We start from the raw sequence: 144,179 nt of genomic DNA on the forward strand, positions 1-144,179 counted from the left end.
GGGGAACAAAACTGAAGGGACAGTAAATGACATCAGCCACAGAGGCTACTGGGAGCTAACAGCAGTTAGCATTTGGAAAAGTGATCATGGACAGATAAATCCTCTAAACTAAGTTTGTGTAGAACTTGTGTTTGTGCTGCACTGTGGAGCCAAGAATAGAACTTTTCACAGACTTTGGGGACTTCCTGGTTTTCGGATACCGATGCCCTCGCCAGCACTCTCGCGTGTTTTACGGACAAAGTGGAGACGACAATTCCAGGAATTTAGCGCATTGTGAGCGTCCCAAGGAGCACGGAAGTCAACATGGTGTGTTTTATCTCTTGTACTTAGACTGAGGAGGACCCCAAAAACATGAGTGAGTCATCATTTTTCACACTTTGGCGACTGGTAGGACCTCCAGAGTCCCAAATATATAAGGATTCAAATGATATGATCAAAGTTGATTTTGCATAATGTGGGACCTTTAACTGGTGCAGTGTGGATGTGTTGCACAATATTTTTTCGGTGAGGTTGAGAACATTGTGCACAGTGCAGAGTAAAAACAAAGCCAGTAGCAGTACTTGCTTATTTTTGGGCAAAACTAGTCTTGTCTAGAGGGAAACAGCAAGCCTTTCCGAAAGCAACAAAATCTGAGTACCACGAAGTGCAAAGCTCTCTAATTAACATGTTATATCTTGTTTGTTTAATCAACACAAAACCCAAGTGTAAAAACTCGTATAAGTGCAGGGAATTCCCCGGAGAGTTGATGAGGCACAGTGTGCAGAGTACAACATGAGTACTGCTGCTGCTGCTGCTGCTGCAATATATATATATATATATATCTGTGTTGGTCGGATTCTGGTTTCTCTTCACACTTTGTGCTTTTGTTGCAGTTTTACAGTTGTGAAATATCAATAAATATCACATACACCATGTTAGCTCACTGTGAGGCAAGTATAATTACAGTCTAAGTGATGGCAGATGCTCAGCTTTGGAAACAAAGGGAAGGGAACAGAACGCCTTTTATGTGTATATCTTGTTTGTAACCACAGATTTTTTTTTTTTACGATTGGTTATTTTTTGCACACACACCAATTAGTGATATAGCGAATGACCTCTGCATTTAACCCATCGTTATTACACACTAGTAGTGAACACACACAAACCGCAGCAGAGGAACAGTGGGGATCACTTTTTCTGCACCTGGGGAGCAATGGATTTGTCCATGGTTTTGAACCCAATTCCTTTCCTCTTGGCTGATGCAAATTAAGGAACGCTGTTTCACATACTCTACAGTAACTTATCCATACAGCATGGGGAGTTTTACTAAGATGTAGATACTTATTTATGGTCTCATGAGAATGATGCCACATTTAAATAACAGGGTCATTTTAGCGATGGACAGAAAAAACTCAGAGTTGTTTTTCTAAAGCCTCTTAAATGCTTAAAGTGGACATATTATACGGTATTTCTCCAAGTTAAACTAGTTCCCTGGTGTCCTAATGAACATGTCTGTGTAAAGTAAAGTAAAACGTAATGTAATGTAAGTGAAGGGACAGGAAATGACATCAGCCACAGAGGCTACTGGGAGCTAACAGCAGTTTGGAGCAGCATTTGTAAAAGTGATCATTTGCAGGCTCTAGCAGGCACATTGCCATCATACATAACATGTATCCACTGGACAGATAAATCATCTGAGGCTGGAAGTTTGTGTAGGACTCTGTGCTGCACTGTGGAGCCAAAAATAGAACTTTTCGTGGACTTCCGGTGTTCGGATACCGTTGCCCTCACCAGCACTATCGCGTGTTTTATGGACAAAGTGGAGCTCCGTGAGACAACAATTCCAGGAATTTAGTGCATTGTGACGTCCCAGTGAGCACGGAAGTCAACATCGGGTTTTTTTCTCCTGTACTTAGACTGATGAGGACCACAAAAACATGAGTGAGTCATCTTTTTTCACACTTCCCCAAATATAAGGATTTAAACGATTAAAAAATAGATTTTGCATAATATGGGACCTTTAAGTGAAAGTTGTGACAATGTAAAGTTCCCCACTGCAGGACTAATAAAGGACTATCTTATCTTAAAAGGTGATTTGCCCAGTGGTACCTTTGTATCGCCATGCATTGGCGTCAAGTGGACATGATGGACAGTGATGTCAAAAGACGACAACACCATCATGGAGCTCATAGTGACAAAGTTACCATGGTTACTATTTTGTATCTTGTTAATCCTAACCTTACTGATTGACTAGGCTCAGCGCCAACAATAAAGCAAACGAAAAAGAGATGAGCATCTGAATCCTACTTCACACCAACACCGATCAAAGCGGGAATGGAGTTTATGAAAGTGTGAGTGAGGCGATTGGAAGTGTGGGTGTATCAGCAGCAGCTGACCAGTTTACCTTTATTTTTCCTGACCATATATTCTTCTTCTGTTTTTTAATGTAGAAGCATCATCACTCAACAGTGTTTACAAAACTATTTTATATCTCTGTTTTACTCCACAAGTCACAGACAGGATGATGCAGATGCACCATTATATAAAACCATTTTTTTTCCTCATGACATATAAGACTGTGCTGACAGATGCTATGCTAATGACTGTTCTGTAAATCACATGCCGATGCATAAATTAGATTACAGCTCATGTTGATCAGGAGGAGTCTGGGCTACACGGGAGGGGTTGGTCTGTTCATACTGCAGAGGCTCCCGTCAGTACAGGTCAGTCAAGGATGGCTCGATAGCAGGCTTAATATTGCAACGGAGAACATGAATAAAACAAACCTGATACCAACAGTACCACTCCCTCCATCCATTACTTACAACAGCAAGATATCAGAGCAGTCCTATGGCCAGAGAAAGTAGACACCCCTTACAGCGTGTTAGGCCCTGCAATTTAGAATGCATGTCATGTAAACACAATGACCTGATGTAGATATGGCTTAAACAGAGCTGTCAATCAGTGACAGTCCTTGACCCCGGTTGTCCGATGAGGGTTCTCCTGAGGATGAGCTACCATTGCTGTCCCGGCCTGGTTGGACAGTTGGCTGTCAGAGCTGTTGCACGTCAGTAACGCGGTGCCATTACAGCCACAGAACAGCTGGAACATCCGAAGAATGGCATTGACGGATTAATGTGCGGAGGAGCACATTTGTAAGTAGCCGCAATTACGTCTTGATCAACTGTCAAACTGGTCAAAAGAGTCAGCTCCTGCAAAGTCTGACCGGTGATTTACACAGTGCATTCTGCAGCGATATACTCTCCATCTTAATCATATATCTTTGTGTCGTGAGTGGGTAGGTCGTTGGAAGCAGACGCGCAGACTTGATGATGGACAAATGTTGACAGCATGCCGAGCATTTGTTTCCTCCGTCACTCTATCTTCATTTCATCTCACTCCTCCAAATACACGGCACAGAGTCAGTGTGCATCAAGCCTACTCATGCTACATGGCACGCAGACATTATACATCTGTTAGATTCGGGGGGAAAATGCTCTCATTTGTGTAATTACAGCGCTCATCAGTACTCTGTAATCATAGTTTATTGAGCAAGTGGCTATAAAGATGCGCTCTGTAATTTATGCTGTTTATGTGTGAATGTGAACCAGCTTTTACAAAATAGTCTCACCGGCAGTTTCAGCTGGATTATAACTAGCATCACTAGTTAGAATGCTGTTGTTAAAGCATTATGTCACAGTCAGTCCCCTCACCTGACTCACTTCCTGTTAATATGCGACTCCCCTTGTCACCAATGTCCTTGTTGGAGTGTGTGTGTGTGTGTGTGAGTGAGGTGTCAGCATTTTATCAGGAATCGTTCAGCCAATGGCCTGTCACCCCACCTTAAGGATGTTGAGGAGAGGCGAGGCTCACCTTTGCCATGGCTGACATTTTAATTTGTCACTGTTGGCCGTCCTGTTTCTGTCAATAGTGCATCAATGCATCAGAACAAACATCGTGGGACACAAGGGGATTTCTGGACTCGATAGTATTGATATACATCACTGATTAAGGTTTCACTGCTGTAGCTGCAGAGCTAACTTGCCGAGGCCCTATAGTTCTCGAATACAACACAGGAAAGCAGATCTCACATGAGGAGATATCAGACAGGTCAAATCTTCTCACAAATAAATTATCCTTTAAAGTACACGTATGTGAGGTCATAAAGAGTCCAGCCTGAGATTTATAACAGTTTCCCAGAGCAATGCTTAATTTTTTTTTCTTATAGTAGCCTGGCCCAATTCATATAAATCCATGAACAACCAGTAACCTCACTGCCGTGATTCACCTGAAGCCATTTAACACAAAGTTCAAAAGGGCAAAGGTCAAATAATTCATTTAGATGATAGATGCTATTTCTTTGTCTTTGACACAACATTTAAATAAATTACTTTTGCTGCTTAAACCGAGACAAATGGCGTTAATTTGAAGATGATTGTAGCACTGAAAGTTAAACACTATTGTATATTGGTTTAGTGCTGTCACTACAGAAGTTGGAGTATACGGAAGAAGTCAGATTCAATGGAAGTCTACGGGAAAATGACCCTTCTTCTCACTTGATTTATAACCATAATAACCAGTAAGCATTTCCACGATAGGTTAATGGTCTCAATCCCTAGGATCAGGTCTTCTTTAACCCATTTAAAGGGAAACAGAAGATAAAGCATGGCACATAATGAGCGGACACCAGTGTGATTGACAGCTGGTATTGTGATGGAGGTGCCTGGTGCATGTGACGTCTGGTAGCACTGAATCGTGAATCCTGGAGCTCTTCATCAATTTTTATATTGAGTCAATGAATTCAAGATATATATTTCATGGAACAAGTCTTTGCCCAGACCACACATAGTGGTTTGGTGAAGCACAGCTGTGCTCAATACTAACAGCAGCATGTTAACATGACTCACAATGGCTAAGTGAACAGCTGAGAGGAACGCCATTATTTCTGCCTATTTGGTCATAAACCTAAGTGCGCCAATAAATTTTAACTGATGATGAACTAATTCTCTCAAAACCACAAAAGTTGACCTCATGGTGATGCCAGAGGAAAAAGCCATAAATAAAAAAACTTCCCTCCCCATCTTCATTATTATCTGCTCAAAAAATTCAATGACCGCTTATAAATTAAACAGTAAATGATTTAAGTTTCCTGCATGTTAACTTTCATAATGTCTTTGTTTTCTCCACCAAAGAGGTTAAACTGTCCGTCTCCGTGATACGAGATCATTAAAAAAAACTGATTATCATGACATTAGATCATGGGCCAAGGAAGAACCTATTAACTTATGATCCAGTTAAATATATAATAAGTAACATTTCAGCATTGAAATCTGACATGGTTTTCCATCTCTATTATTACTGGTAGCTCTCTCTTCAAAGCGCAAATGAAAAGGGAACACTGACAACAATTCCCATGATCCCTCACTGCTTCCCAACATCATCAAACTAGGATTTGCTTGTTACTGTTTTGTTTGAGACTCCATAGTGGCAAAAAATCACATATTGTGCATTCAAGGGGATGTATACAGGCAAGTTTTCTCACTTTCTTTAAGTCTGAGAAAAACCAAATCAATAGCAAAGTAGTGCAAAATCATGAAGAATGAATATGATATTATATTACAATGGAACACGAGTAAAAACCAACAAGTGTGCAGTTTGTGAAAGTATGGATAGAATAACTGCTACATGACCCGGAAGTAGAAGGAGACGACATATAGACTGTAGCGGCGTTTTTCTTCCAACAACACAGCCGGTACGAAACATACAGAAGCACAGCGATCAATGGTCCATCTCACCATTCACTGTTTGTTTTTTTTGTCAACAGGAAACTGATTCAATACGCACTACCTTTTAGAGAGATACAGCGCCACCTACAGAGGCGGAGTCAAAGGTACATGGCCAATAAATAAATCTATTACTCCTTGCAAAATTGTTCCCTTCGCCTCTCGGACTACGGCCTTAGCTCGATTAAGCTGTGCATGTACACATAATGACTGGCCCCAATGCTCGACTGCCAGGTATTTGTAGTTCTCCATCATGTCCACATCCTTACCCAGAATGCACAGGGGCTGCTGAAACACCGCCTTCCTCCTGAAGTCTATCACCATCCCTCTGGGTCATCAGAGAACTTCTGCAGGTGGCACAACTCAGTTGTACTGAAAATCAGTGGTGTATAAGGTGAAAAGGAAAGGAGACAGCACAGGCCCCTGTGGAGCTCCAGCACCACTCACCACCGTGTCAGACAGTTCACTGCTGCCCATTCGGACAAACTGTGGTCTGTCAATCAGGTAATCAGTGATCCAGGAGGTGCTGGATGCATCGACACCCCATCAGCTGCAGCTTCTCACCCAGCAGTAGCAGAGGCTGAATAGTGTTGAAAGCACTGGAGAAAATCAAAGAAACTGATTCTTACAGTGAAGCCAGCACCATCCAGGTGAGAATGGACTCTTTGCAGCAGGTGAATTACGCCGTCATCCACCCCCAGAAATGGCTGGTAGGTAAAATGATCTCACAGAGACTTCACCTCAATCATAGACTGGTTGTACATATGAACAGGAAAAGGACAGTAACATTTAAATCATGGAATCATCCAAATGAACAAACACACAACCAAACTAACAAAAAAACATTTTACTGGTAAAAAAAAACAAAAAACTATACAATCCCAGCTTAAAATGGGGTTTGGACCAGTGGGAATGTGTTGAATCAGCATTCAGTCCTGGTCCGGGTCAAATGACTCTGCAGTGCATGCAGGTTTTTTTTTATTTTTTTTTTATCAGCTTTGGCCCTGATCAGCATTAGTGGGAACACAAGATCCTGTTGAATATGCAGATTTGATGCAATGATGCAAACATCTGCATCATTTCCAGGGCAACTGTTCGACCTGCATTCATTTAGCTGCTGTTAGCGTATAGCCATTAACCTCGCTGTTTGAGGCAACCTTAAGACAGCGCTCAATATTTTTTGTTGTTCATTTTTTAATTCATGTCATATTTTCATCAGTCAAATTAACTGAATTTGGTTGTTTTAGAGGGAAGTGAAAGACACAAAATAGAGCTCCAGGGGTGATTTTTCTTCCTCCTACATGTGATTCCAGCATGTTTGTGACATCACAGAGTGAAGAAAGAAAACTCCCCAGTGCAAAAGAACCACTGACATGTGGTGTTGATTGCGTTTTTTTGGGTGGCTTCACAAACCCTGGGTGTTACTCACTACTTCTAGTGTCTTCAGCCCTGCAGAGTGAATATAAACATAAAGAGTTACTTTTTTTTTAAAGAGGAACTCACTGAACTTCAAACAGCAGTACAAACACGTACACACATTTATGCACCTTTTCCCTGGCTGGGATGGTCATTAAGCCCTCATAGAGGCGTCTGTCAGCGTGGCTGAGACACCTCTCCTAGACGTCAATAAAGGTTTGGCACACCTTGGCCCACGGTGCCCTCGGAGACCTCACCACTGTCCTGCACATGTCAGCAGAAACAGAAGCCACTGTGTCAGGCGGCTGTTCCCTCCGTTGCTGCCTCGCTCTAAAGTGCTCCATCCATCCCTCGCTCCGTCCGGTCCCAGGGGCGGCAGGTCAATCCTAATTGTATGCTAATCAGGACATTGCACACGTCTCTCTAACTGCTGACAATCGATGAGTGACATCAAGGTATTGTAGCCAATGCAAAAGAGAGCCTCTGGAGTAAACAAGGAGGACAGGATATGGATGCAGAAGTGCCTGTCAGTCTGTCTGAATTTGGACAGTCACATTTTCTTAACTGATATTGATCTGTCATTTTGTGTCTGTATGCATGACGGTGCTTTATGTTTCCACTTGTGCAGAGGAAATGTTTCATTTCAGCGTGAACTTGAATGCCTCCACTTATAAACTAAACCTCTTCACTTCAACGAATATAATGAAGACGCCTTCGTATCCTCAATGCAATGACTAATACAATGACTAATGACTGATAGCGCAGGTTTTCATCCACTACCACAACTGTAGTCTCTCCGATTGCCTACGTTCCCTCACTTTCTGTCTCACTCTCTTTCTGAAACATGACGACTCCCCCTCATCACTCTGATAAATCTGTCCACGCTTCCAGTTAAACCCAAACTGGCACTTCTAAATGAATGAAACATCCATAAGCAGAGATGACACAGAATCTGATGTGAATCTGATGAATAAATCCCCCACGATGGGATGTGGATTTGTAATAAGCCACTGCGTATGGTCTGTGTGTGTTGAGTGTGCATATAAGAGTCTGTGCATGTGTTATTACTTACATGAGAAAGCAAATTTACAAATGCGTTTTTTCATGTGTCACAATGAGAGTGAGCAATATTTTTGATTTGGACTTTACCAGTGGCTTTCTAGCATTTACACAACTTGATAAAGGTTAACAGTTTGTATTCATACAGTGGTTTTATAGTCTGGATGACCACTCAAACCTGCTTTACACTACAGTTTTCATTTTAACCCATTCACACCCTTTCATACAGCAGGTTAAGTGTCTTGCCCAAGGACACAACACAATGTAGACTAGAGGAGCCGGGAATCAACACATAACCTCTGAGTTGAAAGATGACTACTATTAGTAGGCCACACGGTTGGTGTAGTGGTTAGCACTCTTCCCTTTGCAGCAAGAAAATCCGGGTTGGAGCCCGGTTGGAACGAGGACCTTTCTGCATGGAGTTTGCATGTTCTCCCCGTGTTTTCTGCACCTGTTTTCTCCGGGTTATCTAGCTTCCTCCCACAGTCCAAAAAACATGCAATATGGGTATTAGGTAAATTGGACACTCTAAATTGAGAGTGGATGGATGAATTAATAGTTATTTGTCTCTATATGTCGTCCCCTGCCAATCGCCCGATGATCTGCTGAGATTGGCACAGCATCCCCCGCAACGCTCCTGGAGGCGCAGTTAGTAAATGTAATGTATTTATTTGCCATGTACAACTCACTACATGCATTCTGCTGTAACTTGCCTTGGCTCTTATCATACTTCAATAAAATCATAGTCATTGAGCAGGGCTGCAACTACCAACTATTTTAATTGTTGATCAATCAGCTGGATATATTCTAGACTAAATAAAAATGTCCTACAACTCAAGGTAAGAGTGAAAATCACACATCCAAAAGATGGAAAACGTTAACAAAAGATCAATAGAGATGACAAAGGTTTTTCTGTCAACCATCAAATTGATTAATTGGATAACCATTAGAGATAAACTATTTGACCCTTTGCTAAGACCCTGCAGTTAACAGCCACCACTCTCCTTCAGCAGTGTGTGACACATGCATGTTACAGGAACAGTGGAGGCAGATTTATTGAAATTCTCCTTCAGGCAAAATTTGACCCAAACAAGTTACTCATTTCTGTCAGTGACCATCACTTGAGCAACCGCAATGACAACCGCCTCAAGCAGATTTGTAGTTTGCGAGCTTAAATGTTTCTAAGATAGTTTATCCCAAACGTACTGCGTCTGAAAAATACTGCAAAGCTACAAACCAGGCAAACATTTGGAGTTTAGAGCAGAAGAACACAGTCCATTTCTGATTCTTTTCTACACTTAATCTTTACTCAAAAAGAAGTGCACCTAACAATTAGGGTATTAATGGTTATAACAGGTTATGAATGAAAGTTTGAGGAACTTTTGCTTCAAACGTCACCTCATATTTCATGACCTGTGTGACTGTTTTAGTAAGAACTATAATTTTAATATACCAATTGAAAGGCTATTTAATATTAAAGAAGTAAAGAGTTAAAAAAAACATTTACTGTCCTTTCATGTAACTCCCTTTGCATCTCATGTCTGTGCAGTGAAATATTTGATTTCATCTCCCCACCATCTTTTCCATTCCTCACACATCATCCATCCCACAAAATCGACTCCCAAATCCCTTCCCATCTCCACTTTCCCTTTGCTTCCTTTCCATCTCTCTTTCTTGTCATTTATCCACCTTCATCTTCCCTGACAAGTCCCATGGTTCTCTACCTCTTCTACATCCCTTACTACATCTCTTTCTCTCACTCACACGGTCTCAGAGGGCTCCCAATATTGGGGTCAGTGTGATCCCACCATTGGTAATCTGCAGCTAAATCCTTCCAATCTCTCATGATTAAACAAAAAAAGATGTCGGAACAAGAGCTGGAAAATTACAACAGGCTTCGTGGTTTCTTTGGGAGGAGAACGCAGGGGTGAGTGTGAGGTGGAAGATGGGAGGAGAGGTGACGAGACGGAGAGTTGGTTTATCTAACTGGGCTAATTACAAGCTCTGTACAGTCAAACTGCTCTAACTTGCGAGTAAACACCTTGAACTTGTGCTTGTCTAACCAGAATGGAAATATATAACATAAGTCTTATATTGTAAGTACTGTTGGGGCCACAGAAACTTGCTGAGGTAATGGAGTGGGAAGCAGTGTGTTGTTCACAAGGAGATCAGGGTAGTGTGAGGTTAATAGTGCGAGTAGGTGAGATCTCCACCTACTCCACTACTATTACTACTACTACCACTGCTACTACTACTACTGCTACTACTATCTCCTTAGGAGTTGTAGTAGTATCTCCTTGTGTTGTTCACAGTAGTATGGGGTTAATAGTGCAGGGATCGTCACCTACACTCTTAGAAATAAGGGTTCCAAAAGTGTTCTTCTACAAGGGCTGAGGTTCTACCTGGGACCTTTTGTTTTTCAAGGGTTCTTGGTAACACTAATGGTTCCAGTAAGAACCATTTTGATCCAGAGAACCCTTTAAAACCCCTTTACTGAATAAAGGGTTTTAAAAGGGTTCTTGGTGGAACCCTCGGTTCCACCTGGAACCAAAAAGGGTTCTCCTATGATGACAAGCCGAATAACCTTATATGGTTCTACTTAGAACTTTTATTTCTAAGTGTGCTGCTACTACTACTACTATCTCATTAGTAGTAGTAGTAGTATCTCGTTGTTCATAAGGATATCAGAGTAGTGTGAGGTTCATGCAGAGATCACCTACTACTACTGCTACTACTACTCCTATTACTACTACTACTACTACCACCACCTTTACAACAACAACTACTACTACTATTACTACTACTATCTCCTTAGAAGTAGAAGTAGTATCCCCTCGTGTTGACAAGGGAATCTGGGTAGTGTGATTAACAATGCGGAGACCTTCATCGACTACTTCTATTACTATGATCATGAACGCACTACATTGTTTCTGTTTTGGTTGTGCAGTGACAGTTGTAGTATTTTGTGTTTTAAAATTACATTTTTACACATAAGGTCATCCAGTTTGCAAACATGGCTTACAGGACGGAGTGAGTTGTTATTTACAAGCCATTACATAACATGCAGTCAACATTAACTTCATTATCATACGTTTAAATTGAGTTTGTGATACACCACTTTCAAAGTCGCAGGACTGGTAAGTCAAGTTTCACAGGTGATGCATATGTGAACCTTAATAATTATGCATTTCAAAAGTTTATACATAATGACTGTTTAGTGTTGAGAACTTCTGCGTTGTAACAATCCTGTTTGCACTTTAGCTCAGTTTCCATTAAAATGTATGGCACAAAAATTTCCTGTAAAGTGCTGTAAAGTACATAGTGGTTCAGTATTAGATATTGCACTTTACACTAACTTTCCAATACGGCAAAATGCAGATGCGGGAGGGACATTTCTGTCATGTGATTGCTAAACTTCCTCTTGTTCACAAAACTGTTTCAATTGCTCTCATTCACATCTACCTTTTATTGATACACCAACTTTTCCACCTCCTTTAAAGATAAAAACTCTAATGGAAGACAAGAACTTGTAAAAAACTTCTGTCAATTTACAGGTGCACACACATACAGTCAGCTACTGTGATGACTGTGTGTGCTGATTCTGCAAAAAATGACACTGGGCCAGAACACATACAGTATGTTCTGGAGCTGCATGAATCTGGACCCTGATGGTGAGCTGGGGCTTTACAACCTGTTCTTATTAGGAACGCCTGGATTCCCATCTGACAGAGGCATGGCAGGACCAACCTGACAGTGCCACTCTGGATCGATTCAGCAAGGACAAAGTAAGTGGCTGCTGGTGGAAATGGCCCCGGTGATTGGGCCATTGGTGATTTTCCAAACACACACAACTAGGAAGCGAGATAACCTTGTTTTGTCACTGGGTTTCAGCGGCAGCAGCAGCAGCCCTGTTCTTCCTGATTTCTGCTTTAAAGTCACAGTATGTAATTTCTGCTTATAGCGATCTATTAACCCTTTCTGTGACCATCCTGTTGTTGCACCCATATACTTGTTATTACGGTAGCCCTCAGGACTCCTCACAGACAAGATTCACCAGCGTGTCACACGTTTATGACGCCGTCAGCTTCCCAGTACCGTAAATTCCTAAATGGTTAAATAACTGCCAGATATCGAAATATCGAATTAGACAATACAACAGCCATAAAATCAATATAAATCCAGGCAGCCTCAATATCTTGATGGTCATACGATGGTAAGAGTGTTCATGTGCAGTTTTAGGGAGAGGGTTTGCCCTGGAAGTTATAGCAGAGACAGTAAATATGGCCACATTGAAACTGTTCACTATAGGTTTAAAGACGAGACGCGTCATCCTGATGGGCTTTGTTTGTATTTATTCTGACTATTTTGTTATTGATTGAGCTACAGTATGGCTACTTCTCTTCTATATATTTTCTTCTTTTCTGGTAAGGCCAGTGGTCTTTGTAATTTTGTAAACAAATGCCATGACATTTGAGCCATACGTATATACAGTGTTTGGCTGCTGTTAGTACTATCTGGTGGTCCAAATATGTCATTATCCACATCCAAAAATAGTCCTGAGACTAAACTGGTTAGAGCAGTTTGCAAAAAAATAAACGTCTTTAGAAACTGTAATCATACTTGTGTGATATAAGTATCATAGAGAGTACGGAGGTCAGAGCAAGCTGGTCCTGACATGGACGCTGTGCCGTCAGCTTGTGTAACTCGGTGCAATCTCATACTGTAAAAGGCTCCTTTCATAATATTTTCACATATCTGAGGTTTACCACAAATATTCTAAAAGCTAATCCCCACTCGACGACAGCTGATTTTAATATCATCTGTCCAGGATAACACTACATTATTTAGATGATTTTCTATATTAAAAAAACAAACGTTAATTTATTACTGGAAGCTTCATTCTTCATTTATGCTGACTTGTGTGCTTGTTCACAGTCATTACAGACAAACTGTTGAATAGCTGGACCTTTGGAATTAAATGATACTGAACACACAAATGGTGAATCTATCGTTTCATTTGCAATGGTCTCAGGCTCTGGGTAGAGATGGCTCCATAGCCCTTTTCATGCCAAATTCCAATTCCAGCAGCACAGTCTTGAGTTTCTCCCAATGCCATTAGTAGTCCAATACAGTATTTATATTTTACACTATCTTTTTTCTTCTTCTTTTATCATAAAATTAGTCCACACAGCTCACACGATCACTGCAATGTAGCAGACATGTACATCTCTTTACATCTTGCCCTTAGTGAAACATTTCTGAGCTATTTAGATTTGGTTTGGCTTGTATTCATTACTTTTATTTATTCTAACATCCAATACATTGATTTTAATCTAGCAGATTGATAGTGATAATGAATATCATATCCTCCCTCACTAAAGATAAGATAAGATAGTCCTTTATTCATTCCGCAGTGGGGAAATGTACATCGTCACAGCAGCAAAGGCGGTAAAAATAAATATAATGAATAATAAACATGCATTTCCAAGAAAGCTTTGGGATGTATTTATAAAACTGCCTTGATTTATGGGAAATGATGTCCATTAAAGGTTGCTAAAACCCGAGACATCACATTAGTCACTCGTGCGATTCTCAGTGAGGTTTTCGTTCCCCTGTAGCACAACCTGGAAGTTTCACGTCAGCTTTCTTTTTAGAGACACAAAAAAAAATTCAGACTGCAGAATATTTGCCAAACAACAACATGTCTTTCCACAAACTGTGTACGTGTTAGTCGAGATAACACAACCAGAGTGTTAACAGTTTTCCCATGGACTGTTTCGTCATGGAAAGTAGTTCCAGTGACAACTGTTCGCATGGTGTAGATGTCCTTGTTAGCCTTAGAATATCAGAGACAATATTTCTGAAACGCAACAGAGCGGTTTTATTTGAAGAAAACATTTATTTATTGTTGTGAAGGGAGAGGAAAAAAAGGCAACCCCCCTCTAACACAAGCATGCACATTAGGAAACATGCACTGTAGCTGTTAGATAACACTGATGGTGTAAAAATCCCATTTGTCTCACCCTCAGTGTTTGAATTACACCATGACATTTGGGGGAGCCCTATTTTCAGGTGGCACCGCGTGAGCTTCTCCACTCACAGCTCGTTCAGGAAGGACGGGGGAGACTGTGTGTGTGGCTTCTTGAAAACAGTCAGTTTATTGTCAGAAAATGAAGAAACGACTTAAACACAGTGCTGCTCCACTTCTCTCTCTCTCCCTGTCTGTATGTCTGGACCCAGACTACTGCAAGAGACCAGAACCAGGTTACAAACATGCTTATATAGCCCACTGATTACCTGATTCTGTCCAACGGTCTGATCACCGTCTGAGCCACTCCTCCCTCTCCTCCAGCAGCCGCTGCCTGAACCACACCCCGCTGCCACACACAGCTACTAAACATGCCACATGCACACACAAATGGAAGTGTGTGGCAGTGCGGTCATTTGCAAAGTACCTCTGGCACACACTTCACATCACTCTCCTGGCATCTCCCTACTGTCCCTTACAACCAGGACAAGCAGGCAGGCCCCTGTGTGTCCGTCAGTGAGGCTGACACACAACAAACGATGCTGTCCAATTCTGTGAAGAGCAGTTCAAAAGGGAAACGTAACATTAAAATGTAGGTGATTTGAGTGCAGTGTAACCAAGAAATCTCTCTGATTTAATTGAGAGTTGGGTACTGGTTACTCTAACTCTAGCCGAGGTCACCGCACCGTGCTGGGGTTAGAGGTTCTGAGTGTGGCAGCTGGCGAGTCTTGTGGGGGTGTGTACCCGGGGGAGGAGGCAACACGTTGAGTCCATCGGCCCTGGGAGCAGGTCGGACAAGGGACACTGAGCTTTGATCGGGGTTTTTCGGATGAGCATATTGGGGGAAACACACCTCATAGAGCTGGGTTGTGCACTTCAAATTACCTGAAAATTCAAGGTATTAGCCTATATTTTGATTTGTTTAAATGTCTTTGAGAAGGCAGTTTTATTGTTTTTTTTTAAAGTGCAATTTACTATAGGTATTGACTGTTAATTTTACAGAGAAAAGTCGTTTGTTGTTATAAAGCTATGTTCCACCGCTATGTCAGTGTGATGACATCATCAAACAACTAGTCAAATTCGACTTCGACTTTATCGATCTGAAAAAATCATTAATGCCCTAATTATTAGGTTATTTATTTCAGGAACTTGCATTGTACAGAAAATCAAAGTCTGTAAACTGTGACTCAGCCTGAGCTCCCCCTCAATGTCTCAAAGTAGGCTTTCAGGGCAGCCGAGCTCCCCTTCGCGCCCCCATAATTCGAACCATTCTCACCCTCATTGTCGTCAAACTGAGACACATCAGCCCACATCCACCTTCTTAACAACCAAACACTGCTTAATCGAATGGTTGAACGGATGATGCTGGACATGTATCTCTGCCATTTCTCATAACAACCTGTGCTGAGGGACAGGTGACTAACCCGTAAGACTTCCGCTTCTCTTCTTTCACTCACTTATGAGAATCCGATACCACAACTGCAGCACTGGCCTTCTTCCCTTTCTCTGCTCCGACACTCCATCCACACAGATAAGAGAGCAGCAGCAGCACAGACAGAAGAAGAGAAAGTGTGTGCAACGTCAAGACAAACATTAAGAGATGGAAAAGGGGGTGAGCTGGTGCAGCGGGGAGCAGAAAAGGAAAAGCGTGGGGAGCCTGGGGGCAGCATGCAGGAGCGAGCGGGGAGACGTGGAGTTTCTTTTTTTGGGGGGGAAGGGGGGGTAGCATGATTTAAAGTGATAGGAGTGTTTGAGATGAGAAGATGAGTTTAAAAGAGTGAGTTGAGGGGAGTCAGAGGAGGAATAGAAAACAGCTGGCTTAGAGGAATGCAGCGAAGACGGAGAATAACCCCCTCATGTGAAGACGAACCTGCATAATTCATGTTCTGCTCCTTTTAGAAATAGCAGCTTCATCAGGACAGGGCTGCTTGACTGTAGCAATGCAGCTTGTGTGTGTGTGTATATGTGTGTGTCTGCTCGTAGGAGCATGTTTGTTAGATGTGTGCTTTCTCTGTGCTGTATTTTCACCATGATGGTGTAAAATGTTTGTGTGTGTGTGTGTGTGTTGAAAGTGGAGTTGTGGCCCTTCACCTTGCTCTGCTCTTCACCCTCACTCTCTCTGACTGCACTCTACAAGGCCATTAGAACTCCCCGTGGCCCACGGAGGCTGCTCGTCTCTGTGTCTGCTTTCATGTGTCAGTGAGTGTGTGTCAGCCCCACAAAGAGTGCATGGTAAAGTTGAACCTTCGTGTGTTTTCCTCAAGCCACTATCAATGGATGTACGTGGGTGTGCAGCCCGTGTGTACCTTCATGCCCGCGCTTTCATTATCAGAATGTGGACAAAGACACACTTCTGTTTCTGTGAGTGAAATGTTAATACGTGCGAGAGCGTGAGTGCATACAGTACGAAGCATCGTGTGTGTGTGTGTGAGAGACTACTCTAGCAGAAGCAGCAGCCTGTGCCAAACAGTGTGTATGCAGCTGCAAACAAGCCTCAGTAGGGTTGCGAAAGGGCTCAGCAGGCAGCGCTGGTCTGATCAAAAGATCCCTGGGTCTCTGAAACACACACAACTTGGGCTTTATCACTGTTGACTGCTAGATTAGTACGCCAAGAATGAACATCACCATACAAATAGATGGATAAAACAATATTCTTAAGATGAGTCGGCACTCCCACCCACTCTCCTCACAGCCAACATGTTAAAATGTGACAATGTTGTTACTACACTTCAAACAGGGACAAACGGGAGAAACAGAGGGGGGAGAGAGAACGAGAGGAACATATTTTCTGCTGGGAAGACCAATGCATTCGTCACAGTGCTCTCAGATATACTGTACAGCAAATATCAATGTAGGAATATGGGGAGAATGTTTACAACCAATTACAAAAAAAAAACACTCAGAGATCTAAAAGACTCCACAATGCACAACGAAATGTCTAAGCACCATGCAAACAAATACCGACCACTAACACAGCGAGTGAGGAACGCCCTTTCTAACAAGTTCTCAAGACTGCTTTTGTAATCAGTTGGATTTTATCTGATGATTCATGAAAAATATAAATCCTTTTTGCATCACAATCAGTTGAGCGGTAAGCAAAGAAGTGATTTGCTGCTAAAAATCATCTTTCCATATCATCTGTGGCTCTGGATGAGCTTTAACTAGTCATCACATCTGCAGGCATAGCAATGACATCACAGTAACCTCAGTTCACGAACGGAGGCAGAAATAAATTGCTGTCGATTGCATTACGGGGATTTCGGGATTCACAGTTTTTAGAGATTGATCCACACTAAGGGGCTGAAAGTCAGGATATGTTTGGCATCTTCGATTTTTATTCAGTTTAAATGGAGAGTCTGTCTCCTGTGAGCCGTGTGATTTATCTGTTTAACATTCACTGTCCCACACGTGAGACGCTCTGGCCTTGGTAGCGCTACTTCAGGTGTCTTTTGGTACTCTGCTGGCCGCAGCTGCTGTCACATAATTGGTTCAGATTTGTGGGCATAACTTTGTGTTCCAAATAAAAGCTTCCTCTTTTTTTTTTTGCAAATAGAAGAAAAAGGAAGAAACAACCCAACCCTACAAACAGGAAAAAAGGGGTCTGAAAAATGTCTGGTTTATTCAAGTCATGCTTGAGCATTTCATAAACAATGTATGAGTAGAACCCATTGTCAGTTTGCTACCAGCTTTCAGTCATGGCAACGATGACAGAATTTGACAGAGATGAAAACAAAAATAGCTGGTGGTTCCTGAAGACTTTTGCACAGTATTGTGTTTACTTAAGAGCATGCTAAAAATGCTAAAAAATACAATAATTAAAGTGTTAGGATTGGCTCATACTGTCCATACATGCATGTCCACAGAGATCCGTTATACTCACACTAACTGTACATGTTCCCTGTTGAACAACATCTTCCAGTCCACTGGTGTGCTCTTGCTTTTATCCAAAGAAAAGAAGAAGACAGTAACCGTGGAAACTTGCTTGAGATTATGTGTTCCGCTGGTACCCACACATGTATGTAACTCAGTGCTCAAAGAATACTAGGAAATGCCTAATAGGGTGAAAAAAAATCACTGCTTCTGGAATGGAATGTGAGCTGGAGTAAGCATGCATGGAACGTGAGACTCATGCAGACCCTAGTTTTAGTATGAATGGACCTGCATGTTTGTACAGTACAGAAAATGTTGCAGAAATGCAAAAAAATCCTCTCTGTAGACATGGAACACAGAAAGTGTGACCCATGCCCTCATTGTATTTCACAACATAAAAACCAAAATCTTTTGGTTTTTACCAAAATCTTTTGGTTTTTACGAACATTTTTAAAATTCATGTATACAACATTGTTATGGGATTTGGAGATGCCCTGTCTATTAGTCATTTGAGGCAAGCTAACAGTTAATTAAGTTAACCTTATTGAGAATTAAAAGCTACCTTGTTTGCACCATGGACATAACCAGACATAAAAAAGTCCTGGTTTCCTTAAGTCCACTGAGAAGTCCCTGGTTGAAGCTAATATGAGGCTTGAGAAGTCTAAACTGGAAGGCACTTGGCGAAATATTTATTATTGCAGCAACTGATGCATTCAAAAACAATGTGGACTTTGTTCCCCATTTCACACACTGGAAACACATTAGGATTGGATTGGATATAGTTTTGGACATGTAAATAATAGAGCTCATTAAATAACTGCACTACTGTGGTGCTGCAAAAATATATTCCATAAACATCACGGTATAGCACGTTCTCATCTGATCAATGGCGTCTGTGTCGCGTGTGCATCGGAGGATGCAGCGCACGTGAAAATCTTGTCATTACTACGAAACCTTTAGTCACTGCAGTGGTTCTTTGATTGTGTCAACAAACTTGACTAAAGTCGTTGCATCTGCTGAAGAGTGATACAGGTAACTAGAGAAATGTGCCATCAGCCCGTATGCAGCTCAGTGCCTTTCATCCCAAGACACCCTCTAACGAACAGCTCCTATGTGCTTGTGCTATTTGATGTCGGCTAATTGGATTTGAATAAGTGAATTTGCGAGCCAGATATAGCTAACATGAATTCCATTGCGGTCCAATGTCAGACTGATAAACTTTTAACTAATGTCAAAAAGCTTTTTTTAAAGGTTTGAATTGTATGTAATGATGAGGTACCCTATGTATTTTCATTTTCATTGTGAGATTATTTGAGCTGGGAAACATTTGCATATAAATATCAATTGACCCTGTGTTTGCTTTTTTTTTACACAGACAAAGATGAAAAGGGGGGAGGGCATCAGCCAAAGCTCAGCTTTGAAGCAGATGTGCCCAAAATAAGTTTAGAAATATGTCCTTGTGCTGTTCTACACAAACTAAAAGTGCCTTGATCATATTCAAAAAAATGTCGGCTAGCTTTCCATAGAGGCAGTATTTGTTGTTAGATATTAACAGAGTGATGTGAATATGTAGAATCTGTAGGTGAGAGACTCAACTCTGGGGCTGGCAGTCTTTTGGTTTCTGTTTCTAAATTGACCTTTCAAACATTTGCTATTTGTATACAATCTGAGCATCTCCTTAATACGACATGCAATAACAGAGCTTGTCGGACAGCAAACGACGTATAGTGGAAATGTCTAAAGTCTGGACCATGGGCCAATTGCAGTCTGATTTTTTATGGCGCGCAGCTTTGGTTTTATATATGGCTAAGGATGGATTGGGATAGAAAATTGGCCCCAGTCACATTTCATCTCCAAATTATCAAATCTGGCACTTTTTTAAAAAAAAGGACACCCCTGGTGTACAGCAAAGGATGGACAAAGTCTTGGCTCATATATCCATTGCATTTAGAAGCAGCCCATGCTAGCTATTGCTCCAGATGCTAATTCACCTTTAGATATTAGCAAATGGGCTTCAAGATTTCATTATATGCTACTACTTATATAACTACAGTCAAAGCTATATAGGCTTGATCAGAGAGTAAAAAACATCCACCAACGCTGCTCAATTTCACACTGTGTCAATACACTTAAGGGGTTGATCAGTATCACCACCAAAATCCAATCTGTTCTTCCTTGGGCCATAACCTACATCCTCAGAAGATTTCAACAAACCTGTCATTTACTAGTTAATGCTTGAAAAACTTGACAAAGTGTACCTGTCCTTTAATCTTTCCACGAAAAACATTCCACTAACCCTTTTCTTTCGAAACACTGGCATGGCCAGGTGCCAAAACTTACCCCAGGGTTTTAAAGATGCATCTTAAAGGTTGTTTTGGTTTTAATATTGATCAACACAGTGACTTGATGAGGAATATTTGTCAGTTCCCTTCCTATTACTCGGGATTATGTTTCGCCCAAATGCATTCATTATGCGGAACCCTTGAGTATTGATCTGAACACGGATTATAGGATATTTACCGCTGTTGCCCTTTAACCTGTGTAACATCCATACATGCTTTCATGCTGCAGTGAGTGCCTTGGAGGTCATGGGAGAACACAGCGCGGCCCTCCTCTGGGAAAATGTATGCACCACCCATAAAAAATCAACGGCAAGTCCGCTCCCTAAACAAGCAGCGTTTTGATACTCACTAATTATGAAATGGTTAAACATTCTATGCGTGTTTCTCCCCCGCGCTTGAGTTGAGGTGCCATACAGCCGCAGTCTTCCACCGACCCTCAGATGAGGCTCGTCAATTAGAGCGCAGGCCAAAGCCCGGCATGTTAATTCACGGTAAAATATTCCTCCTCTAGCGCTAATTAGGTGCTAGCTGCGGTCGAGGAGAACCGTTCACCAAGCGAGAGCAGTCTGTGCTGTCCCCCGGTATCATTTGGCTGACCAAAGCAGCCGCAATAACAGGGAATTATTTTAATTAACCGGTCCCGCCTTCTGCAGCTAATGAGCCAAGTTAAAACTAACCCAACATCTTGCTGTGCCACGCATGTTCCCAGCTCCACAACTGGGGATGATATTACTCAACAAACAAATTTGTGGATAAATAAATTACAAGGTGAATAAATAAGAAGTAGAAGAGTATACATGATGAATACGTACTGTACTTGGACTACAATGTAGAGAGCTGGTGCCAATGTGTAAGGCTGAGAGAAATGTTACAGTCAGTGCGTTTACATACGTGTTAAAAGTCTAATTTTAATTGGACTAAGACAATAATAATAAGAAAAAGTTTCTCTTAAAGTCATGCAAACATGTTAGTCTGACTAAAATCGAGCTTGTCTTAGTCGGACTAACATAACTGGTTAATGTGATTCATAATCCGATTACTGCTGCATATATAGTCGGACTGGAGTCGGACCAGGCGTTTTGTGCATGCACCAAAATTTCCTACCCGGTCTTTGACCTTTGTAGAAGGAGACAACGTTCGCTGTTTGTTTTTCTGTGACGTTAAAGGTCACCAGGAAACTGATTCAATACACATTAGCTGATAGAGAGATACAGTGCCACCTATGGACGCAGAGTCAGACATACGAGACCAATAAATACATTTTCTCGTCCGCATGTATACTCGATTGCCTGATTTAGTCAGACAGATGGCCTTAGCTCGATTAAACTGTGCATGTAAACGTACTGGCTGTAAGAATGTGTGTATCTGTGTGTGAATGAGCAATCCTGTGAAAAGCTAAGAGATGATAACCATGAAAGACACAAAGTCAAAGTGCACTGAAGAATTGTTGCTCAACTAAAATTAAGCAGACAATACTTTCAATTTATGCTCCGGCAACAGCTGCCTGTCATCTTCGTGCAACCACACACCTCCACCTGCAGCTCTTTCAGTTGCCAGTTTACATTACATCTTCTAAATTGGTACTGGAAGCTTGTTTATTTGTATCAATATCTGTGCTACTTTCCCTTCATTTTGCTAATGGACAGATTTGTTGATACAGTTGGAGGAGAAGGAGATTTTGAATGTGCTTTTACTAAAAGGACGACAAGAGCACTGAAACGATCAAGAAAGCTTCAGAAAGATGATGATTTGGTCCGACATTTGAAGAGGAAAAGACGACACACAAGACGCATGACATGAGATAAGGAAAGCTTCGAGCAACACTTGTTTCCTGTCCATTTCTTTTGCAGTGTTGCATGACGGACTATAACTCAGGCTTCATGCCCCTGGAATCATTCAATCTAGAAATAAGAAGGATACATTTCCCATGTGAATGTGTGAGAAGGACACATTTTTGTCTTCTCTCTTCTTACAACTGAGTCAGAATGTGAAAAGCGAAGGGTTTGAAACTCTGCCCAGTTTCCTACGTGGAGCAGCAGATGGGGGGGGGGGAGCGAGTTGGCCCTAACTGTGGTTATAACTCTTCAGCTGTGTTACCGCGACATTTGCCCCAGTCTGATGCACATTCATCTCCACTGCAGAACCACCTGCATTCTCAGAAGTGCTGGCTATGAAAATTGCATCCTCACCTACAAAAATATCCCAGTCACACACGGTTGACATTTGTTTTATTAGCAGGATCTACTGCATATGGATAGGGGAGCTAGTGTAGTACAGTAGGGAAAGATGTTAACAAAGCTGCTGAGCTGGCGAGAGCAGAGACCAGCAGTATCACACTGTGACAGTGTGTTTAAGTGTCTATGTATGCATTCAGCGAGGTGACAGCACATGTGCAAATATTGCCTTCCTTTGTAATTCCATATGCCTGGGGATGAGACCTTGGCATTCAGGGAGCTGACACAGGTTCACACTGATGAGGTAATCACCATCAGGCTGTGAGTGCGGTGAACTACACAGTGGTGAACTACCCTCATGTCTTCTCAGACAAAGAACAGATATCTAACTAGTAATCAGTGGCCCTGGTCTGTAGTGAAAGTGCTGTGGCTCTCATTACCCGTACAGGGGGACTTGTCATTAAATTTACCTTCTCAAAACCTGCTAATATGCAACACTATACTTTATCTGCACATCACATGTCTTACTATCATACTTAGCCTCTCATCTAAAACCAAGCGATGCCGGCGGTGACAGCAGTCAAGGTCATTTGATGAGAGCTGGAGGTGTATGTGATGTGAATTCACTCACCGGATTGATTCCTCCGCTACGTCCTAATGATCAAACCCTGGCGGATTTAGAGAATAGTCAGGCCCCTTAATGAGAGTGTGGAGGAGGATCTCGGCGCACAGGGAAATGAGACACACTGTAGGTACACACCATTACAGTAGAGAGGGCCAGATGAGAGGCCGTTTCATGGTTTGAACTGCAGATCATGTTTGTGGTAAGAGAGCAATAACCTAAATCATCTTATAAATATGAATTTGACAAGCTGCATGGCCCTGAGAAGGCATTTCAGTTTTTTTTCTTTTTTGCTTCTGTTGCGTGAGCATTTTCAGTATTACATGTTTTCTTATATAACTTGAAAGTATGTGATTAAAAAAGATTGGGCAGCAAAAAAAACATTCAATACGGATTCTGGTCAACTACTCCACTATCAAACAATAATATTTGTTACTCAAAGTATAAAATCCCCCACACATTAATCAATTATTTATTTTATTACGTTGGTTTTTAATATCAAAATATATTTTAACAAACTACTGAAACTGAGAAGTTGCAATATTTAATATAAAAAAATACTTTATTTTTTTTCTAAATTCAGCAATGTCCATCAAAGTCTAATTCAGGGGTCTCAAACTCAAATAACCTGGGGGCCAATGCGCATCTATTGTGGTCAAGAGGGGGCCGGCCTAGAGAACAAAAAGTGAAAAAAAAAACCACACGTATACTTAATAATACCATTCATGATGCAAAATCAATGTATTAATATAAAAAATAGACATTTATTTTAAATTACATAAATAATAGTGTGGACAACTGTGATTAAAATTCATGCCAGGAGATACATTCAATAATGTGATAATTATGACCAAATATCTGATTATTACTGTTATAAAAAACTATGCTAGCAAACATTGTTATATTATATTCCATCACCTCGCTGGCAGCTGTGCCTCAGTTACACACTGTGTCTAAAAGATGGTGAGGTCGTCGGCCATGTTTTCATTATAACATGATATCAAGTGGGGGGCCGCATGTAATCGATTGGGGGTCCGCATGTGGCCCCCGGGCCACCAGTTTGAGACCCCTGGTCTAATTGATCTATAATTAATAATCTATTGATGAAGTATTTTAGTGGAATTTTTTTTCCTAAATGAAAAGTGTTACTGGTGTCTCTCTATATCAGCCTCACTCTCACTTACACTGTATTAGTATTGAATGAATGAATATTTTAAATGTTGTTTCATCATCAATAAATGTGTATCACATTGTCACAATAAATGGCTAAAACTCTGACCTGGGTGTCCAGTCTGAAAGCAGCCCATGGCCACGTGGAAGGGATTTAAGCTTGTCCATGGGTGGCGACTGGGTCAGGTAAAGGCCTGGGATGCCCTTGAGCAAGGAAAACAACTCCTGTTGAAAGAAGAAGGGTTAAATGCAGAAAACAACAACAACAACAAACAAATCTTTATTCACATGAATTTTGTCTTAACCTAAGGTTCAGTACAATAAAGTTGTAGAAAAAGTGGGAATGACAACATCTTGTTTAACCCTGCAGGAAAAGAAAAGAAAAGAAGATGTTAAGATTACAGAAAAAGAGGGCAAAAACAGAGAGAATGGAGAGGAAGAAAAAAAACAATTTCTAAGCATAAAAAATGGGGGCACAGAGACTGAGGTCTGTGGTATTTCCTGGGTCGCAGCCCCATAAATCAGACTCCTGTAGATATGTGGACGTGAGCAGTTTGTAGCCAGAAACTCATTTTGGATTTAAACACATCTTTGCTCGCTATGATTGAGCAAGGGGACGCGTATGTGTGACAGTACAACACGGCCTTAATGAGATTCCAAACCAGCACCAAGCGACGCTGGAATTAGTGCCTTTCACTCTGCCCCACTCACCCACTCCACCCCATCTCACTCCACCCAACAGCCCCCCAATTCTCCCAAACCTACGACCGGCTTTATTAAAACCTGGACATGAGGCCGAATTGAAAAATGAGCTGAACTCAATCTCGGCTTTAGAGGGAACTGACCTATGAAACACAGCCTTGTCTTCAAATTCAATACAGCTCTTGTTGCACATGAAGAGTTAAGAGTGGGCTGCATATGCACACACACGCACACACACACGCTCGTGCAATCCTACGCACACACACGTTTATGCCAACCCTGGAGCAATTATGTGAGCAGTATTTGATGGGAGAGATGGAAGCTGACAGCGTGCTGCTCCATAACAAAGTCATTTCAGCGCTGAATTCTACGATTCGCATGATCACAACAGAGTAAACAGTGAGGAACGTCTAAAATAATGACAGAGTTATAAAAATTATACATTTTGTACACAAGATAAATCAACGCAACCTCCTGGTGTCTGCAGCCAACTCACACAGTGGGCCTGCCAGATGACAGAAGTAAAGCAAACACTGTGCTGCCGGTTATCAAAGGGCTCCTGCTGCATCGGACTGGTTTTAATGAGGAATTAGTGGTAAAAGATCGTAAACAAACACATTTGGATTTTTACTATCCACCCTCCTCATCCTCCCTGCCCATCAAAGACTCAGAACAGATCTGAGTGATCTTCGCTTTTCTTCATGCAAAGTCTTATTGGTTTGTTGCACCTCATGTTTCGCTCTGTTCTGCTTAATGTGTTTCTTTTTTTCTTCCCTTTTTTCTTTACAATACTTTCCTTGTTTGACTGGCCAACGGACCAGCAGGGAGTATGTGTTGCTTGTCATTGAGGTGCTTTGCTTGGTCATTAGCAGTGGAGCGGGGCTGCAACACAACGGATAACGATGCATAAAGTGACCCAAACACACACACACACACACACACACACACACAACACTACATAAGTGTAGGTGGGTCACCGCTGACTTTTGTCCTGGCCTCGCTCCACACATGATTAAAGCCAGTGGTGACAGAGAGAAATAAGACGTGTGTGCAGAAGCAGAGACAAACACACAAGTGAACACACGCACGCACACACACACACACAAAGATGACGTCTTCACAGTGGCGCTGCAACACACACAAGCAAATAAACGGCTTTTGATCAGCGTTCAGTAGAAACCTGGTCCACACTCTCACAGACAGTGACAGAGGCAGAACACGTTCTACTGTTGCTGAGATCGTTGGTAATTCAGCACAAACACAGTATATTTCAACAACTTTAGATAGCATATTTAATCAAAATCTGAAGCTAATCTGCTGTCGTTCTTTTTTTTTTTTTTTTTTCCCTTCTTGTCCTCTCCCTGTCTTTCTCTCCCATTAGTCAGACACATCCGCTTTCCTGCAACCCTTAGCACCAAAGAAAGGAAAAGAGAGCCTGCGGCAAAGTGACCTTCTAGGGATGGAAGGGGGCCAGGGGAATTCTCTGACACCAATGATCTCCACCAAGTTCAGTCTGAGCTCAGACAAAACTCTGATCTGATGCAGCCATCAGTGATTGGCAGGGGAGACGGGGTGAATTTTAAGCACCATTTCTGTGCAGGGGGAGATCATTTGACTAGGAATTGACACGTCACTGATGGCTGTTGGCAAATTAACCCTTGAGGAGATGTCACAAAGAGAGATCTAAGGTGAAGAAAGATATTAGGTCTGATTAAAAAGAGAGAAAGAGATGCACACAAAGGAAGGCTGAAAAAAAAAACTTGGCTTCCTGAAGATCTTGTGTACAAAATGACGAGATTTACTGGCCCCCGAGATTCGGCGCTGCCAGAAGTAGCCGTGGCAGCATAATTAAAGGCTGCTGTTTGTGTATTTCTTCTTTCTCACCACTGCAGCTATATCAAATTATGTGGCCATAGCTCTCTGTGACACTTGAGAGACCTCCAGCGCCCCCGGTATCACCGCTAAACCCTGTCAGTGTCAGCGCTTCTGCACACAGTATTGCTCAGCATGTCACATAACCTGCGCTTCACCAATTCTGTGCGTGCAGTCTCACATCTGCATCACAAAAAAAGACAGACAAACAGCGGGGGGACATATTTTAACTGCGACAATCCACCAAATGTTCACTAAGAGAGCTTTTGTGCTCCAATAATGGACTCAAAGCGACCATGCAGCAGCTTTCCACTTCAGATTTTATCATAGCCACCCAGTGCATCTACATTACGGCAGAAAAAATAACTAATAATTTTGTTCGTCAAACTAAAAAATGACTTTTAAAACACATCTAAACATGTTAGCCTCACTGAAATTGTACTCAAAGTTGGACTAAAACCCAGATATTGTGACTGGGAGTGAAGCCAGTACACAGAAGAAGAGACAACAGTGAGATAATAATAATAATTTGACAATAATGGACAGTAGAAAAATCAACGATGGTGCTCAACCTGCTACCAACTAGCCGCCAGCTAAAGGCTGTAATATAATAGGTCGACTGGAGTAGACCTACTTTATTCCTCAGGAGTGTTTGTACACTGGGACAAAAACAGTAGTTCTGTTAAATGGCAAAGTCGAGCTACAACTGTGCATGGAAACGTTGGTCCACATTAATAAATGTAGGACTCGGGTTGAAAAGTACTGTAATTCACCTTTTGTGAAACAACAGTTAAACCACGACTGAAATAATCCTGATGTCCCAGTTTGTCATAGAAAACTCTGAAGCTTCAGTACATTTGATGTCTCTCTCTCTCTCCTTCTGATGTAAGGAATTTCCTCGTGTGTTGTCAGAAGGTGCTTATGGACATCAGAGATCTATTAAAATGCAAATGTGCTATAATTATGCAACTCGCAGTGTTCTAAATGAATCCTTATCCGTGTTAAATGTCTCAAATGTGTCTGCAGTGCTATACAGTTTGCAGGTAAAAATGCTTGCAGCCTCCACGATCCACCCATTCTTTGCAGTGGTGGCACCAGGTGCAACCGCTGGCCTTGCAGGACAAAAAGGCCAGACCTGACAAGCTGTCAGAAAGTACAAGATGAGTCCTTTGTACGATGAGGGAAAATCGTGTTGCAAAAGCAAATATTGCAGTATTTATAACGAATATAAATAGTTTTATGCATTAAGTATTGTATATAAATATGTGCTGGAGCAAAACATATTAGAGGGTGAAGATCCATATTTTGAAAAAAACATATAATAAAGGAAATAAACACTGAAATGTGTGTCCTGGTTTTTCTTCTTTCTGGCAGATTTAGATGAAGTCTCTAAACTAAAACAAACAAAGAGACAAACAATTGAAACAACAAGTATTTGTGTGCCTGGCATCAGCACTGGCTACGGTCATGGCTTGTAATCCGCCTGCTCTACAGTGACTGTACAGTCTCGTATTTGCCGCAGCTGGACCAGGATTGAAGGCAGTCGACTTGGCCTTCACTTTTTCATGTTAGAGAAGGAAGACGCAGAAGGCAACACACAGTATGTTACCCTTTCAGCAAAGACAGCCACGTGTATGTAAGACATAAACAAACAAACGCACATGTCAATAAGAAATAAACAAAGACAAAACAAAACTGAAAATAGAACTCGCATCAAACAAGAAAAAGCACGTACAGAACTCAAACCTCTGCCAAGGCCGCTCACTTTCCCACAGTGTTATTATGGATCAAGATCCAAACACTGACATTGTTTAGCAGAGTTATTAACTAGAATGCCAAACCTTTATATCACAAGGTTACTTAAAAAAATGTCTGAACCAACAAAATCTAAACATTTCTTTCTCGGACCCAGAAAATTTTATGTAAATCTGCTCACAGACAATCAAACAGATTAACACAGACACAACAAGTATGTCATTATACTGCATGTCCTGGGAATTAAAAACTAAATAAAAAATAACAAGCTTGTATTCAACACAGAATGCAATTCAACACGTTTGCGCTAGCACATTTTGCACTACTGTAATTACGATAGCGGTTTGTGCTATCGGAAAAATTCGAACATTTTCTGAAAGTTATTAATATTAAAATTATTACGGTAATTTCCGTCACGCTGTTGCAGGAAGCCTGCAAATCAGCGTCTTTGTCATAAGTGAAGAGAGAGTCGGAAAACGACCTTTACACAATTTCCACTCTTGACCTCCGCCAGGAGTTTGTCCGTCTGTCCGTCTGTTAGCAACATAACAACAAAAAGCCGCGGACGGATTAGGATGAAATTTTCAGGAAGTGTCCAGAATCGGACCAGGAACAAGTGATTGAATTTTGGGCGTGAACCGTAGAGACGCTATCATGCACTATTTGTTATCAATATTTTGCGGGGGGCTGCGCTGCCATGGTGGAGGTCTGCACTCTCCGAGTGCTTTTCTAGTTTTGGCCTGTTTTTGCACATTGAGACAAAGGCTCAAACAAATGTTATTTAAAATATGTTTGATATCGTTCAAATTTATTACAACTAACTGCCAGATATTGAAAGTTATTCTGGAAAAATGGGCAAAAGCACTTACTCACAGGACATTTTATGGCCCTTTTATGGTTGAAATAAAGTCCAGACATTTTGAGGCTCAGGTGTTAAAGGTGAAGTAAGGAGTTTATAGTGTCATCTAGAGGAGAGGCTGAAATTTACAACAAAAAAACTGCTCTGCTCACCCCCTCCCTTCCCTGAGCGCTACGGTATCCGCAGCTGGTCAAATGTCGTCCTCGTCGTCTTTCTCCGTGTCAGCAGATGAGGTTCGTGAGGTGAGGGAGAGGGCGAGCTACCGCAGCCGTAGCAGACGAAGCGGAGAGAGAGGAGGCGGGACTTCCGCTACAAGTAAAGCGACGCTTGATTTGTTCTCTCGCGTTTGTCCTTACAGGCTCCGGTAGAAAAATGGCGTCTCGCTGCTAACAGTGGCTATGCAACCGCGGCCCGCGACCATGTTATTTTACATGACTTTTTGAAACACTACGAAAATGAAACAACAACTATTATACAGCGACTAGACAATGCAGGAGCACATAATATGTATAAAAAAGTGGATTTTGGGTTATATAAACCCATAAATACTACACATTGTCCCTTTAAAGGGTTAAGTCTTGTTTATATATGTGTTTCTCATCAGTTAAGCAATTGTCTGTATCATTCGTCATTATTAAACTGTAACATTTTACATCAGCCTCAAAATAATCAGCATCATATATCGGCCAACCCATATCTGTCAACCTCTGCGACGGTGGTGGAGAGAGATGACACAGAGTTGCCCATCAATCTGATTAATGGTCATTTGAACAGATGATTTCCTGCAGAGTTCTGCCCTCAGTGAGTGTTGAGTTTGGACAGGTGATGCAGACACAAGGTCCCGGGTAGTTGCAGCTTAATTAGAAGTTGTTCATAAATCGGCATCAGCCCCAACGTGTGTGTATTTCCACATTATGTGAAAGGAGGAGGGTGAGAACTGGATGGGTTGGGGGGGGGAGAGAGGAGAGGGTTTCACTTGATGTCTTTATTCTGTCGTCTCACTGGGGGGAATAAAGCAGGTGCTTACACGGCTCAGCACATCCCGGTGACTGTGCCAGCGCCAGGAGCAAGCACACATCCACTGTTAATCACCGCGTTCCCTGCCATTTCACTCAGACGCATGCCCGTGAACACACAATACAGACACACTTGGGGCACCCCGACTGCCTGCAGGGAAAAAGGGGGCTAATCTGACAGTGATTTAGTGATTGTGGCCAAACCTAGTGCACAGAAGAATGTCAAGGGGGGAACGTGTGTGTATGTGTGTGTGTGTGTGTGTGTGTGTGTGTGTGTGTGTGTGTGTGTGTGTGTGTGTGTGTGTGTGTGTGTGTGTGTGTCACATGCCTCATTTCAGCTTAATATCATGTTGTTTCCGGTTTAGCTGGCGGCAAGTTGTTAGCATGTTGGAAATATTAATTATTCACTTCTTTAAAGCGCCAGTATGTAACATTTTCATAAGAACAAATGCACATTCAAACCATTGTCAAATGCATGACAAAAACTCACGATTCGATTTGTATTACGATTTTTGACCCACAATTCGATACATTCCACAATTTTTTTATTTTTTTTTAAAAAACATTTTAAACAACATTTACTTATATAGCAACTTAATGTAACATTTAATAACAATATTTTGGAACACTGTGAACAGATTTGAACATAAATAAATAAATAACCAAAGATTTCTCTCTTTTCTGTAACAAAATAATACTGTTGAAAAATACAAAGTAAATGATCAATCAGACTGTGATTTGTCCCCAAAGCATGCTGGGAAGTGTAGTTCTTCATGAGAAGCAGTTTTGTTCCGATGGAAATAACTTGTTTTGATAAACAGCAAAGGTAAGACAACATTTCCGCTTGTATTTCTTGAAAGTCAGTTGTTGTTTTGCTCTTATTTTGGGGCTGGATCCGTGAATCTTGTTCGTAGAGTCATAAAAATGGTACCGTTAGAATCTGTGAATTCTCCGCTGTTTATATAATCACGCTGACGCTCCGGTGCCGCTTTTCAATGTGTGCGCTGGAACGGGTTTTTTCTGCTCCTGTGGGTTTGATCCATCGGTGTTTTAACTGTGTATGGTGAACATAAGAATGGTTTATATTAGCTTTTTTCTGAGTTTCTGACCTTTCTGTGGGTATGCAGCATGTCTGTGTTTGACAAGTTAGACATGGTTTTATGACGCTTTTGTCGCTGCGTCTGACGCTGCCCCCGGTAGCGGGGACATCAGTAAAGAAGAGATTAACGCGTTTAAAAAACATAACGTGTTAATGATGACTGTAATTAATTAATCACAATTAAAGCGATACTTTGACACCCCTAATAAAAATAAGTTTGGTAGCACTAACAGCTCATATCATGTGGCTGACTGGAAAAATAACTGGTTAGAAATGGCGTTTTCGCGATTCTGTTTTCTCAGCCACGACACAGGTTCGTGGCTCTGAGTATCACGATTTCGATTTAGATACGCATATCGTTACAGCCCTAATGACAATGCTACATGACTCTGTGTGTTTCTCTTTCTATAGCAGTGTTTTTGTGTCTGTGGTGACACAGAGTTGATGTGTTTCACATCACCTAAGAGATCCACGAGATGACGGGGAACTTTAGAATAAAAAGCTAACCCTGGTTCTCTAAAACATGAGTCAACTGTGGCATATGTGCCGGTCTTTGAAACAGTGGAAGCTCATTTCAGGCCCATGAATTCGTACATAAATCTGCAAACAGCTAGGACAAGGAAACGCTATAATAGTGTTGTTATTTACAGTGTATACGTACAAATAAAAAATGGGCTATATCGTCGAGCAAATGACACACAACGACCAGCTATTTCTCTACAGACTTCCCTCGCAAAATCACCTCCTTTGCCCCCGTATATTTGTCATCACAGGTGAGATTCACCAGCATCTCACACGCTTCTGACGTCAGCTTCTCAGTACTGTAATTCTTAAATGGTTGAATAACTGCCAGATATCGAAAGTGAACGTTATCTTGGTGGAAAAAGGGGCAGAAGCTTTCACTCATTGAACGTTTTTTTGACAATGTCTACAGCAGGGGTGTCAAACGTACGGCCAGGGGGCCAGAACTGGGCCGCCAGAGGGTCCAATCCGGCCCACAAGATGAATTTGTAAAAATGACAATGTCAAATACAAAATGTTTCACTTTCAGATACCTGTGACTAAATGCTTGTGCCTTTATAGATCCAGTGTGATGTGTAAATGGTACATTTAGGCATAATATTTTTGAAATATATTTCTCCATAAATTTCATGTTTTGTAAAAAGATACTTCATTAAATAATGTTGTTCATAGATTATTATGCTATTATTTTACTGGTCCGGCCCACTTGAGATCAAGTTGTGCTGTATGTGACCCCTGAAGAACAATGAGTTTGACACCCCTGGCCTACAGCCGTAAAATCAATATAAATACGGGCGGCCTGAATATCATGATGGTCATCACATTATACGGGTGTATTAGTCTCATTTATAGAAATCCTATTTAGTACAATTTCAGGCGGCCTAACATGTTCATATGTAATTAAAAATCTGTTTTAGTCAGACTAATAGAATAAATTTGGAAAAGTAAAAGTATTACTTGGACAACTTGGGGAAATGTAGTGTGTTTGCTTACCACCACTGAACACAGTTTACACCTTGAAGTGATCATTTGTACCATTTACTGCTGTTTTAATGCAGTTGGACTTATTTGAAAACTTGTGGTCCACAAGTAAAAGCATCAATGCTGTAGCTGTACCGTCCTTCAGTCTGAGTCCTGTGGCTGCACCTTTTTTTAATATATTTCTATGCCCTTGTAAAGCACTTTGAGTTGCCCTGCGTATGAATACAAGAAACTTGCCTTGCTTTGCCTTTCCTTGCCTCAGCACAGGTGGCACACAGAGGCGACTTCATCTTGCCTCACATTATTCCATGCTCTTTGACTTCTTCCTCTGCTAATTATGTTAGCACTCTGGCTGATGTGTGCCCTCTGCGGGTGTAAATCTTAATTGCACGCCATGTGAGGTCAAGAGACACCTCGGTTAATTAATCAACACATTCTTACCTGGTTACGGAAATTAACGGACTAAGAAGAATATTTTATGAACATTCAGGAAGTGGCTTAGCGTACTGGTAGGAAGTTTCGAAAAATCCAGTGTGTTCAGCTTTGTCCGAACTATCCCAGGAGGCAGATACGTAATAATACATACTTTCAACACTGCCATATTTGCATATCAACACCACACATATTTCAACACGCCCTCATAAAAAGCAGCTTGACATGATATGTGAGAGAGTCCGCGCTCATTATTTCTCTGGTGTGGGTGTGTTTCTGTACAGACTCCCCTCACATGATTACAGGCAAACAAAACTGAAACGACAGCAGGAGGTGGAAGAAGAGACGAGAGAGGAGGGGCGGGGGAAAAACAAAGAAACAGACAAAGATTAGAAAGATTAACCAGATGAAGACTTTTTTTTTTTTTTTTTTTTTTAAATAAAGTTGGCTAGTGAGAAACAGAAATGGCGAGATGATGAAGCAGAGAGGTGGCGAGAGCTGTATCAGGCAAACGGTTTGGACTCTCGCGGGAAAGATCTGTTCATCCCACACATATCAAGGGATGAGGGAGAACAAATGTTCCTGGGCCCACAAGTCACATTACAGATCCGACTGTGCCACAGCTCCAGAAGATTCCTCTGAGCTTCCATTATTAGAGCACAATCGCCACAAGACGCAAGACAGCAAACGTAGATCGGCAGCCCAGCCTTCATAAAGTAATGCACATCTGCTTTTTCTCACATGAACAGTGACTGGCTGTGACAGGAAGCTGGCACAGATCTTTGGTCAGACTGATGTCACGGCCCTGGGTGGCAATGTCAGTCTGTCAATGAGTCGTCTACTTTGATCCAAACTGAAAGTCTTCAATTTTTACGGGAAATGTTCCCCTGAAATGTCGTGCGAACGTTTGTTTGTCCATTCACAGCCGTTCCACCATTTCCATGAACATTGGTACACACATTCCTGTTCCCCTCTTGATGAATTATAATCAGTTCGGTTTGCTGTGAGTGTGTTCATGTGTTCTTACTGTGATTAAACACATATCAACTCAGCTGCAGCGTGTCTGCTCTGTCCAAGCACAACCTCACAGAGTTGCAGGCATCATAAAGATGCTTTTTTGTTTTTGAAATGATTTTCTTTTGCAACATTACAACTGGAACCCGGAAAATGGAGGCGTCTGTAGCCCATAAAAGGGACAAACAAGACTTAGTTTGTCAACAGTGAGTTGATGTTAGAAAAGGACTAATGTTTGGAAAAGATGGCACAGATTGTGTTTTTTAATTAAAGAGTTGTAAGGTTCATTCTGCAATAACATAATTAGAAATCTCTACAACATTGGTTCTCAAAGTGCGGCCCGCAGAAAAATGTCTGGCAGCCCGTAATAAATTACAGTTGATAGTTTTGACCCATTGACGCCGGGAAAGCATTGCTGCATTTCTACCATGGACGCCGGTAAAGCGGGATTTATGGTTAAGACATAATTATATTTGAAGACGCCGAGGTCGGCGACAATGGCGATAAATACCACCGTAATCGACGGAGTGTTTACAACAGCGCACCAGGGGTGACAGTGGATTTACCTGCTGCAGATGCCACAGCGATGTAAGCTCTATCCCTGTCACATGTGAAGCAGACTGAAACAGTCATTACATGCTGTTCTTGTTCTTCACACTCCATCAGGACTAAATCAAGGCACGGACATGTTGATATTACTTTATTTTCTTACTGTTTTTTAATAGAAAATAGTTATTCACTTTACTTTTACAGTTTTGTATGTAAATAAACTCAGTTTCACAGGAAAGCCACAGGTGTACGCTTTCAAATACTTTTTGAATTGTGTTCCTTTCTGCTACAGAGGCTGAGAAATCAGTCATTTAGTAGGCATTGAAGCTCAGGTTTTAGAGGCATTTTAGGCGCTACAGGCCATAATGGGTTAATCCAGGAGCTACTAAGCTTGTTAAATGTTTATTGGACATTACTGGATACAGACCAGTACGTGTAAACTGTAGAACTGCAATCTGGTCATTAAAATTATTACAAATGGGATTTCTTTCTGGGTTTTTTTCCCTTTGGCGGCCCTCAGTCCAATGTTGGGTTCCTAAATTGGCCCTCAGGTATCAAAACTTTGAGAACCCCTGACTTAGAGTATGATACCATCAAATTATTAACTACTGTTCCACAAGAACAGCAAGATTTTCCAAAACGTACTATTATTTCTTATCATCGAGGCATCTGTTGGTTAGCTGCAGAGCAGAGCCAGGCCGATTAACATATTCCCTTTGTCATTTCAACCACTGTGTCGAAGACACAAGAGGCAGACGGAATAATGTGGTTCGTGAAGAGACAGGGGCAGAGACAACAGCTGAAGGATCTGGGGCACTAATTGGAGATGAGGAGCAGCTGTAAAGGAAGGCAACAGATCACAACACGGCGATAGAGGTCACAAAAGCAGAAAAGATGGATATTTCAAAGGAAATCTGTCCACAGAATACGGCATTAACATTCACATGGAGACATTAACATGCTGCGCAAATAATCGCTAACCTACCCCTATTGGGATTAAAGGTTCAAATATGCTCCTGACCTTCAAACGCAGAATAAAAAACGCCTGTGAGCTTGAGATGATACAACAAGAAAATGCTTAAGCAAATACAAACAGCGGTCACCAAAAAAAACCCGGAGTCATTGAAATATCTGGAGGTTATCGGGACGCCATGAAAGTCGGAGATGAGAACAAGGAGAACATAGGAGCTTGAGCATTTAAAGTAAACTGCAGGAGGACTTCTTCACAAAGACAGATTTAAGAAATGCTGAATGAAAGACAGAGAGAGCAAGAGGAGCAGATGGCATTCCAGATGGGACAACCGGGACTTCAACCTCTAAGGCTGGTGTGACTTAGTTTATCCAAATGCATCTTATCGCATATCTTAAATGATAAAAGATGCATTTCATGCAGTACAAGCTGAATAAATTAGAAATGTGAGTTTTAAAATGGCACAGAGAGAGAGATTTTTTAGTCAGTCAGTGCATATTTCCTTCATGGTCAGCAACCATAGGGAAAACTCTATGTTTTCAAGTGCTTCACTTGCACTGTTTCACAGTTTATTGGTAACGGCTGCTGCTTAGGAGCCAAACAAACACTTCAAGGTGTTTAATCTAAATAATTTCGGTATCCACGGTCAATAATGTTTACGTAAAGCACTCTGTGTGTGCATTCTATATGTATGAAAAGTGCTATATAAATAAAGACTGATTGATTTATTGATAGAATAAGTACAGTTAAAGGGAACCTAAAGGACACAGACAGATGGTTTCTAAAAAGACAGTGAGAATGAGACAGCACTCTGACCTCATGGGTCTGTGGTTCCAGGCTCTCCTTTTAGTTGTGCAGGTCTCACAACAACCATATTGATCGCGTTTACATTAATGGGTATGTGGGGAGTTGCACGGGAGAAGCTGGCCCCGTCTTTGCTGCAGTCCTAGGATCACTCAGATAGAGGAAGGGCTAATCTCTGGTCAGACCTCCACCCACTGCCTGCTTCATTCCCATACTGGAGCGGACATGAGAGGTACACCTACTAACACCTACCTCCTCTGGCCCATCACCCCACGTTAGTATGCAGTGGGAAAATAGTCGATAATGGCACAAAAGAAAGTGTCTGACTGCTCAAAGCAGACATAGAACAGACTGTACTTATGCAAACAGCATGGGAAAAAGTGAGAAACACAGTGGAGACACTTCTGTGGGGAAGTGAACAGGCTGTTCTATGCAACATAGCCTAACCAAGGCCTTATCCCTAACCTCAACCATAACCAGTTGATGCCTGATCCTAAGCAAAGCCTCAGAAATGAAATGAGGTTCCAGTCTCCTGGAGAACTACGGGTCCTTAGAAGGTCAGTGTCTATTCTAGAAAAAAGGTCCTGAAGAGGTAGCAAATACAAACAGAAACACACTTTTTCATTCAGAGGGAAACGGTATACACTTTGACAAGCGATTACTCCAACAGACAGACTGAAGGATACATGAGGCATGAAGGAAATCTTCCAGTTATGGTGGAGCAGGAAAAAAATAATTGCATGAGAATCACAGTGTTCTCAGTCTGGGTCTAATAAGGGAGATATCAGAGAGAGGGTGAAGCTCCGCTTTTAAATACTGCAAACCTTTGGTCCGTACTGAAGTCATACATTGATCCCCAGCAGTGTACGGCTACTGTAGTATGCTGGATGTGATAATAATGAACAGCTTTCATCACAGACTGTCACTGGTGGAGCTGGTAGCCATGATGAGCTGCTGTTGGTGCTATGTTGTTCAAACGGACATGTAAAGCCGTTTGATGCTCCAGTGAAAGGGAAAAGCAAAAGGCTACAAAACATGGCACGGTCAGGACTAATGAAGTTCAAAACAGACAACATGGAACCAAATGTTGTGGGGAGAAAAATCAAATGGTGTGCGACAAACTTAATCACTGTGGCTTTGCCAGTAACTAATTGAGCATTTCTCACTGTAAAACTGTTTCTACTTTTTTATTCACAAAACTTAATTTTCAGATGTGAACTCAAAAAAAATGTCTGCAAATTTGCAGTATGCCATGAACATAATAATAAACACAACAGAAAATTGTCCAGTCAGATGAGTTTCTAGATGAAGGTCAATCATCTCAGGACACATGACACTCATTCATTTACTCACAGGAAATGATCTGGTCCTTTCCCTGATGTGTTCTCTCAAATCTCAAACAAATCCACACTTCAGGAAGCACAGACCATACCTGGTAATCCAAATTCCAGTAATCCCACTCCTTTAAAGCTGCAGTGTGTAACTTTTGGTACTTTTCAGAGTTGCTGATGTTTTCTATTTTGCCTCATCGTGAACAGAAAACATTATTTCAGTCGGACAACTCACGTTTGAATGTTAGACTGTTTGTTGCAGCAGAATACAAACGGTTACGTTTGGCGTCCAGGCTCCGACTCAATCCCTCCCAGCGGACATGTTACATTGACATATCGGGGGAATGATGAGCAAACATCACCCCTAGAGTCTGCGGGTAGTGGTGGTGCTTAATGCATGAGCAGCAACACTGACGAGATGGGAGAATATTGCAGCTTAAATAGCCCAACAAATTGAGACAGGGGGGTGTACGTGAGGGGTGTTTTATGGACACTGAAATGCAGCTCGAATTAGCGATGCTGTGTCTGGTTTTGTCAGGCAAAACTATCAGACTTGACCTGATTAAGGGAGCATTATTGTTATTGAACCATCAATATAATGATGCTGCCTGGATTTATATGGATTTTATGGCTGCAGTATTGTCAGAAAATGTTCAGTGAGCGAGTGCTTCTGGCCCTTTCTGCTCCTTTTTCCAAGATAACTTTCACTTTTGAAATCTGGCACGTGACGTGCTGGTGAATCTTCTCTGTGGACAGTTGTTCGGGGGAAGTCCTGAGGTTATACTGTACATGGGCGCAAAGCTCTATTTCTCCTCTTTCTGGTATCCATCCATCCGTCTTCTACCTCTCTAATATCCACATGAGGATCGCAAGTACATCGTTTTTGAATTTTCTAGGTATAACATACGGTCTAGGAGTTATTGAAATGAGTAGTACACATGCCAAATCCTGTTGCCGACGACTGGATGGTCATAGAAGGGTTAACCTTTATTTAACTAGGTAGAACCTGTTGAGATCCAAATCTCTTTTGACCTTGAAGGGCAGTAAAATTCCCTCGTGAACCTTTTTTTTTCTAAACATAAACTTAAACAGCATTAATACTAATGCCAGGTGAAAACAGAGAGCGTGGTGCGGACAGTGTGTGAACTCATTTGACAACGACTTGAATGTAACAAAGAATTGTTACATTTACATATTAGGGACTAAAGCTTTACGCTTGTTCTTTACTAACCAATTCATCAAACTCTTCATCAATCAAACACTTTACTCTGTTCGCCAGCTGGTTGCATGTACGTTCACTTTGTTGATTAATGCCTAAAACAAGTCATTTATGACCGTTTTTCAAAAAGCGTTAAAAGTAAACCCAAGCAGTTAGGTGTTAAATATGACACCTGCAAATCTGGATGGAAATTGTCACACTAAACAACACCTTTCACATCACATCAAACCTGGTACCTTCACACATCTCAAAAATATTTGTCAGTGCAGCTTAAATAATTAAAATCTGATCTGATTGAATTGTTAATTGAAATATCAGCTCCACTAATTATGCAGCGCATGTGTTTATTAAATAAATAGAGGGGAAATTGCATATGGTATTACTAGATTTAGACGCAGTAATTTACTGGCTACCCAACAGATGGTTCAGATGAACTGTGACAGGAAAAGTCAACGAGCAAGCTGCTTTTAAGTAAAATTGGCAAAAGGTAAAAACATGAAACCGGGAATTAAAGCCACCCGATCCAAACTCAGACAAGTCTCTAATTAAACTTCCTTTTGCAAGGGAGAACCTACGAGCTGCTCAAACAGGTGGTCGTCAGACGAGGAGTTATTTACATCTCATTTTGACAGAGGGATTATGTTTGCCTTTCTTCCCTTTCTTTCTAATCTCTTTCTTTGATAAAATCAGGTTCAGACAAAATCAACCCCGACACGGACACACACTCACGCATATAAAGAATATGAGTATGAGTATATAAGAGTTTCTTGAGTAAAGGTTTTACTGTCATTAAAAAACTTCTTTCATCATGTTATTCTCTTCATGATTGATTTTTGTCACACAATTTGTATGTGTGTGTGTGTGTCATGTTGTGCCTAACATTGTGTACTATTGGTTTTGTTATTTTGTTTTATGAAATCTTACCATAATGCATTTAGAAATGATAATGATGAGCAAGGATAGAATTACAGGACATGATGCAATAACACATTCACGCAAAGAAATATAATATAGTATAATATAATATAAATAGATTCCTTCGTCCTCATATCCATTTCCCCCGTATCACAGAGGCTGACCCATGACCTGTTGGATGTGGACCTTCCAAAGACACAGGCCTCATTACCCAGGCTCCTCTCTGGCAGAGTGGGTCTTATTTACCCCGGAGGAAGGACAAAAATAAACAAAGACCACCGCTGATCGAGTGATGGAAACAAAACACTGCTGCAGCGAAAGGTTACGGTGGACGTCGACTCCGTTCAGTGCCCACTGGCTTTCAATCATGAAGAAACTAATCACACTCATCCGTGACATTGTCTCAATTATGACAGAAAAGTCACCCCAACATAGCATTATTTCATATTTGACAGTTCAGTTAATTACCGACAAGTCAAATGTTGCAAGGCAGCAGCGGTGCAGCAAAACTGGAACAAAAATATGTCGAGCTATGAGCGAAATGTGTGAATTTCTTTAAGATGTGTTCTCAGGGGTAGCCAATTCAAATCTGGATTGGGAAAACAGATGTATACAGATAAATAAAATAAAAGTGATAGATAAATAAAGCACTTGGGATACACATGTAAAAATATCTTAGCTGGAGGCAACTGGACTGAACTCCGTATGTGACAGACTCTGACATTGCGATGTGCAACATTGAAACTGTGGAGAAACACAACTTTCTTTGTTTATGTTGCTGTGAAACACTAACAGTTCACATTAAAAATAGATGAGAGTTCTAATCCCAATAAAAACAGCGCGGGCTCACTCAGCATGCCTGCTGTAATCACGTGTTCTGACCCAAAATGAGGTAAGATGTTCAGTGATGGAGACACTTTGCTAAAGCATCCAGTGAGGGAGGCCCCAATCCACTGATATGATTGTCAACTGGTCATTTACAATGCATGTAATTGGTCTGTATTTCCTGGACCTCTAGTGCAGTAATGGGTGGAAAAATCTGTACAAGTTAAATACAAATGCTCCGTCAAAATGCGGCAGTTATTACTGATTTACGGAAACGAGTTTGGGATGTTTGGGAAATAGGATGTCGATGTCCAGACCCCCATTTAAGAACAAAGATAGCATCTGTCAGTTTATCAAATTCCAAAAAAAGACCATTTGAAGTGACAAAGACCTTTAGCTGTAGGAACCTTCACTTTTTCACAAAAATAGAAGGTTGGGTTGGATGAATAATTCAACAAATAGTTCATTTTCAGTTTTCCTCATCATCATGACAAATATCCCATACGATGATCCTGCTCTTACACCAAACAAAGTTTGTTTTGAGTTTGTTTTGTTTAAAATGGTGACTTGTACATTTGCTGAGTCATAGCAATAGCGGAGTACGGTGTATCCAAAAATCTTATACACTGCTGCTCTGCACAGAAAACTTGAGTAGTTTGGAATTTAATTTGTCAGCCCTGTTGTTTTCTGTCCTGATTTTAGGAGCTAAACCTACACTGCATAAGAATTGGTGCGTGTTGTTGGTGATGTTATTATTCTGACCCTTTTTGGTCCTGCCTTCATCTGAAAACCGGCACTATCAAGCAGTACTATCAGACCTGACTAAGGAGGGGGCAAGACGTTTTTTTAACCCGTCAAACTACTTAATGACCAGGTTTTCTTAGGCCCCGTCCCAAAACCTCCCCTAACCCTAAATGTTTGCCCTAACCCTAAATTTTGCACATTCTGGTGTAGGGGGGAGCAATGGGGAGTGCAATTTTGCCCTTATAATCAACCCTCAAAATGTAGTGAGCTCTAATGTGGGCTTAAAACGAAGTGGAAGATGAAATTACCCATGATGCTTTGCGAATTCAGCGAGCCGGCTGATTTTTTTCAACAAAGATGGCGGCCACATCTGCAGAGGAACAATTTCGTGGTAAGTATATTTTCGCAAATAAGCATGTTACAATGTGGAAATGTGTTGGAATATGTTGGTTTGATATACATCCACAGGACCGTTGAGCTTTGAGCACTAATGTCAGAAAATAACTGACAATATATGAAAGCAGCTAGCTAACAAGCTAACTAGCTAGCGAGCAGCTATTTGCAGAGCGATCCACTGGTAGAATTGTCAACAAGTGACGTAGATTCACTACGCTAATTTGCATATAGTGTTGTCCAAATTCCATAGGGAATCCACTTTATTTTTTTTACGGTTGAGGGAACTCCAAACCAAGTGGACGTTTTATGGGGGAGAAATGGGACGGGGCCCTCATAGTAGTTTACTGGCGTAATGTTGCTGTTGCCTTTGTCTATCTTGACAAATTCTGTGTAGCATGGGAAAGTTCGTGGCACAAGATCTAGACATAATTATACTGAGAAATAGAGAGAGTGGTGTGAAGCTTAACTTGTACTGTCAACTCGTGTTTATATTTAAATTTTACGGACAACGGTTTAAGGTTTTAGCTCTGTGGATTTCAAACTTTTATGAAAAACAGAAGAAATACATTAAAATATAAAAGATACTAAAAAGTATATAATTTCAATAACCACTGTCAAGTTCAACCTCCATCATCGTCATGACATCATGAGACCTTGAAGAGCTGCTTTCAACTTTCAATGTCACCGTCTCCCATCAGTGAAATGGATAGGCACTATATGCAGATTGATGAATGAACAGTGTTCACACGTGACCGAGAGGGGTCAGCGGGGCGGAAGAACTTCAGGGTGGGACGAGGGCGAGGTTGTGTGAGCAAATCAATGAAATGAAAAGCTGGTATCGATCCTGCTGGATTTATCCCCCCAATGTCAACACAGAGCGCCAGCCTGAAGAAGAGACTGTGCCCTGTTTGCCCTCAGAGCAACCAGGATAAATCCCATTCTCTCCTCTACAGCTCATTTAATGAAGGATATAATGGTGTGAGTAGGTCGAGCAACTGTTAGCAGACCTTTGAGGTGAAAGACAGTAAATCTTTTATCCTCCTCTAGACCTGGATTAAATGTGCTGCTGGGTTATTAATCTAAGCAGCGACGCAAACACATGCAAATAATTTGTTCATTTGAACTTCTATGGTATAATATTTCTGTATCAGATACATTTGTTCAACAACAATCATGACAAGTTGGAGTTCAATCCAATATGGCAGCCTTCCTGTTGGGTTTAGAGCATAGGTCATCCCTGAATTTTTTTTGACCGTCCCAACCTAATAAAGGTGTGCACCAAGTTCCGTGAGTCCGTGAGTCTGTGTCGATAAAATCTGTTAAGTTTAAACTCCACTGTGTGACTTTTGAATAACTACCAAAGTGTTGCTGGTGTGTGACATATGTCAAGGTGATTCCACACCACCTCCCCCCACACAGTTTTCTTTTAAGAATCCCCTTCTGAAACTTCACAAGCACTTCATGGCCTTTTTCAGCCATAATCCAACCGTTTGCAGTCGTCTCACTTTACAAGCGCAATATAGCTGATGTCTTTCAGCCTTGCCCCATCGGTCGTTACCGAAAACGAATGACTCCCCGGGTGAAGCATGCTTACTGCCGCTGGCTGACATGAGAACGAAACAGTGTTACACTGAGAAACTCAGAGAGAGGCCCGTGGAACTGGAAGGCTTCATCGGCATTGCCAAATGAGTCATTCGTCAGAGGTGAGAAAGTACTGAAATATTGTACCACTATTTTGATGACATTCTACTTAAGTACAGAGAAAATACTGGTCTAAAAATGTACTAAGTAAAAGTAATTTAGTTACTATTAATAACAAGGTTGGGGAAAAAAGGGGACACAAATCTCACATGAACTGTTTTTAGGCAAAACTTTACAAATTAAAGTGCTGATAAAATAAAATATATAATTCATTGCCAAGTCATTCAAGCTTCTGGTGATTTTTATTTTCTATTAAATTTAGGCCAACATTTTATTTTATTCAGTAATAGATGTGAATTAAAATGTAGCTTAAGTTTTGCACTCCCAAGAACAATAAGTAAGTAAAGTAAAATTTCAAATTAAAAATTAAAAATGACTTTAAAAAGTCTTTTAAAAGTAGACTTTAAAGTACACAAAAAACCTACCGAATTACAGTGACGCGAGTAAATGTAATTCATTATTTTCCACCTCTGACATTCATTTATAATCGACATTTATAATCTTCACTCCCACCTCCCAGCTACAGACAGCACAGCTGCTGCTGATGAGCCGCTGCCTGCCTGGTGCAGCGTGATAAATCAGCGAAAATGAAAATTACTCCAAAAAAATGTATAGATAGCTATAAGGCTATGGATGAGAATATCTCAACAAGAACCCAGGAAAATTCGAAAGCAAAACAGCGAGGTGGTAAAACAGATGTGTGAATGAGTTACTGATAAGGGGAATTGAATGAGTACTCAACTAAATTTGAAATTTTTAGGCATTTGTCATTCTATTGAGACTGAATAAAATGTTTCCAATTTTAATTCAGAGAACAATGAACATCCACCATGTTCTCACTACACACTCACTACAAATTCAGCCCAAGTCTGAACATATAAAATCTTCAGCAGCTCCTTGTAGGTGACAGGATGTCAGGGCATGACTGCAAACTGTTAAAGTTAAACACATTCAGAATTCCTGATCCTTCCTGCTACAACCATTCACCGACTGCATGTAAACCAAAATCTTAACGCTATATTGACTGCCGAGCGCGAGGGTGAGTGGGCACCCTCACCAGTCAGTGAACGGTGAATACTCACTCATTCACACGACGCATGAATGACTAAGTGAGCGGTGTCCGCATGACTGCATTCGTCGTGTTCATGTGATCTGACGAAGCTCAGAAGAGACCAACTTTCACTTGAGATTCTGAGAAAGTGAATGACTAATTGATTTATCCATCGAGTAAGAGGGTGAGTAAGAGGCTGTTACCGTAACCTCGGTGGTGACAGACACGTCGTTGAAGAGTGGGGAGAAGTTTGTGTGTGTGTGTGTGTGTTCTTGTATTTGCTACCCAAGATTTGAATTGTGGTAAGTTAACCTTTAGAACACAGGGTATTTAGGCTGCTTTTTTCTCCCATTACTTTATTAAAATGTATATACAGAGGCAAGTGTCTGTTTAAATCGGATTGAATTTGTAAAATTTGGAATTCGCTTGGCTCGTTTTTATCAACAAATACAAAAGAAAAACTGTCTATTCTGTAGAGCTGCAACTGAGAATTATTTTTGGGATCAATTAATCTGTTGATTATTTTCTGTACATAAAATGTTGATCAGTGTTTGTCCAACCTGATGACCATGTTCTCGAATGTCTTGTTTTGTCCACAAACCAAAAATGATTCAGTTTTAATGATTTCATTATGTGGAGCAAAGAAACGAAGAAAATATTCACATTTAAGAAGCTGAAACAAACAGAAATATTGTTCTTATCATGAAAAAAAGCTTCAAATCTATTAATTGATTAACAAAATAGCTGACGATTAAATAAGTTATCGGTAAATACTCGATTAGTCAATTCATTGTTTCAGCTCTACTATTCTGTGACTTGCACAATTATCGCTGCTTCCGTTTTAATAAAAAAAAAAAAATATGCGATATTATAATGAATCATAACTTTTACTCAACAACACATACGAAGAAAATGCATTTTGTAAAACCTGAAGATGTGGCCGCTAAACACAAATTATTAAAGTTTGAGCACAAATGTGCAAGAACCCTATTGAAATCTAAGGAATTCTTTATTATTATAATTCCGCGGAATAAATTGCGTTTTTGAGGCCTTTCCCATGCCCCAAAACTCGCAGATTTTTGCAACCGCATCAGACCTGGTGAACGATTGTGTGTGAAAGTCGTTGACTGACGTGCTAGTAGGTCATCTCCTGTCGGGTTTAATTATTATTGGTATTATTAGTGTGTTATTCCCACGGCAATTTACCAAGGGTGTACCTATGGCACTGATCTGTGCCGCATGGGCACTGCAGGTGAGGGTTGATGCTTTGTTTAGGCTGTCTAAATGAATATTAGTCAATGAAAGTCCTTCAACGGAGAGCTGTGTGTGTATGTGTGTGTCTGTGTGCGTGTGAAAGGCACCTCAAGTGTTGCTCATTGATCACAAGATCACACGAGGGCACCGAGAAGGTTCAGTCATGTAGCAGTCAACAAGCCAAAAAGAGGCCACTACACACACGGACACACAAACACACATTTTGTGCAGCTATTCTTCTTTGGACACTCCATTCATTCAGAGACAGAGAGACAGAGACATACAACACATGGATTCACCCTCCAAACCACCTGCAACACCACATTCTCACATAGCACAGCACAAACGAAGCCTCTTTTGTATGATCAATCCATCACACACACACGGAGTGATTACACAAAACACACACAGAACAAACACATCACAGTAGATTAGCTTCTCTGCAGCTGGCCCAGTGTGGGACATGACACCGGCCGTGTCCTCCTCAGATGCCGTTAAGTCTGCAGTGCGTCATCGGTCCGTACCGAGTGACTGAGGAGTATGTGTTATTTTCTGCTCATTACAGCCGGTTTAAGTTCAGCAACAACAATCTACCACAGAGAGGTGGGGGGAAATTTGTGGTATTAATACTTTTTTTCACCCTCAACAATGTAAAAGGGTTAGTGGGACTGAGGTGAAATGTCGCTGTGTTTCAGGGTCAGACCAAGGTTTTTTTTCTCGTTCCCTGGTGGGCAAACACCTGAGGTAAGTGAAAAGAGCATCAGTCCCAAGGTAGTATCACTAACTAGGAGTTGCTAGGAGACGTGTGTGTGTGTGTGTGTGTGTGTGTGTGTGTGTGTGTGTGTGTGTGTGTGTGTGTGTGTGTGTGTGTGTGTGTGTGTGTGTGTGTGTGTGTGTGCACTTATTCATTGTCTGGAAGACCCATCTGGTTGCTTTAAGAGCATCATATGTTCATGGTGACAGGTGCTTTGTAGTCTGAGGTTTTCTGACAATAGAAAAAAAATGAAAAGAAATGTTAGAAATACAAACAAATAAAACAATTGGATAAATTAAATGATTATAGCAATTTACACAAAGCAGTGGAGACATAAAATGTTAGATATTTCATATTCTGTGCATTTAATTTTCCAAAACTTGGCTGCGGTCAGAGATTTGGGTACACAATGGCCTTGAGCCAGTGTCCTTATACAAACTGCAGAAGTTTAGCACTCTCACTTATTTTTTTATGTGTAGGAAAAAATTTTTTTAAATAATAACAAAAATACAGCATACATCTGCCAAATGGAACAAAAACAGACAAAAACCACCACCTGTAACTTCAAACAAACAAAGTCACTGGATAACTTCCCTCTATAGCTAATTCATAGCTAATGTAAGGGGTTAACAGCAATCCCAACAACAGCCTTTTGCTTTATAGCTGAGATTTGGATGCCTGTAGGGTACAAGATCAGACTATAATCATTATATTCCCCACACTGACTGTGTTTACATTCTTTTGATCGCTTCTACTTATTATCCGAGCAAGAGCTATGATCAAGGTTTTTTGTAACACTGAAAAATGAATGAATGCTTTTAGTTGTCTTATAGAAAGGGAACAATTCTACACACTATAAATCTACACACCTCAGAAAAACGCACAGGGGAGGAAAAAAGGAGCCAACGACGGCTACTGTTCTGTCCATGTGAGAACTCCTTTGATGCCATAGCATCGACGTGGAGAAATATATTTTAAAGGTGGTACAAGTCCACACAGCTTACTTTATAACCTTAAAATCTGCACAAATACAGATTTCATAGTCACAGTCATGCTAACCCTAACCAAGTGTGTAAAATTTGGGGGTGTGCCTTATATAGACTCAGGAGAAAAAAAACGCTACGTAATGGAGGCTGAACTATATATATATATTCTGAGGGATGCAAGGACCGTTGTGATATTGGTTTATACAACATCCACTACACAGAGTGTGTCTGTAATTGCATGCATGCACATGCATAATTGCAGTAGGTTGAAGGGAAAAGATAGATAGATAGATAGATAGATAGATAGATAGATAGATAGATAGATAGATAGATAGATAGATAGATAGATAGATAGATAGATAGATAGATAGAATCAAAACACCACACAATGGCTGCATCTACAGAGTTAACCCAGCTCCTGAAGCTCATTCTAGCTAATAAAAACTAGTCATACAATCAGGTGCTTGTACATCTATATATATATATATAAAAAAGTTTAGTTTAGTTACTTTATCTTCAGCGTCAAATAAAAATAATTTCATTTGAATTTTATACACTGGACCTTTAAAGCCCAGCCATGTTGTCATAGCACGTCATAATGGAGAGATGAATCATTTCTGATCATGCACAACTTGTCTGGGACCTTTCCAAAGTTCTAAACTGATTTATGCAGGAGTGTGACTCCCGCACAGGTTGACTTTTACATCATCCTTTTGGCAAATAGAAAGAGAGGAGGAGTAAAGGAGAGAACGTGTACGAGGCCTGTCCTGAATCTTGTCCAAACTCTGCAGGCTGCCATGATGAAGGGTATACGTATTTTTTGTTTCTTGTCAAGGTCTGCCAGCTAGACTAGGCTAACAGTTCTATCCTCTGCGGAAACACAAACACGGGGAGAGTGAAAGACAGGAAGAGTATAGAGGAAGATGAAGAGTCTCAAAAATATAAAAAGTGGTCTCGGTTTTTTGTTGTTTTTTTGCCACTCGCTGACACACATTTTGCACCACTTTCCAGATTTGTTGCGCACACTACAGTGAGTCGAATGAATTACAGAGCAGGTTTCTATATACACTGCAAATAAATCACAGAAGTTATATAACATTCATGTGTAACCGATACAGAATTAAATAGCATGGATGGTGTTTAGTTTTGGCTCTTATACGCAGCACAGTCAAATCCCAACAAACGCTGCACTGTGGTGCTACAATACTGTACTGGTGTTAAACACATGCTTGTTAAGACAGGCTATTCTATTGTTATTGATGCTCTTATTGTGGTCGATATAATTGAATTCCTGCATATAAAATCACTCATCGATCATGATGAGGGTTGACATTTCTCTCAGGTTACTGATGCACATCCAGGTGAGTTAAGTGTAAAATCACACACAGCTGTAATAATAAATAAATGTTTGTTAAATAAAATAAGCGATAATGCATGGCTAAATCTGTGCTGATTGAAAGTGAGAGGAAGATAAGGAAGAGGTCAACAGTTATTTTTTCTATATCAATCTCTGAATCTTTGAAGCCTCAGACGTCATTTGACTAATTCAGCAGACCCCATTTCCCCGCCTTTGTTCGTGCAGTGTCAATTAAAGGCCAGTGTTATTCTATATCAAAGACAGTTCCGTGCGTAAATGCTGTATTTGTGAGCGTTTATTGATCCCTGAGAGAGAAATTTGTCTTTCAGTCTGTCCCTGGTCAAAGTCCTGGGGATAAAACAGGGGTTCCTCTCCTCTAAAGTGCCTCAGTACAGTACAAAAAGGGTTAAGACTCATCTCAAAGATGCGAAATGAGAGGAAAGGCCCGGCAAGGACAAACTATCGATCCTCTCCTTGGTGTACTGTCCGCATTTCATACAAAGGTTCACCATTTCCTGTGAATCATACGTCTCTTTCTTCCGCTGCCCCACTTGTCTTTTGGCCTCTTTTTTCTCGTGTTGCCATAAAACCTGAGGAGAGGTGTGAATGATCGAAGCCCAGATGGTTGACATTCACCTCTGAAGTGTGAATTACAGAGTCCTGGCTCACTGTGAGCTGATTATACACATCTGTTCACATGTTGGCAGTAGAAGAGTGTTAGTTACTTACTGTAAGTGATTTCCAAAATTAGGTGGGTTTACTTTTTGTGTGCCACATTCAGACATATAATCTACCTGAGCAGCCTCAGTTAGTCAGCAGACAGAAAATTATTAAAAAACAAATGCACTGGTTGTGCATGAACATATAATTATTCATTTGATTATAAAAAATTAAATAACTTAATGTGAGCATTTGTTATTAAATTAAAAAGATACACAATTATTATTAATTCAACGACAAATTCATTTTATGGTGCATTGTCACAAGGTGGCAGTAGTAGCAATTATTTAGTTCGCAGACGTTTGTATGTGTGTCTGCAGAAGTGATGAAATTTAAGAAGTTTCTTGAATGCATCTTGAAGCTGCTCCTCTAAGCTCCACATGCTGTGAACCATGCATTACTTTCATTAGCGCTCATGCACTGGAGTGTAGAATATTTTTTAAATATCTTGTTTTAAAAACTGTTTTTTTTTTTACTTGAAATAAACATCACTCATAATCGATTAATTGCTTGAATCTCATTGTCTAATCATATTAGAAATGTAATATCTTTGGGTTTTTGGCAATTGGGGGACGACATTTTCAATTAACAGGTGCAGAAATTCTGACAATAATTGTTTGTTTTATACCAAACGCTTCCACACACAGAGAGAGGGGGTATTATTAAGCAATGACATGAGGCATTTAAAAACTTTTTCACTCACAGCCCCCGAAAATAATAAAATGTTCACTTATGAGCACCTCTCATCAGTTACAACTTGTCCATCGGTACACAACTACATGAATTAGAGAGCAGTATATTTCTTATTGTTTTATATAAATTTATCGATTCGAAAAACCTGGACTGTATATAGAAACGGCGGCAAATGTGGCGACCTTTGTTTTGCAACCAGAAGACTACTAAGAAGACTACTAAGAAGACTACTACTACTAAGATTAAAGGGTTAATTCAGTGATTTAACTTCCAAGTTTGAAGCCTGTTTCACGCCTGACCTGATGCTGCGTGCGATCATGTGTTGTTAGAAGTGTGCTTCGTGGCATATGTGGCCACACCCCAACAAGCGATGTTGGTGTTGGCTGACCGATTGAGTTGCTCACTTTCAGGTTACATGAATGCAACATGATGAAAAGTTAAACAACTAGAGGCTAATTCTGTTCATTCTCTCTGAATAAAAGTAATATATGTGTCAAAGTCAAAGCAGTAGAGGTCAAAGGTTAAATTCTAACCTGTAACTGAAACATGTCTCCTCAATAACAACTTCTCCCACAGCCTACAACTTTAGTATGTAAATAAGACTCTGTTTACAGCTCAAACTAATGACACAACAACTTATTTACAAGACTGAGTGGTACTGGCTGTAAAGTAAAAAGAAAATAATTTTAAACGAAAAGAGCCTGGTGAACTGTGGGGTCTTACACACTAAAAGCAGCCAAATAAGCATCCGTATCATCTAATAGTATGTTTTAACTGTACTGGTAGTCAGGACATTGTTTTGAAAATGTATTCGTGAAACCAAATTAAGTCCAGAGTCGGTCTCTAGGAACGACTGTATTAGACATTATGGAAAGTGAAAGGTTCAGGACCATGGACAGCACCACTCTGCCACAGGATGAAAGTGTTATACTTGAACATAAAGAATCTCATCCGCTGATGATTGTGCATAATAATCCTGGAGAGAACAAAGATTTCATACACCTCGCACTAGAGAGAGAGAGCAAAGGAAAGGAAAAGTTAACAACATTGCAGAACATTGCGTTATTTAATGTTATACGGCAATTTGAGGTAATTCTACAAGGAATAAACAATACAATAAAGTGGAATATTGAGCCATAGGCGCAATGCAAGTCTCAATATAACATTTAAAGTGTGTGTGTATGTGTGTGTGTGTGTATGTGTGTGTACTTGGAACCGCTTTAGGACCCTTTCTGGCATAAACACTGATCTTGTCAGGACAAAAACCTGGTCCTTATGGGGCAGAACCTTGTTTCTTAGGTTTAAGGTTAGGGTTAAGCATTAACTGGTTATAGTTTGGTTAAGCTGTCCAAATGAATGCAAGTCAATGCAGTGTCCTCAGAAGAATAGCTGTGCAAAATTATGTGTGTGTGTGTGTGTGTTTGTAATCCAATCTTCTTTATAACACATTATATACAGTACTGAAAATAAGTTCAGCCTCCATTACGTAGCCTTTTTTTTTCTTCCTGAGTCTGTTTTGAAATATCTGAGCACATTAGGAGAAGAGAATACAACACCACCACCTCCCGTGTTTTATCTGCTGGTCCTTTAAGCAGAGCAGGCTGCAGACCGGACCTTGTGGGGAACACTTTGGAGCCGGAGCGGAGCAGGGAAGTTGCACCGCCCCGGTTCAGGCTGCAGGACTGGAGCAGATAAAAGCTCAGATAGTGATTGAAAGTGATGGTAAAGGATTTAGCCACGGTATTAGAGAGAGAGAGAGAGAGAGAGAGAGAGAGAGAGAGAGAGAGAGAGAGAGAGAGAGAGAGAGAGAGAGAGAGAGAAGGGGGGAGGGAGAAAGAGAGAGGGAGAGAGAGAGAGGAGGAGGAGGGAGGGTGATATTTTCCATAAAGCCTCTTTATTCTCTCTCTCCATCTGCCCTTGAGCATCCCGGGTAAACCCGAGCTTGTAAAGTAGGGACAGTAGGAGGAGAGAGGGGAAGGAGGGCGGGCACAAGCTTTTCCTCAAAGTCAATATTTTATACTTTTGATACTCCCGGATTTCGGTCCTCGTTTCCCTGTCGTTTCCAGATCTAGGACACACACCGATCAACGATCTGCGCAGCCATTCACGTCGTCTTTTTATTTATTTTATTTTTTATATATATATATATATATATAAAAAAGAAAAAAAGTATCCAACAGAAGAGAAGGCAAAAAACAAACAGGCAGAACACGGGAGTACAGTGAGGACGGACGGAGGGGATTTTTTGTGGCCAAAGAGAGGGCGACGGTGTTTTCACGGATGCATGTTTGAAGTAAGTGCTTTATCTGATAAGATTAAAAAAAAAAAATAAACAAAACATCCTGTAAGACGATGCATCTGTGTGAGCACCGAGGAGCTGCACACAACGTCAGGAGGAAGCGCTGTTTCGCACAAATCCGTGCGTAATTCTTGAGGATTTATACACATAATATAAATATAGAAACATAATGTAATGTGCGCGATGGGATGCACTACTGAGGTGAGCCGACACACCCTTACAGTTACTGTCAGGGCTGTGGAAATGGAATTTGGCGACTTCACTTGACAAGTGAAGTTAAAGTCACAGAGTCCACGGGGGAAGCGTGGGACAGGGTTGCGCAAGGACCTGGCTTCTTCTGTGTTCGTGTGGGATGACAGTCGGATTGTGATCAATGGATCCACACAGCACAGAATGTCACCTTGTGTTTCTTCATGTGTTAATATATTCAGTTTAAATAAAGGAATTAGAATTGCAGTGAACACCTCTCTGCCAACGACGGATCCCACTGCAGTTTGTTCTGCTTAAAGTTTATTATTAAGTGGACGACAACATTTTACAAACTTCACGACCTGAAGCACATAATTAATACGCAATTAATAAGTAATCCGGACGGTAGTTAGTTACTGAGTTATTACGTCACCAACAGCTGTACCTTCAGCAGCAGTGACACAGGAGCGATTACAACTCTCTCTCTCTCTCTCTCACACACACACACACACATACACACAAACCGGCGGCGGCAGAAGCACGTGTTTTTACGCACAAGTTCATCCACACGTTGCTGCGTCTTTATTGCGTTTTTTAATGTGGCGCTCTGTTCATTTAATGTCAACGACTGCGCCAAAGGTGTGAGTGACAGGAAGAACTCATCTCTGACCTTTTGTGATTGACACAAAGTGAGTGACACGCATTCACTTTGACGATGACCGCATGATCTGAGACGCAACTCACTAAATAATAATATATTTATATTTATATTAACACTATATTCAAAAGTCCAGCATCATCCAACATCAAAAAAAGTCGAGCAGTGCGCATGATTTCATCTTCACTTCATTATTCTTGCATTAACAGTAAGATTAATGTTGTGATGAATGCATGACGAGTCATTAACCAACGCACTAACTCTCTTTTTTTTTTTTTTTCCTCTAGGACAATCACAGGAGCTCAGTCCAATGGATGCACCTGAGGACACGGCGACTTCTCCGTCACCCTGCCCGACCTGCGCCACTCTTTGCCCGCAGGACGCCGTTCTCTGAGACATGGATCCCCGCTGACGCTCCCACACTCACACTCCCTGCAACACTATGGTTAAAGTGTATGCCAGCAAGAACAATCTCTGTAACATTATCCGCCTCTCCATCCACCGCCCATCATCCTCGGGAAGTCAGTCTTCCAATCAGCAAAGTATCTGGGCTCTGCATGAGCCGTCAATATTTATGAAGAGACACTGAGCCAAAGTTGCCGATACTGTGTTTTTCCTGCCATTCAGGGAATTTATGAACCTGGAGGCGAGTCCATTCAAAGTAATGGTGGTATAGGATATGTCCACCATTTCCTCATGACCACCACTCCATGCGCGTCACCTCTCCTCTGAGCTCCGTGGCCCCCTCACCCTGCGCCGGACCTCGCTCCAAACACTCCCCCAGCCTGCCATGCTCCTCCAGGCCGTGTTACTGTTGCTCCTGCACTGTGTGGCCTCCACTCTAGGCCAGTACGAACTGTGCAAGTCCCTGGTGAGCACGGATGAGGGCTCAGTGTGGGAGCATTACGCGTGCCAGCCCAAATCCGCGTCCATGAAAGACTACATGCGGATCAAGGTAGATCCACCCGGAATCACGTGTGGAAACCCCCCGGAGAGGTTTTGCACTCTGGTGAGTTGATGCAGCTGAATAAGCATACTTTTTTTAATTCAATTATTCACTTTAAAATATAAACCTATTATGGATAATATTACAAAAAAAGTTTATACATAATCTAGACATGTTTCATGTAATGTGTGCAGAAGAAAAAACGAATTAAATATATAGGTAAGAGCATAAAAAGCAACATAATTTGAGGAATCACAGTTATGCTAGTGTGACAATATATAAAAAGTAGTGACAGATAAATGGTCAACTTCAAATCAGAGGAGGATTCACACCATAAAAGCCACAGAGATCTAAAAAAGGATGATGTACTGTAAGTGTAATAACTTGGCGTGGCTGTTAACACCCTCGGAGAGCTCTGGAGGTGTTGTTTACATTAATGTGGACTTGGCATTAATTGGATCCGGTTTGATTTGGGCTTTAGAGGACCTCACATTTCCTCTGGTTAAATAGCAGGACCTTTTAGTTCCAAGGACAGTGAAGGGTGAGCGGGAGGAAAACTCATTAAAATGTCTGCCACAGCAATATTTAACACACACTTAAGCCTGCAGGCTAGTTCCCATCCCAGTTAATGTAGGTGTAATAATTTGAAACAAGGGTTATAAAATCATTGTAATCCTGAGAAGACTGCAATTAAGCTTCACCCTGCGTCTTCTGAGGAAAGTTTTATATTCGACAGCGAGCGAGCGAGCGTCCATGTCCGCTCATTGAGCTGGCAATTACAGAACGTGCTGGACTCACCGCAGGAGTCGTGAGTTTAAAATTTCACAAGTGTTTAAGTCTGTCTCCATCACATTGCATCACATGAATCAATCACACTCCGTGTTGTTAATTAGCTCTTTGTGTTACTCAGGATTTGTTATGTGAAAACAGATGTTCACAAACAATCCTCCCCTCCAGTCTCCTGCCCTTCCTCTCACTGAGACTGATAAAAGTAGTTAGGGTCATCTGACAGGAGCAGGAAAGGATATTGTGCTCGTTGGATACCTAATGGTTAATGATTTGTTTAATGTAGAGGTAGCGGAAACCACTGTCGTCTTCAGAAAGCTTCTCCGATGACTTCTCTTGAGAGGGGAGACGGACGGAGGCAAAGAAAGGTGGGGGTGGGTGTGGGGGGGTTGGGGAAGTGAAGAGTGAGAGGCTTGCTGCCATAACGTATTGACGTCTGCCCCCTAATGGTCCTGGCCTGGAAACTTCTATAACTATGTTTCTGAGTGAGCAATGATGAAATATTGATGGGCTCCTTAATGGGCTTCCTTACAAGGGTTGGCCAGCGTTGCTCCATCCAAAGGATCCAGGGTTTGCTGCCCAGCTGACGAGAGCGAAAGAAAGCGAGGGATACAGGGTGGGACAGGAAGGAGTCTGGTCTTAGTCAGCACTTTGAGATCGGACAGCGTCTTTACAGTGGAAAGTTTGGGTTCCTCTCAGGTCGTCTGTGGCTGTGGGGCTTGAACCAGCAGGCACCACAGTGCACCAGTGAGGGATTTAGAGAAGAAGCAGAGAGATGGAAGTTTATAATGGACGTCAGACTCAAAGTCCCATATAATGAGCAAGCAGGGCAGGTTTAAAGGTGGAGATTTTTTGTTGTTGCTTTATGTTGTTATTATTCTTCCCGTTTGGCCTTGCTGATCAGAAACGACGACACACTATTTGTATGCTGCGTCTTTTATCTGAAGACAGGCTCTGTCCAGCAAAACTGTTCGGCCTGACTGAGGGAGCATTTGTTTGTATGCACTCGCTGTGCAGGGGCAAGAAAAGTTTATCCCATCCATCTGTGGAACTGGGTTTTTTTTAAACAGTAGAAGCCACTTGTGAACATTTTTGAGGGCACTTTCCAACGTCATATTCCAACCGGTTTGCAGCCATAATGCTTCATTAGTGCAACATTGCTGTTGCCCCCGCCCCCCCATCTGCCTTGATGTAAAATGAATCACTTCCTGTGTGCAGGGCGGGAATGTCGCAGTGTGACATAAGATCTATACACTGCTATAGTGAGAAACGCAGAGAGTCGTGTGGAGCCGATCAGCACTGTGTGAACTTTTTTGTGACTTGGTTTGATTCTTTGTATTTTAAATCTAAACATGACAGTTTTAAGTCTAATTTAAAACACCTTTGGCAGTACAATATAACCTATATTTTTTGTTGCATGCAACAAACTTAAAATCTCTACTAAACTGCTAAACAACATTCCAACTTCTCGGGGTGAAATCATTTGAACGCACTTCACTTCAGCAGAGAATCGAGGTTTTCAGCATCGTTTCTAACTCTCTCTTCTGGACACACCGGTGAGGCGGCAGTGGTAAAGGGTTATTGGTATACAGATCATTTATTTTCAGGCAAGCTGCAATTTTCCCCCTCTTCCTCTTGCCCCTCGGATTTTGGCAGCTTTGCAGAAAAGCCGACTTCTTATCTAATTGGTGTACATTTACATTCACTCACTCATTCGGCAATCCCATAAGTGAAAGGAAAGTCAGGGCAATGAAAAAAAAAAAAAAAAAGACTGCATCACCCGGCGCGCAGAGCTGCTCATCCTTAATAAGACTTGAGACATACTGCGGAAGATGCAAAATAATCCCCCCCCCTCCTTCTCTCCCCTATGAGTGCTACAGTGTGTTCCTAAAAAAAAACTATGGGAGAATTTAGTTTTGGGGGTTCTGACGTTGAGGCATAATGAAGCTTCTCCTGCTTGCATTGGTTTACAGTAGTTTTAGTCTCTCCATCTCCACAGGGATGCATTTCTTCTACTCTATTTATCACTCTTGCTCCCAGGGAATGCAGCATCTCTTCTCCTCAGCCAAACAGGCCAGCACGTTGGCTTCTTTAAACAGAACGGGCTTCCAGCACTTTGACAAAGGCGCTACTGTCACGCGCGCTGCGTTCGGAGCTTCAGTAGTTTCTTTGTAGTTTCTTTTTTTTTTTTATGCTAGCTACTATAGTCTTAGCTTGCAGTTGAGGATGATGGAGTAAGGAGGTTGGAGGGGAGGGGGTGAGGCAGTATGTTGCAGAGGGGGATAGCTAATGATGAGGGAGAGGTGAGGAAGATCCAAGCTTAGCTAAGCAGAAAGATGAAATCAGACCACAGTTCCACAGCACACACTGTGTCGATGTGAAAACGCTGCATTCAAAAAAAAAAAAAAAAGGATTTGCTGTTTTTGGTTTTGAACAGAAACCTTCAATCAATCGTCTCCCTTGAGGACAAGAACAGAGAGGAGCCAAATGCAAATGGGATGCGTGCACGTGTACAGGAATGTACGGTGACACTAAACAGGGAGCAGAAGGCGCGTGAGGCTTGTGCACGGCGCACAGTAGTATGTCCAAGAAAGACAAAACACACACACACACACCTTCCTGTTCAACAACACATTTGCCCATTTTAGAAAGTAGAAATCAGCCAGCTCTAAAAATAGACTTGAGAAGAGAGAGAGAAACGGCGCAGCAGCGGAAGGGGAGCATGCAGGAAGAAGGAGGAAATGGCAGCTGGTAGTGTGAATCAGTGCTTCTCAGACTGGGCCTATGGCCATACCTCATACTCCCTGCCTGGTGTAGTCCTACTGCATGCAACTGCCCAGTGGTGAGCCATCAAGGCCGCCCAAAAGGGCCACCCACACCCAGCAGTGGGCCGTTGCTGATGCACACCTCGCTGGTGTAAAAGATAGCTCAGGTGAACGTGGACTCGCAGCACGAGCAGGTCTGATAGTGTCGGACATAATCAACAAAGAGACAGAGACGGGAGAGAACGACAACCAGAGTAAAGTGACAAAGAGAGAGAGAGTAAAGGAGGAGGTGAATGCTATGGTGATGTAATGACGTGATTCGTTTCCCCTTAAGGACACAGATGAAAGTGATCAGTGAGTGTTTAGATGTGTTGGCAGAAACAGGAGAATAGTTATAAGTGAGATTTATCTCTGACTCAGGTGATTCTAAGAGGGATTGGCTGCAGCGGCTGAGACAGAGCGAGGAGAATTTGGGAAGCCGCCGTGTCGCACCAGTCGGGATCACAGGGCCGACAGCTGTTTGGTGATACAGGTCATATGTATTGTCACTTTTGACAACAGTTCATGACAGTGCCTCAGTTGCAGATATTTGGGAAACAGAGATGAGAGCAAAGAGGAAAGGAAACAGGAAGTTGTCCCATGACAGTGTCTGTAGATATTTGAGATTATTTCAGCTGTTTCCACTGCCACACTCTGTCAACAACGATGTGTTTTAGGGGGAAAAGGACATGATACTTTCCAAAAATACTTTTTGAAATACTTTTCTGCAAAGATTTCCAGGGGAATACGTCGTGTTTACTTTTGGTCCGACTCAAAAGCAAATGTTTGAGATGACGATTCTGTTCATTTAAAGTTTGCGAGAGAAACTTGTGCACTTTGCCCCCCAAGTGATGTTCTTACTGGAGTTGAAATTACCCACGACATCTGCACACACAAAAAAAGTGGATACAACGTATCATGACCAAAGAACGACAATGATTCTTCTCGAGTACAAAGTATGGAGAAACGCCAGAGAGAATACCAGCGTTTTCCTTAAACACTGTCAAACCAGTCCAGATACTCAAAGGGAAAGTGCACTGATTTTACACATCAAAGTGGTTTTTTTATAGACCTGCGTGTGTAGAAGAAACTCGTATGGAGCCGTTTGAAGCTCAATAATATCTGATACCGTCAGTTGCCTTAAAGCTATACTTACCTTTCTTGCATGTCTCACAGCACTTAGTAAAAATTTGATCAACTCCACCTCCCTCAAAGACCCACCCGGGGGGCTGCATCCTGGACGCGGAGTGCTGAGGTTCTCCTCTCTGCTCTGACTTTAGTCTGGGACTGCGGAGGCTACCGTGCTTTGGGAGGGTATCCAGGCAACACACGGTGCTTGTTGAGCACAGTAACTGCACGTGAGAGTCTCCAAACACCACAAAAAGTCCCTCGCCACGTTGGCAACACTGCTCTGTCAGAGATGCGCGCGACTCGCAAGCCGTGACAGCCATCGGCGAGGTGCGCGACAGATGACAGACAGGAAGCTCTGCCAATTATTTTATACGGTCCGAATAATTTAATTGGTCATACTTTTATCATAATAATATGATAATTAAATAATGATGTGTTTCAAAACCTAGTGGGTTTATATTACGTTTTAAGGTGACATACGCTTATTAGGAGCAATTTAAGATTACAAAAGAAAAGTGTAAAAATGCAAGAAAGGTAAGCTTTAAATGATGTCACAGGAGTCGGAGCCACAGCCAAAAACGTTAAAAACAATAATTTAAAAAATGGAGGAAAAAGAGGTTAGCGTGGGATTAGAAAGAAGTGAGTGTCAGCCAGACGTCTGTAACGCCAGCTCAAAGCTATAGATTTCCTAACTATGATCACAACACAGCAGAAGTTCTGACTGAACGTTGACAGTGAAGGCAAAGAGTTTTTGTTATTTAAAAAAACAACAAATAAAAAAAACAATTTTGCTCGATCTGCGACATGCTAGGTCATGCCAAATCACTCTGACAAAAACAAGGAGGACATGATATAAAAAGCTCTGACGCACGTCTCTTATCAATCGTCTCAAGAGATTAAAGTCAAACTTCATAAACTCCGTGTGTCTGCCTTTGTATAAATGTCCTCTCCTCTATGATTAGTTTAGATTCAACAGCAGGGCCTCAATAAAAAAAGCTTTTACCTGAATTCAGTAACAATAACTCTCTGATATTTCCTTTGTACAGTGCACTCACTAATGCCTGGGCAGTAATTCAATAACGATATAAATTTCTTCAGGTTCAATATATAGCTATAGATATAATGTGCACACACACATTTTGGAGGTATAAAACGTGTAATCGCTTTCAAAGTTTTACCTCAGATGTGTGAAATATTTCTGGGTTACACAGTTAAACAATTTACTCATTTATAACAGGTTTTAAAAGCAAAAATATCTGCCTTTAACAAACCCTAGTCAACACCAAACGTATTGTTTAAGTTTTTTTTAGCTGATTTAGGATCATTTTGATGTGCTGAATCCAAAAGTCACATTGGTTTTGCTCAATCAGGTCAACTTTCTGAACAAAGCTACATACATGTTTTTTAATGTATTTGTTTACATGTACGGGTAATTTCACGTCATATGATGCAAAATTCTTTTATATTTCTTGCAATTAACAAATTATGAAGATTTTGCATGTGCCAACTTATGACTAATTGTTTTTTTTATATATATATTACAAGTGAATGAAATGGCTTCCACTACAAGATCTTGCAAAAATAAGCCTGACGTATTCTGCTACAGCTGCGGTGAATACACCATTGTTCCTAACAGGAATCTGTTTTTTCTCCTAAAACCTTTTTTGGATGAGAAATAATAACGGAAATCAACTGATAATGTCACAAAAATGTAATCAATGTAGTCAGAAGATCGGATTTCTTAAAATCAAATTAGCATAAAAACATGACTGATAAAAATGGATGTCATTTTTGGATTCAGTGGTGCAAAATGGTCCTAATTCAGTTGAAAAGACAGACAACGAATTGTTTTTTTATAACCTGCCAGATAATAATGATAAATACTGATGTGAAAATGTTTATTGTGATGAGCTTTGTAACTATTTTATCCAGCCTGATCATGTATTGGTGAAAGGACAAAGTATGGCCTCTTGTCCCCCGCTCTGTCCTCCTCTAACAGAATCATTCATTCCCCCGTTAACATTTACTTTTGCTTGCACACACACACACACACATTTATACGTGTCAACTGCTGTTTAGTGAGCAAGACATTTTACAGCTGGTGAATACTTAGTGTTTGAGGTCATAAAAATCAAAAGGCAGATTTATAATTTACACATGTACTAAAGTCGGAGGCGCACACCGAAATACACACACATACTGTACAGTGCAAACACTGACACTGCCACACACAAACACACACACACAAACACACACAATGAATCTTCACAGGATAACAAGAATTTCCAGTATGATGGAAAAACATTCCAACATAATAAAAGATTAACGTTATAAGTGAAAAAGCAATATCCTTTCCTCTTCCCCTCTGTGGCCTTTTTAATGGGAAGGTCATTTCATTTGATGTTTCACCAAAACAAAATAAATTGTATTCTCTGAGTGTGCGTCCTTACCTTTATTCCCCTTGCTGGCAATATAACTTAGAAACTTATATAAGAGGAGGAAGAAATAAAGAGAGGTGATGACTTAAAAAAAAGTTTTGGGGGGGACGGGAAAACAGTCATAAAAGCGAGAGGTAGAGTCGGGACAACAAGCAGAGCACAGATTTCTTTGTGCTTTATCGTGGCAGCTTTATATTTTCATAGGCAAACAGTAATGCTTCGTTTGCTGCCATTGTGTTCAAAAAACCTTGAAATATACGACTTGTAAACGATTTTTCAGGTCACAGGATATCAAAATAAAATGAGGTAGTCCGAGGTAGTCAAACTATATCACACTTGAGAAGTTATTAATGAGATGTTAAGAATCACATTGTTGTTCCGCGAGTGACAACAAGGAAGTAACTCATGGCTGGGGGGGTGGGGCGGTGGGGGGGGGCATCATGGTGACCGTTGTCGTGGAGACGGGATTCCGGCGAGAATAATTGCTGGAGGGGCTTAGCGGCGCGGGCCACCTGCCGCAGCAGTTGGCTCAGTCTCTGCATGTGTGTGTGTGTGTGTTTTTGTGTGTCTGTCTGTGTGGAAGTGTGACCGAGTGAGAGTGTGTTTACATGGAACAGATACACTGGAGCGGGGCAGAGTAGTGGCAGCGGACAGAGCAGGATAAGGAGGACAGGGCACACAAAGGGCTTAAACGTAACCTCACACATAAATCTCTCAGGAGGGATCAAAAATCATCGAGCCTACAGTATGTAACGGCACATGCAGTACACGTCACCTCTGCCGCAGCTAAAACTCAAAAGGTCAGAGCAGACAGATGAAGAGCAGCTTTTGGTCTCAACAAAGTGACGAGACTCCTTTAATGTTTAATTCAAACTACAGCTGGACGGCATGGACAAAACTTTATCATAATGTGTAATTTTTGCTCCTGAGTAAATCCTCTTAATGGACAGTGACACATTTCACAAACCTGAGGTGTAACATTCGCGTGGTATCGATATAATTTGTGCCGTTTTCTATTGATAACGAAGAAAACGTGTTGTTATTGAATTACTGCCGAGCCCCACCTTCGACACAAACACACACGCACAATTCCTGGAGCAAGCCTGCCGTTTCCATTGTGTGTGGAATAGTGTGATCATTTTCAATAGGATTTGTAAGACGGCAGACGACTAATCCAGTCTTGTGTGTGTCTGTAGTAAGGTCACGGGACGCCACGGTAGAGAGCACAAAGACAGCAGGGCCGCTACACTTAACTACAGAGCAGCTTTTGAATAAAAGCAGCGTCTCACTTTCACTACACCCCCCTGCCCACTTATCTAATTATTATTATCTTTCCTGGTTGCACTTGCTTATGAGTATTGTAGATTATCATCCTAAGTGTGTTTGCTCTGACAGTGATCTCTATCCGAGACAGTGCAAGGGAGATAACTGTGTTACCCAATACGCTGTGTCATTCTGGTGAAGAAAGAGACAGATTATGTGCATTTTTTGGGGGGGATAAAGATAGTATAGTTTCAGTTGCTGCGTCTTCACATGCATAATGGTCATGTATAGGCTCTTCTGTGCCGTACAGCTTCCCTCAGCAAAGGCTCGGGCTTTGCTTATGTTTGGAGTTTTCTCTCCTCTCCCGTGTTGTCACCATATATCAGATGATTTATAATCTCAGCCTTGCAGGATTGTAACTTTTGCCTTTGTTATTAGATCACTACAGCGGGTTTTGAGTGACTGCCCCCTTTCCCTAGGTACAGCCCCAATGACTCTGTTCAAAAGGCGGTAACGTCGGCAGATGCTGCTCCTTGGCAAAAGACGTGGAGGAAAAAACAGTGAACGACTGCAAAGAAGCGGTGACACATGATCTGAGCTTGCACAGTATATTGATATGATGCAGTATTGCTTTCACGTTAGAGCTTAGATCATAAAGAAGAAACTGCTGTTTGAGGTGATACTCCATCCAAAAATCCTCTGTAGGCATTAGAGTACTGCACAGGACGCACTTTTCTGTTTAACTTGAACTTGAGACAAGACTAATCCAGTCTAACCAAAACAAGACCCAAGCTCCAATGAGTTTGTGTCACTTTTACCATGGTAACCGCTCGTTCCCCCTTTTTACAGACACATGCTGTGTAAATGACCTTCATTGCACGCGTGGATATAAAATGAAAAGACATACAGCTCCACACATTCTCAGGTCGGCTCAGCCAACATGACAAACTCCAACTAGGGCTGCACAAGTAATCACCTCCAAATCAAAAGAGAGGTGTCCTGCTGTGGTCTGTGGCCACTCATAGCATATCTGCAACTCACACCGCACCCCCCCCCCCACACTCATGACCTGCCCCATTTATAATCCCAAATCCTAATCCTAACCCAAATCAGGGAGTGTGCCGTGATCGGCGCGTGTGCAGTGAGCTGCCGCAGGCCGCAGCTGGATGTTAGTGAACCAAAATCTCAATTTGAAAATAACGCAATTAGCAAATCGCATGCAAAGGCTGCAATTAAATCACTATATTATTGATTGTTCTATGTTCAATGACACTTCAAAAACACAATACACGTTACAAACAATAATATATTTTAGTTCTTAAGAGATTTCAGTCTGAAAGAGCTGAGGAGAGCTTCAGTGAGGAGAGATTTCTATCGGCTCATTTACAGCAATTAGGAAGTTTTTGACCATAAAAACAAGTTAATGTATGTACATAGATATTTTTCCCCAAATCATTCAATCCAATTGAAATATATTTGTCTGAACCCAAGTTCATCAGCTTGGGTAGCCAAGCTCATATAGGCCAGTAGAAAGTTTGTTTCAAATTTCAAAGAACGTACTGAAAAAGTATGAAAACATCCAAATAAACACTTTAAATGACTTCATTTTGTTCATCTACATTCTCTGCGCCTGCACCATATGATAAACACAGCTGTGTTTGTGTGCAATATGGCTGAATACACACAACTTGCAGCATATCCATTATGCACAACTCTCATTAGCGAGCACGTGTGGGTTCGCACATGTACGAGAGCTCGCCTCCTGCTGACGACATCAACCATTTCCCCATCAAGCGCAGAAGTACAAACTATTTACAGCCAACTTTAAGGTCTCCCATTGAGTGTTTGCTGGTCGGACTATCACTTAAATGTCACCATGATCTAATTCTGCTGTGCTGAACTGAAGCAGTGGCAACACTTCATTACATTAATGTGTAATTGCAGTATCTCAGTCATGGCTTTAATTTAATTAATGGTTAAATAGGCAGTCATTATGGTTAGTTAATTTGCTGCATCACTCTAATAAGGGGATAAATGAAGCTGCAAAAAATCACATCCTTTTTTAAATTGCTGCCGTTTCCATTCGCATTAAAACTAAAATTTAATGACTATAATGACAAAGAGGTGAAGACACACACACTCAGCCTCCAGTCGTTGGAAATGGTCATTTAAAAAATGCTGGGGTAATATACCTAATTGAGATAGTTGTAGCCTAATATTATAATTTGATTGGATTGATTATTACTTTTCAAGTGTCTCATCTTCTTCTTTAGTCTTAATCACTGCTGTCTTCCTTTGCTTTGATACTACTTCTACTACATCTTCCACATCAATCAAGTGTGTGCTCTGATTCATATTCATAGTTTAAATAAGTGAAATTTTAAAGTGTTGTTGAGTAGGTTTTGGATGCCAGTTCAACTAAGGACCTTTCTCTTTGCAGAATTTGCATGTTCTCCCTTTGTGTGTACGTATGGTTCTCTTTGGATGCTCGGGCTTCATCCCACAATCCGAATAAATGTCCCCGAGACCCTCAAGTGGAGGATAAAACTGTGGACAATGAGTAATAATAAGGTTCTCGGTCCAGGGTACGTGTATCTCACCTGGTTGTAGCAGAAGCCTGAAGAGCAGCGAGTCCTCTCCAGTGGTCGAGGTTCAGTTCTGACCTCAGTCCTTTGCTGCACGTCATCCCCGCACAAGTGCCGTGTCTAATAAAAGCAAGAAAAGCCTTGGTATAACAGCTTGAAAAACATTCTCTCTCTCTCTCTTTGACACGTGTTTGCTGAGGATACATGTGATCAGAGTTTATTACAACCTAAACATTACACTCTTCGAAATAAGGGTTCCAAAAGGGTCCTTCTACAAGGGCTGAGGTTCTATCTGGAAGCATTTGCTTCTGAAAAACCCTTTCCTGAATAAAGGGTTTTAAAAGGGCTCTAGATGGAACCTTTATAAAAAAGGTTCTACCTGGAGCCAAAAAGGGTTCTCCTATGAGGACAAGCCAAAGAACCTTATATAGTTCTACTTAGCATTTTTATTTCTAAATGTGTATGTAGATGTCACTTGATAAAAGCAGCAAGTTTCTAAGTAATGTGAAAAATCGTAAAATGCAACAAGCTACTGTTGTTCATATATTTGTCATATGTAGGTCAAATGGTTTTTACGTGTATGCTTTCCTTAAGGACTATTTATACCACTTCTTTGTCCTTTGTATAATAATACTTAAAAAAAAATTCCCAAAATTCTAAAAATATTCTTACTGCTGTCAACTTAATTAGCATCGCCTTACCAAAAAAGGCTTTACTGGTCACGTTCTTAAACTCTACGGTTAGAAGTAATAAGACAGACAAAATAATAAAAGCAAAACAGAAAGGAGAAGAAGCCTGAGAGGAGGGAGCAGGTGATGGTGCAAAAAAAGGAAGACAAAAAAAACAAGATATTTATACACTGCACTCCATCAAGAGTTTGTTAAGCAGAATGCAGTGAAATCCAGAGACTATAAGACTCCAAATAAATGAAATAATAATAACATCAGCTGTTAAATGTAATAAGTTACTGCACGAGAATATAAAACAGAGCTAATTATTCGTGTAAATAACATTTACCTCCTACATTTAAAGTTTTTTTTTTTTTTTTCTTTATAAAAAAATATTGAACAGATTAAGAAATAGCTCTACTGTGTAAGAAACGACAGCTTTGGGACTTGGATTTTAATGCTGAGACTACATTATAGACAGTAAAATACATAAAAAAGAAGTCATTGACTGTGTAAAAGAATAATAAGAACACTTTTGATATGATTTGAGTAAATATTGTAGATAATAATGAACCCTGATGAGATCAGATTTGTTTATGTGATACTATCTCAACAATGTTAGATCAGCAGGTGAGCTGACCGTGTGGATCCGTGGGATTTCTTTGTGTAAATATTACAACTCTGAGGTGATGCAGATGTCAGACAGCTGGCTCACAACAACACTGAGCTACATCAGCGAGACTAAAATGTCTGAAAATGTGTCAACATGAGGAGGTACAGGAAACTGGAGTGATGGATTCTGGGACCTGGAAATAGAAACTAAATTTAGATGAAGGGCCAGGAAAACTTTTGATCAAAAGTTATGGGCAGAACAAACACCACCCCCTCGGGCTTCTGTCAAAAAAAAAGAAGAAGAAGAAAATAAAGAAATTGGACATTGTAACACAAAATCTGCTCATAGCGTTATTTGCTTTAATATTTCCCTGTTTGCATGACTTTGGTAAAGTCAGAGAAAGTTCATTCACTGTTTATTATGGAAAAGTCTGCTGTGTCTTCAATCACTCTGGTTTTATTTTTACATTTAAGCAAAACTTTAATGACAGCATAATTGCTTTTAATCCTCATACTTGATTGGATGCTACGTTGTTTTGATTATAAAGCACTTTGTGGTTTTATATCTTCGAAAGGTGCCATACAAAAAAACTTGACTTGTTTACATACTAATCTGGAAGACGAGTTAATTACATACAGTATTATTTACAGGGACAAGGTTAGAGGTACAGGAACAAATGTTCACTCTCGCATGGATATTTGGGAATCTGAATAGCGATTATTTTAATTTGAGGGCAAGGACAATATGTGGCGTGAGATCTCTGCACAGAAAGGCAGAGGCAGGGGGAGAAAGGCCCGTAGCTCCCCGTGGGACGCGTGAATAATCCCGTTGACTTGCGAGTCGAGCAGAGAAACCATGGCTTGAAAGTCTTGGCATCGCTAAAAGAGAGGGATCAATTCTCTGGAGTTAAAAGTGCAGCAGCACTCTGCTGTCTATGCAAAGACAGTGATGATGCATGATCCTCTTGACCTTCACACTTCCTGTTGTGTTGTTGTTTGGCAAGTTTCCTTTAAAGCTCTCTGTCCCTCTGTGGTGCCCTTGGTCAGGAGTTAAAGTTACTTCTCGTTTAGAAAAGCACAATGTCGGTGTTTTGGAGAAGAACTAGACTGCACAAAAGAATGCGCACATCTTTTGGCTCAATCCCACTTCACTCATTTCTCCCCCTGACCACTGAGCCCCACCCCCCTCTGTTTTGCTCGTTCACACGTAGGTGCAGGATGACCAGATCATTGTTGAGGTCGAGGGGTGAGTGAAATGTAAGGGCTAATTAGCCCTTCAAACAAAGATTGCCGAATCTCCAGAAAAACATGAAGCAGCTGCCGATGACATTTACTTTCTAGAAGGGGGTGTCAAATATTTTAGGGGTGGATTTTAACCACTACTTCCTTTAACTAAGGGCCAAGGGGCAGAGGAAGGGGTTGGTTGTTGCTCAATCAGAAGGAGATGACAGTTTTTTGACTAGGTAATAATGGTTTGTTATACTATTGGTCATGGTCATTCTTTGACTTTAAACCCTGGCTGATTGTACTTCTTTGTGTCCCTCTCTGTTTTAGGAGAACCCATACCTGTGCAGTGATGAGTGCGACGCCTCCAACCCAGACTTAGCTCATCCTCCTCAGCTGATGCAGGATCGTGAACGCAACGGCCTAATCACTTACTGGCAGACGGTCACATGGAGACGCCACCCAGAGCCCCTGCTGGCTAACATTACTATGTCTTGGAACAAGAGTCTGGAGCTCACAGACGACGTCCTGATCACCTTTGAGTACGGTCGTCCCACTATCATGGTGCTGGATAAATCCATGGACCACGGGCGCTCCTGGCAGCCCTACCAGTTCTATGCCGACGACTGTCTGGACGCCTTCAACATGCCACCCAAGCGCGTGCGTGACCTTTCACCTGCCAACATCACAAAGGTCATCTGCACTGAGCAGTACTCGCGTTGGGTCGGTTCCAAGAATGACAAGAATGTTAAGTTTGAGGTGCGGGCACGCTTTGCTGTGTTTGCCGGAGCTCGGCTACAGAACATGGACAATCTGTACACTCGCATGGAAAGTATGAAGGGATTGAAGGACTTCTTCACCTTCACCAACCTTAGGTTGAGGCTTCTCAGGCCGGCCCTTGGAGGCACATATGTCCAGAGAGACAACCTGCTCAAGTACTTCTATGCCATCTCAAACATCGAGGTACCAGCCAGGTGAGAGTCAATGTTGCATTGACAATTAACAATAATTACCATTAAAAACACCATATTTACACAAATATCTACGACTATTGGAAAAACACAGAAACTGCAAAATTAGGAAATGGGAGCTACATTGCTCAGTTGTGCAATGACAGAATTATTTGTCCCATAGCAATACCAACATTTTAAATCACTTAGTTGTTAAAACGCATGCATTTATCACTTACCCATTAGCAGCTATTTCAAAAAGATAATGCTCCAACTGTTTAACAAATATTCTGCTCCAATAAATATTAAATAAACAGCCCACATTCATATAAAATTTGCCTAGTGGAGCATTTATGTGAAATTTTTGGATGGTATCAGATTTTTTTTGATATATATTTTTTTAAGATATCCGATTCAGTGATTTTGACCAGTATTGTGTGTATGACCAGTGTGAATAATTCTGCCCTGAAATGTTGAAACAGCTTTTCATATCTGGTTGGTCTAGTTCCACAAATCCCATTTTACTCGCTTGTTAAAGTTGAACAAGAATCACTGACATGAATTATGCAAAAGTTTTTTCTTGGCAGAAATGTATCCCACAATTATATTTAGTCCGTTAACATGGCTCCAGTTACACATCAGTAACATGAGACATGTCCTGTATGCATCTATATAGTTTAAGTATTCTTGCCTACATATGCTTGAGTATCACTTGTGTCTTTCATTACACTTAAACATGACAGATAAAAAGAAAACCACCTGGTGATGAACATAACACTCTGGTCTGACATGCATGCACAGACACACACACGTAGCCGCTGCGATTCGAGGGCGTTTAAAATGACCCTTTCTCTCTCAGCGTGGATCATGGTCTGCCTGTCACTGGCCTGTGAGGACAGTGATTAATGACAGAAACATGCGTCCTCGGTGGTCTTAACGTAAACCGCCGTCCGCACTTTGCCAGGGAGCTGGAACCCCTTACATGGCAACTTTATGACAGTGAAGGATGCTCAGGCCGTCACGCGCCTGCTTAGCATCAACAAGCCATCTCTCCTACCTTTCAGAATTATTATTCCAATCAATACGGCAGGCTGACATTTGAATGGTATTTAACATCCTTGTTGGGATGGCCTGGAATAGAAGAGGGAGGCAAACTTTGTGTGCGTGTGTGTGTGTGTGTCAGAGAGAGAGAGAGGAGAAGAGAAGGGGAAAGTGAAAATGAGCGGAGCATCAGCCGATGTGGGTGTGTGTGTGGAGTCGGGGTATGGGGGATGTTTGATGAAGTCCTGAGTGGATGCTGACACAGCACACACACACACGCACACAGACACACACAAGCCCTCTGGCACTGGGTAAAAGGCCTGCAGGTACAGTATTGATCACAGCCACTTTTCAGGCTGAGCACAGCATCAGAAGCGCCTTTAATACAGGAATCCTGCTATATTGCCATTAAGAAGACCCCTCCTTATGTCAACTTTGTTTTGTTTACACCGAAACACACGAGCCGCCATATTGCCACCGCGGCGATTGTAGACAGCATGCCTGTATTCAAGAATCAGAGGCATGACGAGTAACTCGACAGCATCTGCGCCGCCATGACGGCTGTCTGTTTTACACTGATATTGATTCAGCTCTTTGACTGCGTCTCCTGGCAGCATAAAAACAAAATAACAATGGCTCTATTTCCATATTCATATCCTTAATGCAAAACATCGAGATGGAAAGGAATGGAAAGTGCAACATTCTTGCTCGGAATATGCTGAAGGTTGAGGAGAGTTCAGGCCAAGGACCTTGGAGATGCAACATTCCATCACAGCTGGAAAAATTTCACCCATCCCAGTTTGAAATATTTGTTCTCCTTTCCTCTGTTATGCAGCCTGCAAATGGCCGAAATGCAAGAATTTATCAACTAAATTCCCTAAATCCCTGCTGTGCCACATTGCCTGAAACACCCCCTATAGGGCTGGTGACTGCGTGGTGGCAGCTGGCGATAGTGTCAATATGTGCTGGATCTGGTAACAGAGGACCCAAATTTAGCTCTGTGGAGATGACTGAGGCCAGTCCATCTTCCGCCCCGGCCACCCTCACCTCCCGTAACATAATCACTAATCAATAAGTTATTCTGGGCAGCCAGCAGGAGTATTAGGTGATAGTGATGGGGGGTCCTCAACAGTACAGTACAATCAGGAGTGTCTGATGCTTATGGCTCGGAAATTGATTTTGGGGTCGAGATGATTAGTCAATGTTCCCTGGACAAAAGGCTAAGCTATTTCATCTCATCTCATCTGGCCTTAGTAACATATTGGGATTTCCAATGCTTAAAATTTGAATAATGAATATTCCACTCTGCTGGTGCTCCAGCGGGGACGGCGCACTGAAATGGGTTTTATATGATCAAGACCGAGTGGCAGTGTACTGCAGGTCACCAAGGTAATGAGATATGCTAGTGTTATCGATGGAGAGAGGGTTGTAGTCACTTCCTGGCTGTATTGTATATCCCCAGGCCTTTAGCTATGGCTCTCCATCTGAACCCAGTTAAAAGTAATTATTATTAGTTAACTGTAGTTAATGATCTGAGCCCGGACAGTGGGAGAAAAACAAGCCCTTTTCCCATAAGCGAATTTAAGGGATAGGTCTGATTTAACTGACGTTGCAGTGGCAGAGTGACTGGCAGGAGTCAAAAAGAGCTGGCGCAAGTATGCGGGAAGCCAGGTAGTTGGGCCCAAATAGTGCTGCTTTATCAATATATATGTAACCTGATAGGCCAGTAAGTGCAAACGCAGGCATGCTAGGTTTGATGGGAGGCAGATTGTAAGTTTAGATTTGTGGACGTGATGAAAACACTCAGCAAACTGGATCGGACATTTATAGTAGAGGGCAGCCAGAGGTGGAGCAGGAATCAAGAAGTTGGTACCAAAAGCAAGAAGGTCAAAAAGAGTGACTGGAGGAAAAGTCAAATTAGACGGAGCTGGTAGAATATTATTCTAATATTGAGCATCACTCACTTTGTGCAGCAAAGTTTTCTTCCAAGGTTAACTGTAATGAGCTACAGTACCAACTACAATATACACTCTAAGCCAAGGTGTTTGGGGTTTTAAAACGCCTCGGGCTTTAAGCTCATTTTGCCGGGGATGTTCAAGACTTGGATGTGGCCATTTCCATATCAGTGATGTGACATGTGAAAGTCATCTCCAACCATCAAAGACAGAGTAGCAAAGCCTCAACTCTATCATCGTTTACATCAGTGAAATCATATTCACCAGGAAGCTTCACTCATGAGCGCAGATCTCAAATTCTCCCTCAGTCATTGGACCTCTCTCTCGCTCTCTTTCTTTCTGTCTTTCTCGCTCTCTCTCCCTCTTGCCTCCGTCTCATCTGTCAGGAACCCTGCTGGATTGTGAGGCGTGGACTATAGCGGGCCTTGGCTCGCTTGTAGTCCACATGGATTAGATGTGGGGTCATGGACTAGGCCTTTTTAATGAAATAAGCAGCAGGTTGTACTGTGGGTCTTTATAATGGAATAAAGGAAAGGCAGTAAGCTCAGGAAGAGCCAACTAAGTGGATTAGGGCAAAGATGGAGGGGAGGAGATGGAGCATTGGTTTTCTTTCCTGGCTGGTTATCTCTCCACCATCAGGTCCTCTTCTCCCAGACTTCTGAATTTGATTTGATTGGCTGATGGGCAAAGAATGACATTTAAAGAAAGACAAGTATGTGGTGTCTATTCTTCTACGACAGTCAGCAGAAGAAGGGGTTAAGAACACAGTAATAGGCTTTTTTTTTTTGCTTTTTCGCTGGTCGCAAAAGTAAGTCAGCTTGAATGGGTCTATGGGAAAATACGCCTACTGCTCACATTTACACCTGGTTAATGGTCTCATTTGCTAGTTTCAGATCCTTTACAAATTATGTTCCCATTTAGATGAAAAGATACAATAAAGCACAGCACATATGAGTGGGCAGCAGCGTGATTGGCAGCTTGTATGGTGCAGTAGCAACCTGGTTGCAGGTGACATCTGTGAATCTATGGTAACCTCAATATTGCGGTGTTCTAATTGGACATATATATCGAGGCTATAACATGGAATACCACATTTTCAAAAGTGACGTCACTTCCAAGGACACTTTTGGAGGGAATGAGTTAGTTCGAATAGTTTGACTATTTTGCCGATTATGGTCAAAACTCTTGACCAAACAATAGATTTTTGACCATACACAAACTATAATGTAAATAGTAACAAAACAAGGAGTCGGACATTAAGCCTAACTCTAACACTAACCAAGTATGACTGCACCAAATTCATTAAGCAGATTATGTTTACACTAAGTGAGGTCTAAGGAGGTGAATCAACTGGAAACAACAAAGTTACCATGATGGTAGCACACTCACCACTACTAACTACAAAATAACAAACATAAGCAGCCTAGTCTTGTATTTAAAGCCTTTCTCCTCCCTCCCTAACTATTAACTATTTTTCCGGTCAGGAAAATTAGTTAAGAACAGTCCTGGCAGAAAACATATGAATGTAAATGATATTCAGATTTTTGTATTTTTAATGTTAACGTAACGTTGTGTTGTTTCATATCTGCTTGGCTCATTTGTCCACGTATGTGTGAGTATGTGTGTGTGTGTGAGTATGTGTGTGTGCTTCTCTCAATGCCATCTTGGCCCCCCGTTGACACAGCTAATGTGCTGAGAGGTTTAAGCTCTATGTCTCCTCACAGACTAGAACAGACTGGTGTTTATTAACATGTAGTAGAGAGCAGAGACGGCATGGTCCAGGCAGTACATATATATATATATATATCACCTCTTTTCATGCTTCTGTGGATGTTCTGCGATAGTGTGTCATATCATGACAGCCGGAGCAGCAGCACAAGCTTTTCATAAATCTAAATAATAATGAAATACATTAGTTTATTTTATATAACCCTTTCAGTAAAAGGCTTATTTAAAGGTGCATTATGTAGTAAATCTAAAGCCAAACTGGCCATAAAATCCTCCTAATATGTCACAGAGACTCAGGAATTATGTTCACATAACATACTGAACTCACCAATAACAGTACAGCCAAAATATTTGCATTAAAAAAATAGTTTGCAGACCACAAATCATGTTTATGTTCTGAAATCATGTTTTGGCATGTGGCCAATCATTGCAGTCAGGAGAATCTAAGCTGCCAAGCAACCACGGGTTGCCAGTTACGTCTGAAAACGAGACCTAAAAGACCTATTTTGAATATACTGGCCGTATATGTGCTTTGTGGCATTTGTGTGTTTAGAAGTCAGATGATAATTTAAGCCTAAAACTATGTGGTGAATTCTGGATGACATAATAATTTGCCAGTGAAAACTACAACATTATTCCTACAATTACCTTTTTATCAGTTGTTACACTTTGCATTAATGTGCTTCATCTTTTACAGAGGACATCAGGCTTCGGATTGGTTATCAATAAGGTGATTTAACTTATATTAAAGGAACCACTTTTTACATGGCAACTATGACATTTAATTAAATATTTAATTCAAATAAGAATATCCAATAATTTAAAGGACTGTTTTTACGTCTGTATCACCAACTGCTGTGCATTGTTTTGGTGTCTGATAAGACTTAAATGCATTAATCATTTAATCCGACCTGGACATCCTGGATTGTATTCCATCATCTCACCATAACCTTAAACATCACCCACACCAACACAGGTTTCAGTCCCAATTCCAGATTTACTGTAAGAGTTGCATTGTGGGTTACTTCCAGACATTGAAGAATAATTAAGGGGAAGTAAACTGATGATATCTCTGTTCCTGCTTTATTATGTTTCACAGTAAAGCTGAGTGAAATAAAAATGCGCACAGCAACAGCTGAAACATGAAGCTAAACAGTCAGAGCCGATCAATGACACAATAAGAACTAAATTGCCATATAAACTACAGACTTTACTCATTAAAACTTGAAAATCACAACTCTCCAATAACCCTGATCTGTACTGGCAGTCACACCGCTTCCTGAGGGATTGACTAATTAGACCCTGAACGGCTTACGTTGGCTAAATCCAGCTGTTACAAAGGTTTTTACTTGTAGTGGAAGCATGAATGAGGATGACAGGGCAGATAGAGGAAAAAAATCTCTGTGGCCTGGAGGCTTGTCCGTCTTCTCCAGCGGAGAACAAGGAAGAACACATGCTTCTCCTCTGCTCCCCTTTCGGAGCCTTCGGTCATTTTGTGTATTGATTATTCACGAAGGGTGACTTTGACTTTGAAAGCTGTCACTACTATTTTTGAATTACACCAAAGTTTTCTTTTGTGTCCTTTGCGGAGTGAAGGTGAGAGGATGGGAGGTATAAGCCAGGATCAGGGGGAGAGGGAGAGAAAGAAAAGAGGGAGGCAGATGATGGATTAACTCCTAGTTTCATGGGACTAGCTGTGGTGTGTGATTTTGTGATGAATGATGGGAGGTGTGATGCTCTGTAAATATTATCCTCCAGTTCGCGTGGCCACCGCTGAGCAGAGCAACACAGTCTCTCCACGTTGTCTCTCCATATTTTCCACCCACAGTTCAAAATCCTTTCTGTTTCAGGAGGAAAACCACTTTGCACGTGAAAATAACTACTTTTGTTGTTATGCTTGTTGCGAGAAGAGGAAAATAGTTGCCCGCCTATGTGTCATACAGTATGTTGTGTGGCCCCTCCCAGCACACTCAGACTCCTCCCCTCCGAGTTATCTCCCTCCGAGGCAGCCGAGCCTCAGAAAACAGATCACTTTTTAAATCATTCATGAGAACTCTCCAGAAAAGAAGGGCATGCAGAAAGCTGAGGGACTGCAATGAGGAATGTGTGATTGTTCCTTTCATATGCGATGATTTATGACACAATGGATGTAACTGATTTGATAATCACAGTTTATTTCCCCTCAGAAGAGCAGAGAGTTAACGTCAGCAATTTTGCCTGTTTTCCTTTCATTCCCCTTCTTTTGTTTCACACGAACGTCTTTTTTTTCCCCATCCCCACCCTCTTCAATAGATTTTTCTTTTCTTCCTGCACCTTTCCCACCCCTCCTCTTACTCATCCCAGCAATATTCTTTTAAATTCACAAATACAATAAAGAATTCTCTCCCCACCAGTGCCTGCACTGTGCCTTACCGAGCATCTGGCGAGAGGGGAATCTCTTGATACCGCAAGCGTGCTTTAAAGCTGAAAAGCATGCTGGGAATTGTAAGTGGGAGAACACGAGGTAGAGGGAGGGTGTCCTTGGAAAGATGGTTTGTTCTCAGTCAGCCACATCAATTAGCATAGCATTATTACTGGCATGGTGAGTTCAAAGCAAACCTGTGTCTTTACTGCAGGACTGTCGCGGTCATTGCGAGACATGTAGATTGAGCATGAATAGACAACACAGGAATTGGAGTGTGAATGATTGTTAAGGCCACATTATACTTCTCCGTAATGTGTTATCCGACTGCGTAACCACGGAGACCCCGTGAGCCTTCATAGTTCTCTGTCGTGGTGCTGGATACACACTGCAATTTCCCTCCCGAACAGTAGGGGTCGCTACGCAAAGTTGTTCAAAATCATTTGAGGCGAGAAATTAGTCATTTAGAGTCTAAACATGTGGTTTGTGTATTAAGATATGACGCATTTTTAGTTTGGCAGCGGCGCTGTCGGCGGTGATCAGCTCCGCCTCTGTGGACGCTCGGTGCGCACTGTGGTCGACACAGAGCAGCGTTAGCTCGGCCTGTCCTGAGGACCAATCGCAGCCATTGCCGTCTCCGTTGTCCCTTGACGGAGTGACAGACACTTAAAAAATATTTTGTGTAGTCGGAGATGACGCAGAGGCTCTGCGTAACCTACGTAGAGCACTTTACGCAGGAGTATAAATTGTGCTTAAGGGGAAAAAAGTCCATGTCGGTGAGAGACACGGCTTCTCATACTGTGATCTGTTGGTTTTTGATGGTAAGATTGTGTAACAGCAGAGTTGTCCTGGAATGAAGGGACAGCAGCTCGCAAGTTTTTAACCCCAAAAAACTGTCCGGTACATAAAAAGGACATAATCAAAGCCCGGAAAATTATCCTACCACTGATTTAATGTATAATAATCAGTCAACATTTTCCTGCGGAGTTAAAGGTCTCATTCACTACTTTCAAGTCTTCTTCAATAGCACAAAAAAATATGTTTTTCCATTTCGTGACAATTCCAGATAAAACACAAAACATAATATATGAGAGGACACCATGTCATTGACAGCTGGTATCATCCAACAGAAGAAAAAAAAAACATGGTGCAAGTCCATCCATAAATCTTCTACCGCAGTGCCAATCTTAGCTGACAGGGCGATTGGTGGGGTACACCCTGAACAGGTTGCCAGTCCATCACAGGGCCACATAGAGACAACCAACTCTTCCCCATATTGCATGTTTTTGGACTGTTGGAGGCAGCCCGGAGAACCCGGGGTAAACCTACGCACACACATGGAGAACATGCAAACTTTTGAACTGAAAGGCCCTTGTTTCCGACCGGAGTCTTCTTGCTGCAAAGGCAAGAGTGCTAACCACTACAAATCACAAGGCTTCAAAACCAGAGTTCATTTTGTAACAGGTAAGACTACTACGGATGAACAAACAAGGAAGTCCTAATCCACTTTGTGCCCAGATTGGCAGCTGTGCAGAGCAGAGAAGAGAGCCAGGTCTTGACCTTCTCTCTCTCTCTACATCTCTGTTGTCAGTCTTGACATAGCAGCAGCAGCAGCAGCACACTTCAGTCACCTTCCATGTGAACAACACCATAAATGCTAACCCAGGATAGAAAATGATATACTGCCATATTTTCAAGACAACGCATCTACGCCTCTCTGCGACAGCAAAACACGGTGTATGAGATCAACCTTTTTGATGGCCATGGTTTAATGGTGTTCACACATTTTATGGTAACGTGTTGCATGATTAATTGATTAATCAAAAAAAATAATTGGGGTCATTTAGACACGGTTTCTCAACGAGTTGTTCTAAAGTCATACAAAGTTCACCTCACTTGAAAGAGATAAAGACAGATGCGTATCCCGACCGACCCTAATGTGTTTCAAATGGAGTGAACTAATATGATGAATTATTTTGTGATAGCAGCCCTGATCTAATTGTTTTCAGACCTATGCTTTAATAGCCATCAATTAATTTGCCGGTGACGACACGCAGTTTATAAGAAGTGAGCACAGTCCAGAGGTCGTTTCATTAATTGTTTAATAAATAAGTGAACCACTAACTCAGAGATTATTAAGGAAAATGTAATCATTATTGCATAAATGAATCACTTTCTGCTCAGAGCACTGTAAAACACCGTCCTTTCAGTTTTTCTTTTTCTTTTTTTTTTTTTAACAAAGACCCCAGGTTTTAGTCCTTGTACTAATTGTCTTGCTAACTGCACTTGTGGGGTTTGAAGCCCTCCTTTCCTCCTTCTCCTCCTCTGTTCCACTCTCCTCCTCTGGCCCGGGGCTGGGGATAGCTCTCGCCTCACTATATGACTAATGATGTTCCTTCTGTCTCAAGGTTTTAGCAGGATAATTATATTAACCCTTGTCCTCTGGCTGATCCCTGCTCAGCTCCTCTTCCCCAGGCATCCTCCCTTTTCACGCTCTCCGTGGAATTAGACTCTCATGCACACATGCGTATGCCAGTATGTGTAAGTGTGTGTTTTGTGCTTGACGGTGTGTATGTGCATGTCTGCAAGTTGTGGTGACTTTTAGGATACTTTCCAGTTTAGCATTCAAATTAGAGGACACGATGAGAAACAGGAGCAGTACTGTAGATGCAGTTGTGATTGTGTGAAACACCGAGCGCATGAGTGGAGATGGATACAGGTTACAGGTTTAAAAATGTGTTAATTTACAATCACATCCAGTCGTTAGGGGTTTAAAAGTCTCACCGTCTCAGGGAGAACTTCTAGAGCATTTTTATCTTTTCCATTCCAAAGCATTCTTTTATTCTAATATGCACAAAAACACAGACAAAAGATTCTACAAACATCCATACAGCCATAGGGGGTGTGACAACTCTGTGGGGGGGCAGCATAACAGGAAGAACCTCCCACCAAACCCCATGTAGCTTCGGAGTTTCAATTTCTTCATCACTTTTTATTCCTCCCTTTGCCTCCTCCCATCTCCCTTTACCTTTTCTTTATTCATATCTAAAGTAAGAGGACGTATAGTAAAGACCCCCCAAATTGCACCCAATTTCCTCTCTCCCTAGGCGTAAGTCTTTGCTGTATAGTGTTTATTAAAGCATATTCAGCAGCAGCAAGCACTCTGTGGGGAGGCCACCACTCTAATATTCTGCACAGTTACACAGCGATCTCGGGACGATCGCAGGAAAGGCCAGCAGTCTTTAGCTGGAAGGAGCCTAACGATGCCGTGACACGGCCGCTTCAGATAAAAAAAACAGTGTCAGCCGTTCTGCAGCTTCATGCTGCATCATTCTGCATGAATATTACAATGCTGGCGTGCAGAGTCTTAAATTACCACCCGCCAAGAGCCAAATGCCAGTAAAATATGTCTAGTGTGGTTGAATTAATGAGGGTCACCCATCACAGTGGTCAGTGATGTTTGACAGTGCATCTGTTTATGGGTGATACAATTCAGCATATGTTATGTTATGTCAATTTAAACGGATAAATAAACTAATTAAGATCTGACCAATATGAAGCCTTAGCCAGGCCATTCCATCTATTTATAAAGCAAGTTTCATCTGTGTGTCTGTGACAGGTATATCTCGCTGACCGTTCATCAGATCGCCCTCAAATTTGGGATATGGGTTGAGCATGACCTGATGGTGTGCTTCCTTGATTTTCAAATTTTTTGGAGGGATTTTAATTTCCGCTGATGCTTCACTTTTGCCGATTTATCACGCTACACCAGGCAGGCAGCGGCTCATCAGCAGCAGCTGCGCTGTCTGGAGCGGGGGAGGTGGGGGTGAAGAGCCTGTCTGTTTATTTTGAATTTCATTAGCATGCTACTACTTTGCGGCTAACTTGGCAAACCTGTTTCCAAAGGTAAGCTAGCGAGGCTACGATTAGCATTAGCGTAGGGCTAACATAATACAAACACTGTGCAACCTCATTAAGCACAACGCAAATGTTTAAATTTTTCAATTAGCATTAACGTAGCTAGCTGTTGTGACTTTTCATGCATTACCATAACTGAAAAATCTTCTTCAGCTCCCACTATAGGAATACATACTTCCTACAGGCACTGCACTAGTTACATTACATGTCATTTAGCAGACACTTACAATGGAGTACAACCAGCCAGGGGTGGAGTTGAACTTGTCTCCTGTACATGGGAGTACCAGTTTTAACCACTGAGCTACTCCACCTAATTAAAGTACAGTAAAAAAAAAAAAATACACAGCTTTAAATTATATGACTTGCATCTGTCTGTGTTTCTATTTCGGTCCAGCGAAAGTAGCACAAACATGAGTTTGAATTATTCTTACATGTGTTCATTATGACACAATTTTTACAAATATGCAACGCCATCAGGCTGTGTTTTTTAACTGCTCTTCTTACACACTTTGGTGTATGCAGTGTAGACTTCTTTTTTCACAAAAACACATGGGACAATTGCACATGGGTTGGAAAACAGTCCTCACACACGTGCGTGCTTTACCTACATCGTCTCTGTGTCTGAGGTGCTGTGATGTCCTTACAGTACAAACACAGTATTATTTAAAGTGAATTCAAACACGCTGCACATTAAGCCGCACTGAAGAGGAGCACATAAATCAACATACTCTGCTTAGCTGCAGCAGACTGGCTCACAGATATAATCAGCAAATTTTAACAAGTCAGGTGATCTGGCTCAAACAAATACTAAGAAATCGCTTTGTAAAATAAGGGCAACGCACAAACGGCTAAGTAAACAAGAAAGTTATTTACAAATTGGGTCTTATCCTCGTACGCATGCAGCAGATCAGTGGAAACAGCCAGTGTGACAAAATCCTTTGAAAGCTGTAAATTAATTACCCCCGCAGTTTGAAAGGCCAGCAAAAATGGTAAGTTTCACACAGCTGGCATGTAACCCGCACCTGAACATATTAATATATAGCGAAAACATAAAGAGTGGGAGTTTCTGCTATACTCATGAGAATGGTCCACTGAGGTCTGGACTAGAGAACAAGATGTGCCCATGTAGGCTGTATTATTTAGTTATTTGGTCCTGTGCATAAAGTACATCCTTCACAGAGCTCAAAGTGGACCCGAGTTCGCCCTGCTGCTCTTTACGTGACCCAACCAGGCCAATCAGAGGGCTGCTCTTAGATCTGAATGCCAGCTAAGCAGCACGCAACAGCCATTTACTGTATCCTGTGTAAATAATTCACTCAAACGCTTAGTCTCACACAGTCTCCCCCAACCCCATCTCTCTCTCTCCCTCTTTCTCTCTGTGTGTGTCTTCCATCTCTGTATCCAGCCCTCTATCTAGTGCATGATCCCAAAGTCAAAGTCACACTATTTTACACAGAGAAAACTGTGCTAATATAATGAATCATCTCATATACTCACACCAGGGAGCTCACACTGTGCACTGCATAGCAGTGCAACACTATCTAACACTATCTCTCACACATGGTATGGATTTCAAAGTCAGTCAAGGTCATTACTGCACTTTAGATCATTTAAGATTTCTTCTTGTTGGACATTTGTGATTTTTTTGTGTGTGTGTGCATGCAGATTATTTTTGAAGCTCCAGAAAATTTACCCAAAAACATAGAAAACAGAGATTGGGGGAAAGACAGGAAGAACAGAGTGAAGCAGGAGTTGTATTTAAAATACATTTGCAGTTAACAGTGCGTCATTAAATATATCATGTGTGTCTGAGAGAAGTGATTTGTAAAAAAAAAAAGAAAAAAAAAAAGAAGTCATAATTCTTGTAATAATTGTGAGGTTGACCTACTGTGCTATTAAAAAACAAGGCACTGAGTAATTCCTACTCACCACTTGCTTGCACAGGAGGCCAGTTATAGATTACCTGTTTAGCGAGGAGGGAGAGCAAGAGGGTGCACATCTGTGTGAGAGAGGATGGATGGATAGCGGATAGAAAAAAAGGTGAGGAGGGGTAGAGAACAGAGAGGGGAGAAGGGAACGTTTGAAGAGACTCTCGCTTGCTCCCGTGCTACGGGAGGCTGCACTCGAGGAAAATCGATCCTCTCCCTTCAGAGAAAGAAATTTATGAAGCTGGAACATAAACGCAGTCATGTCCAATTAGCTGCTCTGAATTTACGAGGCGAGGCGAGGGGAGGAAGTGGGAGGGGATGTGGTGATAAAGACTTCAGCAGAAGCCGATAAGTCGTGCTGCTGATCAATGATCCCGTCGTCACGCGACTCCAACTCCTCCCTTGGTCACTGTACGCCGCCTCGGTTCCACGAGCAAGTTCAGTCGCCCAGTTTAACTAACGTCTGCTCCGCCTCCCTCCACCAAAAACACGGAAACTATGAATATATGAATGTTGTTTATTTGAAACGTTTAATTGGCAGACACAGCATTTCTCCTTTTTCATTTAAAAATCCACTCTCAATGGAAATGTGCTGAACGCTTTAAGTTACTATATCACACTCGTGTAAGTTCTGAAGCGGTTGCAATGTCACAAACTTGTGCTCATGTCCTGAATTTTGATTTAAGGCGAGCGCAGCATTGAATTTGAATGCATCTGGTGTCACAAACAGCACTGTTCTGAAACTAAGGTGAAAACAGTTTTCTTTAATCAACGACTAAACCAAGTGCAGGAAAAGGAAAAAAAACAAACAAATCCAATCGATATTTAACAGAATATCAAATATCTAATCTGGGGCAAAAACAGGATATCTGTGAACAAATCTCTCAAAATATATTGCGTATATAAAATGTTATTTATAGGAAGCAGATTTCCTTTAGTTCACCCCCTCCATGTGCACATACATTATCATTAGTCTGCCCTGGTTTGGGTGTTAAGCCTCTCATCAACACTCATCGTTGCCCATTAGACTCTCACTCCACTATGATTCCAGCATTTGTGCAGACAGGCTGTGTATTTTGAGGTATCAAGAGAAAAAAGAAGTTGTTGCAAGTGGGCCTTCTCAGTGATGGCTGATCGAACACAGAGTAGGAGAGGAGGGAGATCGCTTGCTTGGTCGACGCTGCATTGATGCAGTCTGTCATCACAGGTTCGAGCACGTCAACGCAGACTCCCCCCTCCCCCCCTCCGGCTGCTCCTCTTCATCCTCCTCCTCTGTGCCTCACCGCTGAAGCCAGACAGGCAGCCAGACTGTCAGGGCTTTGACACAACTGCCCTACTCCCTGCTGCACTCACTGCTCAGCCCATGCCCCCCCCTACTATATTCTCCTCCACACACACACACACACTCCTCTCAAACACATGTCCACAACCCAATTTACCCGACGCACTCGCACACACAGTGAACGGTCGTGCAACGGGGCAGCGGCCAAAGAGCTTAAAGCAGACAGGGAGACACAAAGATGGAAAAGCAAAAAAAAATATTGGAGGACTGGAACGGCTACAGTGGATGGAGATTGGGAGCAAACTGGGAAAAAATAAAGTGGGAAGAGAGCGAACCAGAAAAGAAGAGAGCGCGAGTGATAGCCGCGTCTCTGGAGAGGAATAGAGGCATAGAGGAGTCGACTACAGTATAGAGACAGATAAAGCCCCATTAACTGCCGCTTCCAGCTGCTTTCTCAGGCTCTGCCACCACATGACTCCCCCCTTGATGTTTGTTTATCTTTCTTCTTATTTATTCTCCTAATTGCTGCGTCTCAGCTGTCTAAAAGAGGCAATCCTTGTATCATTAACTACACAGGGCCGACATGACTTCACAGACTGCGATAAGAGTGGACAGATAAGCCTGGACAGTGATACAGATCAGATTACACTTATCTTAAATGTCTATTAGATAACTGCCCCAGGTCATTAGTCACATCATATGTAACTATGTAATTTTACATATAACAACGTAGGGCTGGGCGATATGGCCTCAAATCAATATCACGATATATTGAGCAGCTCACCTCGAAAACGATAAATGAACAATAAGTTTGAAGTTGCTGATGATGTCATCGCCTAATTTGCATTATTGACCTATTTGCCTGATATAAGCATGTGCGTCGTGACACACAGATATCAGTACTGACACATATCAGTGTTATGTTTGATATCTATACGCTGAACACGTCCGAGTGTCTTAAAAGGACATGCCTACCTATCCTTTTGGAGGGTTCCACCAAGAACCCTTTTAAAACCCTTTATTCAGAAAAGGGGTGTTAAAGGGTTCTCTGGATCAAAATGGTTCTTACTGGAACCATTAGTGTTACCAAGAACCCTTGAAAAACTTTCTTCAGGAAAGGGTTTTTCAGAAGCAAATGGATCCAGGTAGAACCTCAGCCCTTGTAGAAGGACCCTTTTGGAACCCTTATTTCGAAGAGTGCAGTTGAAATGTACGCAAAAAGTAATTAACACTAACTGATGTAATGTCTTACAACATCCGATTCATCCCGAGAAATGTATCAAATATAATATAGAACATATATATAGAACACATACAATTAATCCCCCAGGTTTTATCCTTTAGTCTTAGTAATTAAAGTGTTGTTTAGTGCCTGCAGCAGTGGAGACATCATAGATTTCCAGCAGAACTTGGGCATCTGTATTATTACGACACACCTGCTGTTACCACAGGTGTTGCCAGTTCAACCAGCTGAAATCCTCAGTGGTCAGAATTATAACTTTAACAGGTGTCCTGTGCGGTGGACTTGTAAACAAATACAGTGCTGAAGACATGTTTCTCTCTAGTTTGAAAACACATTTTACATCCATGTTCACGAGCAGGCGGTCTGCTCTTACTGCTGCCCATTTTTGTACATGATCACCACCTGTCAGTGAAGTACTGCGAAACATCAGCAGAAATGTGTCTTACACCGTGTACGTGTGTGTCCTCAAGAATAACCTCATAAACATCTGAAACTACAGTTTAAATATCTAATGGTCAGGCCACAGACAGCCATCACTTCACCCAAATGTTAAAAAGCTTATTCTAAAGCCTCTATAAAACCTCCAAATAATTTTTATTTTAAACACGATATACTTATAGAAACACACTTATGGGTAGTTGATTCAATTTCTGACAATAAAAACTTTCTACATGGTGTGCACTGGACGTTTAAGGCAACATAACCAACACGCTGATAAACAGAAGTATTGACCCATAATTACAGCAGCTAATTAAAACACCTCCTTGTTTGTGTGGTTTCTAATGCAGACTGGAATACATTTGCATGCCTTATCGTCTTGCCTTTTGCAAAATACACACACTCTCTCTCTCACTCTTTCTCTCTCACATCCTGCTTCTTTTTGCCCTTCTTTGTCTTTTGCTTCGCTCACAGTCTCACATTTCACCCCTCTCACTCTCTCCCACTCTCTCAACGTAAACAGACAGGGTTGAGAAGGATGCAGCTGTCCCACTTTAACTCAGCTCAGTGCTGCTACCTCCCTACTTTGATGACTGTGCAGTGAAGGTGGACATCTTGCACATTAACATATGGTTGTGCCCATGTATTATTCGTGCGCAGAGGGACTAAAGAGAAGGATCGGGAGAAATCCCAGCGCAAGCTGTCACCCGAAAGAGCAAGAGAGACGAGGCACTTGGAAAGTCAGAGTGTCACATCAGTCGTGTGGAAAGAGTCAAAGGATACAGTGCCCTTGGTCTTCCTGGACTGTATATGGCAGGAGTCCGGGATGGGGATAAGTGTCCATAAAGATTCAACCTGAAAGACTGTGCGACTCAATATTAACACAAAAACTAGAGGGGCTGGTTAACAGTGGGTGAGTGACATAGCTTCAAGGTAAATTCAAGGACAGATGGATGTAGTCATGCAGGCTTTAACGTCAGTCTGCAGTTCACGTAATTGATAAGTGGAGGGCCATTTCCTCTACTAGGCTGCAGCCATTAAGGCCTACAAGACACAACAGTATGCCTAGAAAATCACTCCGCTCTTCAGTATTGATTTTAAACTACAACTTCTAGCCCCCGCACTCAGCGGCGCTTCCACATTTGCGATGAGACAGATGAGATTTATCACCAAAGACGCAGAAGATGAGAAGCAGTGATATGTTCAGCGCTGTCAGTCACTCAACGCGGGCATTAGTCACCGGCGCTTCTGCCTCTCTGATCTGTTGTCTGTCATCGGCTCCCTCGGAGAAATACATCACAATCACACCAAGCAGAAACACACACTCACACACACACACACACACCTGTCTCATTTCACACACAGTCACTCTCATGGAGGCATGCATGATTTTCCTCCATGAAAAAGAGATGTTCAATTTCCCCCTCTGCTAAATGGACAGCTCGTGTCCTTCAGGAAGCACGCGGGAAACAAGGCCTCGTCTGTGAATGGATTCTCCCTTGCACGTCCTGTCAGCTCATTCAAGTGATCAGAGAGAAATGTGGGTAATTTATAGGAGTGAGAGCAACAGTGTGATAGCAGACACAACTCAACCACCACCGGCTGTCTCCACTTTTGTCCCGTGATGACAAATCTGTGTTTCTCCGAGTTGCAGCCATTGTTGCTCTGCGATTAATGCGTAAACTTAGAAACTTTGGGCTAAGCTCGACAGGCTACCAGCGTAAACCGAGATAAATAAATAAATATACAGAAGCTGATGAGAAAGCGCAGATTAGTGTGAGGAAGGAAGATTGAAGTCGTCATCTCGCCAGAATACAGGGGCCATTCTTTGAATATTTGATGCAGGCGGATAGCTGTTCACTCCAGTGGAACAAACTGGATTGGAGTCAGTCGCTCATCTGGAAAAGGCTGTAATTTAAAGTCGTCGCTGCAGAGTGTCCTTACGATCCTCATTTCGTTCCCAGCTGAACTTAAACCTCTGAATCTGCCAACCTGGGGCCTGCGGTCGTATCGTGTGCACGGTTATATATACAGAAGATTGGTTTATGTCTGCAAGCAAGCGTATACAAAAACACGCACACAAGACACTTAAATTTCACTGGCAATAACTGTCAACAATTAAATGCTCCCAAATGGTAGAGTGGGATAGAGAGCAGGGGAATACTGTAGATTATCAGTAATGTTAGACCCACTTACTTTTGTGCCTATTTGTTTCATTTTAAACACAATGATTTGCAGTTTCCGGAATTATTTAGACAGTGGTAACACAAAAAGAAGCCTATATACGCAGCCTTTTAAATGCCCAGTGTGGAATTAATAATCAGTTCTACTCTACATTCTGTTCAGTCAAGATCTTTGTCCTGTGGGAGATTTATCAGATTTTGTCAAAAGTTTAAATACACTTTTATTGCATTACTCAGCCCAAGGGTGAAGAGTAAAGCTGCTGTAATCACACGCCACAGAATAAGACGTCGTGCCAACTGTACCAGTCGAGCACACATCAAAATACAAGTGGACGCTCCAGCTCTGCATGAGACTTCTGAGAGAAAACTGAATTTAAGCCAAGACACAAGACTGTAAAGCTTGATTTTGTCACTCTGATATTTTCCTTCAGATAAATGTATTTTTTAAGCAATTACTCTGGACTCGGAATGTCATACCTTCACCAGTAGAAACCGACCGTGTCATCACGTACAGCAGACCCCCATTGGACGATACCAGCTGTCAATCTCACTGGTGTCCACTCATATGTGTTGTGCTTCATCTTCCTATAAATGGGGAAAAGAATCTATGAAATTGCCATCATGCGTTATTGAAGAAGATCTGAAAGTAGTGATGCTTATTGATGTTGTGAATCAAGTGGGACGTAGGCTCATTTTCCCATAGATTTCCAATCAAATGGCGTCCCATTTGAAGTCCCATTTGCTATTCATTACTTGGCTTCAAGAAGAACACGGACAATTATGTCCATTTTTTAATATACTGTGTACACCCATAACACAACACAGTATAAAAGGTGCACATGCAGTAGGTTTCTGCTCATAAAAGCAGACAAAGTCTACAATCTTGTTATTACAATGCAACTTAACAGCCCTTACTTAAACTCCAAGTCAATTCCATGATATTGAAAATCTCCTATATTTAGCACCATTAACACCTCAATAAAAAAAAGCGGAAAAACACTGGGTGATTACAACTTTCACTTGCTGCCTTATATGAGATGTGTGCAACCCCCTTCCACACATACTGGATATCACCTCACATGTGTCACCAATCTTCTCTCTTTTTTTTTTTAAGGTGTAAGTGTAACCTACATGCCTCCCAGTGCCTGCTGCAGGATGGGAACCTCCAGTGTCAGTGTGAACACAACACCACAGGCCAGGACTGCCAGCGCTGCAGGAAGGGCTTCAAAGCCAAATCCTGGAAGGCTGGTTCCTACCTGCCAACACCTAACGGAACGCCCAACACTTGTACGTACCCAGAATATGTTCATCCAACACATCAGTATCACCCACAGAGACACAGAACTGCTGATTTCTCTCTTACTGTAACACTGTATTATTCACTGTAGACTAAAACCAGCAATCTGGTAGACATTAAGAAATCAAAGTACGAGACTGTACCTTTTGCTGTCGCTCAAGTTGAACCCTATCAGGGTACAAGCCCTGTACCTTTCTCAGTGTGTACAGGTACATTTTTGTCACTAGGGGTGCAGAAATGTTTCTTTAGAGGTACAAACAAGCAGGTACAAATTTTAAATATACATTGGTTTTATGCTGATAGGGTACAACTGGAGCGACAAAGCATTTGTACCTTTTTAGGTACAGTCTCGTGCTTTGATTTCTTAGTGTGCATGACAAACTGGAATATGTAGTTCTTCTTGCTCACAGTTTTCATATGACTTAAACAAAGACACCGTGCATGGTGTAAATTGGTGGCTTTTCCTGCTGTTATGCGGAGCAGCATGATGTATTTCTTCCGGTTTTCTATTTCTACCTAAACTGTCATTAAAGCTTACTCATTAGTAATGAACTACGATTAGTGTGATAGGCTAACATAAGCTAATAAAATAGGTAGACTGTCTCTAGTTTATACCTATATTCGGCTTACACTTGGCGTTGTTATTTTGGATGAGCAGTCGCTTCAGTCCCAGTGTGTGCTGACACTGTCACCTGATGTGTTGAAACCAGAGAGTAATGATAGTGTAAAAATCTAACTCGGCTCACTCTGCATGGCCATTATAGTGGGAAAATATGTGGCTGGCTGAACGAAAAACTGTGATCGTCACGCCATTATTCTCACAGTGACACTGTTTTTCATATAATTGTTCACAGTAAGTTGAGTCTATTTTGGTCTCTTATTGCACTCCATGTTTTTAACACGGGCTGTGCTTTTATATGAAAATCTGTGTATTTGTGCATCAGTTTTTTTTCATCACTCCAAGGTCCTGAAAAGGACCTGCTAAGCCGAGGGATAGCGTTTGAAGCACAGGAGACACCGAGAGAGACTGAGCTTTCAGAGTTGTCGTTAAATTACTGCAGAGAGCAGATCAGAGCTGTGTAACAACGGGGAAAGTGCGTGGGGGGAAATCCTCTTGGAGAACTGGCTACAGTAGTGAGCAATGATAAAATAATAATCTAGGGCAGCCCCTCCCTGCGTTTCTCCTTTAAAAAAGAAAAGAAATGGACCCACTCATGCACAGAGACATGTACGCTCCCATAAACCTGCACCTGCACATTCGCTGCAAAGAATGGCTTTATTGTCAGCCCTTTTTTTTTTTTTTTTTTTTTAATCAGGCTAATGTTTCCAACCCAGTTCTACTGGTACGGACACACACCCTCAGAGCACGTCACTACCCGAAATCCATTAGTGCAATTTAAAAATTTAAATGTTTGCAACCTCCTTGGCTGAAATGCTACAAAAAATGGCCATGCCTCTTAAAATAGTCTGGTCTCTACAGATTGCATTATGCATGCTAAGCTATGCTAACTAAAAAACAATAAAGAAAAATATGCAAGAGAGGCAAAAAGTTTAGTTTCGAGCACAGCAAAGCACTCTTAACACATACATATATGATGAGGTTTGGGAAGTAGTAACAAGTGAAATCAGACGGGAGTAATTACTGCAGGATATTGACAGGTGGTCTGAAACAAGCCAATACTTTGCAGAACAACTCCTAAGCTCTCGAGGCCACCTGAGTCTGATGAATGAGGCACAATCAAGTCTTTAGGCAAAGTGAATGCGAACATAAACAAGTTCTCATCTCTCCTCTTTCTTTTCTTATTCTCTTTCAGGTACGATTGCTGGTTCCCCCTCCGGTTCTAGTAAGTAATAATGCAAAGCAGAAGTGGTGATAATCCACCATCTCTCGCTCTCTCTCTTACTGTGTCTCTTGTCTGCCTTTGTTGCATTATTTTTGCAAGTTTTTAACCCCATACCTCACCTTGTGCTCGTCTCTTAAACTCCCCCTCTTCACTGTGATGTTCTTTAGTCAGTCATTTTTCTTTTTCCGTAGTCGGTTCTCTGAGAGCTGAGGCATGGGCCCGGTGCTGTGTACTTCATTATTAATAGTACTCTCTGTCACCGTGTCCTTTCATCACAGCACATCACACTAACCTGCACAGGAGGAATTCTTCCACAGTTGTGCTTTTCTTATTTAGACAAAAGACAGTGGTGTTGATGGATTAAAGAAAAGGCACGTGAAAGAGGGTTGGGTTGAGAAGAGGCGCAGGATGCAGCAGCAAAAGTCACAGAAACAGGAAAGAAAGGAGAAGGAGAAGGATGCGGGCATATGTTAGTGTGTTGTAATGCAGTGTGATTCCGGGTGAGGAGCTCGGGGAGGCAGGAATAAAAGGGAATTTGATTAGGGATTCTCTCTGTGGAGAGGCTCTCAGCCTCCGAGCTGTTAGACAGAAACGATCGGCAAAGTGGCAACATCAACTCTGACAGCATTGGGCTTTTCTCCACATGGCCTACCAATAAAAGGCTGATGCATGGACAGACTGAGCAATTGGACTGCACTGCAGAGGTCTGCTTTTAAAAGATCTCCTCTCACAGTTAAATACAACTGTACAGTACAGTGATTTATTAAAAACAGCAGGTACATATTTACATGTCTCAAAGGATGATGTTTGGAATGGACTAATAGGTTTAGAGAGGAGTCTGGTATTAGTTTTCTGATCAAGATTTAGATCTCTGGCGCTGAAGGTGAGACAGAGGATGAAGCTAAAAGTAAAGCTGAGGATGTAGCCGAGGTGAAACTCAGGGTGGAGCTAAAGGTGAAGGTCGACCCGAGGGTGAACCAGAAAGTGCAGCAACCACCACGGAGGCTGAACAGCCTCCAGCTGTTTCCCATGAGCTATTTGAAGCTTCATGGGAAGCTGCAGAAAAGTAGCTTAGATACAGCCAGAGGTAGAATGTATCCCATTAGATTTGTTCAATCCTGTACCAACTTCAGATCTGATGTTCCAAAAAAAAAAGCAACAGCAATAATATACATATTAACTCTGTTAGCATTAGGGGTGGGAATCGCAGGGTACCTCACGATACGATATATGGTCCATGATACCAATAATATCACTATACATTCTGTGATTCTGTGATAATCAGTATATCATATTACGATATCTGTCACACTGAAGAAAACTAAATATCTGTGAAAAGTTAAAAGTGCAGGATTTCACTATATATTCACAAAAATAGCAAAAAGTGCAATAAGTCTATGTTTCGAACGTGGATGGGGCATCTCTTCACGTAGCTTTCTCTACTGTAAACTCCCTCTTCTTTGCGTTTCCCTCATTCATTTGAGCAGCGCCGCCGTGAGGAGACATGAAGTAGCGACACCCATGAAGTGAAACTGGCAGAGCGCCTTAATTTATTCATTAAAATACCGATATTTGCGCAGGTGTATTGATTCCCTTATTCCAAGAGGAAGGACGACAGTATATCACAAATTTAGCATTTATTAAGATCATAGCAGTGGTCATACAGTCTGACTTAGCCTCATATGATAAAAGAAAATGTTTAGAATTCAACACTAAACTCAATATATATCTCTCGAGTCTCAAATCACATTATAGAATGTAATATAAAATATACTATTTGTGACAATTTCAACAGAAAACAACAGTTTTCATAAATTTTAGAGAAAATGTGTTACTTTCTTCATGATTTTAATGCACTTTTTTCCCAAGAAAAATTAAGGAGTATTTTTGGAAATAATGTTACACGCATGCCTATTAAATACAAAATGAGTTTAAGAGCTATTTCCCGAGAGTCCAGGTAACTTTCTAATCAGCCACTTGCTCAGTATTTCTCAAAACATCTATTCATTCATCAGTTTATTCCAAAAAATGCAAAAACATGGTCAGGACCTGGCTGCACATTGACCAGCCAACATAGCTTTTGTACATTACAAAGAATATTGTGTTGATAAAATATTTTGAATTAAATATTTTTACAGTCCAGTATTTAACTCAAGTAAAGGATCTGAATACTTTTTGTATCAATGGCAACAGCTGAACAAATTAGTAGCACTGAAGTATATGCTTTACTGAGACTGTTGACGTGCTTATTGACGCTGACAAGCTATGCATCTTTATCCGTGTACACATCATATATAATTTATCCTTCAACTATGACGTACATTGGTCACTTCCCTTGCTGCATATATCTCTGCTGGCAAAGTCAAATGTAGGTAGTTCAGTCCTGAGAGTGTAAGCATCAAACTATACGGGCCTTCAGACTTTATTTGATCTGACTGACTGACTTTTAAGCAACCCCGATGTGATGTGAACAAATGCATGAATGTACATTGAAGTGGTCCTCAAAACCCAGCATGCTAAATTTAAACCTGCCATCTTGGTAGGCCAGTGAACCTCTCATGTTCCACCAGGAAAGCACTCAGGACGTAGGAGGGTTTCAGCACGGCTGTGATGTCGTCAAACTTTTTTATTTTTTTTTTTCTTAAGGAAATCCATTAAGAGTGCGCGTGCAGAACAGCACAGCACTTTTGTGTTTGGCTGACGTCAGGAGCAAAGTCAAAGAATTCAGTGATTAGCTGTGATTTAGGAGGAGCTGACAGAAGCTTTAACACAGTATAAACTGAGTTACAGTGCTTAAGTTGTATTTATTTGCAGTTATATGTAATCATTAATGTATAGTTTATATCCAGGGTTGCACTAGGGTATCCACTAACTACGTCATTTGGCATATGACATTTTCAAGTGTGCTATTTGAAAATAGACCAACACTCTAAAAGTAAAATATTCAGATATTCCTTCTGATCGTTTTAAGCTGTTTCAAAATGCCAATTTGATGGGTTTGATTTTTTCAATATATAAATGAATAACAGAGAAGACTGTTATGGTTAGTTACACTAAATTCCCATCCCCGTACCTGGCACCGTATTTCTTTTGAAAAGATTATTCAGCAAAAATTCAACAGGAAGAGCACAAATCTGAGAGCAGACATTTTAAGACCAGACAGAAACAGTTTGTGCACGACCATAAGAACGTAAAGTGAAGCATGTGACATTTACAGCAGCAGTTTTCTGTGTGTGGAGACAAACTGTTCTTTGTTTGCGAGCCAGGGCTATTCATTTAGTTGAGTTTGAGGAAAAATTGTGACTGTTACGAAGTCTGAACTGGACATGAGGAAGTTGAGGTTGTAAAAAAAAACAGAGAAAAACAGTGAAATTTAATCTTTGTTAATTGTCTGCTACATTATCCTTCATCTTTATGGATTTTTAACCATCTCTGCTGAGAATTACAAACGTGACCACAGGCACTTGCGTGTATGAAGCCGCCGTCCCTGTTTACTCTGCTAACTTGTTTTTTTTCCCCACTAAACCACTATAATTCCACTGCTTAGTTAAAACTGTTCCAGTGAAGCTCAACTGTTCCGTTTATGCCTTACACCGGCGTGCAAATACACCAAATCAATACATTTTAAAGTACTCACATTGCTTAATGACTCAGACAACCCTGGGCTGCACCAAGTTGTTGAGTGGAGTGACAAAAATGCTCTCAAAAAACTCCACTGCTAAATCTGATGAGATCACCACCCGACTGTCATAATGTTCTCATTACCATCCATCTTGAAATTAAATGTACTGTTGTCATGGAAAGACCACATCGAAGAGGTCTGCCAAAAGACAAAACAAAGCATCTATTTCCTCTGACGCCCTCCTCTGAGGTCTTTTGGGGCTAGTAAAACAAGTTCTTCTTTTGTTTTATACATCTGTGGTAGTAATCAGTGTTCTGCAGTACTGTAATAGCTTCATGGTACAAAAGTCTGTCCATTGTTGTGAAATCAAATCTGCGTCAACAGATGAAGATCTAATCAAAGACTGTAGGTCAGCCAGTTGAAAAACTTGATGAATCATCCTAAACTAGAGCTTAGATCGGGCCCAAAATATCAAGCTCGACCCTACCCGAGACCGTGCATGTTGTGTCTGAGCCCCGGTCCGGCCCAACACATTAACTGTTATTACGAGCCCAAGCCCGAATTAAACCCGACAATTTTTTTTTTATACGTGAGCCGTAAATGTACACGTATGTCCACGTCCTCCCCACAGCGGGAGCTTGTTGTACCTGCTGCCACATTCTAATTTACAACAATAACAGAGTCGCTGAGATCCGCTTCTACGAACGAATGTTGTTAATGAAGATACACTTCCTGGTTTTTAAATGATGCGTTCACGGCCGCAGATTTTTACACCTTCACACAATACGACGTGCTATAACATACCACGCGAACACGCCGAGGGAGAAAAAACACAAATGGTTGAACAAGGGCCCAACCCCGCCCGTAGGTCGGGTCAGGCCTGGGTCGGGCACGGGCAGAGAATCTAAACTCTATCCTAAATGCAGGGTTCCACAGTTCCACAATAAGGTTAGTCTGAAAAACACCTTTGTACATCACTCAATCTTGGAACTAAATATGGGACTTAAAGGAGCCTTTAAACACTTATGATGTGTGTATTTATGTTAATGTAATGTTTAATGTCTGTAGTTTTTTGTGACTGTCTGCTCAGGAGGACGGTTTTGTTTGCATCCTCCAAATGCAGGTCACAGCGTTCTGTGATGGACAACTTTATTATTACTTAAAACAGTCAAATGGCAATTCTAGGCTGACTATTTTGAATTTGAACGGATTGTTAAGGTTATCCAAATAGCCGTCGATTAATAGTTTCAATAGTACTGGTCATCATAGTCTTTAGTTGGAGTCCTAAATAGTTCATACTTGAAAGGTAGCACTGTTTTTGTCTCTTTTATCTCAAGTTTAGAGAAGTGTATTTTGCTTGAACCCGACCCTGATGTGAGCAAACGCTTGTTATCTCTCTCTCCATGTGTGTGAGTGTGTGTGTAAAATCACGGTGGGGCATATGGTGCAGTTCAGTGAAACCAATAAATCATCTCGATCCCCTCCTTTTCCTCCCGGGATCTGAGGTCTTAAGTTCCATTCTCACAGTGGCCACCACCGCCACTACTGTGCACGCACGCACACATGCACATATACAGTTTTATCATACCTGAAGGTCCTGTGACATTAAGAACTAGATTACAATGTAACATTAGTTTTATGGATTACTAACACTATATAGTTTTCTTCTCTGGCAGCCAACTACTTCAAAAAGGCCCATTCCAACCCTGTATATTTCCTAATTGTTGTTATTTGCAGCAGCAGCATCAAAAAGAAATCAGTGATGTAATCTGTGAACTGTGTATGAGAGTGTTGAAGCGGCGCAGGATTAGATTTTGCAATTTTTCATCCATATAAAGTTGGTTATATAAATCATCATTTTCAGCACCGTTTCCAGGAGCATGAAAATGCAAATCCCAGCTTAGAATATATATTGTTTAATTTCACATTGAGATCAGTGCTAAGTTCTCGACTGGAGTGTGTGTGTATGTGTGTGTTGCAAAGACAGATGTTTGTCTATATACATTACAACATCGAACAGGTTGGACAGCAGATCATAACGGTGGCATCCTTTGTCATGTGGCTGCCCCAGTTAAATCAGTGAGCATGCTCAGATGAGGATTAGCAATCTATTGGCAAGAAGGTCTGATCCACAGAACTTGCAGCCCATTGGTCAGCTGGACAGATGGGTGTTTGCCCCGGGGGGGGAGGGGAGGTCATAGAAACTAAATCCTAAAACCCAGTCATACATCTGCCTGTCCAGCCACAATGGCCACACATGACCCCACTTCATCTTTTAATTTAAAATCAGATCCCAAAACGGCAGAGGAGTCTGAGCACAGTGCACGCACACAGAGATGCGGTCACTTACCTGCACACACAGAGACAGACAAATGTATGCAAACTCATACACACTAATGATGTTCGACACGAGGTAGACCACAATCCTATCTCTGCTTGACCGTCAGCTCACTCCCGTCCATGGAAATCTTTGCATATTGATAAAGGATGAACTTGGCCTTGGACTGAGAGAGATTGGATCATGTCTGGAAAATCATGTGACACATTAATAACAATCACGCCGTTACTCAAACCGCCTCCATTAGGCATTCTGGCGAATGTTAACCAGACCCGAATTACAATGGCTTCATTAGTGCGAATCTAAATCAATGTCTTGCGCCGTGGTAATAAATGATGAGAATGCCGAGACTGACAGGTGGAATTAAATATTATTGTTATCATTTTGCAGGCTATATTCATTCAAGAGACACATTATCACATTATATGTAAATGCATTTTGGTGGAAGACACTACAAATGTGAGGGTACGGGAACCAGCACTGTGTGCTCACTTAAATGTGTGTGTGCCAGAGCGAGCGTCATGGGACAGCTAGCGAGTCCATCTGTACAGACAGACAGGCAAATGTTAGAGGATTATGTAATGAAGCAGCTTAGATTGCTGATGCGTTGTGCGAGACAGTGATGGTGCTGTTGCATGGCTGAAAGAGACCTTGACCCCTGCCTAATTGTTTTCTTTTAAAGCAGACTCCATTGACTTCAGCAGCTCCGTTGTCGGAGATGGAAACTCACATTTTAGCTCTCCAAACACTCACCATGTTGATCACAGTGAAGGTAGGCACTTGCAAACCAGGAAGTATGATGTCATTCAGACATGGTAGCAATTGCTGTATAAAATTGGACATGGTCTTCTGGGTACATCACAATGATTTTGCAAACTGAAATTCACAGTCCACTCATGAAAGTCATGTTTGTTTTCTATTTTTCTCTAAATATGAACATAATTTACAAAACTGGCACCATGAGCTATTGTAGCAGACCTGAATCAGGGGATGGAGCCCATTAACTCCTCTAAAAATGCTTATTTGCTCGTTACCTTTCATACCAGAAGACTACTTTCCAATTTAATTTACAGTCAACAGCAGTTGCACTGTACTAGAATAGAGTGCTATAGGAGCGTCTTTATTAAAAACAGAAAAAAACATGTTAACTGCTGACTTTATAGATGATGTAGTGCTTCAAAAAACGTTGGATAGCATGAAATTAAAGCCTGCAAGATCCTTCTTTCCTATTCCTGATTGATGCTTTCCCCATCACTGCTTTCCATCAGTCTAGATGAATAATAAATATATACCTTACTTTGTAGGTGGACAACCTGCCGTCTGTTAGGGAACATCATTATTTGTACAAATACTCTACTAAAGTAGAGTTTGATTAGAATCTGTCTCCTGTGAAGTAATGGTTGAATAAAAAACATGGCCACCAAATGACTATATTTACATTGGTGAAAAATCATGTACATATTTTTTTTTTTACATACATATATATATATATATATTTTGCCACTCTGCAAAGCGAAATGTATAAATCAGTAACTGATTAACTGATTTCACTGTTTTGAAAATGCAAGATGAACATTTCCATAATGCGCCGTTATTAATTTCATCAGATTTAGACATAGTAAAACTCCATATCCACACATTACTGTGTGTGTACAGCACATTCACACACACACAGTAATGTTGACAACCACATTACCAATAGTCAAAAACAACGGTCACAATAGCACTTAGGCTGCTTTTTCCCCAATATTTTAATATGTAAAAACTTATTTACAGAGGCTATAATGACGTACACGTGTCTTATATCCTGTTTTCAGCACAACCAAGGCAATCTAATGAAACTTTTAATTTTCACCAACTATAAATTGTATTGAATTTGTGAAATTTGGAAATACGTCATAGTGTCAGTTCAAAGATCGCTTGGCTCATTTTGTAAAAAAAAAAAAAAAATACACTGCTGTAGTATCTATTTTCCACATGGTACTGTATATTTGAATAAAAATAAAGTAATAAATTAAGCTAAATATTTGAAATGTGAAAATAATAACAATATATATGCATTTATTTAAAGTTTTTTATATGTTAATTTATCAACACTGTAGTTGGCAGTAATAAGGCTTAAGCACTTGGCGCCACCCGTCATTCAAACAGTAAAACAAGGAAGTACGCTGCTGTTCCAATTGAAGAGATAGTACTTGTGTACTCCCGTACTTGCGAGTATGTACTCCAGTCGTACTTCCCTTGAGAAAGACTTGAGAAAACTTGAGAAAGGGCCAGAGACTAAACACACTAGGGAGGCAGTGGTAATCAAACACAAATTAAACCTATAAAACACATTAGGGCGGGGCAGATCGGGATGGAATATGGGACAGGAAGTAAAACGTGCACCTACGGAAAAACTACAGAATAAAACAGAAAAATAAGTAAAAGCAGAAAAACAACAGGAAAGTACTAAAAGGCCACTGTAAAGAATACAGATAAGAACAACAAAAAAGTCCAAAGAGAATACAAACAAAAGCACCTGGAGTAATCCAGGGGTCATGGCATCATTGTGTTGTGCAGAAGGGAAAAAAATGACATTTTTCCAGCACTGAAAGGGTTTTGGAGCAGCTTTTGAGTTTAGCCTATCTCAGCAGTGTGAAGTCACACTTTCATTTTGTGTTCTCACTTCTGTGTGTGTGAAAGTGCATACTTGTGTGTGTGTGTGTGTGTGTGCGCGCAAGCACATTTGAAGGGAAAAAAAGTAAAAAAGGAAAGCTTTGGATAAACAATCTGAGGCAGCATCTCTTATGCTAATTTCCTAGCCTGCACTTTCCTCAATGCATTAAAATCTTCCGTTCTCATGCAACTCATGCAACAGCCACCACAGCTCCTCCACCAGCACAAACCAGAGTCACGCAGAGCTCAGCCCCATTTAGCGATAAAGAGTTAGCCGGCAGCCCTTTGTCTGCACCCTCACTGTTACCCATGGGACAACCTGACACATTTCTTCTTACAACAACAGAGGTTCTCCCTCCGGAGGAGCACAGAGATTCCTTGACACCAGAAGAGTTCGCACCCTCAGACACAATCCACGAACACTCGCATCCGTCCCACCCAGTCCCCAAGGAGCCCGCACATCACGCAGACCACCATCACCATCACACAACTTTGGTCAAAACTGAGGAAAATCAGGCAAAGAATGGTCAGAGAGGAGGTAAGGCACAGCTATAGATCTAGATGGCAGTAGATGTAGACTAGAAGCCCCAGGAAATAGAATAATCTAATTTAGGATCAGATCGCTTTCATTTATAGCCGAACCCGTCTGAAATGGACAACTTTCACGAGGTTAAAATCACTAACATGCTCGTATATACAATCTATAATCATTTTATGTTGCTCAGCATCATATTCTATGTCAGAGATGCTTTTTCATGTTATGGAGGGACGTTGAAATCTTGTTAATACGAGCGAGAGGCAGCTTTAGGGTGAAGACAGAAACCAGCGGTGTACGATCGCTGGCAATGGAGGTTTGAGAGTTCAGCTGATATATTTACGACATACTGGGACACTATGAGCAAGGCAATATATTACAACCTTAAATACAACACAAACAACCGTCAGAAAATGACTGCAAGGAATTCTTCCAATAGTTCAGTTGACGTTATATTGACATCATTCAGAGACAACAAAAAAAAAGGATTTGGTCACAGATACCAGATCAGAGTGATGAAAAGATATGAAGAGGGAACAGGAGAGACAGAATCAGGACTGACATTTAACTTCTAACTGCAGCACATTACAAATACTACGCCCTTTGGGTGGGGCAGCATTAATGTGCGAAATATTGAATTATAAATAAAACGATCGCATGATATTTGAGGTCACTTCTTCCGATTTAGGCACGGTGCCATTCCACCAGTGAAGGAAGCAGATGAAGAGCTCCATCACTGTCAAGGTTTACTAAACCAAATAGACTCTCACTCCGTCTCTCTCACACATGCAGCCGTCTCTCGGTCAGGGTAGAGCCACGGGATCCCTGAATGCTCAGTTTTCTGATGTCTGATGTCAGACGGTTTGGGCTGAGCTAACTGAGATTAATGCCAAGAATAGTTCAAATCACTCCTGCCCCTAAGGCAGCAGGGATTACTGAGATTAAATGCATTTATGTTCACTACTGTGCTACATCAGCCTTTGAAACAACTGTTATTCGGAATCCTGCTTTTCCCACTCGAGAGCTTTTCCAGCCCGGCTGTGTATACACACGTGTGTGTGTGTCTGTGTGTGTTAGAGAGAGAGAAATGTGTGTGAGAGTGGGAGTAGGGGATGCGAGAAGTCGGACACAAGTAGAGATACATCGGGGGTTACTTTGATGAGATATAATGATGGCATGATGCCAGTCGTGTGAAATGGTTGAGGGTGCTGTGAGAACAGCTGCTGGCGCCCTGTCTCACTGGAGCCTCAGGAAGGGAGGGTAGGGATGAAGGAGAAGCGAGTGGGCGGGAGGTAGCCTGAAGGGGGACACTCCGCAGGGGAACAGGATGCCCCTCTCTGAAGATGAACAACTGTATCTATGTCCATTGCCCGTGCACAAACACCACAAGGGGAAACACAGATGGAATCATGCAGCACTGTATCCTCTAACGGTCCGGTGATCATGACATACGTGGTGTGGTCGCTTTGTGCGATTGGTTATCTGCATTTTTAAGGCATAATCGTCACCGTGAGTGAGAAAGGTGCTGTTTCAGTTTCCTGAAATGTGCAAAAACGAGTTGCAGTAAATGGCAGTAGGCCGAGGAGGCTTGATCGACAAACTGAGCCACTATTATATATATCTCTCTTCTTCGTTCACTCCCGCTCACTTTTGTTCTAAAAGCGACGCAAAAGGACGCTGGGAAAGGAGGAAAGCCCTCTGGGGAAGTGGAACATTCACAGAAACAGGGAAAGGACAGGGGAAAAACTTTGAGCATGGAGACAATTAAAAGTGAAGTAAAAGCAGGATTTCTCTCTCACACACGCACACACACCCACAACCTTTCTTTTGGTCAGGGTACAGTGACAGGAACCCCAAACGCTCAGGTTTCTAATGTCTGATGTCAGACAGTTTGGGCTGAGCCGACTGAGATTAATGCTGGGAACACTTCAAATCACCCCTGGAACATTCACTGGAACAGGGAAAGGACAGGGGGAAACTTGAAGAAGGAGACAATTATAAATGCGGTAAAAGCAGGTCTTGTGTGTTTGCACTGTGCATAGTTGTCAGACTGGAGATGCTTCGCATGGGTGTAGCACCAGAATAAACATGGAAACTTTACTATTATGTTTGTAATGTTATTTGTGGTAAATTAGGGGTACCAAATACAAGAGCGCATGCAGTCCCTGGACGGGAACCGAGAAGCACGCACAAGTCGGAGCCAGTTAGAGAATTTCATGACATGCAGATAAAAGGAAGTGCATGTCATTTCTTTTCACACCCAGAGTGAAAGCGTAGCAAGGAGTTTCTCAAGCCTCTCTTACTCTCACAGCTTTTCCCCAAGCCCAAAGCTGCAGCTCCTGATGGAGCAATCTACGATCTGACAGGGAGAGACAAAGAGAGAGAGAGAGAGAAAAGGCAAACAAGGTCCCTCAAAGAAAGATGGGAAGAGAAGCTGGTGATCAGAACAGTAATCTTTACCACTGCAGTATCAGCCTAATTGTTATGCTCCTATAACTCAGGTTGCAGCAGGTAGGAGTGTGTAAGATCCCTCATATTATGATGTCATGTCCTGTTGTATTAATGATGGCTGTGGTGTGTGAGTCTCCCACAAGTCTGAGGAATATACTCATGAGACTCAAGACATGGTCACAAAACGACATCATCATCTCAGCTCAGAGGCACAGAAGGGAGGCGGAAAAAGAAAGAAAAGTTATACAGATGTAGTTCATTTATGGAGCAGCAAATAGGCTGTAGTTAAACCTGACGGCTTTGAGTGAAAAGTGAAACCCTAAAAAACTGAAAGAAATGTGTCTATATTTATCTCTGCACTGACACATCTGTCTGTCAGTCAACTCTCAGACAACATCTGAAGCAACAGAGCAAGACAAAAAAAAAACCTAACAAAGGAGGATGAAGCAAATACATAATAACCATCGTAGAAGAACGCGTTCTCCTCTTGTAACCTCATTGATTATTATGGTGTTTCAGTCTCTCACACGTCTGAGGAACACGAGACGCACTTTCACAAAACAACCATCTCGTCTGCGCACGGAGAGGAGGAAAGGAACGCTGAGAGCAAAGGTAGCTTGTAGTACGAGTGGCAATCTTTCGCAAATTGAATCTGAGAGATTTACTCGTCATGTCAATTACGGTGTTTCAGTCTCCCATGGCTTTGAGAGACATGAGCCTCACAAAATTACACACACGTCTGACCACGGGGAGAAAAGAGAGGAGTTAAAAGAAGATGGAGGAAAAGGTATCTCTTTTGTACGGTAGTAGTAGTTGTAGCTGACACTAGTTAATTGTAATAGATACAAATACTTTATAAAGTATCTACATTGTGGCTTATATGTTTGTTTTTAAACATCAGACTTCCACAAATCTGATCAACATGGACATGACACTCATGGAGAGAAACAATCAACCTCATTGGAACACAATGAGGAAATAGGTATGACCTGATACTTTGAAAAACATTTACATAGTTTTTGTAGTTATTATCACAATAGTGTAAGTTCAAATTTATTTCCCCCGCTAGGGTGGTTTTAATTCATTATTTGCTTGTATAAACACAGCCTGACCTCCTCGAGATTTTATTTTGGTACATCCGGTTAACCGGCAGTGTGAATTTGCATATTAGCTAAATATTTAGTTTCAAACGAAAGATTTAGATTTAACATTTAGATTTAGCGTTTAGATTTAACATTTATATTTATATTCAGCATTTAGATTTAACATTTAGATTTAAATTTATGCTTAGCATTTAGATTTAACATTTAGATTTAAATTTATACTTAGCATTTAGCATTTATATTTAACATTTAACATTTAGATTTAATATTTAACATTTTGATTTTTTAATTCAAATTAAACATTGAAATTATATTTTCACAAGAGAAGTAAATATCACAAAGTTCACAAATATTGCTGTAAATCTGGTCAAAACTAAGATAAAAATGTGTTTTTTTGCTAAATGTGTTTTTTTTTTAGCATGTGCAACTTTACAATCGGTACCCCATACATTACATGTTAAGTGTAGTGGAAGACAACACAGTAGACAGATTTGCACATGCTACGTTACATGAGTTTCTACAAAACTAAATGTCTTGCTTGTTATTTTAACGTCATGATCTGTGGTTCCAGTTTCCCACAACGCTGAGGAACATGAACATGAGAGTCATGGCCACAAAACTACAAATACAGAAGCTGACAGGACAGGTATCTCTATATCTCTGCGCTGTGTAGCTGTGCATGTAGCTACCCCTGTAGTGATCCTCTAGTTGTGGAAATATCCGCAAAACTAAACTTCAGTTTTATGCCCTTAAACAATGATGTTGAGTTAGTCTCCCACAACTCTGAGGGACATGTACACGAAACTCATGGCCACAAAACAACAACCTCATCTACGCACGAAGAGAAGCACGACCACAAAGAAAGACAAGCTGAAAGGACAGGTATTCTGTAGTGGTAGAAGTGTTCTTGTAGTTTTTACTGTTTAAATAATGTACTCGAGTGCTGTTGCTAAACTTGAATCCTCTGTGACGTACAAGTCCATTATTGACCTCAATTTGGTAGAAAAAGGCTGAGGTGGAAGAAAAAAGAATTAAAAAATAATATATTTAGAAGTTGTTCAGGACTGCTGCAAATGCATTTTTAACTGATTTCATTAAACATTTCTGTCAGACCACCACAAGACTGAGGAACATGGTCACGAGAATCACGGTCACAAAGCGCCAACCTCATCTCACCACGAGGAGGAAAAAGAAGGTACCTTCTCTAGAGGCAATAGAGGCAATAGATTTAAACAATGTATTTCAGGTGTGGTTCTCCACAGAAGTAATCACATTTCTCTCACTCATTCTCTACATGACAAAATTAGCAATGGCATCAAATTTAATTTCCTTTGCATACGTCACCCAAATTCACAGATAACGGGGTCACAAGTCTTTGGTGTCGAACAAGTATGAACATGAACATGAACATGTATGTAACAGTTTTTCTTTTGATAAAGTTATTAACAATCATGCTGTATCAGGCCTCCACACGCACGAGACTCACAGTCACGCGACAGCAGCCTCGTCTGAGCACGGGGCAACATGGGGGGAGGAGCCGCTGCATACAGGGAGGAAAGGTATCTGTCTTTAAGTTGTAGCTGTGGCCGACTGTAGTGAAATCGGCCATAGAATTAGAAAAGACATACATTGATTTGGGCTATTTGCTGTTTATGTCCAATTATGTTGAGCCAGTCTCCCACCATTTTGAGGCACATGTTCCTGAAACTCATGGCCATGGAGAGGAGCACCACCACAAAGTTATAATGACAGGTATTCTGTTTCATATGGAGTTGAAACTTAGGCCCTGTCCCAATACCTCCCCTAACCCTACATTTTTGCCCTAACCCTAAATTTTGCACGTTCTCGTGTAGGAGGGGAGCAATGGGAAAATGCGATTTTGCCCCTATAATCAACCCTCAAAATGTAGTGAGCTCTGATGTGGGCTTAAAACAAAGTGAAAGGTGAAATTACCCATGATGCTTTGCAAATTCAGCGAGCCAGCTGATTTCTTTCAACAAAGATGGCGGCCACATCTGCAGAGGAACAATTTTGTTGTAATATATTTTCGCAAATAAGCATGTTACAATGTCGAAATGTGTTGGTTTGATATTCATTCAAATACCGTTGAGCTTTGAACACTAATGTCAGAAAATAAGTGATGATTTATGAAAGTAGCTAGCTAACTAGCTAGCTAGCGGCTATTTGCCGAGTGCTTCGAGAGAGTATGGCAAATAGCCGCTAGCTAGCTCTGCTACTTTTGGGTAGTTTTGTCAGTGTTTTGGATGTGTGTACCAGCGTTCACTTGAACACGAATACCCTGGACTCAGATTTCAATCACATTCGTGATATAGCGTTTACGAGGACGGAGAAAAACGATGTTAATGGAGAAAAACAAACAGTCAACGCAACAGGCAACACAACAGCTGATCCGCCGGTATTTTTCCCTATTTTAACCCTAACCCAATTTACGGTTAAGGGCACTCCAAACCAAGTGGAAATTTCAAGGGATGAGAAAGGGGACGGCCTAAAACAACCTATCAGGTGGAGGGGGGGAGAAAACTGCCAAACATATCGGCCGTATGCCCTGATGTCTAAAAGATCAACATCAGCCAGAGAGAAATCCATATCGGTCAACGTCTAGCAGTCAATATCGTTCTTGTAGAATTATTCATTTAGAAACCGACCTTGACTGAGTTGGAGGGGGAAAGAAAAGACACAGAGCAAGTGTTAAAGTGCTCCAAGTTGTCGAAGGCTTGTAAGACAGCATGTCGTTTATTTAAAACATCATTTTTGATTTTTCACGTCAATGTTGGTGTGTCAGACCACCACAAGTCTGAGGGACATGAGGACCATGGTCACAAAACATCAGCCTCATCTGAGCACTGGGAGAAAGGACAGGAGAGGGAGGAAGAGGAGCATAGAAACAGAAACACTGAAAGAAAAGGTATTGCTTTGAAGTACAATGTCTACTGTAGTGTTGGTTGTAGCTGATGTGTAGAGGTAGAAAAACTACAACATGGGTTGAACTTGGAAACGTTTTTGTATGTTGTTTGTAATGCAATGGCGGTGTTTTAGTCCTCCATCAGCTTGAGGAACTCATACATGAGACTCATGGCCACAAAACCACAACCTTGTCTGAGCACGGTGAGAAACAGGAGGAGGAGAAAGAAAGAAATGCCCAAACAGGTATCCGTGTTCCACATTTACATAATATAAGTGACACAGTAAATGTGCTTTCCTTGAGGTATTCACCGAGTCAAAACGGCCTGCAAACAACAGAAATATCTGTATAAACTTAAAGTAAAAACATATTTATTGGCGTTTCAGGCCACCACGTGTTTGAAGGACATGAACAAGAGCCACACGGACACGAACATGCGACACCTGGCCATAAACATGACACACACGGGCACAAACATGAGATGCATGGCCACAAAACGACACCGTTGCCCAAGCATGAGGAGGAGACGGCTGAGGTTGAAAGACACACTGAAAGGAAAGGTATCGTAAATGTAGCAGAGATAATGTTTTCATACACTGCAGCCTTAACCCGGCGCAGTAGATATCTTTTATTCAAAGATAAACTCACGGCTTACAGTGAAAATGTGTCACGATAAAAATGAACTGGCAACTGGGAGCAGCAGAAAATAAAAATTCACCGCAATTTTTTTTTTTCTTGTTATGTTCATGACAATCACGCCGTGTCAGTCTCCCAGAGGTCTGAGGGGCATGTACATGAGACTCATGGCCACCGAATCACAGCCTCATCTGGTCACGGAGAGGAAAAACATGAGGAGGCACATGAAGACAGAGGAGGTGAAGACAAACGTAGAATGTAAAGTTATCTGGTAGAATTAATACAGTCCTCTTTATTTTCTTTAGTAAAGCTGTGAAAGTCTGGTGTGAATTAATTACAACGTGCACATATTACATTAAACACAACCCACATTGAACTGAGGCTGTTGTGTTGATTAACTTCCACAGGACTTAACATTTGGCACATTACAGTGAGAATGGTCCCTTGACAATAGAAAACAGACATTTCCTGAATTTGTCTCTTCATCAACATGAGAAACTGTCACTCGATTTAATTTCCCACCTGTAAGAAACTAAAGCTTCAGGGGGAAAGGACAATGAAGTAAAAGAAAACGGATGGCTTTATTAGAAATATTTAGTTTGCTGAGAAAAAAGTAACGCGCGTAGTCTTGAGGATTGTGCTTGTTGTGTTAGTAACTCTTGCATTTCGGTCTCTCAAGAGTCTGAGGGACACGTGCATGAGATTCATGGTCACAAAGCCTCAAGCTCATCTGAGCACAGACACGACAGGCATGAGGAGACACATAGAGAAGGTAAATGGACCGGTATTTCATTAACCCTTTAACACCGATCGTGTCGCTGACGGCACATCGGCCGTAGTTACGCAACGGTTTGTGTACATGGCAGGTCTCGATTAATGGCTTTTCTAAACTTTCACCTGTAATAGAAAGTACAATATCTAAATGTCTGCTTCGTGTTAGTTTCCCACAAGCCTGAAGAGCATGTACATGGTCATGAAACAACCTCATCTGAGCATGGGGAGGAAAGACAGGAGGACAGACACATGAAAGGTGAATGGAAAAGTATCTTGGCTATTGTAGTCCAGTTTATAGCAATAGTAGTTATCTTAAAAGCTAATAGTAGTAGTAAGTAATGTAATTAAATGTGTCAACTCACAGTCAGTTTAAGCTGTAGAGCTAAAGCTTCACTTAGCACTAAACTTAGTCTCATAGCGCTTTTGTTGAGGTTGCTGAGCCTGCACATATGCAAGTGACATCTGTGGTGTTTCAGTCTTTCACGAACATGAGAATCATGGCCATAAAGAAACATCACATGGGCACGGGGAGGAGAGAAAACCTGAAAGGAAAGGTAACTTTTTTACCTTGTGGTGGTAGTGGCGTCTTGAATAATGAATATATACAGTAGCTGAAGGGCAACGCAAAAAAAAAGAAATTACGTTCCTTGATTACTGTTTAGGTTGTTGGGAAATAAGCCCATATACATGTCCAGATATGATTTTCTGATTGTTACGCTGATGGAAATTGTGGTGTTTCAGACTCCCATGAGTCTGAGGAACATGTTCATGAGAGTCATGGCCACAGACCGACAACCTCACATGGGCACAGGGAGGAAAGAAAACCTGAGAGGAAAGGTATCTCTACGTTAGTGAGGGCAATCTTCTCGTACAGTTGATTTCATACGTTTGCTCACTGTGTCGACAACAATTGTGGCGTTTCAGTGTCCCATCATTTTGGCGAACACGTCCACGAGACACATGGCCACGCACCAGCAACTGCAAATGAACACGGCCATGACACTCACAACCACAGGACTGTGTTATCCAAGCATGGAGAAACACAGAAGGAAACGCACGGTAACTGTAGTGTTAGCAGTCGTATGGTAGTTTACCTGTAGTGTCACCTCAACATCAGAATCACACCTTCTGATTCCTATGCTGTTGACTGTTTTTGTGTCAGTCCACCACACGGCTGAGGGACACAAATATGAGACTCATGGCCACAAAACAACAACAACAACAACAACAACAACCTCTCATAAGCACGGGGAGGAGGAGCATAGACAAAGAAAACCTGAAACGACAGGTATGGAAATGTGTAGGAACCTCACTGTGCTACAAAGCAAGTGGGCGCTGAGAACTAAAATGTAGGAAAAGCAGAAATCAAATTGAATCGTTGCTCATTATTGTGATGTTTCAGTTCATCACAGGTCTGAGGGTCATGCACATGAGACTCATGGCCACAAAATCACAACGTCGCATGAGCACAGGGAGGAGAAGCACGAGGAAAAGAAAGGTATCTGTTTTATATGCAGATGTGGAAGTTGTTTATTTTTTCGCGGATTAACTCACCGTCGTATTAAATATGCAGTAGATAAACCTCCCTCACAAGCTGAATTTGGCAACTTTAGCATTCAAACTGGGCCACAATAAACAGTAGTAATTTATCTAAAGTCACGCATCGGCATCTGTTCATGCATAGTGGCCAAGTCGTTAAATTTAGGGAATAGAGTAAAATCTTACCATCGATCTTAGCATATTATTACCCGAGTATACAGCTGAAGTAGTCTGTAAGACGAGAGAAGCGTAAAAAACAAGTTCCCCATATGTTCTGTCTGTTTGAAATGTGTGGTGTTAGTCTCACAGAAGTCTGAGAACCACGGTCACAAAGCAACAACCTCACATGGACATGGGGTGGAAAGAAAGCCTGAAAAGAAAGGTATCACTGTCGTAAATATTGAGGCAAACGCTTCATAAATTTGTCTTTACACTTTGCTCATTGCGTCAATGATTGTGGCGTTTCAGTGTCCCACGACATTGGCGAGCACGGGCATGAAACGCATGGCCCAAAAACAGCAACTTCATCTGAGCACGGCCACGAGGATCACGGCCACGAGGATCACGGCCACGAGCATCACGGCCACGGATCAACGTTATCTGAGCCAGGGAGGGAGAGGCATGAAGAAACACATGGTATCTTATTGTTGGCAGTGATGTAACAGTTTATCTACTGTAAAAATATTTCCCTTTAAAAGTGGTGAAAATCTCATAAATTGACCTCATTTTTTTTTTTTTTTTTGCCCGCCGTGTCATTGATTGTGGTCTCGCAGTCTCCCACAATTTTGGGGAACACTTACATGAAACACACAGCCATAAAACAACCTCATCTGATAAGGAGGAGGAAGAGGAGCACGCAAAAAGAAAGGCTGGAAAAAGAGGTATCTCTTATGTTTGTAGTGGTAGTGGTGAAATGCTACACAAAAAAAAGTAAAGGCAGAAGATAAAGTATCCCTAGAGAAAAAAATGGAGAAACAAAATCTCTAAATTTATCTACATGATAACATGTCAGTCAACATGAGCTATTCAAACAGCAGTGCCATATTTTTAACTGAGCAATGACAGACACTGAAGGGAAGACGGGGAAATTAAGCAGGAGAAATGGGAAGAGTGCAAAGTGTTACATTTCGGCCAGGTTTTAAATACACTACCGGTCAAAAGTTTGGAGTCACCTATACAATTTTTGTTTATACACTTTTATTCATCAAAAGAATTGCAAAATAAATAGAAAATTATAGTCGAGACGTTGACAAGATTAGAAATAATGAGAATAATGAATAATAACTTTGCTTTTGTCAAAGAACCAGCAAAACTGTTTTCAGCTGTGTGTAACATAATTGTACAAGGGTTTTTCAAGGGTTTTCTAATCATCCAATAGCCTTTTAACACAATGTACCATTAGAACACTGGAAATGGGCCTCTACCTATGTACATATTCCATTAAAAACCAGATGTTTGCAGCTCGAATAGTCATTTACCACATTAACAATGTATAGAGTGTATTTCTGATTCATTTAATGTTATATTCATTGAAAATAAGTGCATTTCTTTCAAAAAATAAGGACATTTATAAGTGACCCCAAACTTTTTGACCGTTGAAATCACAACTTGAAACAAATTGCAAAGGCTGCAATTCAAATTTGGATTGTTCCATGTTCTGTGCCAATACAAAAACCGCACAGCACGTTCAAATCAATTGTTATTTTAAGTTATTGCATTAGACCATGGTAGTGAGTCATGTCATGTATATCGTGGTAATAATTAATCTTAATTTCAAATCTATGACAACAAATACTCAACTAAAGCTCGACTTAAAAAGTTTTACCACAATAAATTAATCACTCAGCCCTACCCTTGTGATGCTACTGTCTGATCAATTGATTATAAATAGTATGAAAAATATGAGACGATGATGTAAACAGGAAAACATTCATTTATATCTCTGAATACATGTGTCAAAAGTCTTTGTCATGTCTTCATTTGTAAAACAGCCTGAGATAATCATGCAACGTGAATGTAGGTTATTTCACTCTGGTTATTTTCCTCTGTAGTCATGAGGTTGACTGTTCCATGTGTCCTCAGCAGAAAAAAAAAACAAGCCGGGTTATATTTAGCTTTTGTTTTAAAAGTTCTTTTTGGAGTCAATTAATCTTTCCCGGCAGACGAATTGTGACTATCTGTGTGAAGGTGTACATGTAGCGCGGCGTGTGATGAGCAGACGACTCTTACACAAAGATTCCTTCATCTCTCAAGGGCTCCTGAAACTCTTGATCTCAGGAGAGCCTCAGGCCAGACAGTTGTTTGGGATCATATATGATGATTTCAAAGGTAAGAGACCAACATGAGCAGCATGAGGTCTGTAGAATAGATATGTAGAGGAAATAAGCGTAGTTAGATCCTCTGATCACTTAGGTGTAAAGTCTTTTAGCCTTTTGACTTAAGTGTAGATGCCTGCTCTTTTAAGAGTAAAACCTGTGGAAAAATTCCTTTCGTTGCATGTTTAGTGCCCTTTTATTTTGCTCATCTTTCCTCTTCCTATGCATCTGTTTAACCCCCCATCATTGTGTCTGCTTTATGCACATGATCAAGGTAAGTATTTGGACTTCATATATAAATTGATTTGCATTAATTGATTAGAAAAAAGACGACTGTTTATATCGTTTGTCATTATTCGTTCAACCTCACTTACTCTTTGATGCAGGAAACACTCTCTCACTCTCTCTCTCTAGCTCACTTTAACTGTCTTTCACCGTTAACAATTCACAATTGATGAATACCAATAAACCAGCATCTTGACTCGTAACATTAATTTGTGGAACAATGTCCCATTGCCTCTCTAGTCTGTGAAGTAATTTGCCATTTATATTTAATTAGGCAGTTCTTCCCCCACTGCTACCGCGGTTCCCTCAGTGCTGAGAGAGGCATTTTATGGTGCTCCTCGAGCCGGCTTCCTTTAAACCAGCTCATTAATATTTCAGCTGGCATCATCAACCAAACAATAATAAAATAATAATGTGACGGCTGATTAAACAGCTAAACTCCGACTTTTTAATGTGCATTTAAATGTGTATTTGCATAAACATGCCTGGTAAACGCCTCTTTAGAGGACAGTGATGCCTTGCAGCACACGATTGCAGCCAACATCTAAAGCTTAATAAAACCTTAATTAGGCAGCACTCTCAGCCAAGATAATCGTAGTGAGAATGTAGAGCAACAACCCTCCACCTCTCGGTGCATCCCTCTGCACAATGCAGATCTTTCACTAAGTGATATCAAGGTTTTCATTTCATTCCCTGAGGGAAAAATTACACAAAGGTCTTGGGGGGCGCTTTTCTTTGGATTTTGGGTGCGAAGGCTTGGACGAAATTCGAATGTACAGTGAAACTTGAAATCCAATCCTATCCTCTCAGCTAATTCAAGAATTACAAAGGGAAAATTTAATCACAAGTACAGATTGCACAGCACATTATGAAAGAGAATTTAAGCCTTTGGAAATGAAGAACAAACAGCGAGGAGAAAGGTTTTTCTCTCTGGTTAATGGAGGAACGAGTGATGCAGGTGCTGTGTAAAAAAAAAAACTATACTGCTGAACTGGATCGCGTACCTGTAACTCCCCTGGTTATGATTATGTATATAAGCCACTCATCTGGTAATGTCATTAAATTCCCAGACAAAATTAACACGGCTGTTCTCGTGCCCCTGCAAACATACACACAAAAACACACACACACACACATAGGATAGTGGAATTCCCATCAGTAATCAGTGCAGCACAGTGAAGCAGACTCAGCAAACCTGTGAGTGTAGTAATGGAGAGGGAGTGGTCTGTCTTTATTGAACCAATATAGAGTCAGAAAGGCAAGACATAAAACACACACAGAGCCATTAATTTGTTCGCTGGCAGTTAGAACTATAACTTTTAGACATAAGTGTAAGTGAAAGTCATTTATCATTTCTGGGTCTCGTTACAAAAATCCTTTGAGAACGTTCAGAAGAAAAGAAAAGACATCCTAGCACAGAAATGTATGCTGACTCTCCTCACCAAAGACAAGGAGCTGAAATCTGTCTGTTTCTGTTGCAGACTGTGAGTGCTACGGCCACTCCAACCGCTGCAGCTACATCGACTACCTGAACATCGTCACATGTGTCAGCTGTAAGCACAACACCAGGGGCCAGAACTGCCAACACTGCAGACTGGGATACTTCCGCAACGCCTCTGCTGAACTGGATGATGAGAGCGTCTGCATCGGTCAGTCTACAGGGAGACAGTGAGAGTGTGTGTGGCGAGCGGCCGTGTGTGCGTGTTTCAGCTTGTTAAAGTCTAATGTTGCTCTGTACTAACTGCACATGGGCTTTGAAAAGAAACTTATATCCAGCATAAAGAGGCAACACAAATGTCAATAATAATGTTCCTGTCCATAGCAAATGCATTTACACTTATTTGCACAATTTGCACACACTGATAGTTTTCACACCTAATAGTTCACTAGACAACCGAGTCTTTGCAAAAATGTATTCCCCCTCCTCGCCTGAGGTGGCGCTGCATCATAATACAGGGCAACTTCTGTTTCTGCCACATAAGAGCAAAACATGGAGCTGCATCAAATCATCAGTCTTGCGTTTTGTTTTGTTTTTGTTTTATGCAAACATACAACAGTCATTTCTCCCGGCTATCGTTCTACACGCACAAATGTTTTGGTTGTGTTTACCCACAATGCCCCGCGTTGTAGCCCACTTCCTGCATTTGGTTCACTTGAAGCGAACCGAGACATACGTTTTTAGGCGGAGAAGAGTTCGCTTCTTCGGTCATCAGAGTTCGTACCAGACTTTCCAATCAACTAGGGTTTAGGAATGCACACACTGTTACACAAGGATGTTATGTTAGCTCACTTTGCACTCAAGCAAATCAGCAGTCCCAGCAGTCCGCCTCCATGCAAACGCACCTGTTTTTAAAAAGAAATGGTAATAGAAAAAGAAAAGAAATGGCTCTCTAATTGGTTTATTACATGTTTTTGCTAAAACACACTCATTCGTAAGCCGTGCCGCACACCTGGTGCATCCATGTTTTTACACACCGTAAATAGCAAATTGTTTGGCCACGTTTATCATCATTGCAGTATCATGTCGTATAACATCTGCAACACACAGATGCTCATATCACAGGGACTGCTGTGATCAGAACTGCCATGACTATAGATTTTTATCATTTTCTTCCAATATTCCAGCCGAGCACTCTTTACTTGAATCCTCCTTCATACTGCAAAATGAGAAGAGAAATGGTTTGACAGTTGCATCAAGAGATATTGCAGTATGATTTTTTTCCCCCTTATCTTTATCGTCATTAAACCAAGTACAATGAACAATTACATTTCTTGGATGTGTTAGGGCTGAACAATTAATCGAAATTTTATATAAATCGCAATATGGGACAGCGCAATTTTCAAATTTTTAAAAGCCAAAATGTGTGTCAAAATATCATTTTAGACTCATTCTGTCATGACTTTTTAATATTGTATTTGACGTAGACATTGGATGTGATGCCCAAAATATTCACTTATTTATCGCCTTGATCTCTGAATAAATGGTCTTCACCTAAGCTACAAGGAGCCACATGTGGCTCTAGAGCCAGAGTTTGCAGACCCCTGCCTACACCATAGGGCTGGGCTTTTTTACCACAAATCTTTTTGTGTGTTTGATGTCGCCGCCTCGCTGAACTGTCCTCATACTGGGTTCATTAAAGGTCCAATACCATCCAACTAAAATGACTGCAAACACCCTCAAGCATGCCTAAAACTAAAAGTTTACACGTGAACCTCACTTAAACTCCAATCCACTGGAGTACAGAACCAACACAAAGACACACTGTGTGTAGTGGTGATAAACACTCTGTCTACAGAGCTTATACTCCTTAAACTCACTACCTTAATAAGGGCATGTCCTAGTAAGAGGTCACCGTGTTCAGATAGCTGTGGAGCGAAAAATCTGGTGTTGATTTGGATCCATCTGCAGATGAACTGCAGGGGGTTGAAGGGTAAACACACCATGGTTGAGGATCACATTGGGCTAAGCCTTGGAGTCAGCAGAAATAAGGCCTCATTAACTCATCTGCCAGCACACTGATACACCGAGCAAGGCACAGCAACGTCTCTAGAGCAGGAAATGATGTCCTTTCCAACACAAACGTATTTTGTACACACATTTAACGCACACATTTGCTCGAAGCAGTTCACTTACAAACCCGGCTCTACTGCAAATGATCCACAGACACACAGATACCAACTGCCTGGCTGTGACCGTGTGAGTTTATTTCAATGTTTTTAATATTTCATAATACATTTTAAAATTAATAAGTGAATTTGATCTTGGATGGAGATGAGCCATCAGCATACATCAACGCATGACAGAAAATTGTGGTTCATCACCAGTCAAACGACAAATGCGGCAAAGTTCATCGGAGAGAGCCACAGAGAATTTATGTATTTTCAACTCATTCAAAGAGTGACACATGAATCTCACTGCAAAGTTAGGATTTCAGTGCCACAAAAAGCATGGATAACATTTGACTGTGATTAGCTGTGAGGGAGAATTAAGGGCATTTCTGAGACTAAATATTCAAAATAAAAATGTTTCCTAAGCTCATTCTTTCTGCCACTAAACGCAGTTCATACTATCAAAACAAAGATATATGGTACTGGTTTGCCAACCATCAGAGATACTACACAACAAATGTAAATTGCATTACATCCATCACAAATAATTTATACACTAATGGCGTTTTTCAGCGAGCGCAGCACATCACGGCACTGTTATTTTTGCTTTACCATTAGCAATAGCACCTGGTAGGTTTTTTTTTAGAACCTGCTCAGGCGAGGTTCCAAGCAAGCTGAGCAGCTGTGACGTTGTCAGACTGCCGTGCACCGATTGGTCAGAGTGCCGTCACAGGAAGCGACACAAGAATCAAATGGAACAATGGTAAACTGTAGATCAGTTAAAAAATATATGACAATCCTGAAAACGTGGGTTAATCTCCAACATTTAGCAATTAGGAAATGTTTCATGTAATTTCAAATAGTTTTTTAAAGCATTTTTTACAAAAGGAAAGATGGATTACCCCTGAAAATGTGTAACCACAACAAAAGGAGAAATATTAACTATATATTTTCATCTAGAGTGTATGCAAGTGTAATTATAAAAACAGTTACTTCATTTTAATATATTACTTGAAAATAGTATAGTAATAATATTTTATTAGGATTATTTAAAAAAAATAATATTTTGATGCGTATTTGCAATATAAACCAGTACAAATGCTGAAAACCCTTGGCGTTTTCTAAATAACATTTGACAAATTATGTATTAACAAAGTCACGTCAGTTTCATGCAGCTGTGCTGCACTGACTCCGCCCACGTTGAGGAGGTACTATAGTAATGGAAAGCCAACCAAACCGTGTGGAGTCGAGCCGAGGTGGTACGATATATCGGAAAAATTTCATAATACTGACTTATTTGGGAGAATTGGGTTAAAACAGTCATAGTTCCAACTGTGCATTGGTAAATCTCCGCATCTTTGAGAAACCTTACCTAACATGTACAGTAGCAGTGTAACTCTGAAGCTCCCAGACACCAAAGACAAATGTTTGGTTTGAATACAGTTGGCTGAATGTGTTCCAACAAATAACTCCCATCCTCAAATATCTAAAACAAAGCCATCTATTTTTACTCTCTCTCTCTTTTAGAATGTAACTGCAACCAGATGGGTTCTGTTCATGACCGGTGTAACAGTACAGGCTTCTGCCAGTGTAAAGAAGGCGCCACGGGGGCCAAGTGTGATGACTGTCTGCCAGGCTACTACTGGAAGCAGGGCTGTTACCGTAAGTATACGATATTTTTTTTTCAGTGTGTGAAAAATCCAGGGTTTAAGAAATGTAGCCTTCTAGGTTCTTCGTGAGTAAATCTGTGAATGTTTCCTTTACTCTGGAGGGAATAGATCATGTAGCTCATTAGCAGCATCACCTGCTCCTTTAATTGATGACCCTGTCACACCTTTACCCTATTACAGGGAACAGACTTCCTCTACAATCTACCGTGCATTCAGGGGCCTCACTCTCACATAGACCCTCCTAACTGACTCAGACATACACACACATTAAACCTCCACAAGCAAGCATGCATTTTCCAACGTCGATTAATTTATTACAATATGGGACACATTGTAGAAGCACAGTGGGTTTGACATCTTACTCCTAATACTCCAATTCAGCAGAGCCAATTATCTTTGGTGTAATAAAAAATGTTATCTAATGTAATTATTTCTTGTCATGGAAGCCTGATCCTCTATTTTCCCTCAGAACATTTTTAGGTCAAGTATCCTGCACGGTACAACTACCTCTGCGCTTTTCCTAATGCCTTTTATAGCATTTTAATGATGCTATTTGTTCCTACAATCATTATTTAACACATCACACGTGCCATGTATTTTCTGCTGGGCTTCAGACACTGATTTCAACATGACCCTGAGAAAGTGCAGGCTCAAGAAAAACAGACAGAGAAAAGGGCTGCAAAAACAAAAAAGGCAGGTGTTGTTGTTGTCCCTGAGGCAAACACTGGAGAATTTATCATCCTCTTTCTTTCCTTCTGCTTTCTCTTCTACTTTGTTCTTTCTGCCCTGGATTCTCCCCTGTATCACCGTTTCCCCATCATGCTTTTTAACCAACACTGTCCCTCCCTATCCTTCCCCACCTGTCTTTCATACATTCTTCTGTCTCCTTTGTGCTCTTTACTCCCACAAAATCTCTTTCTGCCGCCTGTCACTCTCCCGCACCCTCTGCATTCTCAACTTCTCGCTCTCCTTCTGCGATTCCCTTGCTCTCCCTCTTTCCCACCACTTCTCCCTCTGCCACGCTGTCTGCTTTCATCTCTGCTCACAGCCAACATTTGTGATGAAGAGATGCTCCTGTGCCAGAACGGAGGAACATGCTACCAGAACCAGAAGTGCATATGTCCTCCAGAGTTTAAGGGGGTACTGTGCCAACACTCCCGCTGCGAGGCGGGCAAAGACTGCAATGCCGCCTCTTCGCCGCGCCTCTCTACAACCAGCCTGCTGCTCTGCACTCTGCTAGCCCACCTGCTGGCTACGTTAACTCCCCACTGAGCCACGACAAACGCCCCTCAGACCAAGGAGTGTGTGTATATGTGTGTGTGTGTGTCGGTGAGGCAAGTGGAGACCCAGACTAGGTAGGGCCATCTAAGTCATGGACCTGTTGAAAAAACACACACACACACACACCGCAGCACTCGCAAAAGAGCACACACTCACGCAAAAACACACCGAATATCTCCAATCTCCTTTCAGACACACACAAACACACACACGAACACACACACACACACACACACACACATCTCACAGGACAGTCATCATAGTGAGTGTGTGCTCAGGTGTGAGTATGATGAACACAAAAAAAGGGGCCTCAGAGAAAAGAGAGGAGATGAAGGGGGGAAAAATATACCAACCACTGTTCCCTTTATTCCTGAGCTGGAACAATGTGCATCAAACCAAAAAGCATTAAGAAAACACTTAAATCACCACTGTTTCACTTCAAAGGGAATGGCTGTTGTAACCACGAGGAACTGTTCTCTTTCTTTGTCTTTGTTTTCTTTTCTTGGTTGAGTTAGTAACGTCACCTCGATTAGTCTGATGGCCAAATGTGTGCGATCAGACTCTGTGACAGGATGAGAAAGCACGAAGACGGTGGACGGCGGGTCAGGAGGCGGGGGAGTGCATTTGATCCTATTGCTGAGGCCTATATAGTATATTAACCAGGTTTCATTTCTTCTCAAAAAAGATGGGACTTGATTTTACATTTATTCTACTTCTGCTGCATTTTTTTTTATTATATTGTCAGTCATTGTATCTAACGTGCCCACTAACAGTCGCTGAGATTATACATATTATATAATAATATCCAGGGGGTTACGAATTACAAAAAATTAGTCACTATTATGGTTGTTATAGGAATGAGTGATTGTTGCCACACTTAGCGAGATTTAATCTTCACAGTATTCAGGAAGCAGAATTTAAGAGAATTTAACTCAAAGAAAAGAGAGAAAAGATATCAACCACGTATCAATATTATATGACATTATTTGACTATTTTTTGTAGAAATTATTTTTGTTTGGAGTTACAATAAATTATAAAAAAAAATGGCATTTACAGCTATTCCAAAAGCATTTTATTACACTGAGTGTAAACCTTGCAGTAAATATGACTGTTATTTGCCTTGTGTTTGTTGGTTTTTTTCCCCCCCCAATTACTCCAAAGTACCGTGATCACATGCCGTTAATATTTTAATTTTCAGCTCGGTGAAAGAAGGATAAATCAGCAAGCCATCACTCCACATCATCATTTTTGATGACTTTCATTCACTTTGACGTGGCGTTCAATTAATTATTCCAACTTGCAATCCAACAGCCTGTTTGACAATCACAAACAACTGCTTTATTGTCCAAAGAAAATGGACAATTTTATCCTGATAAAAGTTTTAAAGAGCTTTTATATTACGGTCGTACCACTAGACGGTAAACAAAATAATTCTCCACGATATACAAACGGTAGAAATACTATGATTCGCAATGGTCCCTTAGAGACAGAGACAGACGGAGAGTAATATCCCAAGGCCACATTTTCTCCTCTTTAACTCAACTTGAAATTGCTAATATTTACAAGGCTGCTTCACCCCCCCCCCAAAAAAAAAGTTGTCTGAGTTTTATTCATCCATTCATTCATTCATTTTTGAAACCTGCAAAGTAATTTCACTGAAAAATGTGCCATTGCCAAGTCTGCCCGGGAACACGGTGGATAAAGGAACAAGAACGCTGTATTACACCAGGATACAGTGAACGTCGAAGATAAAAAGGGATACTAGGCCTCTGAGAAACGACAAGACAAAGATGGTATAACTCTGCTTTATTAACTATTCTGAGTGTAGGGCTCTTCCTCTCCGAGCCTGGATATTGTCAAGAGCTGACACGATGTACAACCCGAGGAATTGATATGAAGGAACACATCAGTCCGGAGCCTAAGGTTACACTTAATTGTATCCAGAAGAAAAAGAGTAGTTTCTTATTATGTTTGCATGCAGAACAAGCACCCAATCTATGACTGAGGGGAAAACAAGAGTCTGTTCAGATGAATGTAAAACCTATCACGTTTGAAACGGAAGAGAAATGCATATAGACTAAAACAAATGTTTTCAGGGAAACTCTAGTTTAAGTGCGAGTTCAAAGGCTTAGAATAACTTAAAACCTATTTACTACTTTAGGAAATAAACATATTCACGTTCTAAAAGAGTGTTTGATGAGAAGATACCCTTGTTGTGTATGTGTGCTACATATGAAGCTACATGGAGCTTGGCTGGTCATATGGGAAAACGGCTAACCATACAACTTCCATCAAAATCTCTGGAGCTCTCTAATAAACAAATTCACAAATGCCTCTTTAGTTTCATCCCTACAAAGAAGTCAGTATGTTAAAAACATTTGTTTGTCCAACCGCAGACTGCACTGACTAAATTTACCTACAACCCTAAAATGTGAAACTCTTCCTTTAATAAAGCATAGTTTAAGTAAATAAGGCTAATACAATGATATTAAAACAGAAAATAAATGAAATATGATCAAACTGCAAAAAATGCAATTTGACATCCGTGATGGACGAGTGATGGGCATGTGCATGCTGCGGTGAATATATTAATTTTTATTTGTTTTGTTGATTGAAATCCACCAATTGCGGACAGTTCACTCAAATAATTTCTATGAAAGAGGGAAATCTATCCCCATTACTACATTGTCAATCAGGATAAAATGTGATTTTTATTGATTACAACTGATAAATGATACCGAAACTACTACATGATGCCTCAAGTCTGTCAGTAATCAACCAGCGCTGACAAAGACACAGGAATTCCTTTTAACTAGTAAAAGTCTGTCCTGAAGACGTATTTCACCAGAAAGTATCGCAGAGCAGGCAACAGTCCAGTGTGTAACATTTAAGAGGGTTAAATGGCAGAAATCAAATACACTACAGGTAAGTATGTCAGTATTATAACTTTAAAAATAAAAACCGTCTGCCTTAAGCTTTATATACTTTGGTCAAAAGCCGCCATCTTCCACCGCCGTGTCTCTACAACAGCCTCAAGCAGACAAACCAACAAGCTTACTATCCAAAAGAAAAATGCCATCCTTTCTGGTATGTAATGGCCACCGTAGTTCCCTCATGTGCTTGGGAAACAGAGGGACCTAATCCATACACGATGGACCTTTAGCATGTCTGTGGACAGATTTTGTCAACGGTCATCATCACAACTTTGCAGGTGTGGAGTTACGATAAAAATTTGGGTGTGATCAAATGTAATAGTGTGTTGAAAACCAATGAGTACCTCACAAGATGTTCTGTGGATTTAACATTGATTGTTTATCACAGCAATGTTGCCCTTTATAATGAGTGTTTAGAACAACCAACCGAATTAAACTGAAATGGAACAATGTGCTTTGCTGCTTTGGGATGAACCCGGAGATATATGAACAAATGAACGACAGTAAACTCTGAACAACACAAAGCTCCTCTTTTTCTATCCTGTATGTCAACAGCTGAATACTGAGCACATTAGAAGATATAAATCATCTTTAAATTTGTTTTACCAGTGTATCTCCTTTCAGAGAGTGAGTGGGCATTTAAGTAAATTTCAAACTACAAAGGATAAAGTACATACCATGGATGTAACAGCTATCATCTGAGCTCATAAGTTGCCCTTTAAAAAGGTAGGCAGTAGCACCTGCCAATTGTAGTGTGTGCGTCAGTGTAAGGTCAGAGATGTGGGAGAACGTCAGCCGAATAAGATTGTCCTTGGCCTCCTGCATGTGACGCGGAATTGGTGGAAAATGTCTCAATTTGTTGCTGTCATATTTGTACTGCTTCCCAGCTGTACCTCTGCCTCCCATTTGGATTGTTTTTGGCAGTGGATTCCACATGGGTCCTTGAGGCCTGCTCATCTGATTGCCCTCAGATTCCCCTTTCACACAACCTTTGTCTTTGCGGATACACGAGCCAGCTACGTAACATTACGCGTGGCCCATGGGTCTCCACCAATCACACTTTGGCCACCTATACCGTCTCCTCTACGTGACCTGATTTTGCCAGGGGTCTGCATTTCTCAGCGTGATGTTGTTTTATAAAGTGGTAAACAGTACAACAAACCAGCAGAAAATGCTGCAACAGCTGTATGGTGTTGTAGTAAGTAGGTTTATTAACCATGGGTAGGTTAATGTGCATTAGGGCTGCAACTAGTGATTATTTTCATCTACTGTGGTGACAGCCACATTGATTATTCTGTCAATTATATTCGTGATTCATCAAATGTCCAGAAAATGTCAATCGGTGTTTACCAAACCTGGAAATGATAATTTTCTCAAATATCTTGTTACGACTACAAACCAACTTTATTCATTCATATATTATATAAATGTATTTTGTGTAGAAGAAGAAGAAACCAGAAAATATCTACATTTAAGAAGCTGAAAAATATGAACGCTTGTTTTAATTATTGAAAAAAAAAAAACACTCAAATCTATTCATCGATTATCAAAGTAGTTGACAATTCATTTAGTAATTGATTAATAATTGATTAATAAAGTAATTGTTGCAGCCCTAATGTGCATTTGAGAGCCATCTCTCATTGTCGAGTGCAAACAGGTTGTCCACTCACTCACATATAGCATATACATAACATATTGAGATGATATAATAATGATTATGCGCTCTTATAACTATACTTTCACCAGGTTTGAGCTGGCCCAGTCATCATCTTGCAGTCAAATACAGAGAAACTATCTGCTCTCATATTTATTCCATTGCACTTCAGATCTTCTCAACAAACATTCATTTATTTATTTAACAAGCACCACACCTCTAAAAATCACAACACAAACTGCATCTTCCTCTCCTGGTTTGGGTAATGAGCTCTAGCTGTGGCTCAAAAGTGTGGACTCATTGGCCAGATATTGTCAAAACGTGTCACAGCAGCACATCCGGTGAGTCCTTCACCACCGAACATAACCCAGAATGATTTGCCTGTCAGTGACAGAGCAACCTCACAACAACACAACACAAGGAAACACAAGCTTGGTGGAGCCTGGAGACAAAAACAAATGCCAAAAAAATGGATACATACACTCTAAAAAATAATAACAATTCAACAACAAGATGTAATTATGATATGATATATTGGCAGGGACTTGCCAAGTAATTTCAACTCATTGAACTCAAGCAGCTAAACCAGGTTTCTTTGACCTGTATCAAATCACAAATCTGTGTGGAGTGGAGATTGTAAATCATATTCCAGGTTTGCTTATGGGATGAAGAGATTTATGGGAAATTATTTGACTTGTCAATGGCGTCTGTGTTGATGCATCTCCATTTACTCCAGCATTACATAAAATAATATCCATCTAAAATAAAAATAAAAATCACAAAACTATAAATACTATGGAGTTCTACAACTATGTTGAAAAGTGAAATATATTTAAAGCTCACATGGAGTGGTCCTGTTACACATATATGTTAGTTATGGAGGTCTACTTACATACATGGTCTCTGTGGCTGATGTCATTTCCTGACCCTTAAGTTTCATTTTACTTTTCTTTTTTTTTTTTAAGTTGGACCTAAAGAGATACTACTAAACCGAGCATTCTGAACAGGGCTGTTTTGGCAGGGTGATTGAACTGCTGTGGTGCTTCATCCTTATGGTACTTTGGTCAAAGCATGTCACAGACATGTTCATTAGGACACCAGGGAACTAGTTTAACTTGAAGAAATAGGGTATAATATGTCCCATTTAAATAGATACTAGAAATATGACAAAAATGCATTAATTAAAAAAAAATAAAACGGATTTCATAGGGCCCTATGTATACACACACCAATAATGCACAACCAAACTACACTCGGGTAAAATCATGTGCAATGAAACATCAGTTTTTACATTATCTGTCATTCTAAGACAGGATGAGACTCAAGGATCTGTTCAAAACTGAAACATGGCTGATCCGTCATCATTGTGCTGTGACCGAGAAAAGACACTGCTGTGCAACTGTTCCACTGACGTCTGACCGACGTTAGACTTCACTGCCCTTTGAAAGAGTCAGAAACAACAAAAGAAAGAGAAAGTAGGAATCAGAGGTATTTGATTTTGTGCTGTATGTCGAGCAGCATTTTCAGCATTGAGCAAAACATTGAACTAAATGACTACATACATGTAAATAAAAAATGCTGTGGGCTTTTATATTTTAATTATTTATTATTATTTTCTACAAAGTACCTAAAATAGTAAACATATGCTATATATTCTCTATGTTAAATAATGTAGACTGGCTGGATTTTTTTCTGTCCTGCTAAAACTGATCAGTTGTGTCAAGCAATAGAGAGATGGAGATAAACAGAATTACTTTTTGTGCAAAGATGTGAAAACTGAAAGCTGTTACTTTGTCAGCTGTCAACAAAGTCCTATTGATACAAAACACTGTTTCTCAACAGTTTCAGTAAAACATGAAACATGAAGTCATCAGCATGTACCTTGACCAGCAGGTCGACTGCAGAGATTCGGTTCTGTGTGAAAACTTGGGATGAGTAACTGTAACTGAAACTGTGTTTGCATGAAATGACACTTTAAAACTCCACCTGTCACCACCAGACTGGCGAGGTAGCAATGCTGAACCTGTGAAAATCACTGAATAAAAGTGCATTAATTTCATGAATAATTTAAGCTTCACCAGGCCAACAACTATACTTTACTGATGGACAGTTCTGAGAACACTGCATTGAATTCCATTGATTTGGACAGACTAAATAAGGTGTCATCTCCACATTAACCATAACCAGTTAACCCTGTAACACCGAGCAAGCGCACTCTGCGTTACCGTAATTGCACGACAGTTTGTGCTATTGGAAAAATGACAACATTTTCTGAAAGTTAAGAAGTTAAACTTCAGTCATTTCACTCGTGTTGTTGCAGACAGCCGGCGAATCAGCATCTCTGTCACCAGAGAGGAAAAAGTTGGAAAAATGCCTGGACATATTTTCCATATTTTGGCCTGTTTTTAGACACTGAGACAAAGAAGCACACTCGTGTTATTTTTTGTTTTATACTGTTCAAATTTCAAATTTAACACACGCAAAAATCTGACAAAAACAACAGTGTTTTAAATTGTTAATACACTATTTTAACATGCAGTAAATTGTAAATAACTGCCAGATATTGAGAGTTATTCTGCAAAAGTGGGCATCAGCGTTTACTCACTAGACACTTTCTGGCCCTAATACAAATCTCAGCCTAAAACCAAGCCAGTTCGGACCAGTTAAGACCAGGTTTTGGTCTCCACGACTGATGACAAGGTCATCGTTTACGCCAGGAAACAGCATTAACAAATGCAGGTAAAAACACACACAGATCTGACAGGAGGTAATCATCTCAAGGATGTCACCTGATTACAAATGGAAACTAAAACTACATTATTAAAATACATATACAGTAAGTAAGTCTGCAGCTCGCGTCAGAAGAGTGAAATGCCACTCTCTGCCCTGTTAACTGGTCAACTTCCCATCACTCATCTTGATGAGGTGTCTTCCTCAGGCATTTAGCCTGAGGCTGAGCTCAAAGAAATCTGTAAATACACCCAGAAGCATGAGCTGGCAGGGCAGCACACACTCCCCTAAAGATTAAGTCTATATCCTGAAGACAGACTCTTCATCGTGAATGCCAATAACTTTTAGGTGAAACTGATCAAATGTCAGGGTTTTTTAATTTATTTTTTAAAGGAAAAACTTGAGAAGGCTAGAATGAATGTTGCAGCAAACATCTATCAAAAGATATACAGAAAAACGCAGGTCAGTTCGTACCTTTCCACGCACAGTTAAGCAGCACAGTTGTAGCTCAACACACACCATTTAATTGGATAACTGTCCTTGTCCCATTACACAAGCATGAGCCCTCAGAGGTCTTTACTGAAGCAAAAGAAAAAACACATGCAAACTAAGTTATGTATGCACATTAAAGCCAGCTTGCATGTCTGCAGCGATACACTGAACTGATACACAAATGAACTATATCAAACACATACAGAAGAATTGTCAAATAAATTGACCGTTTCCCATAATTAGTGTGGCAGCCTGCCATATTCTGATTTGTTCCACTAGTGTCATAATTCATCCAATTTTTATTACATTTATCATAACCCTGTTAAAGACCCTGAGGTTCGCGTTTTGCTGCACTGTTGCACTGCCACACACATGCTCATGCTGTCGTTCATGAAGGTTTTTTTTCGTTCACACTGACAGCCAGACTCATGACTGACTCACAGAGATCTGCTGCAAACCAACTCAACACCACCAATGACTTATCGAGACCTTCAATGTTTCTCGAATGCATTTACACCAAGCACACTCCATCACCGACCAGCATTTCCAACAAATTATTTCACACCAGCATCAACATTTCACACATAATGCAGGCTTTTGAAACCATTCCTCTCCCTCAGACCAAGTACGAGTGCTTGGAGAGACAGTACACCAAATTTCTACAAATTCAACTAAAAAGTGAAGCTTTTTGGGTCCTGACACTCTTTAACCTCCTTGTTAAACTATTCATGCTATCAAGTGCGTCACATTAAGTGATTGTCTTGTGTTGATGGTCAAACAGCCGCAGTTGTCAGCTGAATTGCAGGTTAAAGCGTGCTAGGGTGTATATTTGTCCTAATGACTCCACAATCTGATGTACATGCATTGTTCACCTTGTTGTTATTTCCTGCTGAAACCTTCAAGGTGACAGTTATGTTGACAAGTGTGTTTGAATAAGCATTCGGGGAGTGCTTACAGTGAGATGAGCCCACACTTTGGCTGTCTTCCATTGCCTTTGCTTTGTTTCACACATTGTCCTTTACCAGCACACGCACGTCTGAAGCATCAGGGCGCCACATTTCAAACATGTTGGCATATGTCAGAGAAACAGCGGCTGCTGTGCAGCATGTGACCCTCAAAATGCTTCTGCTTAGGGCCAAAAAAAAGAAGAAGAAGTCTTTGTCAGTTCTCTAAAGTTGTCTCAGGCTCAGTGTGGCAGTGTAAGTAGGCTGATATCACAGCTCTGAATACCAGTTGTTACAACTTTCTGCTACTGCTGCGGAAGACATGAAGCTGTGTGAAAGCCTGAGGCTTGAAACTCTTGAGCACAAATTCTAAGACATTATTTGGTAGAAACATCTGCAGTGATTTTCATTGAATTCTTAGCAATATGCTTTTATAGTGTCTCAGTCAAAGTCCCCTGCATTTTTAAAGACTACTGTCACAGGAAGAGTTAACGTGCTGTGATGCTGCGAGAAGGATTTTCACTTGAAGTTTAGGTAAATTCTGCAGAGGTTTTAGGGACATCGTGCTTTCAGGCAGAAAATTAAGTTTGTTTTGGAGGAGTGCTGTTCCGTTCTCATGTGTCTGAAATGTTAAGTAGAGCAGGCTTCACAGACATAAATAGCTAAGTAGTTATGCAGACAATATCCCCGTGTTAGAAATTGTTTTTGCATTTTAATACAATAGCAGACTATATTCACCATATAGTGCTTTATTCGGTTGTAATTATCTCAGTAACTACCTCATTCGCTGTTACTTGAAATGGATGAAAACAGAATGCTGTTGAAGAAATGTGAATGTGCACTGGTGTGCTTCTTTTTTTTTTTTAAGTCTGACACTGGAAAACTTTTACTGAGATTTACAAACTTACCCAAACTTGTAAAAAATATGTATGTAGGGCGCATAATAACTTACAGAGTTCATGCTTATATACATGTTAGACTTATGGTGCTTTTTCATTACACAGTTCCAGCACGACTTGGCTCGGCTTTTTTGCACAAGCTTTTCCATTAGCAATAGTGCCTGCAAATTTCTTTAGATGCTAAATGTGACGTTGACAAAGTGCCGGCCACTGATAGGTCAGAGAGTGTGGTCACTGTAACAGTGCTTTCACACCTATAGTTCGATTGCTTTGGTACGCACCAGTCAGAAAAATTTTACAATGTAGCAAACAGACGTGGGTACGGTTTGCTTTCACATATGCATAGTTCAGAAAGAACCAAAATAGACCGCAAAGACCATCCGCACTGGAACCAGACTAACCACGGATTTCTACCGGCGCGGTAAAAATCCGAAATTTCTATCTAGTGCCGCGGTCACCGGAGCTGATCACTGCCACTCTAATCAATGTGAGGACGTTGCAAAACCGCCGCTAACGCGCCTGGTGGAAATTCGAGGTAATCCCGTATCTCATATCCTGTATTTCTGTTCAGCGACTGTCAGACGGAGTCTGTGCTCTAGTCATGCAGGACGTACTGAAATATTCTGTTTAATTATCTGAGTCTAATGTCAAACCAGTTTACCCTGTAACATGCCAGTATGTATTCAAGGTAAAGAAGCATGTAACACCAGTTGACCTTGGCCAGTGCTGGTTGTGGTTATTATGATATCATGATGAGTAAAAGTTAGCAAACCTACAGAACCTAAAAGAATACTGACATTAGGCGTACTTTACACCATGGAAATGCAGCCTTGCAAAAGCAGACACCCGTGAAAAATGAAGTATTGATGAAATTCACAGCTGAAGCATCAACACACCCTATTCCACTAGCTGCTAGTGAAATGCACCCGAGCAAGCACACTCTGCAGTTCCCCCGGAAATGCATTCTAGTTCATTTCTATCCATTCACACATATTATATTTAAAGAAATAAGCCGTTACCGTTTGTGTGACATACAAACTGAAGGTATTTTGGATTTTTGAGCATTTAAAAAACCTAATTTATCATTTATACACCAATTTATGGACAAACTAATCTGCAAATGAGATCATCTTAACATTACTTCATTGACAAAAAAGTAAAAATCTGAAAAAAACATCAAAACACCAACAAATCAACAGTGGAGGTAATAAATAAATGTGTATCATGATGTTAAAAATCTGAATGTATCACATACATGACACAAAAAAGAACCTACTGTACTGTATATATCCTTATGGGTCATGAAGCAGCAGCAGCAGCATCAAAACAACTGCACAGATATTATCACATCACAGACAACCAACAGTTGTGTAAACAACAAATAAGTGCAAAATGAAAACAGACAATGATTAGACCTCAGGCTGTGTCCCTAAAGAGAGCGACACAGACTGCAGCAATAACACAACATTTCCTCTGACTCCTGAGTCAAAGCACACCATATTATTATGACTGTCTTAATGCTCAAAAGAGAAGGGAAAGATGAACTTGACTCACGTTATTTGACAGGAAGTCCACTGTGCTTCGGTGAATGTGTTCCGTCAGGTTGTTGATGTGATGCTCAGTTTGTTTACGTTCTCTCCTCTCCGTCCGCTGCTTCCCGCACACATAGTCTTACACAAACGTAGAAACACTGGTAACAGGAAAACAAGTCTAACTCTAAACTTTTCTTACTTAAGTTAAAAAGTGTTTTCGCTAGTTGTAGGTTCCTGTTTATGTGCAGTTTGTCCTGCGTCCGCGACGGTGTTTTTTTAATCAAGGTTGAGGCAGTTGCACCTGGCGCGGCCTCCACAAACACACACCTGCTTTTAGCTTTCACACTTGCAGTACCGTCTTTGACCACACAGCCTGGTGACATTGAGAAACATTGCAACCCAGGGAGGCGCTGTGGCACTCATTTAGAAAACTCAACCAGAGCCACTGAATAAGAAACAACCACAGGATATAAAAGGTGATTAAAAGTCGTTATTAATTTACATTTTTATAAAATAAATTTAGAACGTTTCATATTAAACGTGTTCTTACTATGTGAATTAGTCAAAATAAAATGTTTAAAAACTTAAATGGAAAGAGAAGATATTAATTGTGATTTTTTTTTTTTTTTTTTTTTATAATAATAACAATCTCTATCTGTGTGGAACGTTTCAAAACAAAATTACAGTGTTTAGAAGGTTTGAAAACCTTAAAAAACAGGCAAGTATACACAAATACAGAAACTATAATGCAATGATAAGTAAATGAAGTAAAAAATAATACAATTATTCAATAAAAACAAAGACTTTTCTTAAATAAAGCCTCAGATAAATACTTTAATTAATAGTTTATTATTGCATGCGCAGGTCCATGCTAAATAATATTATTTTCTTTACTTAAGATCTGTCTACTTTTATTGTTTAGTGCTTGGCTGATTAGACTCAGGCTACAATGTAAATAACAAAGTAGACATATTTTACACTTATTTATTGGTATTTGACTATTCTTCATTACTGTTGGACCTTTGCATATTTATTACTCGCTGGGTCGTGAATATATATGTGAATTAATGTTAACATTCGGCAGATACAAAAGTAGGATGGTGTGTGAATTAAGTAGGTAAATCTTGCAAATTTACAATGGTAAAAAAAATAAAAAATAAAAATATCGGTGTGTGCAGAAAGTTGTGCATGCATAATTTTGTATATTTATCCATGCTACGACTGGTGAGTTTTTGGCAATGATATACCAAAACAACAGGTGACACAGGTGCAGAAGGCATTTCAGGCTTTTATTCATATGCAGAAACCATGGGACACGGGGGACCTGAAACATCATTCCTCTGAGGCTTTGTCTAAAAACAAATTTGGGCATAAAGTTGCTGGTAGACTGAAAGAAAACATGCAGATTATTCTGTCCTTTGTATATATATATATATATAAAAATCAGCTCGAATACATGGGAGCAGAGGATTTTTGGATAACTCTGACAGTTATTCATTTCAAACAGCTGGAGGTAATTCAAAAACTGATTTCAGCGTGTCCAACACCTGAGATCTGAGAGAGACACACACACCACTCAGCAATATGGAGGTCAGGAGAATTTTGGGCAAGAAAGAATTTATTAAAGAGAAAAGAAATCAGTGCACAAAAATAATACTTGAGTGACACAAGGGAAGGAAGACGAGTTCACAAACAAAGGAGCACAACTCTGCAGAGTAAACATCGTCTCCAGCAGCGACGCACTGTACTTGTAGTTTGAGTCACCTGAAAACTGGGAGTTGTGCTTAGAAGAGTGAGCAGAGCAGCCGTTTCTGACACGAGAACTGACTAAAATGACTGAGAACTAAAAAAAAAAAAAAACATTTTTCTTTTGTGGAGAAAAGAGAAACAACATTCACAGTCACTGTAAATACAGTTATATTTATATAGTGCACTGTTTATGCAGTGCCGAGTGGTCACAACTTATAGTTGTGTCGTGATTTTTGCTGAATTGATGCTCCAACTTTTCCGAGGGAATATTTACTGATGAATTACAAAAGTTAGCAGCCCCACATTAGAGTCACAGAAAATATTAGATTTCCTCCTCATCTATAATATCATGAACTTCTGTGGATTTTTATCCTTTTTTTTTTCTTTCTCCAGATTTCAAAAAAGCCTCTGCCGGTTGCTCTGTTTTCGTACTCTCTAAGTAGTTATATTTCCACCTCTTCTGAGGTCTCTGCTCTTGTCTCTCTCAAACACTTGTCTCGCACTTATCCCGTTCCAGCACTTTCTTCATGGATGGCGGAGCACTGTGGCAGCTACTGTCACATGTCTGAACATCCAAGTGAAGGCTTCAGTTACATATTTACTGTATACTGGCGGGGGGGCGGGGGGGTAGGGAAGTGATTTTTTTTTTTTTTTTTGCCTGAAATGGGGAAATACTTTTTGTGAACTTTTCTCCAAAAGGTATTTGTTTTCAAAAACCTTTATGCCTGAGCCGAGTGTGAGACATTTAAATTTGAAATTTCGGGTCCCTCTATGAAGCAGAGCCGACTGACAGGAATACTGTGTGACTGACTAACAGGGGTAAAAGGAGTGGTTCACAATCCACAATCCAGATTTGTTAATCCCATAGCCTCAATACACATAGGCTGGTTGTACAAAGTTCGGTAAAAGCAAAAGATCGTCTCTTTTTGTTTGCACTGCCATCGGAGACCGTGGTCATTTCCAGAACCTTGCAGTTGGTCAACAATGAAATCTACACCGGCGTCCAAGTTGTACCTCCGTCAGTAAAGTAACCTGGCTCTTCGTATTCTGTTTCAATGCCTCTCGCTAACATTTATTAATGCAATGCCAGGCTTTTAAATCTCAGTCATCACCATCAATCACACCATCTCCGTCCATCCCAAAGCTTCTGCCCTCTTCGCTCGCTTTACTAGTGCAGCTCAAGGTAATTCACGTTAATATTATTCATTTCATGCGCACATTATACCCATTTCAGAGGGTTGGATATGGACATGTCATGATATGAAACCATATGATAACCCTGCCTTTCGCCCTATGACATGACCCTCATGGATGGATGGACACCACATCATATAGGACATATGATACGATACGATACAGGACCTGAAAAGACAGAGTACAGTACAGTATAATATTCATTTCAGTTCGTTTCATATATAAAAAAAAAAAACTACCTCTGAATTTTAAGCAGTAAACTGAAAGCATAGTGTATAGGCTGAAGCTAAAGCTTATTTACACCTTACTTAAATCATATTTTTTTTCCCCAAAAAAAAACATGGTTGTGGGAACAACGAATGAAATGATGTGCAAGCTTGTGCTAGTTTTTCAAATTCCCATTTACATAAATGTGTGGCGCTGGTCTTGTAGCCACTGCCAAAACTATAATTCATTTTAATTATGTTTAATTTATATTGTGCTCAAGCAGTGACACAGAAAAGTATTATTGGTTCAGTTTATGGGTGTTTGGGAATTAAGCTAAAATGTGTTTTTTGGGGGGGGGGGGCAATGGGGGTATTTTTTCCCTTTTATTTACACATACAGCCATATATTTGGCTTCCAAGTGTTCACATTATTATTATTATTATACTCTTCAACTGGCAGGACTTGAGACGTCAAAACACAGTCAGTGAAGCTTTTCAAATTTCTGATTGATTTAAGAATTTTTCCATGTAGCTAACGAGTTTGCGAAAAGCCTTTGGGAGATCTGCGATAAACCTCCTTTAGACGCAACGTCTGGTTATAATGAGATCTGCCAAAAGCACTTTATCATAAGAGGGAGATAGAGATGGAGTCAATAAGGTCACTTTAAAAAGAGCAAGAAAGTAAGCCTGTTCAGAATCTCCCTGCAGACGAGGGAACAGAAACTCCGCCGCAGAGTGCAATTATCCGTCACACAAAAGGTCACAGGTATATCCTCACATTTCTCACAAATATCTGGTTACGACTCAGAAAAAAACGGGCACATTTTTGTGATCACACTGTGTGTTTGACACTATTTTTAGGTATATGGAGAATTTTGCCAGATCCCCAAAGAGTACACCAGTGATAATTGTACAGGGCAGGAACCAGGCAGTGACATGTGGTCAGCATTTCTGAAGCGGAAGCAGAGGGAGAGGAAAAAAAACATTGTTTCTTGTGTAACACGTGTGACCTGCCAGCAGGCAGCCTATGGGGCGTCTAAATGTACCATCTGTGACAAGGGTCTGCCATCATAACCCTGAACCTCTGCCACTGATGACTGATACATGACTCCTGCGTTCACTGCCAGATCTGGAGCCAAAACAGGAAACGGCATCATTTGTTTTTTTTTTGTCGTTTCTTCTTAACTTGGTTTTGTTTAAGATCAACAAAATAAGAAGAAACAAGACAGAGCCACTCTAAAGAGGTCTCGTCTCTGCTCCTCTGACAGACCTCGTCTCTGACCACACTTTGTACAGAGCCAGACGAAACACATCTCTGGTCTGGGTATGCTAAAATCAGATTGTTATTGATCCCCTCGTGTATCTCCGTTTAAAGGCAGCAGCAGACAAGTGTATTTCCACACACGTAAAAAGGAGTAAATCTGTTGAGTGTGATTCACTATTACCTTTTTATGGCGCGGCATGATACTAAATACTTTTCCTCACGCAAATAATATAAGAGTTGTATTCATTTCTTGTGACAGAATGGAAATTACTCATACATCATAGGGGCGATGTCTCCCAAGTTCTTTGCATCTGCATCGTCTTCTTAAAGCTTCGCTGTGGCAAATGTGTGGCAAAGAATACAGCTGAACACATCTGTTATTAAAGCAGTTAACCAAATGAAAATTAACTCATTTGTTGCTGGGTTTTGTTGCTTCCAGTCTGCCACCAGCCCTTGGGTATTGATGCTTCAGTGTCCCAGAGGGTGTGGTGCTAAACCTCTGCCAAATGTTATTGGACCTGCAATGCAGTGTGCAAAATGACATTTATTAATGCAAAAAAAAAAAATTGCTGTCATAATTTGTGTCATTATTGATTAAACACTAAAAACAAAAAAGGGGAGGAAAAAAAGGAGGGTAGATATTGGTTTGTTAGATACAGTACGGCAACTAATCGATCAGGGATCTGTCAAGCAACGGGTGTGACCAATATCCTGCAGAGCAGGGCCCTCATATTGCACATGCTGGCTCACAGCTTGGCACGTCGAAACAGAACAGTGTAATCATCAATATTATTGATCACACTGATGCTTCGTTTTGATATATAAAGCAAAAAAATAAAAAATATATATATATATAAGCTGAACATCCAGAATAACATGCAACCACAAGATCACCTCATCACAGCAAGAACAGAACATCTTGTTGAATAACGTGTTTCCAGACAGGTCCAATGAATATTTAAAATGTAATACAACAATAAAAAAAAAAACTACTGCCTCCATCCTTTGTATTACTAAAAACAAATTAAAATGATGAAAAAAGGGCTATGGGCAAACAGTTGATGTAGTGGTTGGCACTCTTGTCTTTGCAGCAAGAAAACCCTGGTTCCTGATCCGGTCAGATCAAGGGCCTGCATGGACTTTGCATGTTCTTGTGGGTTTTTTCTGGGCTCTCTGGTTTGCATTGAATGGACTGTGGGATACATATGCATACATGCAATATGGGGGTTAGGTCCCTATGTCAGCCGAGATTGGCACAGCTCCCCCTGCGACCCTCATGTGGAGGATAAAGCAGTAGATGGCTGAATGGATGAAAACAGGGCTGAAATAATACAAGCAATGTGAAATATGACAACACTGCTACACTGTTTCCTACAGTGTTGACTGTGAATAACTGATGATTACACTGATAATGTGGCAGGTGGAAGTTCAAGTTCCAAGTGTGTTATGAAGCCTTCACTTATCATTAAAAAAAAAAAGAAAAAAAAAAGATGTTTAGTCTGTCTGTTGTGTGCCATTGTAAACACATGGTGACCTCTGTAGATCCAACCCAGCTCCTGTATAAATATAAACGTCTCATTCTGGAATAATGACATTTTTATACAATTAGGTGATAATTAAGTATCATTATTAAGATGTGCAATGAGGATATAAAAGCTTGAGTGTCAAATGGAGTGTTTCGTTATTAGCTTATCAAAAAAGATGCATGTAAAAGGAGAAATGTGGCCTTGGTCCTCGAAACAGAAATATTACTACTACTACTATTATTACTCAGTTTGGTGTGTGTGGAATGTTTAGATGTTAGACGAACAAATGTTCAAAAGCGTAACAGATGTGCTTTTTACGACTGGTGTCTGCTCCTGAGCCAATAGTGGCGTAATTAAGCTACACGAGTCTATGGAAATGAGACTGAGAAAATGCATGACAAACACAAGCAAAAATGTACTTAAACATACTTATACAGATGTTGCGTTCACTGGCAGGCAGGCGGACAGAGCAGGAAAAACAATTGTGGCCATAAATGAGTCTGGGTCACTTTCAACTCAAATATTAAGACAATATGACAGGAAGTGGAATGTGAAATGAGCTTAAATGTTACTGAAAGATAAGCGAATGAGTAACAGGTGCAAGTAAACAGGGGCAATAATTACGCCACTGATTTCTGTAGCGCTGTGAGAAAAAGCCTGGTAAAGTTAGAAAGTTTTATTCTGCAGGAAGTGTGGACTACATGTTCTAAGTGGTCTACTTGTTGAAAAAATAATATTTGTTCTAATTGGAATTGCTTCATGTTGTATCAACTTCAAATTAGGGAATTAAATCAACAAATGCTGCAAGAGAATGAGAGTGACTTAAAGTTGACCTACTGTTGGTCAAGTGTTTTATTTTCATACAACTCCTGTAGGGTGATGGAATTGTATGAGATAGAGGGAACCCTGAAAAATTGAACTAGACAAATCAATGTTGCAGCAGTGAAGGGTATCAATTTCGGAAAATATTCATGATGCCGTCAGGAAGCTCAGGAAATCAGAAAAGCATGTGGACTAAGCTCCATGCACTTCTCGAATGGATCACTGCTGTCCGTCACTGCATCAGTTAAAGGGCCATCGTGTAAAATGTATAACTTATTTTCATATGGTAGAAATAAAAAAATATATATATATATATATATATATATATATATATATATATATATATATATATATATATATATATATATATATATATATATATTTTAGAGTGTAAAAAACAGATTGTATAAGGTGTTGTTTTTTTAGCCTATAATGAACATTTTATATTCATATCAGGAGCTGTAGTAGACAGTATCAAAGTACAACGTTACCGTACTTCAGTAACTTTTTAGCGTATCTGTACTTTACTTGTGTGTCATTATTTGGTGAGACTTCATACTTTGACTCCACTGCATTTCGAGGTGAAATACCTTACTTTTTACTCCACTACATTTAGCCTGTTTGTGTATACTTCATCCAGTACAGACCAGTATTGACCACCATGTTTTTAAAAACACCACCACAGTGGGCAGAATAAACTTGTTTTGATGCCAAGTGAAGGCTGTATTAGTTCAAGGGTGCGAGGGTGAAGGATGCAACGTCACCTTTAAAATGTGCACACTATACCTTTTAATACAAATCACAACAAACTGAGTCATTCTTTAACCAGGTGATTAAATGAAAAAGGAAAAACCCCATGACACTCGCTGCAACTGTATTGTCTTCAATGAATTCTACATTCTCTGGAAATGTGTTCGGGAGAATCTGGAAAGAGCCAGAGTTCAGTGACATCTGACCACATATCAAGCCCCAGACAACATGAGCAGGGTGAGGTGACCAAGCTACTAGGAGTTGTGCAACTTGGGTGCTAGAAGGGATTTTTACGGAGAGACGACAGTCAGTGCTGCACTTGATAAATCTGGACTGTGTGGGAGAGTGGCCAGATGGCAGGAGAAAGCAGCCTGGAGTTTGTGTATGTGCACAGAGCAATAGGTCGGCCACACAGGTATTTTTAGGGAGTGAAACATTAGAAGTGGCAGCAGCCAGTTAAGCACCGGGGACAAGTTATAGGATGTCGGGAATCAAGAGCGGAGACAAATGTTAAATGGACAGCTGTGCATAAAGCTGATTCAGAGAAACACATGTGAATAATATTTATATAATCATTTACGCTTGAGCCCAAAGAGTTTCCAGATTTAAAAAATTTTTCGGAATATAGAAGATAATTTCATAAAAACGTCTTGTGAAATATATATGGACATTGATATATTCATCGGTCAACAAAATCAAATAGGGAAAAAAAACAGTATGAAACTAAAATATGAAATAAGTTACTTTGAACATCAAAATAAAGATGAAAGCTTAAATAAAACCCAAATAAGCCCTGCTAAAAAAGTAGGGCAAAAACTACAAACTGATGATAAAACTAAATTACATCACTCAGTGTGTCACTTCTGCTCGATGTGCTGTTCAAAACCAGATGAAAGCAGATTTTTTATCTGACCTCAGATCAGTATTACTCTTGACCTGTTGGCTTGAGTCACTGGCTATAATTAAAATACACACTCCTCCCAGTGATCCTACCAGTCAGACATTTTGTACATCAGACTGATATTCAAACTGTTGTTTTAAGGTAAAAATAAATAAGTTGCATTGGCTTAACATACAAGGCAACATGAGGAAGTACATTAAAAACAAGTGATTATCAAGCCAGATTCAGACTCCATCATGCCTCATCATTAAAGCGCAGTCCAAAGTACACACTTGACCCAAATTGAGCTAAATCTGGTTCATCTTAAGCCAACCTCAGCTGTTTAATTGAGCAATTTCATTAATTTGAATGTTGTAGTGATGCCTCGGGGGGGCAAACATCAGACTTTACGATCTACACGATGGTCGAAACGATGCCATTACCTCCGTCTGCCGAAAGAAATAATGTTTGATTTTGCAAAAAAATCATTTTGTCAGACCATTAGCCAGTTTTGTTCAGATCTAAACCTAAACCCAATTTCAGACAGGAGTTATGTCACAGAACTGAACTGGTCTTAATGTAGCAACATTTCTTGCATGTCGCAGCTGGATAGAAGTGCGTTTGAGAACCTGTGCAGCCTTCACTACTACGCCTTCCAGCTACTGCCCTCTGGAAGGTGCTATAGGACAACTGCCTCCAGAACATCCCACTCAAAACAGTTTAATTCCCACTGCAATAAACATGACATACATATTGTAATGGTTCATGCATAAGGCCCAAAGTGTTGTTCAGGTGCACAATCTGTACTGAAGACAAATTCCAGCTTGGGTGTGTGTGGTCATTAAAGAATCAGTTAGCATCAAAACAAAATATTTTCTTTGTCCATTGTGGGCCATTGCAAAAAACATGGTTGTTCAAAATGGCAGCTACTGTAGAGCTGACCAAGCTTCTGATATCTATCTTTAAAGCAAGTTGCGCTTGTGTGTCTGTGACGGGCATATCTCGCTGACCGTTAGTCAGATCGCCCTAAGACTTTGAATATGGGTTGAGCACGGCCCAATGGTGTGCATCCTCGATTTTCACATTTTTTGGAGTAATTTTAATTTTGACTGATTTATCAGGCTACACCAGGCAGGCAGCGGCTCATCAGCAGTAGCTGCGCTGTCTGGAGTGGGGAGGTGGGAGTGAAGAGGCTGTGCTCACGTGGGTGACACATTTTCACACGGTTCACCGCAGAACATGGTGGTATACTGAAACGACGAAGTCGGTGTCCATTCACCAATACGCGAGCACATATTTATTTTGGATTAGCATGCTACTGCTTTGCGGCTAACCTGTTTCCAAAGGTAAGCTATCGAGGCTATGATTGGCATTCGCGTAGGGCTAACATAATACAAACACTGTGCAACCTCATTAGGATGTTGTGAGTCACAACATCTAGCTACGCTAATGCTAATCGAAAATGAAAACATTTGCATTGTGCCTAATGAGGATGCACAGTGTTTGTATTATGTTTACACACCATTTCATAGAATCAGATGATACGCTTTAGAAAAAAAAAGAAGAAAAAAGTTATTTTATCTTCAATTTCCCCCAATTCCCCTAATAAACAATTCCAGCTACATTTTACAAACTGCACCTTTAATGTAACCAATCATATTATTATCATCACAGGACTTTTAAAACATAATCACATTGATATACTAATCACATTAGCATCATCAAAACCTGGCAAAATTAGTACAATAATAATAAGCAGCTATATAGACATCAGTATCCCAGAAGCAGAAGTGGGGAACAGGTGACAAAGCACATGAACATTAAGAAGGATTAGAAATGATGCAGTCAGACTGACAGGATTATGAAGATGAGGGAGACTCACAAACACCAGCAGCTCCTGGCTCTGATCCCAAACCTCGTCTCCCACTGTTTCAGGAGGCCTTTCTGCTGGTTGTTAAATGGAAAACAAAGTTGTTCCAACACATTTCATTCGGAGTGACATTGCCTGTGTTTGAGCCGCCATATACTAACCCAACAAAACATTGTGTGTTTGGGACATTTCTTAAAGGCAACTTTGTTTATAAGAATGGTCTTAAGTTTCTATTTATATTTAAAGGTGCATTATGTAATAAATCTAAAGCAACTGGCCATAAAATCCTCCTAATATGTCACAGAGACTCAGGAATAATGTTCATATAACAAACTGAACTCACCAACAACAACAGTACAGCCAAAATATTTGCATTAAAAAAAATCTTTTTCAGACTGCAAATCATGTTTATGTTTTGAAATCATGTTTTGGCATGTGGCGCCACCTACCACCGTCTAACAATCATTGCAGTCAGTAGAGTCTCAGCCGCCGAGCAACCACGGGTTGCCAGTTACGTCAAAAAAACCAACCTAAAAGACCTCGGTATTTTTGAATTTGAATGTAGTAACCGTTTTTGGCCACATTCTTACATATGGCGCCTTTAATGAAGGGTTAAGAGTTAATGTGATGTAAATTCTATCATTCCAAAAAAGTGATATTTGACTTGAATATTATAACAGACAGCTGATGCAGGAAAAAGCGTGATACTGTAATGTATTATTTTATTGCAGCCCCAATCCAGCCCCCTGTTTCAATTAGCCCATTTAACACAAGGCAAAAACACTAACCACTCTTCCATCGTTTGCAATATAAACTTGTATTACTCGCTGCGACTTGATAGCAAAGCAAATTCAGAAACTTTTCACAGATTCAAGGCCTGTTTAATGTTTCATGGTTGGTGTTTTTCACAGTCATTTCTGCTACAAATTCTGAAGTACTAACCTAAAATTAAGAGTTATGAAAAGTACACACACAACTGAATTTGAAAAACTATTAGAATTTAAGCTGAATCTCAGGCTTAAAACCTTTGGAGAAGGTTAAACACAAATAAACACCAAAGAAATTGACAAATAAGCCAAAACTTGAGGACATCTTTAACATAAAACATAAAATAATATTACCTTTGAACCAGAGGAGCTGAAACATGGTGGACGTGGACCAGAACACATGGGAACAAACACCACAGAGACTATATAAGGGGGCGGGGCTAATTACACACAGGTGAAACTCATCAGAGGAATCAATGACATCATGGTGAGGTCTATCACATTACAGGAAGTGAAACTATATAAGATACACACGCTAAGAAGAAATAAAAAAATACATTTTCCATTTAAAAACATTAAATTCAGGGGTATTTTACAAGTGAAGCTTGCAGATAATGAATGTTTCTATATATGCTGTATAAAAAGAAACAGTGACAGGTCCTGGAGACACACTGTTCTGCATATTTTAGATGTTTTTCCCTGCTCTAACACACCTGATTCAAATGAATGGGTCATTTTCAGACTTTAGCAGAGCTTGGTGATGAGTTAACCATTGAATCAGGCATGTTAGAGCAGAGGAACATGTAAAACATACAGGGGCAGTCGGTGGGTCACCAGGACCAGGATAGAGTAAAAAAAAGGAGATGCTCAGTGTCAACTCTAAACTGTTCAGCCATTTAAATCATGACTTTATTCACACTCGTCACTGCCAGTCTATTGTTTGCAGCAGACAGACACAGACATGGCTGGAGTCAGGGATGAGCCGGTGGATCCAGATTTCCCTCAGGAGTTCGGTAGAGGCCAGAGACAGAGCTAAAATGAGCGACGACTGGATTTACATTCATTAGATGGTCAGAAACATGACTCCAGGTGAATGCTAATGGTGTTTTGTATCAGCTGGATGTGTAAATACACAATTGAATGCTCTATGCTAAGTTTGCTCTATTCACTTTAAGATGTGAGGAAATGAAGCTGTCACACTGCAGTGCAGATTACACTTCCACATGCAGCATGACATGTTACTTCTACATTAAGGGTCCACTGTGTAAGATTTGCTGTGATTGAGTAGTTTTTTGTGTACTTGTACTTTTTAAAGTAGTTTGTAAAAGTTGTCATTTTACTTTTATATGTATGTATGTTTTCTGGGGGAAGAGTACTGTACTTCACTACGTTTTAAAATCTGTTACTGAGTAAAAAAAAATGACAGGTGAATGCTGAGGACAGGTGAACGATGAGGACAGGTGACCGATGAGGACAGAAGAACGTTAAGGACAGGGGAATGTTGAGGACAGGTGAATGATGAGGACAGGTGAAGGCTGAGGACAGGTGAATGATGAGGACAGGTAAATGATGAGGACAGGTGAACGTTGAGGACAGGTGAATGTTGAGGACAGGTGAACATTGAGGACAGGTGAACAATGAGGACAGGTGAACGAGGAGGATAGGTAAATGTTGAGGATATGTGAACAATGAGGAGGGGTGAACTATGAGGACAGGTGAACGATGAGGACAGGTGAACGATGAGGATAGGTAAATGTTGAGGATATGTGAACTATGAGGACAGGTGAACAATGAGGACAGGTGAAAGATGAGGACAGGTGAATGGTGAGGACAGGTGAATGGTGAGGACAGGTGAACGGTGAGGACAGGTGAACGATGAGGACAGGTGACTGTTGAGGACAAGTGTATAATGAGGACAGGTGAATGATGAGGACATGTGAATGCTGACAACAGGTGAACGATGAGGATAGGTGAATGTTGAGGATTTGTGAACAATGAGGAGAGGTGAACGATGAGGGTAGGTGAATGTTGAGGATATGTGAACAATGAGGATAGGTGAACTATGAGTGAACGATGAGGACAGGTGACTGTTGAGGACAGGTGTATAATGAGGGCAGGTGAACGATGAGGACAGGTGAACGATGAGGACAGGTGAATGCTGACGACAGGTGAACGATGAGGATAGGTGAATGTTGAGGATATGTGAACAATGAGGACAGGTGAACGATGAGGATAGGTGAATGTTGAGGATATGTGAACAATGAGGATAGGTGAACTATGAGGACAGGTGAAGGCTGAGGACAGGTGAATGATGAGCACAGGTAAATGATGAGGACAGGTGAACGTTGAGGACAGGTGAATGTTGAGGACAGGTGAACAATGAGGACAGGTGAACGATGAGGACAGGTGAATGTTGAGGACAAGTGAATGGTGAGGACAGGTGTATAAAAGGCCTAGTTTAAATGTTTTATGTTTATTTTAAAGTTATCTATATCTATATAAGCATACATATTGTATATCAGATTTCTGCCTAGGTTACATCATCTCTGAAGCTGCACAAGCCACTGAAGCAGAAATCTCACAAAAAAAGCATGTGTACAGAAGCAGATGTTGTGTTTTAGTGGCACTGTTTTAGATATAAATAGTGTCAGGCTACAGCTTTAGAACTGCTTTGTTTTATCCTCTGAAATATTAAAATGAGTGAGAACATAAGATCCATTATGTGGAGAGAGAAAAAAAAAACAGAACAGTTAAGACCAAGACCTGACAGACTAACTACAATTCCTTCACCATTGTGTCCAAATAAAGGCCTGGAAATAAAGAGCATTTTAAATATCTTACACATTTTAAAGTGAAGATGACACCAGTTTGCCCACATGTGCTGTATGAACTTCTACTTGTAGTGTAACACAGTTGAATGGATGCATGAAAGGATATCATTTATTTGTGCCAGACTAGATGTAAAGCTGATCTAAGAAAATGTTAGAAATATCAGTGACATAAACAGGAAAGAACAACGTTTAGAGATTAATATATATAATATATTATAATCCAGCAGCTACATACTGTCAGTGAGATCACATTTGGACTAAAGTGTTTGTCCTTTAAACTGCAGTTTTGTCCTTGAACCAACCCATGCTCAAAACCAACACAACAGGTCAGCGTGTGGCGCCCCCAGGTGGAGAAACAGTGAAAAGGGGACGAAAGACACAAGATATATCACAGTTAAAATAAACAATTATTTATAAATCTGAACCCTTCTACAACTCCCTTTTTTCCACCACACAGGAAAAAATAAAATGCACTTTTTTAACTCTACAACTTTATTCTGAGCGCGTAGGTTATGAATTACTTCTCTGATTAACTTTCAACAAAAGCTAAACACATTCATAACAACTCAAATGTAAAGGTCATTATGATTGAACATCGTGATTATTCAGAATGGCTTTTAA

At 40.8% G+C, this 144,179-nt stretch overlaps 1 protein-coding gene across 1 annotated transcript; it reads left to right on the plus strand.

Annotated features, from left to right (window-relative positions):
- Positions 1 to 54,900: 54,900 nt before the first annotated feature.
- ntng2b (netrin g2b) lies at positions 54,901 to 118,505 on the plus strand (the record flags this gene model as incomplete). Its single annotated transcript, XM_083900652.1, has 7 exons — positions 54,901 to 55,119; positions 68,898 to 69,541; positions 88,749 to 88,921; positions 90,746 to 90,775; positions 113,436 to 113,603; positions 117,091 to 117,225; positions 118,282 to 118,505. 7 exons carry the CDS (start codon positions 54,901 to 54,903, stop codon positions 118,503 to 118,505), a joined length of 1,593 nt encoding a protein of 530 aa, XP_083756778.1.
- Positions 118,506 to 144,179: the final 25,674 nt, after the last annotated feature.

The sequence above is a fragment of the Microchirus variegatus genome (assembly GCF_963457635.1).
Source record: "Microchirus variegatus genome assembly, chromosome: 1".
NCBI classification, from domain to species: Eukaryota; Metazoa; Chordata; class Actinopteri; order Pleuronectiformes; family Soleidae; genus Microchirus; species Microchirus variegatus.